This window comes from Prionailurus bengalensis, chromosome B2, assembly GCF_016509475.1.
Source record: "Prionailurus bengalensis isolate Pbe53 chromosome B2, Fcat_Pben_1.1_paternal_pri, whole genome shotgun sequence".
NCBI lineage: Eukaryota > Metazoa > Chordata > Mammalia > Carnivora > Felidae > Prionailurus > Prionailurus bengalensis.
The window spans coordinates 35624400-35746295 of record NC_057349.1 but is presented as its reverse complement, the minus strand read 5'-3'; the positions used below and the strand labels follow the sequence as shown (position 1 = coordinate 35746295).

The window sequence follows — 121896 nt, the reverse complement described above, 5'->3', positions numbered from 1 at the left end:
CGTTCTCCGGTGAGCAGTCCCTTGAGGGTCAGGGGAGGGGGGGGGGGGACCTAGCAGGAAACGACCTGGGGAAGGGGTGGGTTTTATTATTTTTTAAAATTCATGTTTTAATTTCCATATTGAAAAATTAAATCTTTTTGGTGTAAGTTCTTTGAGTTTTGGTAAACGCAGAGTCGGGTAACCACCATCACAGCCCAGATACTGAACAGTTCCGGGGAGCGGGGGAAGGAGGGTTAATAATCTCCCGGCTTGTTAGCTGCTGCGGTTGTCCGCGCTCCCACGGGCCGCCCTGATACAGTCCTTGCGCACAAACCGAGATAAATAACGGCGACAGGTGGAGCAGGTGAGATTAGCAGGACCGGGGTAGGGGGACGCGATCGGAGGCGCAGCGGGGGCAGCCCTCCCGGCTTCCTAGCCGACGCCCCCTCCCTGCTGGCGTTTGGGAGGAGCGCTCTCCCCACCCCAGCTCTTGGGGGCGGGGTGAGGTAGCGGAGTTCCGGAGTGTCTGACGCCCGCAGCTGGAGGGGGCCCCGGGCTTGGCTGCCGGAAGAGAGTGCGCCCCTGGGGCGCTTGGGGGCGCTTGAGGTCCTAAGGAGAGGCAGGATGGGGAGAGACAGGGGCAAGCCGGGGAGAATGTGGGTGGCCTCGGGGAGCTCCGGTGGCGGGGTCCTGCGGACAAACCTGTTGGCAACCTGTGGGCCGAGGCAAGGGCTGGAGCTCTAAGCGTGCGCTCTCCGCCCCCGGCTCAGCCAGCTGCTCTGGCGGTGGCCCCCACGCCCTACGCAGGGAGAGGCCGAGGCTGCCTGGAAAGGGGCGGGGGCTCGGCCGGGGGCGGAGGGACTCCGGGGCCGCGCAGACAGCCCTGCAGACCGACAGCAGGCGGCCGGCTCGCGCGCCTGCAGGACCCCAAAAGACGCGGGCCCTTGGCCTTTCCCTCCGACCTCCGCTGTAGTTCCAACCACCAAAAGTGCAAAACATTTACAAAGTGTGCAGTGCCCCGCAGGCTTCGGTCCTCGGGGCGAACGGCCGTGCTTGCCCCGCGAGCGTACTGGAATCGGTGTACCCGGTTCGGCAGCCAGTCTGGGTGTGCAAGGGCGGGCGAAGAGCGAGCGTGAGAGCGTGCGAGCGCGCGGCTGCAGAGCCCGCGCCGAAACCCACGTCCCTCCGCCACTGTCCTCGGGATAGATGGATCCATTTCTGCTTTCTGACATTTTCCTGCCGGGGGGGTGGGGGGGGGCGGAGAGAGGGAAAGAAGGGGGAGGGGCAGAGAGAGAGAGAGAGAAAGAAAGAGAGGGAGAGGAGAAAGCAGGCAGTCTGCTTCCCCCAGCCCTGTTTTGTTTTCTCTAATTGGTCCTGGGGGAGGCGAGGAAATTGGACAGAGGCTGGGCCGGGCGAGCTGGGCTGCCTTTAATTGGCTCCTTTTTTTAACTGGAGGGGAATCAAACAGGAGAGCGAGCGACAAAGGGTGGGAGAGCGAGAGACCGAACGAGGAGACGCGAGGAGGAGGGAGGAGGAAGGGAGGGAGGGAGGGAGGCGGGGGGAGCGCGGAATGAAAAGCTCCGAGGGGGGAAAAAGCAGCACAGCGAAGCTCAAGTTGCCGAGCGAGCGGAGCGCTCCCGCGGCCCCGAGCCCAGCGGCCGCCGCGCCCGGGAGCCCGGCCCGGCCCCGCCCGCTCGGGGCCCCCGCTGGCCGAGGCCGCCGGGCGGGGGCGGGGACGACCAACTTGGGGCGCGGCGCAGCCCCACTCTCGGGAGAGCATCGAGACCGGGAGCGCCACGGCCGCGGCCAGACGGCGGGAGCGAAGCGCGACGAGCGGAGGCGGCGAGCGGCGCCCGCGCCGCAGCCCCGGCCTCGCCGAGAGCGCGAATATTTTTCAAACGACTCAAACTTTCCTCCTTTCCCCGCTTTCCCGGGTCTCTCTTGGCTGGAATTGCTCTCCTGATTCCCGCGGGGCGCCGGGGCGCGATTCCTCCCCGGGGCTCCTCGGTGGCTCGGGTAACTTCGCGGACCTGGGGACCCGTGGATCTCGCCCCTTGGCCGAGCCCAGCCAGCGCTTCTCCCCCGCTCAGGAGGGCCGGGGCCGGGGCTCCTTCGCCTTTGGGAGGGCGCCCAATCCGGCCCCCTTGGGTCGGGCTACTGAGACCCCAGGACCCGCCGCAGGACTGGAGACAGCGGATTAACCCGAGCGAAGCCCGGGCCTTCCAGCCCCCACTCCGCGGAGGGGCGTCCCCTGGGCGGGGAAAAAGACAAGTTTGTCAGTCGTCGGTGGCCTGTTGGATCGAAGAGCCCCTGCCGCCGCAGAGGGGTCCCTGGCGCCCAGCACACGGAGCAGACAGCCCTGGGGACCCGGGGCAGGTCGGCGGCCGGGCTCCTCGGGCCGGGGCGCTGGCTGCTGCGCCGGGCGCGCCAAGGCACCCGGGGCCGGGCCAGCGCCCCCTGCGTCCCCACGCGGGCAGCGGCCCCGCCGGAGGAGAAACCCGGGTCGCCGCCGCAGCCACCGCCGCCTCCTCAGTCTCCCGGTCTCCGTCGCCGCCCCCTCTGTCGCCTCTCGGGGAAAGGGGGGACGCAGGGGGCTTCGCGGGGCCCCGGCGGATGCGCCCCCCGCCACCTCTCGGGCTGCGCCGCCTCGCGGGGATGAAGCACCGGCCGTGAAGATGGAGGTGACCTGCCTTCTACTTCTGGCGCTGATCCCCTTCCACTGCCGGGGACAAGGAGTCTACGGTAAGATCCCGCGTCCCGCTCCACGCTGGCTTAGCACCGCGCGGAAACTTTGCAAGAGGCGCAAAGTGCGCGCTGCCGGGGTTTGGTGGGGACCCCGGCTCGGACTCTGGAGTGGATGCCCGGGTCCCCGCCCTTTTCAGGGCGCGAGGAGATCGAGCTCGCCGTTTCAGAGCACGGAGACGGGTCGTAGGGTCTGGCGTGAAGCCGGGGATGCCAGGGGGAGGCACACACTTCCTCAAACCTTGCCGGGGGCCGGAGTGACTCGAAACCCTTGAGAGCACCCAGTGGGCTCGGGAGATCCCGACTGACCCCAAACCCGAGCCTGGGGCAGCGACTTGCACGGAAACCTAGTCCTACCCTGGCTCGGCCTCCGGAGTACAAGCCGAGCGATGCACGATCCGGAGTTGCGCGCGGCTTGCGGGTGAGCTGGCTGCCAGCACGGCGGCGGGGCGGCGGGCTCGCCTTCCCCGCTCTCGCTGCGGCTTCGCTTCTTTTACTCGCTTCTTGACTGCCAGAGCGGATGCCAGCATCCCCTGGATTGGGCACCTAAAACCCCGGCATCCGTTTTCGGATCTAGCCTGAGCCAGTTCTTCCCATCCCCGGCTCCCAGCTACAAAACCCCAGCCCCACCTTCTTTCTCCCTGAGCGCATACACGGACGCATTCAGCCACCGTCCCCAGGAAACGCAAACACGGCACGCACCCATCGGGCTACGTGTTCAAACTCTGCCTCCTGCCACGCAGCTTTGCTCCTGCGTCCCTACGCCTCGCTTTCCGGCGCTAAGGGGACTCTGGCTGGTTACCCCTTCTCCTGTCTCTCCCGTGGGTGTTCCTGGGGAGAGGTCCTGAGAGCAGGCATCAATGTCCAGGATCACCCCAGGGCTCACCACTCTCAGGGACCCTCCTTCTGAGTTCTAGTAGGCTTCAGTGCCCTGACCTTACAGTCTCAGGGCCTAGTGGCCCTTACTCTGCCTTCTGACTGCAGGATGGTCTGCACAGATCACTTTTTAATATTGTATAGGTGGGGTGGGAGGGTTCCCCGTCCCTCTATCCTGAGTCCAGGGCCTAATTATTCATCTGTAGATCAGGGGAGAGTTTGACCTGTTCTGTTGGTGTGGAGGCAGAGACATTGTCCCCCCAGCCGCCAGCCTGGGGCGCAGATGTTAAATGCTTCCTTCTGGGGGTGGCTGGCGTTGCCTCCTGGTACCTCGCGAGAGGCAGGGGTGTCCTGAGGGGTGTCTGGGAGGTGACATGCTCCTGGCTCTACACAGCTAGCTGGCTTGGGCATAATTCCCTGGGGAGGCCGGCCCAGGCATCTGGCCAAACTCTGCTCTTAATTAGTTTGTGTGTCTCTTACTGCCTGGCCCTTTACATAGGCCAGAAGAGGAAAAAAGAAGGAAGAAGGTAGCAGGGACCTAGAGAGGCTGGGTTGTGGGGAGGAGGCCACTGAGCTAGCCCCAGAGGCCTCCCCGGGGGCAGAGGAAGACACCAGAGATCTGGGGTGTGTGTGGGGAGGGTTCTTTTTCTTCGTTGTCCCCAAGGTTTTCTTGTAGCTTCACTGCCTCCTTAAGAGGTGGCCTAAGGATGGATGTCACTGAGGTCTTTACCTCCTCACCACACCCCAGGGGCTCTGAGGGTGACAGAGAACCCTCACTGTTCCCTACTGTCCTCTACTCTGCCCCTCCCCCCTAAGTGTCCTTGGGCAGATCTTGCGAACTATCTCCTGGTCATCCCTCTCCTTGGTCCCCTCCAGCTTTTCCAGACTTCTCCAGGGGCTGCACAGGGCCCATGTTGGGGAAGCCCCTCTGAGCCTACCCTGGAAACCCCAGCAATAAGGGCAGGGTTGGGGTCGGGTGGGGGCTATGGAAGCAGTGTCTGTAGACCCTGATTTCAGAGTCCTAGGGGACCAGGCTTTAGCCATTGGCTTATCTGCCTCTCATTTTCTGTATTTTCTCCTCCCTCATGTGCCTGGATCTCACTTTTTGTTGCTCTCCACTTAGAGCAAACCAAGGTGCGCTGGGTGTACTGGGGCCAACCCCAGGGCTCTAGGGTGAGAGTCTTTGCATCTTCCCTTTGAGGTGTTGGCTCCAGGGCAGGCTGGGGCCTCAGGGAAATTGCAGAGTGAAGCATTTTTATTGGGATAGATGGGGAAGAGGTTAAGATCTAGTATGAGAAGGAGGATGGCAAGAGGCTGCTGAGTTCTTTGTGATGCTAGAAGCTTTGGCCAGAGACAGCAGAAGGGGGAACTATGGTACTACCGTAGTTCTTCTGCCCACCCCCCCCACCCCCACCTTGGTTTCCCTCTCTGCCTAAAGCAGATGAAGCAGCGTGAGAAAGAGTAGAGTGTAGGGGTGAGAGATGGCCACTTGTGTCCATCATTGTATCCTGGCATCCAACATGGTGCCGGGCACACAGCAGGAGCTTGGCAAATGTTTGCTGCAGGAATGAAGGGCCATGGTTGCGGGTGGCGGGGCGTGGGGGGAGGTTGAGGAAATGCTTTTTGAAATTCTTTCTCCCCAGGAAGTCTGTCTAGGATGTTTTCCAGCAGGGTAGTGGGGCACACTCTGAGGGTCTCTGCTTTAGGGAGAGTCACGGAGTCCTAGACTGGCAGCTGTAGGAGACCTCAGGGAGGAGGAGAGAGAAGAGGCTGAAAGCCCAGTGCTGCCTTGGCAGTGAGGAGAGGCCGGTTTTAGTCAAGGCACAAAAGAAAACAGTGTGTCCTGGGGAGGGAGCCCGGCCCCTTCCCCTCTGCCTAGCCCTGCGTGGCTGAGGGAGGGGTAGATTAACATGGAAGCTGAATCGAGAGGGCAGAAGAGCAGGAGGGCAAAGCCGGCAGGATCTATCTAGCTTGGGCTGTGGGTCTCTGTTGAGGCTGGTAGGAGGCAAGTGTCCAGAGCCTATTGGCTGCTTCCATCTGAGGGTCCTGTTGCCGGGGTCTGAGGTCTGCTGTCTGCGGCAGGGCTGGGGAGGTGCTCTCAGTCTGGCCAGGTGGTTTCGCTCCTTCTTTGGGACACAGATGCTACGGCAGCCCAGTGCTGGGCCAGATGGTCCATTTGGAGCTGATCCCCTCTTCCCTCCCTGCCTCCCAATCTCCTGGCCCAGTTTGTTGTGCTCCGTGGTGGATTCTGCAGTCTGTTTGCTGGCCGGCCAGGGGGGTGGGCTGGCCCCAGAGGCCTTCTCCTGGGCAAAGACAGGAGCCAGGTGATGGTGGAAGGACATCCCGTGTGTGGATAGCATCAGAAAACACCCGCCTCTCCATCCTGGCTGCCGCTTCTCCCCGTAGCTGCCGGACGCCCGGCCAGGGCAGGTCAGTGGGATTCCACTCCCTTACAAAAACACAGCAAACCTCTGGATTATTTAATATGCAGGAGTAGGAATTGACATTATCCTTAAGACAGGTTGTTTGCAACTTACTGGTGGAAGTCAAAATATTTCACCAAAGGTGTCATCAGAAACTACTATCCTATGCTAATTTTTGTGGGAACATGAAGACAGATGTTGAATAATTTGACAAGAGCAACATAGCTTACAGAATTATCACCAAGTCAGGTTTTTTTTTTTTTTTCCCTCCTCTGAGGGGTGCAGAGAAAGAATGTCAGGAAGTGCGTCTCCCAGTGCCATCTTCTGGGTGTTGATCCTGGCTGTGGGCACTCTTGGGATTTCTCCCTAGAGTTTCTACCACAAGTCTTGAGTCTGGCTGTCCAGATCTAACCCTGCCCCTGGAGAAGGCATGCCATCAGAAAACTGGTCCCCTAGGGCTAATGGAAGGCTCTGGGGGTTTCTAAATGTCCTCAAGAAGGTTCCAACCTCTGTTCCTTCTTCCTTCCCAGTTATGGAAACTGCATGAGAGAGAGACGGAGCCTTGTGCCCACAAGTCAGGCTGGTTTCTTTGCCTTGCCAGCATTGTCTTCCCACCCCCCTCCACCTTTCCCTGCTGAAGTTGATGTTGGCCCCTGAGCCAGCCTGAGGACTCCCCAGGTCCAGTAGCGAGCCTGGAGAGCCCCACTTAGGGTCAAGATCTGCATGGTGCCCCATCCTACACTGCAGGCAGGGAATTGGTGTTTCATGGGTGGTGGTGGGGCCCTGGTGAGGGGGTGGTCAGAGAGGATTTTATTAGCCAGGAAAGCACCCTTGAGGGAGTGTGCTGGGGACATGCCAGGGGCCCACTTGTAATTGGCCAGGCTTGGCTGTGAGTTGCTGGGGCCAGGCGGCAAAGCTTCCTTCAGAGCCTGGTATTAGCTCTGCTTTGCTAGAACAGGGAGGAACGGGGTGGGGTGGGGGGGCGGCTGTTGGCGGGGGAGTGCTCCGGAGGGAGAATGGAAGGAGCTAATCACGGCCGCCAAGGCCCGGCAAATGAATGATGCAGGAAATCAATACCTGGGGGCGGGGGTGGAAATCCGGGCAGTGGTAGCAGCCCCAGCGTCTCTAGCTGCCCAGGAGGCACGGGTGGGCCTGGGAGTAGTGAGACAGGCTGAAGTGTGAAGGACCCCTCTCTGCCACCTCCTCCCTTCCTCCTTCCTCATCACTTCTCTGCCTTTCTTCTCCCCCACTCTTGTCTTCCATCTCCACGTGGGGTCAGGCAGTGCTGCACCCCACAAAGGCAAGGGGCCTGGGAGAGAGGACCTTGGGCCTCTCAGTCCTGGCAGGACATTGCCCTGCCCCCTACCTGCCGCTGGACACCTGAGCCTGACCAGGCCCCAGGTGCAGGGAGCGTGCGTAGCTGCCCAAGGACTGTACCTGATGCTGCTGGCACTGCCACTCCAGATGTGGCCAGCAGGGGGAGGGCTTGGCCACCACATTGCCTTTTCTGGGCTCCCTGGGCCTCAAGCCTCCCGGTGGGATGAGTTATTCCAGTTCCTCAGCCCGGGGTCTATGGGAGCTCCTTAAGGCCTTCTGATGCTCCAGGCCACCTCCACCTCCCACATACCCAACCCCCTGTCCCAGGGCATTTGCCTGTGGCCAAAGCCACACTTGCTGCGCCCCATGCCGCAAGAGAGCTCGGCAGTAGGACTCAGCTCTGTGGGATCCTGCCCAGGTGGGGCGGTGTGCAGAGCTGGGACTGTATCCGTCACAGTGCTGCCTCTTTGTGAACCTGGGGTGTGGCCCCTGTTCTTCATCTTCCTCCCCTTCTCAGAACACTCTGCTTTGCAGGCACACAATCTGCCCATGGCAGGAACTAGGTATTAAGGGACCCTACTGCATTTGAATGCCGATACAGGAGTCGAGACCAATGCTTAATAGCAGAGGAATCTTTTTTAAACAATGGAATTGCTACCCCCACCCCCAACCCCCGCAGTCAATGAGTAACACGTGCTCTTTGCAAAACAATCAGAGAATACAAAAAATTATAAGGAAGAAAGTAAAGCTCACTTGATATCCCACCCTGCATTTGGTGATGGTTCTTTCAGATGTCCCTTTATGCAAAGAAGAATGACTCTTTTCGAGAGAATCATTGGTTATTACAACAATCCCTCATAGGGAGTAAGTGTCATGTGCCTTTACCCAGGGCTCGTATGCCTCTGATTCCCGTAAGGTTCTGAGAGGTTAGCATAGCATGTCCTATTGTCCGCATTTAAGAGAAGAGGAGACAGACACTTAAGTGACCTGCTCAAGGTTACACAGCTGGTAAGAAGTGGCCACGAGGCTCCATCGCTGGGGACCTTCTGATTTGGAGGTAGGAAAGATGGAGTTTCCTCCCTCAAGGAGAAGGGGAGAGGAGTTACACACAAGATGGTTCCTGAAGATCTTGGTAAATGCCATGTGGCAAGGGCAGATAAAGGACTGAGGGAATTCAAAGGGTTAGGAAGTTACCTCCAAGGTCTTGTGAAGGGGGCGTTTCAACTGGCTCGATGAATAGAAGTAAGGGCTGAGGAGAACATCACAGATGGAGGGCTCACTGTGGCAAAGGCATGGAGGGTAAAGAACCTGGTCTGTGCAGGGAGTAATGAGTTGTTCCGTCGGGCTGGAACATCGGTTGAAAAAGAATGGGCACTTAGAGTTGGCACAGCAAAGGAACAATCATAACAATGGCTAATGTTTACTGCCTGGGCTGAGATCACAAACGTGCACTCACTACAAACATGCGGTCACTACAACCCTTGGAGTGAGTCATTTTCAGCCCATTTTACCAAAAAAGTAAACTGAGGGCTCAGAAAGATGAAGTCACCTGTCCAAGTGCTGAAGCTGGGCTCAAACCCATATCGGATTTCGGAGCCTGTGTTTGGGTGTAGGAGGCTGGAATTCTGGGTCTGGGAGAAGCTGTCAGGAAGGTCCTGAGCAGAGAAATGGCTTGATGTCAGCCATATTTCAGGCTGCTGTGCAGCTGTGTGTTTTGAAGAGGGTATATATGGTCAGGAGGAGGGAGACTGGTTGGGAGGTTCCGCGGTTGTCTGGGGAATTCATAGGGAGAACTCCATCCAGGGTGGTGGCTGTGAGAATGGACAGGAGGTCTCAGGTACAAGAACCACAGGGAGTAAAGGCTCTGTATGGAACACGAGATATCTGGCGAGAGAAATAAGCTCTTACTCTCTTAGAGTTTGCGTTCACGCTGAGGGGAGACAGACAGTAAACAGTAAACAAGTATAAAATGCATCCTATGGTGATGGGTTCGATGAAAAAGGGGAGAGGAGCTAAAGGGACAAGGAGGCGTAGACTGTGGTTCAAGTTCACATACAGTGGCTGGGAGGCTTCCTTGTAGAGGTGCCGCCAGAACAGAGAGCTGAAGATGCGGAGGGAGGAAGCCCAGTGGATATCTGCAGGAAGTATATTCCAGGCAGGAGATTAACCAGTGCAAAGGCCCTGGAGTAGGAGCCTGCCTGGCCTGTTTGGCAACAACGAGGAGTCCAGTATGGCTGGAGCAAAGTGAGCGATGCAGGGGCCGGGGGGAGGAGGTGGCGCGAGAGAGTTAGTGGGGCCTGGTTGTTTGCAGTCTTGAAGGCTATGTAAGGATGTTGGCTTGTATTCTGAGAGGCGTGGGGGAGCCATGGGAGGCTTTTGAGCAAGAGAGAGACATGAGTTGACACCTTTTTAATAGAATCCCTCTAGCTGCCATGTGGAGAATAGACTGTAGGGGGTCGGGCGTGGGGAAGGGGTCCGGTTAGAGATTGTCGGAAAACGCAAGAAATGAGACTGTACAATCATTAGGATCCAAAAGGGCTTCAGGAAGAGCACAGGCAGGAGCTGGGGCTGAAAATGGCTCTGAGGTTTGGCACACAACGGCAGAGCAAAGGCCACAGAAGTCGGGCAGGTTTAGGGCAACGGCGTGACGTAGTTAAGAGCTTGGAATTCGGGGTAAGAAACCAGGGCCGAACCCCAGCTCTGCCCGGCACCAGCCACGAGAGCCTGGAAGGTTACATCAGCTTTCTCAGGCATGGCTTTTCCGCTTGTCGGAATGTTTACTGCCGACAGTAGTAAACTGCGGTGGGTAGTCGAGCCCACCGCACGGGTTTGTGATAAGCACGCCATGAGACCGTGCTGGGGAGCCCTGGGCACTGTGCTTGGCACTCAGCCAGGCCTCAACACACCCCTTTATTCTAATGACGACGCCTGTGCAGTTTTGAACTTTGTGGGATTGTGGTGTGGGATGTGTGGGAGCCCTGGTGGTGGGGTAAGTGGACACGAGTGTTCATGCTCAGGAGAGAGAGCATTCTGAAAGAGGCAGATTTGCACACGTGGATTTATGTGCACAGAACAATGCGGGTTGAAATCACGAGTGGACTGAAATTGCCAGGGAAGAGAGAGTAGAGTGGGGGGCACTGGGCTGAGACCAGCACCCTGGGGATAGAAGGAGTGAGAGGAGACAGAGTAGAAGGCATCAGAGAGGAAGAAGGAGACCTAAGAGGGGACAGGGATCAGAAAGCCAGAGAAGGGCCGGGGTCTGTGGGAGGAAGGGCCATCTAAGGTGGAGGAGGAGACAGAGTAAGGGCCATCTGGGGACTAGGAGGTTGCCAGAGAGGCAGCAGGGCTCCTCGAGATCCTCTGGGGACTTGGGGAAACCTCAGATGCTGATTCAGTGGGTCTGGGGCTAGGCTGAGATTCTGCATCTGTAACGAACTCCTCGGGGTGATGCCCATGCTGCTGGTCCAGTCGCTCTTTGGACAGCAAGGGCAACCAGGAAGGAGGTTAGGCTCAAGCGGCAGACTTGGGCTGGAGGGCCAAGTAGGTGGCTTGCTGCCTGTGAGGGGCTGTGGCCCAGTAGCCTCACCTCCGAGCCTCAGTTTCCCCATCTGGAAGGCCGGTTTAGGCATGTCCGCCTCTTAGGATTCCAGAGAAGCCCGACAGTGATAATGCTTTGCAAGCTCTCAGGCGAACTCTGGGGACTCTGTTTCGCGAGAGCAGAGGGGGTGGCAGGCAGATGGTAGGGAGCCCCGGGTGTGGGTGGCCTGTTGAAGCAGGAGGTGCGGGCTGCGCTTTTGAGAAACGTGGCGGGCCAGGGAGGGCCTGAACGGCAATTCCTGCTCCCCTTGCCTGGCCTTCCGCCTGTGGGAAGCTGGGCTGCAGGGGTGGGCGATCTGGGTCAGTGGGTGGTGGCCTGGGCAGGCATGAGGACGCTGCTTGGCCAGCTTTGGAGATTCCACCCCGCGCTCTTCTGGGTTCCTTTCCAGTCCAAGAAACTCTGCTGAGATAGACTTTGATTCTCTGGAGGGCTGGAAGCTGCGTGGAGAAGTGGTTCTCAACCCCAGGGGCATGGCAGAACCACCTGGAGAGCTTTTTCGACGACAGATGCCCGGCTCCACCCCAGACCTCCTGAATCAGAAACTCTGCAGGTGGCATCAAGGCAGCTGTGGTTGTAAGAGCTCTCCATTCGATTCTCGGGCACAGCTGGTGTAGACAGTGCATCCGAATGAGTCAGGCCCAAACAGATGTCTTCTTCCCCTGGGCTTTCTGAGGGCATTTCTGGGTTTTCTAGGTCACCGCCCAAGCTTTGTTTCAGCCAAGCTCTGGACCCTGGGGTTTTAAAAAAAAAAACCCTATGCTTATTATTCTGTAAATTAGGAGCAGGGAAGCTTTCTAGTTTAAGAGTTCTAACTGGCAAGTGCAGGTCATGATCTTTGGGAGACTGGCCCCTCCCTCTGCTTCTGACCACGGGATTTCCAGCCCAGAACCTACAGAGCCTGAAAGAAACTGCCCCAGAAATGCTGTTTTCATTGATTTTCAGTAGGTAAATTCTGTTACCATGTTGAAACGTTGCCCTTTTGTTTATTCTTTTCTCTTTTTGGTTTAGAGAAAAATGAAAATTTCAGAGCTGGACCACATCACAGCAATTCAGTGTAAACCAAGCAAATATTTAATGAATATCTATCTGCCGAGTGTCTGGAAGGGTAGTGGGTGCCGTGGCTGCAGGGGTGAAGGGCACCTGCCCCCGGGGAGCTCACAGTGGAGCAGGAGAGTGCAGTCCTTTCCAAAGCCCTCATTTTGGAGAAGCTTGAGTGATTTGCCCAAGGCTGTAGGGTTAGCAGGTAGTGGAGTGAGGATTTGCACTCAAGCCTGCCCAGTGCAAAGTCTAGGGTCTGCCTGCTGCCCCACATGTGAGGTTCCTGAAGGAAGTATCTGGCCATTTTTTGTTCCCCAGCCTGTGTTGTGGAGGATGGGTTGGCTGAGGACCCTCAGTCTTATATCAGATAGACATCACATTCTGTTGCTAGAAACAAAGACTTGACTGCAGAGCCGCCAACAAACTAAAGCTGATTTTCTTAAGTCGAGAGGTAGACTATCCATGACTGCTATGGTGACTCCCTGGTCAATGGAGATCCATTCTCTTTCCCTCTTATTGCTCTGCTCTCTTTACAATGGTGCTTCTCAAACTCTGCCACGTGTTAGGATTACCAGGTTGGGTGCTTAAAAATCCTGATGCCTAGGTCATACCTCATACCAGTTAAATCAGAACGTCTGGGAGTAGGAACCAGGCATCAGTGTGTGTGTGTGTGTGTGTGTGTGTGTGTGTGTGTGTGTGTATGTGTATGGCCGCATGCACACACACACACACATGTTCAGCATAAAGAACTCCAGCCTTAGAGCATTTTGCTTCAAAGTCGCCAAAGGGCTGCTGGGGCTCAGCCATCGTGACACATTCCAGGCAGGAGGAAAGGAGGAACGTTTAAAAGGGTGGACCTGCCAGCTGAGTCAGCTTCTATTAAAGAGCTTTTCCAGAAGCCCCCTCCCGATGACTTCTGCTTGCATCCCATTGGCTATTCTTAGCTGCAAGGGACGCTGAGACATGTAGTCTTTTAGATGGGCACATTGTCAGCTAGGAAAATATCAGGTTACGTTAGAAAGAAGTGGAGAATGGGTATTGGGTAGGTAATGAGTAGTCTTTACCACAAATCCCTACCTTGGGGCCAGTTGGCATTTCTTGAAATGAGAGAGGATTTAGATGGATGTCAGCGCTGCTCTCACCCCTCCCTGCCGGCCTAGCTCAGGGGCTCTGGCTGCTCTGAGGATGCCCAGAAGAGACATAGGGAGGAGAGACATAGGGAGGAGAGACATAGGGAGGAGACTTGCTTAGGGTCACCCAGACATTCATGAGGGGTCTAGTTTCCTATCTGCCAGTGCTCCCTTTTTTTTTTTAAGTTTATTTATTTATTTTGAGAGAGAGAGAGAGAGAGAGAGAGAGAGAGAGCACGCACAAGCAAAGGAGGGGCAGACAGAGAGAGAGGGAAAGAGAGAGAATCCCAAGCAGGCTCCGAGCTGTCAGTGCAAAGCCTGACGCGGGGCTTGAACTCATGAACGGTGAGATTATGCCCTGAGCCGAAATCAAGTGTCAGATGCCTAAGTGACGGAGCCACCCGGGTGCCCTGTATCTTTCAGTGCTCTTGTTCCTTCCTCCCCACCCCGGCACCATTCACACTTGCCTGAGGTTGTTCATTTCTGCTGGTCGATACCCCTTTCCACTAGCAGGTAGCTCTTTTTGCTCACAGCCACCAGGAGGGCGCTGTGGATTTTTAGACCAGAAACTGAAGGTCCATACTAGAAGCCAGGGACTGGAGAGTGCTGTAGAGGTGATGATCTAGCTCATTTTCTCCCTCTCAGGCCCACACCCATCTGAGACCAGGCTACTCCATTTGCTGTTTGCTCAGTGTCTCTGGTCCTTGTTGCTGGAAACTTCTCATTGTCTGACCCTATTTCCACTCATCTTAACATAATCTCTTATCAGAAAGATTCGGGAGCTGAGGCCTTTGAGCTGAACTTGAACATCTCTTTGGCCCCGAGACTTTCCCTATGTGATTCTTAAGGAACTTTTAATGAAGGCACCTTTTCCCATGTCTCAGAGGGACATCAGGAGGGTAGAGGTAGGGAGCTGGATTCTGGTGGCCCCATCTACCTGTGTTTGGTTCTGGCATTTCAGTAAAATGCAGAGGGACCTTGGGGGAGGTCACTTTAACTTCCGGTAAAGTACATAAGCCCACAAGGCAAGCTGGAGGTGGCAAGGCCTGGCTTTACTCTCCTTTCTGGAATAAGGCCACAGAGTAGACAGAGGAAAAAGGTGTGGCAAGGAGTGAGCTCATCTGCCAGGCAGTTGCCTTAAGTAGTGACCCAGAAGCAGATCTTCGAGATTCGGTGCAAGAAGAAACAGACCAGTGAAGGTAAGTTGCTTGCCAAGGTCACACAGCAATTAGGTGTCAAAGCTGAAGTTAAAAGCCATGTCAAGGGACTCTACAGCTGCATCTTTCTCATTCTCCAGTATCACCTCGTAGGTTCAAGGAGAAGCCAGGACATGTCTACATGGTATTTACAAACTTTTTTGTGTTCACACCTTTATAATTCTCCCCTCACCCCTGTGAAGGCTATGTCTCATTCCCAGGCCTCATTGCATCTGGACTGTAGGATCTGGGGCTCATTCTGGGTCCAGGGCTCCTGCTTAGATGTTAGAAGTCCTTAATGGAAATGTCAGGCAGGCCCCCCCCCCCCCACCTTGTGGGTAGAGGAAGCAGTTGGCTTGGCAATGTGAACTGGAGTTTGCTGCCAGTCCCCACCAGGCCCAACATCTCTGTCACACTGCCTGAGTCTCACCTTAGAGTTATTGACAAGTTAGCCAGCAGAAGCATGGTCTATGTTACCAGAAGGTTGTTCTGGGAGTACCTGGCAGCCCTCAAGCCTTTCTCCAGTGGCTCAGGTTGGTTGATCAGATGAGTTGGATCTTGAAGTGTTGGTATTCATGCAAGGAAGTTTCCAAGGAAGTCATGGGTGGAGGTAGGGAAGCATGGTAGGTTATGTGATGTTGGTGGGTGTGATTGTTAAGCAGTATGAGGGTCCTGGGTTGTGGCCATGTGAGAGATTTAACAGTGGACACCATGATGATCAGGATTGGCTTGGGCTTAGTTTGGGCTCCCCAGAAGCAGATGCCGAGATAAGGAGCCAAGTGAGGTAGTTTATTTGGCAGGTGAGCTTGGAAAACTCTGGTAGGGAAATGGAGATGTAAGACAGGGAAGCACAGGGAACCAATAAAAGGTGCACCGTCAAGCCAGTCACTACCGTGTCCCATTGGGGACCTCTGGGACACCATGTAAAACACTCTCCCACCATGGTGAAGGAGCTGGGGCATGTATACACCAACTCCTATCTGTGTTGGTTGAAGGCTGCTCCTGGGGGTATTAATTTCCTGGTACTTCTAGCCCAGTAGGCATGGAATGTAAGCTCTAGTGGCCAGAGATGGCCTCAGGCGGAGAGAAGCAGGTTCTGGCCAGTGTGCAATGAGGTGGTCAGGGGAGAGGATGTGGTGCAGAGAGGGGAGGCACCAACAGCTGTACGACATCCTGCCTACGCCATCGGTCTTGCTTTTTTCCGATCCAGCCTGTTTTGCTGAGCTCTTTGTTCTTAGGTCTTGTCTTCTAGATGCATGTGTAAGCCCTGACTCCGGGATAAAAACTCTCCCTTGCGGCCGTCAGACCTGTGAGCTGCTCATTTACTTCCTAGGATTTTGTGACCAGAACCCCAGCACATCGATTTCCCCAAGACCTTCCTGATAGAGTCCAGGCTCTCCCTGATGGATTGAAGGGGCCCTTACACTTGGGGAGGGAAGGGTTGGGGGATCACTGAGGACAAACTCAGAGTCTACAGGTCTTTTGGGCATTGCCACGAGAGGCATGATCTTTAGCTACCCACCTGCTGAATTCAAAACTAAGAAAGAGGTGGGGAAAGTCTCTGAGACTAGCTCTCCGCAGGCAGAATTCTGTGTGGGTGAAAAAGTAGATTGCTTTCTGTCCACCTCCTTCTCCAGGAACCAAACCTCCTCCCGTGGGCAGACTAGCCTGTACCCCTGAACATCCCTGGGCCTAATGGGTCCAGATCAGAGCACCTCCATCCTGTTGTGAATTTTTGTGTCTCTTCACTACCCACCTGAGATTAACTAATTAGTCAGATATTTACTGAGCACCCCCTATGTGTCAGACACTGTTCTCAGCTCTGAGGATACGGCAGAGAGCAAGACAAAGAGAAGATCTAGAATCACAGGCTTGTAGAGTCAGAGCCAGGAGGGATCTTAGGGCAAATCTGATCATTTGTCGGGAGAGAAACCTGAGGCCGAGAAGGAGCAAGAGAAGCCTTCATGCCACAGAGCAAATAGGGAGCCCAGCCTGGAATCATGGAAGGTCAAAGATAATGGGCTAAGAGGTCACCTTTCCCTAACTGCTCAGTTTTTAGAGGCAGATACCAGTGGCCAGAGGCAAGAGTCACACCAAGCTAGTGGCATGGGTTTTGCCTGCCAGTGAACACAGCATTCTCTCCTGCATCCCTTCCAAGCCAGACTTGGGCTCTGATGTACTGAAGGGAGTGTGTGTGTGCGCACGTGCATGCATTGTGCCTGTGCCTGTGTGGCTTTACATGGGCTAGGGCAGCCAGCAGGAGATCTGAGTGGTTTTCCTGTGATCAAGACATCCCACCTCCTTCTGGGACATACAGTGAGCTCTCCCCTCCTGCCTCCTCTAGCTCTCCCATACAGCCATGGCCCCTGGCACTGCCCACTGCCACAGTGACTTCGGGCAATGCTGGGAGGGTTCAGTCCTGCAGGATGCCCTGATGTGCCCGAAGCATCAACATCCCTGACTGCCTCACTCCCTTTTTCTGGAGCTGAAGGAGCAGAGGCTGTGAGGCTGTCCAGGGCAGGGGTGGGATGCGTGCCTCCCAGTCTGCTCCCCCTCATTCTGTTGGAGTTGGGGCAGGTGTAAGGAGTGGCTCTAGAGAGCCAGGCTGAGAGGCAAAAGGGGAGGTAGTTCTGTGTGCTGGTAATCAGTGTGTGTGTGTGTGTGTGTGTGTGTGTGTGTGTGTGTGTGTGTGTAGGACCATTGGCATGAGATAAACTGCTCCCACTGGGTACCTTGATAGGAGCTAAAATACACCCCCCCCCGTTCTCTCTACCCTGTGCACCTGCACTTTACATGTATTTTTTGTGTACCCGTAAATACACCAGGGCATACATGTGCTGAAAGTGATGGTGATGTACAGAAGAGCCTGCGTACAGGTGACCAGATGTGTACATGTGGGGAGACTACTGACCTCTTTCGGGGGCCTTCTCTGGGTCTACCTTTATCCCACTGCCTCTCCAGGCAGCCCTTGGCTCCCAGGCAGGGGGCAGGAGCGGGCATCCAGCACTCTGGGCCGCCAGCTCAGCGCTTATATCCAGCCTGGGTTATGGCTCACCTCCCCCCACCCCGCTTCTAGGAGACCTGAAGTGGGGGCCAGGGGCAGGCCGAGGCTGGCCTGGAGCTCCTGGCTAATTTTCCCCGGCCTCCATCGATCCAGCAGCTTCTCCTGAGTCTATTAGCAGTCGGCGAGTGAAAATATCCCCCATTGCGAGCCCTGACCTGAGACAGGGAGGAATCCATAGCAATTTGTTCAAACAGAGGAAAGCGTTTCCTTCTGATTTGTATTCCAATTTATTCTAGGCAGGAAGGGGGTCAGGGTGGGAGGGGTGAACCCTGGCTCACTAAGCGCTGGGCCCGGGCCCATCCCCCTCAGCCCCCCATGCCAGCCGGGGTGGCAGCTGGTGCTCCCCATGGTTCCTGGGGTGGGGGCTGAGGAGGGGAGGGTGGGCCCCAGCAGGGGGACGGGAAGAGAGGCCCGCCAGCCTTCCCAGCAGGCCCTGCTTGGCTGGAGAGCTCAGTTGTGGATTTGGTTTTCACAAAATACAAAGCCGCCTGCTCGGAGCCTCTCTCCCGGGCACTGGGGCCTGTGCCAGGCGTGCGCTCACCCGCTGCGCCCGTGCCAGGATGGGGGCTGGGCCGGGCCCATGGACAGTGGCCCCAGCTGGGCTGAGTGGCAGGAGGGTCTATTCTTCTCCTGAAGCCCCCCCCCAGCCAGCCTTGCGGGAACAGGGCCGCTCAGGCTCTGAGGGGAGCTGAGACTTTGGAAAAGCTGCTGTGCAGGGCGGAGAGCCCCTCTCCACGGGAGTCCCAAGTGCATCTTCCTGGCGCAGTGCTCAGGCTTCGAACCTGGTCTGAGCGAACTGGGGCTCACTGCTGTCCTGCCCAGGAAGACTCTTTTGAGCACTTACGATAATGACAGCTCTGACTGACATTCATCAAGTGCCTACAGTTTGCCGGGCACTGGGCTAGTACTATTGAGCATCCAGTCCTTGCAGGTGCCAGGCCGCCTCGTGTGCCTCAGTTTCCCCCTCTCCCACACACTTCTGTCACCCCGCCCCCCATCTCTGCTCAGTCTCTCTCACTTCCTCCTGAGAATCACTTCTCCCTTCCACCTGAGGGTGGCCCTGGTGACAGGGTCTCAGTACTGACGCCTCTGCAGCCCCCTTTTCCAGAGGGACCCCGTGAACAGGCTAGCTCCTTTTCTTCCAGGTAGCTTTCCTTTGGCCCCACCTCACCCTCACCGCCAGGACCCCGGCCTCTGCAGAGGTGGCACCATGGCAACAGGAGACAAGGATTCTGGGAAGGGTCAGCCAAGTGGTCCTACAGCCACCCCCCTCCACTGCTTTCCTTCCTTCTTGGGTCAGTGCCCGCAGGGAGGGGAGTAACCAGAGACGTTCTTCACACCCAGGTGTCAGCGACTCGCAGCTCTGAGGTCAGCTGTTGCACATGATTTGCCAGGCAGGCTCCATGACACCACCAAGGTCTAATTTCAGAAGCCAGCAACTAAATATACCAAAGCTGATGAATAATCATCTCTCTCAGGTGGGAGCATGCGGCCTCAAGGAGCAGAGGCTTCTGAAACAGATCTGGGTTCAGGTTCTGCCTCAGCCGCTCCCTGGCTGTGCGATCCCGGGCAGGTTGTGCTCTGTGCCCCATGTACAAGATGGCATTATAATAGCACCTTCCTGAGGGGGCGGTGGTGAAGAGGGAGTGGGAACGCATGGGAAGCCATTCTTTTTTTTTTTTTTTTTTTAATGTGTTTATTTATTTTTGAGAGGACGAGCACGAGCAGGGGAGGGGCAGAGAGAAGGGGAGACACAACCCCGAGCAGGCTTCGTGCCACCAGCGCAGAGCCCGATGCGGGGCTTGAACTCACGACCTGAGCCGAGATCAGGAGCCCGACCCTTAACCGACTGTACCACCCAGGCGCCCCTCGAAAGCCATTCTTTGCCAGTGTCCGGCGCAAGGGGAGTAAGTGACGGCGACCGTCCAGGGGAGGCCCTGCTAAGTGGGTGCTTCCAGTGCCTGGGCCTGGCTCAGGAAGCTAGTGAGTCACAGAGGCTGCCACCAGGGAAGTGGCATGTGAGGCTCTGTGTACAGGCATGTGATGCATTATCCAGAGAAAGAGGGAGCAAGACGGAGACCCTGTTCCAGGAGAAGGGGTGGCAGAATTCCAGCCCTCCTCCCATCTTCCTCTTGGAAGTTTATGGCAACAACGTTCCCTTTCAGCCACTTTGTAGGTGGGGAGACAGGTGTGTTTTGCACCCAGCCCTTTACTGCACCACTGCCTATTCCAGACCTCAGTTTCCTCCTAAGAGGCAGCCCCCCCCCCCACCTCCTCAGCCCCTGGGTGCTTCCTAACAGCGATGACTTTTCCGTCTCTGGCTGTGATTGAACTCTGGTCCAATTGGCCTCCCCCATCCCCAAGTTCTTCACTTTTCTCCCCCGACCTACTGGGTTCCAAATCATTTACAAGTTGTTCAGAGGCTCAGCATTATAATCAGATCCTACGGTGCAAGCCACTTACGTGGTTTCTAAAATTTTAGCCAAAAAAAGGAGTGAAACCCTTCAGTGATGGAGAAAAAAACAATAATGAAACTACTTAACAGGGGGGCAGGTATTGCATTTCTTGATTTATAAATGTACTCAGTGCTAAAGAAAATATGTTCCCAAACTTTATGCTTCCTGAATTGACTCTTGGAAAAAAGGAAAAGAAGGTTGTTCATCCTTTTCAGGGATTTCACATGCTTTCCCTCCCAGGGGTGTTTGCCTTTTGAAAGGGACACAGAAAGAGAATAAATGAGTGACTGTTTAATATGCAAGGTGTCGATGAGTGTTATGAAGAACACAGCAGGGAAAGGGATTGAAAATGGTAAAAGTGGGGGCAGGCATGCTGTTTTAAATGGAGTGGTCAGGGAAGGCTTCTCTCTCTCGAAAGAGCTGTAGGAGGTAAGGGAGAGCGAGTTCTGGAAATATGGGGAAGAGCAGTCTGGCAGCAGGAGCTGCAAAGTGCAAAGGCCCTGAGGCAGGAGTGGGCTTGGCCTGCTTTGAAGAACAGCAGAGAGAGCAGTGTGGCCACAACGTGGAGTGTAGTAGAACCTAAGGGAGCAGATGACAAGGTGGCATGGTAGCCTGTTGAAAAGGCATTGGCTTTGACTCCACATGAGATGGAAGTCATGGTAGGGAAGAGGAGAGGAAGCAGAGGAAGGATGGGACCTTAGTGTTGTAAAGGGATCCCTCTGGCTTCTTGCAGAGAACAGGCTGAACCGGGCAAGGGAAGGAGAGCAGACCTATCAGGAGGCTGCTATGGTAATTGGGGCAGGAGGTGGTGATGGCTAAACTAGAGTGGTATCTTAGGGGTCAGAGTTAGGATCAGTTTTTTGTTTTCAAATTCATTTTGAGAGAGAGTGTGAGTGGGAGAGAGGCAGAGAGAGGGAGGGAGAGAGAGAGAGAGAGAGAGAGAGAGAGAGAGAGAGAGAATCCCAAGCAGGCTCCGAGACAGGGCTAGAACTCATGGACCAACAGTGCAGAGACTGACACGGGGCTTGAACTCATGAAACCATGAGATCATGACCTGAGCCGAAACCAAGAGTCAGATGCTTAATGGACTGAGCCACCCAGCCGCCCCTTCGAGTTGGGAATCAGTTTTGAAGGTCAAGCTGAGAGGGCTTGCTGATGGATTGGGTGTGGGGTGTGGGAGAAGGAGAGAAGTCAGGGAGGACTGTTTCTCGCTGACAGCAAGGGACAGAGTGTTTTCACTAATGGGGGTGAGGATGAGGAATGGCTCTTCCACTTTGGAGTCCTTGTGGGGGGGGGGGGAGTAAGTGCTGTCCTCCTGAGGTCACTGGATGTGGAGAGAGGCGTAAAGTGAATCAGGCCCTTACATCTCTGCTCCCTGATTTTTTTTTTTATTTTTTTTTCAACGTTTATTTATTTTTTGGGACAGAGAGAGACAGAGCATGAACGGGGGAGGGGCAGAAAGAGAGGGAGACACAGAATCGGAAACAGGCTCCAGGCTCTGAGCCATCAGCCCAGAGCCCGATGCAGGGCTCGAACTCACGGACCGCGAGATCGTGACCTGGCTGAAGTCGGACACTTAACCGACTGCGCCACCCAGGCGCCCCTCTGCTCCCTGCTTTTTAAACCTCAGAGCTAATCTTCCTGCCCCCTCTGAGCTGGGGTGAAGGCCAGCCTGGAGGGGCCGTGAGACATTTGAAGCAGTCAGGTCAGACTGCTGTCTGGCCGTGGTAGGCTCTCCAGAAACACTGTCCTTCCCTCCCCTGCTTTCCCATCCTGGGGTCTAAGGCCCCACCTGCTCTTAAGCCACAGGATTGATTTTGCTTTCAGGGTTGTTATTGTTATTATTACCCACTTAAACAACTTCATAGGGGAAAAAAAAGGAACCCAATGACCATCAAACATTAACCATTCATTCTAAATTCCCTGCCCATACCTGTCAATACATTTTTACATAGCGGTAAACAGTCGTCTGTTCTGCTTTGTCGGCCGACTTTATCTCCTACACACGTCTCCTGGTATTGACTGAGACCTCGGACCTGTCACTTTAATAGCTACAGGGCACCCCCTGCATCGATACTCTGGAGCCTGGTGACCATCTCTCTGTGGCGGAGTGTTTGGGCAGGTGCCAATTTCCCCTTCTTCTAAATAGCTCTGCCGTGAATATCCTTATGTGAATTACTTTTTCCTTTTAAATTATGTCCTTGGGGCCTGTTCCCCAAAGTGAGATTGCCTAATAGGTCATAGGATAGGAACAGTTTTATGGTTCTCATTTTGCACCGCCGGGTCGTGCGACAAAGAGTTTGAGCCAGCTTTGCACACAGCCCAGCCACAAAGGATTTGATCCTCCTAATTTATTTTCACTGGCTTAATAGGTGCATTATGGCTTGTTTCTTAACTTCCAATTCTCACTTCCTGAAGCCACGTTGGGGTCTTTGAGCACCCAATAAGACCTGATCTGTGCAGAACTTCATAGTTTACATGGAGCTTGCTGATATGTCACCTCAGTTAATAAGGCGCTGTGAGGGTAATATTATTGGCTTCTGTTTCGTATGGCAGAATGGGAGTTTAGTCAAGTTAAGTGCCGTAGCAAAACGTCCAAACAGTTCTTGCGGGTTTGTTATATAGGATTCCCACCCACCTGTCCCCATCCCATTCCTTCTGTGGGCCCAGGATCCGCAGGTACCCATTTCAGCCCAAATTCAGTGCCCTAACCCTGTCTTCTCCCATCGGCTCCCACAGCCAGCGTGGGCCAGGCCCCAACCAGTGCCCTGCGCTGCCAGGTTGGGTCTCAGCTCCGTGGGGCTTAGAGGAGGCCTCTGCATTTGGGGGTCAGGTGTGGCTTTGGGGGTCCTTCAGCAAAGCCATAACTCTTTCCATTGCCTGGCCTAGGACTGGCCCAAGCTCTGTGTTCTGGGTTGGGGGCCTAGACCTGGCAGCGTGTCTCTGGTCCCACCCAGGATGTGCCCCAGGCCCAGTGTTGTACCTAACACAGGTGCACTGGAGCCTCGGTGCACCTAGGGACAGGGCCACTCAGGGGGCTGTTGGGCTCTACATTGGAAGCTGTAACTCTCAGACCAGGGGCTTCTCATGGCAGACACACTTGAGTTGTGAGTTTGGTTTTATTTTGCTCCCTTCTAGCTATAATTCTTGAGTGTCTACTAGGCAGCATGCACTGTGCTTGGCGGATGGCATTCTTACCATATTTCACACTCACAATAGAGAGCGCGCTTATGCCCATTTTATAGTCAGGAGACTGAGGCTCTAGACTAGAGGGTTAACGATTTGTCCCAGGCCACACAGCAATTACTGCAATGGCCTGGATAAGAACCCCATGCCCCGGGCTATGTCTACTCCAGTAGGTTTGGATCCTTCCATGGGTTTGGGTCAATAGGTGTGGGGGCCTGGTCATATCTAGTGTCTGGTCTCCTGCCAAGGTGGGGAGCCAAGTGAGCGACAGTGATGGGGTCCCCAGGACTGGCAGAGCTTGGCAGGGCTGGGTAGCTGGGACTCAAGCAGGAGAATTAACACGAGTGACCCCGTGTCCCTGGGCCACACATCCCTGGGCCCGGCAGCTGAGGTCCTGGGTTCTAGAAGCCATTCTCTGCCCTGATGGGTGGCAGACGCTCTCTCCCACCGTCGTCCTGTATGTTCTCTTGGGGAGATCTTTCCTTCCCATGATTACCTCCGTTAGCCCACCTCGCTGTTCTTATCTCTTGAGATCAGGGCTCTTGGCATTCTCCCTAAAGTAGACCTCTTCATCCAGTTTTACATTTTCTTTTCGCAGGCCTTTTGAGCAGGTTCCCGAAGAGTCTCGGGCTATATTATCAAATGGAAAAGGGACTAGCATTTGTTAGTACCTACTAGATACTAGTCATTGTGTTATGGACCCAATGTACGTTTTCTCATTTAATTCTTGCAACCCAGAAGTTATCTCCCCTAGTGCCTGAGATGTATTTTCTCCATTTGCAGATCGAAGAAATTGAGGCTTCTGTTTCTTATAGTAATTAGATGAGAGATGGAGTCCTGCCTTCGGCTCCTCATACCACACCATCCGGGCAGCCCCCCAGGCTTACATTTACAGCCTCAGATCAAGCAGAGCCAGATTTAGGGCATGTGCCTTTCTCCTCTCTTCCCTGAGCATCCTGCCTTCACTGCTTAGAGTTGCCCTAGGTCCCCTCACTGTTGAGAGTTTTGATCCTGGTCTCCTGTGACCCAGGGAGAACATCCCTTATAGCTACCCTCAGGGACCTCAGAATCCCAGTTTAGGGGGCTTTCCCCATGGCCTGTCCCGACATCCCAGAGTTCCCTAAGTGGTGTGCCTATCACACTTCTGTTGATGCACAATGAAGAGTCCAGGAGGATAACCTGGCCCTCTCAACAACTATGTGCCTTCTCATGAGGCCAGGATATAGGTGCAAGGGTGCTGAACGTTCTCTGGGCCCGGGGCACAGGTCGACTGGCCACCACTTCCAGCAGAGGAAGTGTGTCAAGGGCACCAGGCTGTGCCAATGGCACGAGACCCCACCCCCAGTATTGGCCCCTGAAGATGGAAACAGGCCCTGCAAGTAGTGTCAAGCACTGCCTCTGACCACGGAAGCAGACTTTTCATGCTCAGCCGTGGTGATAGGGCAGCAGCCTGTGTGCTGATCCTTCCTGCGATGGCTGCTCTCGTATTCAGTGACAGCACCTTGTACTTGGAGGTCAGAGACAGATACGCTCGGGTCGGGCAGAGATTTTTGTGGTCAGAGAGGAGGTCGGCTGCATACGGGTTTGGTTCTGATGAGCAAAAAAAGAGCTTGCGGTGGGGAGCAGACTCTAATGTGGTCTGCCGCAGAGCGAAGACAGAAGAAGTTCCTCACTGAGGATGGCTCTGCCTGGTTCGGCTCTGATTCTGTCCGGTGCCAGGGCAGGACATTTCACACAATAGGTGCTCAGGAAATACGGCAGAACAAATCAATGAATCGATGGCAAATAAACAGGCAATGTGTGTGTCTTTGAAGCGCTGGGAGGCAAGGAACGAGAGGGAGGGTGGCGAGGGAATCAGCTTGCACTGAGGTCTAATGGCCCGAGAGAATGACCAGAGTGTGACGGTGCTTCCCCTCAAGGTGACCAGCATTAAGGTGAGGCCAGAGGAGATGGGGCGGGATGGGAGAGACTGTTTCAGACTGGTTTTCCCAGCATAGAACTGGAGCCTCCCTTAGACTTGGAGTGCTCCTGAGGTCACCTGGTTCATTCTGGATGGGGAACAGAGGACAGGTATTAGCCTGCTCCACAGACAGCCAGGGCTAAGGGGAGGGCAGGGCAAAGCCCTGCTGTGGAGAGCACAGAAGGGCTAATTTTCCCAAGAGGTCCATGTTTGATGGCCCATGGTCTGCTGAAGAGGTACAGAGCATTGTCCCGGGCAGAAGGATGCCCAGGCCGAGCTGGCCAGGTGCCCTGCCCCGAGAGCCTCCTCCAAGACCCTGGCCACCATTCTTTGAGCGGCTAATTAAAAGAGAAAAACCTGTTAATATTTCAGCACTGTTAACTCTGCTAAATTATTAAGTGTCCATTTGCATTACATGTATAAAAGGATCAATAAACATGTGCATACCAGGAGCTGGGAGGGCGAGGGAAGGATAGCTTCCAAGGATGCTGCCTGGGACTGGCCCAGGTAGCGACTTGGAGACTGTGCCCTGCACCCTGAGCCCTAAGTCCTCAGCACTGTGTCAGGCACTTAGGACCTGGAAATGCATGGGGCTTGGCATAAGAGTCAGAGAACCAGACTCTAAATCAGCAGGGCATCCTTGAACAACGTACTTAACCTTGCTGAGCCTCTGTACGCGTCCCTAGTTCTCCCTGGCACCAAGCTCAGCACCTCGTATCCATAAAGATGCGTTGACGGTCTGATAGAAGGAAGGACCAGAGCGCAGATCCTGATTCCGTATTGCCTGGCCCAGAGCACTCAGTGGTGCTGTGGGAGGCTGTTAGGATGATGGCATTCACCCTGTCCGCTGGTAACTGGGCGGAGAGAACCAACGCCAGGCTGGGAAGTCTGCAGCCTGCTTCCTTTCTCTCGTCCCCAACTCCTCTGCAAGTGTCCCAGGCCTCCTGCAGACACACACTTTCCCTGAAAGAGTCAGGGGCAGAAAGCACGACAGCAGCCCATACCTGACTATGATTAATGTTTTGTTTTTTTTTTTTTAATGACTAACCTTTCTAAATGTGGGGTAGGAAACCTGAAGGAAAGCTGATGGAGCTTTAAATTAAGGTTTTCCAGGGGCACGTGGCTGGCTCAGTCAGAAGAGTGTGTAGCTCCAGATCTTGGGGTCACGAGTTCGAGCCCCACATTGGGTGCTAGAGATTGCTTAAAAAAAATAATTTATTAAGGTTTTCCTATTCATTGTGCTATCTGCCTGCTTTATATGGCTCTACGTCTTACCGTCTTCATCCTTGTGCATTTGATAGCACCCTCTGTACCCTGGCTAGTGCCGGGGAAGAAATTCTCTGATGAGGGATGAGGTCCTTGATGAAATTTCCCTTCCAGGTTCCGGTGAGAATTCTCTTCCAGAGCCCAGTGGGCAAGTTGGAATTCGTCTTAACATGAGTCCTTGAGAGTTTGTGGCTTCCCCCCTGGGCCTGCTGGGTGCTGGCTGTCCCTACCCGCCCCTCACCTGGAATTTGGGGTCTGTGTTTTTTTTTTTGTTTTTTTGTTTTTTTGTTTTTTTTTTTTAGCGGAAAGGAGTATGCAGATAGGCCAGAAGCACTCTACCAGGGACTCACTATTTCTGCCTCAGCTGAACTCCTGACGATGTTGCCCGGTGGGGAACATCTCTCATGCTGGCTTGGCTGTTCTCGGACACAGGCTGGGGAAGGCCATGTTATTTGTCTCCATGGCCATGAGTTTTATGCTGACCTTTGGATCAACATTTCTCCACTAGTTTCACACAACGCTTCTAGCTGTCACGACACGAAGAGATCCTCTGTGAAGAAAGCACTTACACGGTCAAATTTAGTTGGAAGGCACCGGCTTACGCCAAGTTACATAGGTGTGTTTACTGCAGGACTTTTCAGAGCCTTTAATAATACACACTTGGGTGCCGACACACTCTGGGAAGGAGAGAAGACACAGCATCAGCACACTTACTCCGCAGAGGACTATCGATCAACACCTTACGGCACACAGCTTGGGAGACACCATTTTCCTTTTCCACGGGGGTTTGTGGCTAGAGCTCAGGAGAGTGAAATAGGAAAAGTCTCATAGACAAGAGGCAGGGAAACATACTTGTTTCCAAAATCCCGCCCTATTTTCTACCCATGTGGTGTCAAGCAGAGGGGATCAAATCCAGCCTCCCGAATTTCCAAGAAGCTTGTTACAAATACAAACTCTGAGGCCCGTCCCTGAAGAGTCAGGGCTGGTGGTTCTGTGCTGCGACAGGCTCCCTGGTGACACAAGGCGGGGGTAGGGGAGTCCGTGGAGGACTGGGACAGTGAATGGAGTGCCAAGCTAGCAGGTAAAAGGCCTGGGTTCAAGTCCCAGCTCCGCTCCTGTCCCGTGTCAGTGAGTGACGCGGACGGGGCATTTTCTTCTCTGGGCCTCGGTTTTCTTCTCTGCCGAAAGAGGCTAAATAGGACTTGCTCTTTCTGCCTCTCTGAACGAGGTGAGGAGCTTGGAAATAGACACAGTGGACCGCAGGAATGTATCACTCCTCACCATCTGTGGCCGATAAGGCAGGGTCCTCTTGTGCAGAGGGCTTGCAGGCCCCCAGGGAGGTGGATTCTTGAAAGGAGTGCAGGATCATTTCTAGAATAATGATGCCAACATGTGTGGATGGTTTACTGTGTGCCAGACACTGTTTTAAACACTTTGTGTGCGTTACTGATGTATTCCTCACAACAACCCCGTTTGACAAATGAGAAAATCGAGGCTTAAGTAACTTGCTAAAGTCACAAAGTAACTTGCCGAGAGCTAGACATGCTGGATGCTAAGAGGGATGCTCAGAGGGGTCCCATCCCTCCCCTTGCTCCCAGCTCCTCTGAAGCCATGCACAGCCCACAACATGAATTTTAACATATTCGTGAAACATCCCTGTCGGCTTTATGTCTGTTTTCAGTGTCTCCGTGCTGGGATATAGAGGGAGCCACAGAGGGTGGTCTCCTGTCCCCATCTCTTGTCCCCATTTAATCATCTCAGGAACTGTCATTTATTTATTTATTTTTTATTAAAACAATTTTTTGACGTTTATTCATTTTTGAGAGACAGAGAGAGACAGAGCATGAGCGGGGAAGGGACAGAGAGAGGGAGACACAGAATCTGACACAGGCTCCAGGCTCTGAGCTGTCAGCACAGAGCCTGACGCGGGGCTCGAACTCACAAACTGTGAGATCCTGACCTGAGCCGACGTGGGACGCTCAACCGACTGAACCACCCAGGACCCCCTATTATTATTATTTTTAAGAGGGAGGGAGTGGGGAAGGGGCAGAGAGGGAAGGGAGAGAGAATCTTAGGTAGGCTGCATGCCCAGCATTAGCCCAATGTGGGGTTCGATCCCACGACTGTGACATCATGACCTGAACCAAAATCCAGAGTCAGGAACTCAACCAACTGAGCCATCCAGGCGCCCCAGGAACTGTCATTTATTGGGAGAGCACGTCTTCTTTGGCCAGATGTTTTACAGGTCTTGTATTAAACCCTCACACCGGCCCTGGAAGAAGGCATTTTTGTTCCCATTTTATGAATGAAGAGGCTGAGGCTCAGAGAGGTTAAGTAATTTGCTTAATGTCACTCAGCTAGTGGATGGCAGAGCCAGGAATTAGTCCCAGATTGTCTGCTTTTCTCATTTCTCTAAACCATGTCTCTCCTCTGCTGTCACTGTTCCGTGACGCATCCCCTGCTCTAGAGTAGTCTTAGCACTTACAACACTCTGAAACCACCCTGTTCATTTCTGTTCCCTTATGTGCTATCTGTCTCCCCAACAATGCTCTTTTCATTGTTTGCTTTTCATGACAGTCTCTCCAGCACCCAGCACGGCAGCCCCCGCTCGGAGCATTTGTTGTTTGACAGATTGAATGCAGGGATTATGATGTCATGGTGCCTCTTGACACAGGCCCTGGCCTAGTTGCCTTTGGAACCGAAGATGCTACTGCTGGTGGTGCCTTCCTGGGGTGTGTGGAGTGGGAGGTTAAGTGGGACAGAGTCCCATTAGGGGCCCGTGGGTTGGTGGGGACTCTGTTGGCTCAGGGTCCAGATCACAGTTGTAGCCACTCCAGAGGTGACCAGAGTCAGAGAGGCCGATTCATGTTAACAAAGCTCAGTGGGAGGTGATGGGGAGATTGAAATGTCAAGGCCAAGGGGGCCTGGGCATCACTTGCTCCAGAGGGAAAATCTGCACTGTGAAGAAGTCAGCCGTGGGAGGCAGCTCATCAAGGAGTCAGAGTGAAGGGAGTGGGTAGGGTAATGGTTAGTGTCAACAGAAGGAACTGGGTGATCTCAGTGGGCAGTTTTTTAAAACTGAAGTATAACTGAGGTACAGTAAAACCTTAAGCAAATAACCTGACACATTTTTACATCTCTATCCACTCCTATAACCACCACCCAGATTAAGATGTAGACATTTCCATCCCACCAGATGGGATCTCATCTTCTCCCCAGAAACGTCTTTTGTGCCTGTCCCGGTTAATAATCCCTATCCCTACCCAAGGGCAACTACTGTTTAGATCTCTGTTGCTTTAAGATGGGTTTTTTCCAGTTTTGAATTGCAGATACATGAAACCACATACTCTTTACTCTTTCGTCTCTGAGTTCCTCCACTCAAATTGTGCATGTGAGATTCAACAATGACGTTGTGTCTATCAGTGGTTTTTTTTTTTTTTTTAGTGTAATATTGCATTGTATGATTATACCAGAATTGACTTATCCATGCTAGTCTTGATGGACACATGGGCTGTTTCTTGTGTTTAGCTATAATGAAGAAAGCTGCTATGAATATTCTTGGACCTATTGTTTGACTGTTATTTTTAAAAAAATTTTTTAATATTTATTTATTGTTGACAGAGCATGAGCAGGGGAGGGACAGAGAGAGAGGGAGACACAGAACCCAAAGCAGGCTCCAGACTCCAAGCTATCAGCACAGAGCCTGACGTGGGGCTCGAACCCACAAACTGCAAGGTCATGACCCGAGCCGAAGTTGGATGCTCAACTGACTGAGCCACCCAGGCGCCCCTATTGTTTGGTTGTTATAAGCACTCGTTTCTACTGGGTACAACCCAGGAGTGGGATTGCTGTGTCATGGGGTGTACCCTTGAACAGCTTGAGTAAGTACTGCCAAATTCTCTTCCAAAGTGGTTCCATCATTTTAGAGTTTGATGTTCTTAAGAGTCAATGTCATCAAAGGGAGTTGGGTAATCTTCATGATGTCATCATCCATGATGCCCCATCTCCAGTGAGGAAACTTGTCAGGTGGCCAGAGGCCTTCTGTCTGCTGGCCAGGCCCCGTTTTTTCCTGGCCTGTGCTGTCCAGACCCTGAGAAAGTGTGGCTCTCCAGCTCCTTTTCAATATTCCTTATCAGTCACCAAACCTTCTGTTGTGACAACACTGCCTGGCACAACAGTGTCCAGGATTCCAGCTTATCTTCCACTGGAGCCTGTTAAATCAATGTCTTCCTTGTTGAGAGGCACCCCAGGCTTCTTATAGACATCCACGTGACCTTCTGGTCTTATCAGCAACTGGCATGCGCGTCCTGCATTGGTGGGTCATTTCCTGACGAGATTGCTGGGGACCTTGGCCACAGATGGCTCTCTCTTCCATGGTGTGGTGATGTGCCTGCATTTGCATTGCAGGGAGGTGTGTGGGTGACAGTTTCAGACCCATTCCCCAGACTCTAGGGTGCGTCTTCTATATGGACTATGCGCTGATTATAAAATTCATAGAAAGTGTGAGTTGAAAGGGATCTCAGAGGTCATCTAAACCCACTCCCGTGCTATATAGGTGGGGAAACTGAGGCCCAGGAGGTCTGACTTGCCCAAGGTTGCGTAGCTTATCCCCTGACGACTAGCCTAGGTTCATTTTTCTGTGGCAGCCCGGTGGTCCAGAAGGTTGTCTGGACACTCAGACTCTGGGTTCTTGGCAGTTGCCACTGTTTGCAGGAGCCGCTGCTGTTTGCAGAGACTCTCCTGGTTAAACATGGCCCTGGGTTGCTCCCTGTTGCTGCCCCACAAGCTTCTTGACCTACAGCTGGGCTGCCTCTGTGGACCCACCTCTGTAATTAGTTCCTGACTGCCCCGGTGGATTTGGTTGGAGAGGTTCTGTTGAGGTCTACTTGCGGCAGCTCTAGAACACATTAGGGGTCTCCTAAGCACTTGTCATTTTGCCTGTGTTACTGTCACACCCACCCCTGTGAGTTCTCAGGCCTGGCAGCATTCTCTCTGTTTCAGAGATGAGAAAATAAAGGTCCAAAGACCACTAAGGATTTACTCCAGGTAATACGTATTAGACGGGACTCTGCCCGGTCAACCTGCACAAAGTCCCTTGTTCTCTGAGGCCTGGTTAGAAGGCTATCTCTTCTGTGATTCTTTCTCTAGCAGACAGTGCTCTCTCTCTCTCCTCTGACCTTCTGGGCCCTCTCCACCTCTCTTACAATGCTTAGACACATTGCCATGGGATGTTCTTGTAAATTCATTCACCCAACATTCACTGGGAACATCAAGGTGAAACTCATGGTTGGGTAGGCAGAAAGACAAGAATCCTGAATCTGGCAGACACACAGATTGATGCTTTGTTGTTGTACTGGGACAGTCATGGATACAGAAGGAGGGAGGGTGCAGGTCAATCATGGGATGATTCCTGGAGGAAGTTACACATCTTATGCACAGGCTTTATCGCATCTTTGTACACCTCTTTAGGGCAAGGACTCTGTTTTCACCCCCTTGTGCCCCGGATTAGCCTTCCTACCTCCATTTTCTCTACCCTCAGCTGAGAGCAGACAGGTAGGAACTCAGGGGGTCTTGCTCTCCTTTTCCAAGCCCAAACATTGCTGGGCTAGGGGCTAGACACTTAGGGAGGGACTGTGTACTTTCCCAATCCAGTCATTTTCCCTTTGGGTGTCCCAGCCACATCCTAGCCCTGGTCCCCCAGCCCTGGTCATGTGAGAAAGGCCAGGAAGGAGCCAGTCTTTTGGAGGCTTCCAGGCCCCTGGAGAGAGCTTCTGTCCCTAGAAGAAGAGGTTGGCCTGCTCAAGGAGCAATGGGGGAACAGTAACAGGCCTTTGGGTGAGGGCAGTGAGCAGTCTGTGGGGCTGGGAAATATGTTAGTTAAGCTCTCTAAAAGTAAAGGCTGGATGGTTGATGGGGTATAGTTCAGGCAAGTGATTTGCTGGGAAAGTGCTCTCAGGAGAAACTGGATGGGGAAGCAGACAGACAGAAATGTGGTTCAGTTGTTTTAGCCTCAACCTATTCCCAGGGGGGCTCTGGAGTGCAAATGGCACCATAGTCATCCCACCAGGAGACGGGGATCTGTCAGCCATTGGACTATGTGCATATGCACTAGGGGAAGGGGAGAGCTCCCAGGCATTTCTGGCTCAGGCAGCTCCCACTGGTGAAGGACAGTTCCCAGGGGAAGGTGAGCTGTATGTGCCTAGCAGCTGGGGGATGGATGTACCCGGCAGGTATGGGGACCTGGGGGAGCGCCAGCAGTCTCTGCTACAGAGGCTGCTAAGACAGCGATGCTCACGGAGAGATGACCCATCTGTATGGATTACTGAGCCCTTCATACTCATCAGCTCACTGAAAACACAGAACTCTTGCAAGGAGGATGGGATGAGGAGGAACTGCCCCTTTCCTGAGTCCTTGACCTTTCTGGGCCTAGCCTGGGACCCTGGGAGTATTCTTTCCAGAGCTCCATAGGTCAGGCCTCTAAGGAATGGCCTGGGGAGCTCTGGGCTGACATCTCCCCCCTAACACACTCAGAGGAGGGAGCCTTAGACCCCCGCTGGCCTTGGTGCCTCTTACCTAAACCTGCCCCCTCTCCCGCCAGCTCCCGCCCAGGCTCAAATCGTCCACGCGGGCCAGGCATGTGTGGTGAAGGAGGACAACATCAGTGAGCGTGTCTACACCATCCGGGAGGGGGACACCCTCGTGCTGCAGTGCCTTGTCACCGGGCACCCTCGGCCCCAGGTAAGCCCCACCCTGGCCTCGCATGTGCCTCCCCTGCCCTTACCTCCTCACTCCGCACCCCACTCTGGGCCCAGAGCTAGAGAAGAGGCAGCAGGAGCTGGGGGTAAGAAGTGGATGTTGGCCAGTAAACCCAACACAGAAGGCTGGGGCTAGGAAATAGCTGGAAAATGAACGCGGTAGGGAAGGGCTGGAGTCTGTGAGCTTATTCACCTGAAAACATCGACGACTGAGGGAATAATTCAATGTCAGTTGTTGAATTCTACTTCATTCCCATTGTATCTGTTGTGCAGACGCTTCCTCACACGCACCTTCAACCTCCGTTTGAGGGAAGACCACGTGCCAACACTGTGCTAGGTACTTCTTCCAGTGTTTTCTTGTTGGAGCCTCACGACCATGCTGTGAGGAAGACATTAGGGCATCCACTTCACAGCTGAGGAAATCAAGGCTCAGGGAGGTTGAGTAAACTCCCAAGATCACACAGCTCCTGTGAGGGTGGAAGCAGAATTCGAATCCAGAACCAGGGTCCGCTGTAGCTTTAGCGCACCTCCTCCCAGTGTGTCCATCTTTGGGTTGGGGGCTTCAGGAGTTACCAACAACATATAATACATTCTCTCCTTCAGGAGGCTTCAGGTAGGCAAGCCCCACATTCTTGATTGTAAAAGCCTGAAAGCAATTAGAAAGCAGCAAAAGATGAGTAAATTTACCAGAAGCCAGGTAAATTTTGTCACAGACCACGTATACGGTTCCGTCAGAAGCGTTGGCCAGTTCTCACCGAAGCTGGTGGCAAGAGGCAGGAGCCGGGCTGGAGGAATGATGGAATTTGCTGGTGAGCTGCCGTGGCATTTAAGAGCAGCAGAAAATTTTTCATTGGATCCTAGGGAGGACAGTGAAATGCAAAATAGTTTTTTGGGATAATCTTGGGAAGAGGGATGGCTTTGATGGGTTTGGCCTTGAGACCAGCAGATGGACAAGGAGACCCCTAAAGACTCAACCTAAAACCATTATCACTGCTCGCTTCTTCTCAAAGTTTTGTTTAGAAGTGACAACAATGCTGCCAGCCTCCAGGTTGGTGTTTGTATCAGGTGTGACATCGGGATGGTCCTCCCTAATGCCAGGGAGGCAGCTGGGCCATCTCTCCCTAAGGCTGCACTGGCCATCTGCGTGTGTCCCCTTGTGCATCGCATTTTGAGTCGTTTGTGTCTGTGGCTGTGCGTGCACACACTCTTTTTCCTACTTCCATCCATGATTTCATTGTTCCTCCTGCTACCTAGGCTCAAATCCTTGGGCTAATATTTGACTCTGCCTTCTCATTCCCCACATCTAGCCAGCCTCTGAGGCCTCTGTTTTTATGTCTCCCGCATGGGTCTTCTGCTTCTATTCCTCATTACCTCTGGAGGCCAGACCTTCAGTCCTATCCCTTGGACCACTGCAATAGACTAACTGGATCCCCATGCTTCTGCTTCTGTACCCCATTCCCAGAATCATCATCTTCAAACCTGCTCTGTCCTATCACTCCCCAGCTCAGACACCTTCGATGGTTTACCTATTACCTACCAGACCCATTTCAGGCTGCTAGGGGTGGAAGTGAAGACCTCCCATAGGCTGGCCCCACCTGCCTTTCTGCCTGTCTGACCTCCACTGCCATCCTCCTCACACCCTGTGCTCCAGTCACACTTGCCCAAGTACACTCTGTTCATTCCTGCGTTAGCCACTTCTGCTCCCTTCTACTGAAATGCCGTCTACCTCCTTGTTTGCTCAGTTCATTACAACAAATATTTATGGAGCACCTGCTATGTGCCCAGCACTGTGAGGGGTCCTAAAGATACAGTTACAGTTATGTTGTCATGGAGCATCCAATCTAATAGGGGAACAGGGAAGCAGCATCTCATGGCCCACTTTGAGGTCAGGATGGGGGGCTGAGTGGGCATGGAATTCCCCACTCCAAACAAGTAGCAGCAGAGAGGGAATCTTGAGGGCCAAAATGAAGGATCTATAGCAATGGCAGTGAGCAGAAGGTGAAGAACTCCTTGGAGGGGCTTGGACTGTGTACTCACCTCAGGGCTGGTAGTATTAACACACACATGGGGGATATGAGTTGAGGCCACAGGTCCATCTATGCTTGGAGGTTAGACCTAGACTCTCTACCTAAAGCAGGAAGCTGGACAAGGGCATCACCTGTGAATGGGGACCAGAAGAGCTCTGTCCCACATCCTAGAGTCACAGCAGGGATCAGATTCTGCTTCAGGGCATGGGTATAAACAGAGTCACCTACAAAGGAGCACAACCCTTAGGCTGTCTGTGTCTTGCACTATCCAAGTGGTGAGGAAACCCTAAGCTGAGAAATTAGTATAAAAACTAGTTGGAACCTGTGAACCTATGTGTCTTGGGCATTGGGAACCATAAAAGCTATACCACAGACAGGCCTGTGAGGGCCTAAGTGGGACTTCTGTGGAAGAAAACTCCCATGAAATGCAAGCCTGTGGAGTAAAGTTTCCAAACACATTTGAAAATACACTGCCAGGAGAGCCAATCCATAGACCCCCCCCAAAAAAAAAATTGAGCAATCCACATCTGAGGAAACAGAGATAATAGAACAATCTGAAAGGATCTTTAAAATAAATATGATTAAAGTGTTTCAAGAGATAATGAAAGGAATATAATCCACAAGACAAGAGATTATACAACCCAATCAGTTAGATATGGGGGAAAAAAACAAATAGAAATCCTAGAGCTAAAAATAACACAGTCTTTTTAAAAACTTGGCCTCTGTGCATAGAGATAGCTAAAGAGAAAATTAGCGAATTGGATGATAGATCCAGGGAAATCAACTACAGTGTGGTCTGGAGGAGACAAAGAGATGAAAATGTGGAAAGGAAGCTGGGAGGCATGGAGAATAGAATGACAAGCTCCAACATAAATGTAGGCATTCTGGAAGGACAGACTAGAAAAAACTGAGAGAAGACAACATTCGAGGAGGTAAAGACTGAGAATTGTGCTGACCTGAAGAAAGGTACAAACCCTCAGGTGGATAAAACAAAGCAAATCCAAAGCAGTTTCTAAACACATCCCATCTAGATAAACACAGTAAAACTGCAAAATGTCAAATGTAAAAGAAAAGATATTCTCATGGCCTTGGTTTTTCTCCAAAGCACCCTCTGACCTAAGTATGAATTGCCTGAAATTGCCTATAGCCTTCTGCAGGTTTTGTCCCCTCTAGGTCCCTGAGGGAAAAGTGGAGGGTGGTGGGGGGATGACAGTAGCAACAATGAGGCCTGCAGTGAAGCTTCTCTGAATGAGAAGGTTGCCCTTCACCCACTTCTCCTGAGCCTTGCTGTTTTTGTGGCCTATGGCCTGACCTATTCACCAGCGACAGGCACCTTGCCCTGTCTCAGTAATAAGCAATTCTCCCCAACTTTAAGATGGAAACTTCCCTACCCCATCCCCCAGTCCTCAAGACTCAATCATCTGGAACCGATCAATTTTTCTTAAACGTCTGGTACCCTGAGGAGTAGCTCCAGTTTCTTGTGTGATCCTCAATAGTTTCCCACAATTTAGGGCTATGTTGATAATAATAGGAATTTGTTGAATGACTAATATGGGCCAGGGGCTACCTCACAATGACTCTGCAAAGTGAGTATTATGCTATATGATAGTTACAGTTATCTATTGCTGCATAACAAATGCTCTAAAATTCAGGGACTTAAAACAATAGACACTTAGTGTCTCATAGTTCCTGTGGGACCAGAATCCAGGAGCAGCTTAGCTGGCCAGTTCTGGCTCAGGGTACCTCAGGAGGCTGCAGTCATTTGAGAACTGACTGGGGCTGGAGGACCCACTTGCAAGCTAACTCCTGTGGCTCTTGACCTGAGGTTGCCATTATTTCCCTGTGGACCCCTGCACAGGGCTGCTCGTGACAGCCAGATGGCTTTCCCCAAGATGGAAGTCACAGTCTTTTATAACCTGGTCTTGGAAGTGACATAGCATCATGCCTGCTGTGTTATATTGGTCACACAGACCAGCCCTGGTACAAAGTGGGAGGGCACCACAGAAAAGGACTAGAGGCAGGGATCACTGGGGCCATCTTGGAGGCTGGCTACCTCAGAGACCTCTTTCACAGATGAAAAATCTGAAGCTGAGAGAGGAATAGCCTACCCAAAGCTACTAAAAATTTTACCAAATTCTTAGTCTTACAGGCACTAAGGCACTAAGGCACATGTAATCCTCCCAGTAACCTTAGGAGAGCATAATGTTCTCTATTTTACCAATGAAGAAAGGAAGGCAGGAAAGGTTGGGTAATTTGCCCAAACCCATGCTCTTAACCACTGCACTACACAGCCTATTTAAAGCCTCCTCCATCCGACCCCAGATTTCCCAGGCTCTTCCCTGAGGTGTCCTACCCCATCTGTGTATCCCTGGGAGTCTGTCTGGGTTAGTTTCCCAGGCCCGGGTGCGTCCCCCGCACCCTCACTGCCAAGTCTGACTGTGTCCCACCCTGCCGGTCCAGGTGCGCTGGACCAAGACTGCGGGCAGCGCATCCGACAAGTTCCAGGAGACGTCAGTGTTCAACGAGACGCTGCGCATCGAGCGCATCGCACGCACACAGGGCGGCCGCTACTACTGCAAGGCTGAGAACGGCGTGGGCGTGCCCGCCATCAAGTCTATTCGTGTGGATGTGCAGTGTGAGTTGGCGCCGTGGGTGCCCCCGCGTGCTCAGCCTGGGAAGAAGGAGGCGGGTGGAAAGGAGGCTGAAGAAGCAATAGCTCCATGGAAGAAGACAGTAGAGACCTTCTTATCTCTCCCGGACTAGAGGGGCATATCTGCTGTTCCTCGTATCATCCTATACGATTCACACATATCCGTCTGTAATCTGTATGAACCTTGCAACGACCCTCTAAAGTGGTCAGGGAGGGGCCTCTGGGTGGCTCAGTCGGCTAAGCCTCCAACTCTTGGTTTGGGCTCAGGTCATGATCTCACTGTTGGTGAGTTCAAGCCTTGTGTGGCTGTCAGCGCAGAGCCCGCTTGGGATTCTCTCTGTCGCTCCCTGTACCCTTCCCTCCCTCTCTTGCCCTCAAAATAAATAAACTTAAAAAAAAAAAAAGTGGTCAGGGAGGGCAGGACAGTTTGGATTATACTCTTTTTCACAGATGATATGAGGTACCAAGGGTTTGTGTTTGTGACTTGTTCACCTGCAAAGGTGCTCTTGACTCTGGTCCAGTGCCCTTCCCACAGGACCTCATATCTCTGCTTTTGTCCCAAGGGTACCTCTGAATCTTCCCTACCCCCACCACCTACATAACCAAGCACCCCTCAGTCCTTGCCGCTGGTTGAATGAGAAGCCCCTAGTCCCTACCTACCTTCCATGGAGATACCCCATTAACCCCAAGAGGCTATTTTACTGCTTGCCACCTGCCTCTGTGCTCACCCAGGCTGATCCTAGGTACCCAGAAACCGTAGAGCCAACCCAAGGGGCCTCTCTGGCACCATCTTAATTTCTGCAATGATTCTACCCATTAACTATGCCTCACACCCCCGGTGAGACCCCCAAGTGGTGACCACTGGAACCTTAGACCCTTCTGTCTCCCATCAGCCACCCAAGGGCCTGCCAAACCCTGGGGCTGAGGATCATTTTTTGAGTTATTGGCGCTGGAAGGGGCTGGCAGGCATGGCTTAGGTGTCATCAATGCCTTACCTCCACCCATGGTCTTTGTTATGACTTCTGTCCAAGGGGGCTGTGCAAGGAAAGAGTGACGGGATGTTGGAGCGCCTCTTATGGGATGTGAGACTGTGGGTTGTTGATTCCTGGGGTTCACAACACTGGCTGTACATTAGAATGTCTAGGGGCTCTTGTTTCGGTTTAATGTTTATTTATTTTGAGAGAAGTGTGTGTGTGTGAACAGGGGAGGGTAGAGAGAGAGGGAGAGAGAGAGAATCCCAGGCAGGCCCTGTGCCATCAGTACAGAGCCTGACATGGGGCTTGATCCCAGGAACTGCAAAGATCATGACCTGAGCCCAAATCAAGAGTTGGGCACTTTACTGATTGAGCCACCCAGGCCCCTCCTAGGGGATCTTATAAGGAAAATACTGATGCCTGGGGGCAATCACTTCCAGAGATTCTGATGTAATTGGGGGTGGGGCCGGCATTGGGATTGTTTTCATTTCTTTTTTTTTTTTAAAGTTTATTTATTTTTGAGAGAGAGAGAAAGCGAGCACAAGTTGGGGGAAGGGTCAGAGAGAGCAAGGGTTGGGGGTGGGGGGCGAGACACAGAATCTGAATCAGGCTCTAGGCTCTGAGCTGTCAGCACAGAGCCTGACGTGGGGCTCGAACCCACAGACTGTGAGATCATGACCTGAGCCAACATTGGATGCTTAACCAACGGAGCCACACAGGCGCCCTGGGTTTTTTTCTTCAACTTTTTTTTTTTTTTTTTTTTTTTTTTATTGAGGATTAACTTGCATCCAGTAGAGTTAACTAATATTTTTTTAAATGTTTACTTTTTAGAGCGAGAGACAGAGTGTGAGTGGGGGAGGGGCAGAGAGAGAGGGAGACACAGAATCCAAAGCAGGCTTCAAGCTGTCAGCACAGAGCCCGATGAGGGACTTGAACCCACAAATCTCGAGATCATAACCTGAGCCGAAGTTGGACGCTTAACGAACTGAGCCACCCAGGCGCCCCTAGAGTACACTAATCTTAAATGTACAGTTCAATGAATTCTTATGTGTATGCCTATGTAAACACCATCCAGTTCAAGAGCATTTCCAGGACCCCCGACAGTTCCCTCATGCTCCCTCCCAGTTCAGTAATCTCCTTAGAGGCAATCATTCTTGTGACTTCTGACACCATCAGTGAGCTCTGCCAGGCTTTGGCATTAAAAAAGAAAATCTCCATGTGATTCTGTCATGCAAACAGAGGTGAGAACCACCAATCGAGTCCAGTTTACCAGTGAGGAAAGAGGCCCAGAGAGAGAAGGGACTTAGGCAGGCCACACTGCAAATTAACAGGTAACCTTGGATTTGGACAGTGCCCTGATTTCCAGTGTGCCCTGCTTCCTCCGTCCCATGATGGGAGGGTGAAGGTAGACACCCCCATGCAGTTCCTGTGAGGGACAGCTAGGAAGCCATGAAGTCCATTCCCCTGCCTCTAACAGGTTGGTCAAGCAAGCAGGGCTGGGATGGCATCTGGCTCTCCGGAGGCATCCCTTGACGGTGGCTTAGCTTTCCTGGGGGGCTGCCAGGAGCCCAAGCCCCCCACTGTGGGGGTCACCCAGCCCTGACCTCGCTGGGGCTGTGTCCTTGCAGACCTGGATGAGCCTGTGCTGACGGTGCACCAGACGGTGAGCGACGTTCGAGGCAACTTCTACCAGGAGAAGACGGTGTTCCTGCGCTGTACTGTCAACTCCAACCCGCCTGCCCGCTTCATCTGGAAGCGGGGCTCCGACACGCTGTCCCACAGCCAGGACAATGGGGTCGACATCTATGAACCCCTCTACACCCAGGTCAGGATGGACGGCAGCTGGCCTGTCTCCTCGCGGCTCTCCCCACACTCTTCCTTGTGCACCCAGCAAGGGAGGGGAACGTGGGGACTGAGGCCTCATGATCTGGTGTTCCAGGGGCTGCCCTGACTCTAATGATTCTGTTCTGACCTCAGAAGCGTGCGTTCTGATTGGGCTTCAGAAAACTTGGGCCAGATGAGATCAGGACAGAAAGGTCAGGGAGCAGTGGTGAGGACAGCAGAGTCCCCAAGGCAGCGTGTCTTCCTGGAACATCGCTTGTTAGAAAAGGCACCCCCGAGGGGCGAATGTGTCATCCCTGCATGCACATGGGGGGGGGGGAGGGGCTCCTGGGCAGGCACAGCAGGAGTTGCGGGGCAGAGAGATGACTGCGCTTCCCATGGGTCCCCTCCAGTCCCAGGAGATGGTGATGAATCTGTCCTGCCAGGGGAGTCTTTCAGAGGTGGCTATCCCTGGTGGCTGTCAAAGCTCCCCATGTGGACGTGGCCTGTGGGCCAACCCCATGTCTGTATAGGTTGTAAGACAGGGCAGGATTCCTTCCTTATGCTCCCTTTCCCAGAGTGGGAAAGCCGAGGCGTGGTCCTGGCTGTGTGTACCAGGACATCGCATCCAGAGACACTCAAGCTACGGAGAGCGCAGTATCCATCCCAGGCTCAGGCTCCCTGGGGATAAACGGTGTGGAGGTTGGAAAGATAGGAATGAAAATAGGAATTTGCTTCGGCCGCTGGTGCTGGGTGAATGTGTGCGGGATCCCCGGAGACCCAAGCAGGCCCCTCAGCCCAGTGGTGTGCTCCTGCCCTAGGGGGAGACCAAGGTCCTGAAGCTGAAGAACCTGCGGCCCCAGGACTACGCCAGCTACACCTGCCAGGTGTCTGTACGCAACGTGTGCGGCATCCCGGACAAGGCCATCACCTTCCGGCTCACCAACACCACGGGTACAGGACTGCCCTGCCCATGCCCTTTGCCCACCTGGCTCACTCCCCTGCCAGGAGAAAGTGCCCCACCCCACACAGGACTCCAGGCACGTCGCCATTAGTGCGTCCCCTCCTCCCCCACGCCTGCTCCCTGACTTCTCCCCTCTCTTCTCCCTCTGGGCCTTCTCCAACCCCATGGTTTCCCTGGACCCCACCCCTCCCCCAGCCCTGCCTCATGGTCCCCTAAGACCCCACCTCCTTGTCCTCTTAGCACCACCAGCCCTGAAGCTGTCTGTGAATGAAACTCTGGTGGTAAACCCTGGGGAGAATGTGACGGTACAGTGCCTGCTGACAGGCGGTGATCCCTTACCCCAGCTGCAGTGGTCCCACGGGCCGGGCCCGCTGCCCCTGGGTGCCCTGGCTCAGAGCGGCACCCTCAGCATCCCTTCAGTGCAGGCCCGGGACTCTGGCTACTACAACTGCACAGCCACCAACAACGTGGGCAATCCTGCCAAGAAGACCGTCAACCTGCTGGTGCGATGTACGTGGGTCCAGAGGGGTGGGAGGGAACTCGGGAGGCAGGCAGCATCCCTGTCCTCCAGGAACTGCCAGTGACCTAGGAAAGGGGCCTGTCTGCTTCCTTTTCGGGGATGAGATATGCCGAGGAGGCATGTTCCAGGCACTGTGATTTCCCCGCGACTCAGGTGTCTGCCCGCGGGCAGCAGGACCACGATTTGTAGAACGTTTTATTTATAATCTCCTCTCCCAAATATCATCTCGACAATGGAAGAAGGGAGAAGGGCTGGCGTTGATTACCTACATTTTTTTTTAGATTGGGAAACTGAGGCTGTGAAAAGCTAAATGTGGACATTCCGGTCTGCAAGAGAAATTTCCTCTCTTCCCGTACAATGGTTTCTACCTTTTTATTTTTTTAATTATTTTTTTAAATGTTTATTTATTATTGAGAGACAGTGAGAGATAGAGCATGAACATAGGAGGGGCAGAGACAGGAGGAAACACAGAATCCAAAGTAAGCTCCAGGCTCCGAGCCGTCAGCACAGAGCCCGACGCGGGGCACGAACCCACAAACCGCGAGACCATGACCTGAGCCGAAGTCGGATGCTCAACCGACTGAGCCACCCAGGCACTCCTGGCTTCTACCTTTTTAATGGAGTTAAAGTGAAAGTAACATACATTTGCACATACCTCATATGCAAATCTTTATTAGCAAAGCATGTCAGTGAGCCTGAAGGTAATTAGTAAATGTAAAAATGATACAAAACTTGGGGGCGCAAATGAAGTACAAACACTTCCCTTATGAAACTTCAGCCTCATTAGCTGCTCCGTATGATCTTGATTTTGCTCATGTGCTTTACAGAGAGAACTTTAAATTCTTCTGACTTAGGAGTGACCTTAGGTTGGTTGTTTGTTGTTTATTTGAAAATTTTAAAGATCTAGGCTTGATTCCAGCTCTTTAGCACTTGAAAATAAAGTACAGCTTCTGTCAACTTCAGTGGAGAATCTTCTGATGAAATGGACTTTCCTTTTGCTCTTCCCTCACCAACCAGTCTCTCTCTGACTCTTCTCACAAAAAGAAGCTAGCTCTCAGTGACTTTTTACTTAACCAGAGCGAGAGACACAGTAGCCAGATTGTTGCTGATGACTATTTCTTCCTCTGATGGTTCTTCTTCTGTCAGATTATTTTTCTCCACCTAATTACACTCGGGGCCTTTAAAACCTGGGTTCGTGAGATTGCAATTTACATCAAATACTTACGGTTACCTCTTAGGGTGACATACAGCCTGCTTTGCCCCGGGCCAGTCCTGGTTCATGGCCATTGTACCACGGTCCTATTGAATCTGCACCCAAATATTAAGAATGCTGTCTACCTCTTGGCTACGTCAGAACAATATTCAGGTTTTTCTTTTTCTTTTTTTTTAACATTTAGACTTTTCAAAAAAGGCTAGACCTTTCATTTTTCTAAACCCTGTGTTTTTATGTAACGTCATGTAAAATTATCGTATTAGGCTTTCATTATAAAAATTACACAAACTTATTGCAAAGACTCGAACGGGACAAAAGGATAAAATGTGCAAATTAAAATTTCCCCTCAGTTCCACTCTTTAGATAGAAGTACTAGTACCTTCTGGCACATCTTTCCAAAATTTGTATTTTGCATATTCAAGGTTTAGAAAAGAACAAAAATAAAGCAGCACAGCCGTTAAGAGCGTAGGCTGAGTCTGAATTCAAGGTTGGCTGCTTCTTCGGGCAAGTTCCTTAAACTGTCTGAGCCTCAGTTCTGTCCTTTGTAAAGTGGGGACAGGAAAGTGCCTCCCTCAAAGACCGTGGGATGGGTTAAATGAGTCAACCCATGCAAAGGGCTTAGAACAGTGCCTCTCACATAGTGGATGTTCAGTTCACAGTGGCTAGAACAATTACTAAACCTACGTTTCTACAGCCAGCTTTTTTGAACTTCTCAAAATGCATCTGAACAAGCAGAGCAATTTCCAAGTGAAGTGATGGTTTCTCTTGGGGGTGGGATGGGGTTGTAGCCCCCAGCCTGCAGGGAGGGCTGGTTCAAGGAGAGAAGCTGGGTCTGGATGGGGCTGGGACATAGAGCCTTGGCTTTGGGCCAGCCCCAGCCACCCTTCCCTCCCCATCCGCCTGTAGCCATGAAGAATGCTACGTTCCAGATCACCCCAGATGTGATCAAAGAGAGTGAGAACATACAGCTGGGCCAAGACCTGAAGCTGTCATGCCATGTGGATGCGGTGCCCCAGGAGAAGGTGACTTACCAGTGGTTCAAGAATGGCAAGCCGGCACGCATGTCCAAGAGGCTGCTGGTGACCCGAAACGACCCTGAGTTGCCTGCCGTCACCAGCAGCCTAGAGCTCATTGACCTGCACTTCAGTGACTATGGCACCTACCTCTGCGTGGCCTCCTTCCCAGGGGCACCAGTGCCTGACCTGAGCGTCGAGGTCAACATCTCCTCTGAGACAGGTGGGCGGCTGAAGCAGCATGGGGTGTGTGTGTGAGGGAGCTGGAGAGGCCCACAGAGGGGAGGTGGGGACAGTAGCTTGAAAAAAGGAGGCCACAGTGAGGGGAACACCATTTGTTCACGTTGCACACATTTATTAAGCACCTATCATATGCCAGGCATTGTGCTAGGCTCGGGGGTAGAGTGGTGGGCAGATAAGCTCTGCTTACATTGAACTAAGTGGGAAGGCAAACGTTGTTCAGATAGTCTCACAGATAAATATATGACTGCAAACAGTGATACGTGAGAGTCAGGAAAGAGTTTCCTCAGAATGTTTGATCTGAGATCTGAGGGAGGGGCAGGTTTTACTAGGCAAAGGAGAACAAGGGAGGGTGGAAGAGAAAGGCAGGCCAAAGAATCAGCATGTGCAAAGGCACTGGGGCAGGTAAGCGCATGGGCCATTTGGAGCACCCAAGGAGAGTGCGACTGGGAGAATGGAGTGAGATGTGAGAGAGTGGAGGGGCCAGCAGGGGCAAGATCATGCAGGGATTTGGGTCCTTATTCCGATAATAATAAATAAGAATAATGAAATAATGACTAACATTTATTGAGTGTTTACTATGTGTTCTGATGATTTCATATTGATGTCATTTACCTTCATGGTTTACCTTATGGGATAGTTTATCATCAGTTTTGAGAGATGAAGAAACGGGCTCAGAGAGTTTAAGAGACTTACCTAAGGTAACAAACAATAGGTGGTGTAGCTGGGATTCAAACTCGAGCAGTCTGACTCTAGAGCCACACCTCAAGGGTTTTCATTTTATGCATGACGGAAGTTTGGAAGGGATAATTTCGGAGAGAGTTCCTAGAATCTCATCTCCAGCCCCTAGCCCCTTGCACTGAGGAGCTGGCTGACTTTGGCTAAGCCTCTTTAATTCTCTGGGCCTCCGTTTCACCTCTGTGAGAGACATTGAACCAGAGGTGCCTCGGAGGTGCCTTCGAATCCTGACTTTGGCACAGGGAGACGACTTCGTGTCCGGGGAGAGTATCCCTTACAAGGGGATCCCATAGCTGGGATACAGGACGAGAGAGGGAAGATGAGGTGGGAAAGGCAGAGACGGGAACAGGACCCTTGGGTCTGCAGACGCGAGGAGGTTGAGTTTTAACCTGAGGGCACTGCAGCCTCAAAGCGGGGAGGCAACAGCCCTTTAGCGTGTGAGGGCACAGAAGGTTGGGGAGCTGGGATGTTTTAGAAACAGGGAAATCAACGGGGCGCAGGGCCATTTCCTCCATTTGGCTCATCAGCCTGATGCCTATGGCACGGAAGCTTTTTAAGGGCTTGTGGCAATGATTCAGACCCGGAAAAAGAAATTAATTGGCTCCAAAATACAAAGAGAAAACTGTAAAATTAAAGCCAACACATGTATAAGTGTTTACAGAGTATAAATTATGCTAACTAGATAACTGGACCTCAGCTTGCCTTGTAGAGTTATTTATAATTCATATTTGATGTCGGACATTTTAATTTGGTCCATGTCATGTGGGATGGGACCCATGGAAGTCTTTAAAAGACTCTCCAGTTGGGTGATGTGCTGGGTTGGATTAGGTTTGGCGGTGAATAACAGAAAATCCCGAAATGCTACTAGTGGCTTAAACGAGGTAGATGTGTACTGTTTTTTCTGGTAAAAGTGAGCAGTCTGGGCTGGAATAATGGCTCTGCTCCACCAGATCCTCAGGGCCCCAGGCTCCATCTTGTCTTGTTACCCTTAGGGTGTACCGCCTTGTCCACAATGGCAGTCCCAGCTGCAGCCATCAATCTGCATTCCAGCCTGCAAGGAGAAGGAAGGGAAGAGGGACACAGCCTCTCCCTGTGAAGAACCTTATTTTCTGTCACATCCCATTGGCCAGAATTTGGTCACATGGCCACAGCTAGCAGGCTAGGGGACATCGTGGTTATTCTGGCTGTGTGCCCTGCTAAACTCCAGACATTCTATTACTTTGGGAGGAGGGGTAAGGATGTTGGAGGACCGACTAGCGATCTGTAATAGCACTCCAGAAGACAAGATGGAAGCTTTAATTAGAGCAGGGCCAGTGGGCAGGAGAGAGGGGGTTGAGGGAAGGCATCCTTTGGTAGAACTGTTTAAAAGTGGAACCCCCTTTTGTTGGGGTAAAGGGAAAGAAGGAATAGGCCAGGATGACTTCAGCCCTTTTTCTGAGTTGGGAGACCCTCGGGGGTGCAGGAGGTGGGGAGAATGGGGGGAGGCGAGTTGTGCTTTGGAGATGCTGAGGGATCTTTGGGACATCTGGGATGCGCGAGGGAGGCTCCTGGGGGGAGGGGAGCAGAAGCCTCACGGTAGAGGCTAGCGGGGAGCCCTAACCTTGCTCCTACCCGCTTCCCCACCGCAGTGCCGCCCACCATCAGCGTGCCCAAGGGCAGGGCCGTGGTGACAGTGCGGGAGGGCTCGCCCGCTGAGCTGCAGTGTGAGGTTCGAGGCAAGCCGCGGCCGCCGGTGCTCTGGTCCCGCGTGGACAAGGAGGCAGCGCTGCTGCCCTCGGGGCTGCCCCTGGAGGAGACTCTGGACGGGAAGCTGCGGCTGGAGCACGTGAGCCGCGACATGAGTGGGACCTACCGCTGCCAGACGGCACGGTATAATGGCTTCAACGTGCGCCCCCGCGAGGCCCAGGTGCAGCTGAACGTGCAGTGTGAGTCCCATCGCCCCACCTGGACCACATCAGAGCTGTCCCTCCCGGTTCGCAGCCTGGCCTGCCCCCCTCTTCACCCCTTCGTACACTCCAGTCCAACCAGCCCCCTCCAAGTACTGCGGATACCCCTAGAACCTTGCCACCCGCGTGTTCTAAGGTGGGAAGTCTGACCCTTGTCACACTTCCAATACCAATTGCCCCCCACCCCCATCTGCATTCCCAGGGACCCAGTGAGCAAAGAAATAACTGATTTTGACAGGTAGACACGGGAGTTTGAAAGACTCTCAAGGGAGCACGTTGTGTCTGAGACTATAACGATGAGAGTTAACTCACCTTGTGCCAAGCCCTACTCTAAGAGCATTTTAATGCATGAACTTATTTAACCCTCCACAGCCCTATAAATAGACTCTATCGTTCCCCTATTTTTACAAATAGAGGAAACCGAGTCCCAGGATAAGTAACTTGCCTAACGCCTCACTAGCTAGTTTGAGGCAGGGCTGAGATTTGAACCTAAGGCAACTAGCTCCGGGGATCATGCTCTAAACCCCGACGTTATGCTGCTTTTTCACTACACGGTGGGGTGAGGGGACCCTTTGAGGCAAGACTAAAGGCCCAGTCTGGGAAGCACGGCTGGAGGAAATGGCCGGGAGGGGGGTGGGTATCTGCAGGTCAGGGAGTTCTGAGCGTGGCCATTGTGTTATGTTGCGAGCGTGTATCCGCTCTGAGATCCTTCCAGGCTGCGGGGTGCGGGAGCAGGGTCGAGTGCGTCGCCTTCAATGGGGCCGCTCCTCAAACCCCACTCGGCCCCGCTGACCGCCGCCCCCACCCCCAGTCCCGCCGGAGGTGGAGCCCAGCTCCCAGGATGTGCGCCAGGCGCTGGGCCGGCCCGTGCTGCTGCGCTGCTCGCTGCTCCGAGGCAGCCCCCAGCGTATCGCCTCGGCTGTGTGGCGCTTCAAAGGGCAGCTGCTGCCTCCGCCGCCGGCTGTCCCCGTCGCCGCCGAGGCTCCCGACCACTCCGAACTGCGCCTCGACGCCGTCACCCGCGACAGCAGCGGCAGCTACGAGTGCAGCATCTCCAATGACGTGGGCTCGGCCACCTGCCTCTTTCAGGTCTCGGGTGAGCGTCCCGTGGGTCCCGCCCCACCCAACCGCGCCCACCTGGGACCAGGCTCCGCCCCAACTCTAGTCCCCGCCCACTCCCGGACTGGGCCGCGCCCCTTTCCAGTTGCCCGTACTGGGTTCAGGCCCCTGCCTTCCCAAGACCCGCCCATGCCAGGTCTAGGCCCCGCCCATGCCGCCTGGACCTAACCGTGACGTCGTTTACAGCCAGGACCCCTCCAGACAGGCTAGATCCCTTCGCCCACGCCCACTCCAGGTGTAGATCGTCTCAAGGTCCGCTTGTACGTGTCCTAAGCCCCCCTCCCCCCGCCCCCGTTTTAGCTCAGCCCCGTTCCTTGGCCTCGGACAGCCCTGCCTCTCTCAAACCCCTCCTTCCCCGGGTTTAGGCTTCTCCCCTCCAGCCCCTGGAGCACCAAGTTTGGGCCCTTCCCTCTAAAGACCCGCCCACACCACGCCTAGGCCCTAGTTGCCTGACGCATAGGCTCCACCCCTTCTAGCCTCGTCCAATCCCAGCTCCATTTCTTGCTTTTTTTTTTTTTTTTTTTTTTTTTTTTTTTTTTTGGTAGCAGGTAAGCTCCAGCCCCACCCACACCAGGTTTAAACCCGCCCACTCAAGTCCTGGGCACCGCCCCATCCCAGCCATCGCGTTTCAAGCCCCTCCTCTTTAATCCGTGGCCCCAGAAGCTGCGGATGGGGGACTCCCTCTTTTCGTGACCCCAGGCCCAATATTAGGGGCCAGAGCTGTAGCTTAGAGGAGAGAAGACGACCCTCAGCAGCCTCTCTGGAACGTCGCGGGTGGCTCTAGTCCTGCCAGCACACATTTCCTGAGCTGTCACCCCACAGATTCAGGCCCCTCGGTACCCAGGAATCCCTCTCAGCCCATCTCATCATCAAGTCACTCCCGGGTGGGCTGTTTGGGGCCGCAGGCGGGCCTGGGTGAGTCAAAGGGCTGAGGTGAGGGCCGAGGGGAATGCATAGTGGCCGAAGGAGTTGCTGATCCCCCCCCTCTCTTCATGAGGGAGAGTTGGTTCCCCACCGCTAGACCTGGTGGCAGCACCCCAGGAGGAGAGCCACAGTTGTGCCTGTGCCCTTCTGCACCCCAAGCTCTCCCAACAGCCCCTACTGACTGGGTGCCCCTTTAGTCCTCATTTGGATTTCCTCACTCAACAGCAGGGGGCCAGGACGGGTCACTTCCCAGCCCTTCCCCACCCCACCCAGCCCTGCCAGCCAGAGGCCCCTGTGACATTTCCCACCTCCTTCCCCTCTCCCCTGTTCTCCCATACTTTCCTTGTCTCCCCACCTTTTTGTCTCTCTCTGTCCTTCTCCTTTCTCTTCTCTTCCTTGTACCTCAATATCCTTACCCTTCTTTGTGTCTTTTTCCCCATCCTCTTTCCCTGTGTCCTCTCTAATATCCCTCCCCCGTGTCTTCCCAAATTTCTCTTTTCTCTGGCTTTTCCTTGGCCTTTCCTCTCTGTTCTCACCAATACTACCTCTTGGAATTCCCAATCTCCCTTTTCTCCATTTCCCACCTTCCCTGTGACTGCACCTCATTCTCCCAATCTCCTCCTCTCCCACCGTCTCCTCTTGCCACTATATCCCCTTTCTCTTTGTCTCCCCATGCCCTCTCTCTGTTCCTCACCATCTTCTTCTGTCTCCCTTTCCGGCACTCCCTCTCTCTGTATCTCTCCCCATCCCCCACCCTCCCCGGCCCCACGCCCCCATCCCCATCCTCTCAGCCAAAGCCTACAGCCCGGAGTTTTACTTCGACACCCCCAACCCCACCCGCAGCCACAAGCTGTCCAAGAACTACTCCTATGTGCTGCAGTGGACCCAGAGGGAGCCTGACGCTGTCGACCCCCTGCTCAACTACAGACTCAGTGTCCGCCAGGTGGGCCAAGGGGGACAGGGGCCCGGGTGCAAGCTGACCCTGGGAATGTCCATCAAGCCATGGGAAGGGGTTGGAGGCAGGGCCTGACCCCCTTATAGACAACTCTTCAGACCTAGAAAGTGTTCTGGACACAGCAGCAGAAACTGGGAGGCTCTAGGGACCTGCCCCCTCTGGACTCCTGCTCTGGGCACAGGCTTGAGAATTGGGCTGGGTCTGCTGGATTCAGACAGGAAAAAGAGCAGAGCCACCAGCCGTGTTCCCAAAATGTAGAATCTGCTCTCGGGTCAGGAGCTTTTCCTTGGCCTTTCCTTACGCCAGGAGCTTAAGGTGGGGTGTGGGGTCAGTCTCGTCTACAGGATCTCTAGAATGCGAGGCCAGAGCTTTGCGGATGTTTTGTATAGTCTCCTTCGGTGTAGTTCTGCCCAAGGGGCATTAGGTGTGGAGGGTAAAAGTGTGGCTCTGGGGCAGACTGCCTAGGCTAGAATCCAGCTCTGTATGAGCTAGGGCAAACTGCATCTGTTTGGCCTCAGTCTCTTCATCTGTAAAATAGGAGTAATTATAATGTTCCACCTCATAAAAGCGTTATTTTGAGGAGTAAATGAGTTAATAATGGCAAGTTACTCTGCATAGCGCCCAGCACACTTTTGTTGTTCAGTACGTGTTGCTATCGCTTACTAAGACAGCCCTAGGAGGCAGGCATAGGAGTGATTGTCCTATCTCACAGATGGGGAAACTGAGGGTCTGGGTTCTTAGTCCTTTATGCTTTCTGCTCCCTGACACTGCCCCCACCCCACCCTCCAAGTCTCACCAGGGCCTGGGCTGGTGCTCTGGTGGAGGGTGTGGCCCGCTGGGCATCTGGGAACTCCCTGTATCTACAGTTGAATCAGCACAACGCCATGGTGAAGGCCATCCCAGTGCGGCGCGTGGAGAAGGGGCAGCTGCTGGAGTACATTCTGACCGACCTCCGTGTGCCCCACAGCTACGAGGTCCGCCTCACACCCTACACCACCTTCGGGGCTGGTGACATGGCCTCCCGCATCATTCACTACACAGAGCGTAGGTGGTGGTGGCGGTGGTGGTAAGGGGGGGGGGGCATCCCATACCCTGGGGACCCCTTCCAACCTCACCACATGGGTCCAGAGCTTGGGTCCCCCCACTGTGTTGTGTTCTACTCTGTCACCCCTCTGGACCCCATTCCTGGTTTCGGGAACCCTGTCCCCTGGTCCCAAGCCTGGGCACCCTCTGTGCAGTCCCACACCTCAGTTCTGACTTGGTTTTCCTACTTTCTTTCTCAGCCATCAACTCTCCCAACCTGTCAGGTGAGACAACTCCCTCCCACTTCTTCTTCCCTTTGGGGACACAAAGACTCCCGTGGTGGAAGGAAAAGACCCTGAGAGATACTCAGAAAATGGGTGGAGGCCAGCAGCTGGAAGGAGAAGCCAAGGGGAACAGGGCTGGGCTTGGAGACATGTATATCCAGGATTTATTCTGGGGCTTACAGGTGGTGTGGCGGGGGGGGGGGGGGTCAGGGGTGGGAGACGTCTCGAACTCAGGGCCTTTCCTCTTCAGCCAGTACCATTCACAGTCCTTAAAAGAAAAATAGAGACCAGGCTAATCCACATCCCCTGTTCTCTCTGGCAGGGGTACTTAATCTGAGACCCAGGAAGCTGCTCCCCACAAAGGATCTGTATATAGATAGAATTCAGGGGGGTCCGTGATCCTGGAACACGGAAGGGCATACAATTACTTCTTCATTTTCCCTAACTTCCAGCAGAAGTTTAACATCTCCTTCAGTGATGAACGTAGGCGACAAACCGCAGTAGTAACATCACTACCTGTGACTTTGTCATCAGTACAAACCTGGTGCTTTCACATCACCTTAAAGTTGTTACAGCTATTTCTAAATATCATTAACATTCATTAGAACTTCAAAATCACAGCAGTTATTAGACCCAACACTAGATCTTGTTATTTAATTAGATAATAAAGAAGCCCACTTATTATTATTACAACATGGATTTGTTTTTTAAATATTTTGACAGCTGTATCTCAACATAATTGATTTCCTTTGTAACCCTATGTATTTCATTTTATGCATCTAAAATTATTATTCTGAGATGGAGTCCTTAGCCTTTACTAGATGACAGAGGGTCTGTGGTGCACAAAGTTTAAGAAGTTCTGTTCTGGGAACAAATTTGTCAGGGGCCCAGTTGCCTGGTTTCTCAAGCCCTGAGATCCTGGGTCCACCGTTTGGATGCACGGGACCTGCCTTGGGGTGGCCAGGGAGGGCAAAGCTGGACCAGGGGACCCAAGGAGCCTGACCCTCTTTGTCTCATCCCCACCCTCACCCCAAAGCAGACAACACCTGCCACTTTGAAGATGAGAAGATCTGTGGCTACACCCAGGACCTGACAGACAACTTTGACTGGACACGGCAGAACGCCCTCACCCAGAATCCCAAGCGCTCCCCCAACACCGGTCCCCCCACTGATATCAGCGGTACCCCTGAGGGTGAGGACATGGCCTGCTGCAAGGAATGAAGGACAGCTTCAGGGAGGGGTCTAGTGCCAGGGAGGCCAGTCTGAGGGGGGGGAACACAGCCCTTCCCTCAGGGAGACCCAGTCTGAGGGGAGACAGCACCCTGCCTCAAGGAACCCTAATTTGAGGGGGAGACGCAACTCTGTCTTCACGGGGATTCAGAAGAAGAGAGAGTACAGTAGAGCTCAGAACTGGCCCAGACTCCGGTGCTATGCTGTGAGGCAGGGAGGACAAGGTGCCATGGGGGTCAGATGAAGTCAAGGCAGTGAAGGAATCAGAGGGGAAGAGGCCTGTGTGGGGTGAGGTGGAGCCTGCTGGTGCATCTGCCCCTTCCCAACAGGCTACTACATGTTCATTGAGACATCAAGGCCTCGGGAACTGGGGGACCGAGCCCGTTTGGTGAGTCCCTTGTACAATGCCAGCGCTAAGTTCTACTGCGTCTCCTTTTTCTACCACATGTACGGGAAGCACATTGGTGAGTCGGAGCACCAGGTGGTCTGCCCAAACGTTGCTGGGCCTGGGAGGAGAGAGGGAGTCCACAGGAGGCTGGGTATTGGCCCATGTGAGGCCTGGGCTTCCCAGCTTAGCTGAATCACATATCCTTGGAGGGGGTGTGGGCAGAATCTGGGCCAGGGAGGAAGGCAGAGCCAGCTTGTCTGAGGTTTTGAGATGATGAAGGCTTCCTGAGTCTGCAAAGAAAATGGCTCCAGTCGGACAACATGCAAGTCTTGGAGGAGACGGAGAAAACAGGTAAGAGGTTGCATGTATTGGGTGCCTGTCAGGTGCCAGGTGACCTCCTGGGAGCTCTGTCTCCGTGGTCTCATTATCTCTCACAACCAACAGGTGAGGGCGGTGTTACCATATAAATCAGAGAGGTTAAGCATTTTCCCCGAGATCACACAGCAACCCGAGTTGTCTTCCTCCCCCAAGCCCTAAACACAGAATTGGGAGGGTGCTGTTTTGTGAGCAATGAGGGGAAGTCCTGCTTCTTAAGTGTGGGTGTACATTTGCCCTTGGAAGGAGATGGTGGGAGAGTCACATTAATCAACGAACTCATCATTCAGCCATCACTTCCAGAGCTCCTGCTCTGGGGCCAGGCATCAGGTGCTGCTACGAACAGGACCGACCAGTTCCTGTCCTCGGGGCACCCGAAGTCAAGTGGGAGAGACAGGCATTGAACAGCTAATTGCAGCAGATAAGCTTGAGCAGCCACTGTGACACATGTCCACAGCGAGACAGGGGCCAAGACAGCTGGTAACAGGGACTGACTGTGGGGGCTGAGTTATGGAAAACTCTGCTGAGGAAGTGACAGTCTTTAAAATGTTTATTATTTGTTTGTTCACTTATTTATGGGACAGGCCATGTATTTTGCATGGGTCAAAGGTACAAAAGGTACATAATGAGAGCCCCCTGCTCGTCTCAGTCCTCCTGCTGCCTAGAACCCTTCCCCACAGGCAACCACTGCACTTAGACTTGGGGGCAAGTTTCCAGAAACACTTTATGCCTACAGAAGCCAGTACATGTGTGTTTGATTTTGCCCCCTTTTATACACACTGTTCTGTGTCTTGCTTCTCCTTCTGAACTGTACATCTTGGGAATCATGCCTTATCAGACCACAGAAAGTTTCACAGTAGAGGAAGTGACTTTAAGCAAGAGTAGACCTAATGGCTCTTTATGGACAAGTCTCCCCAGCTAAAGTAGTGGGTCATGCTGAACTGATTAGCCAGGATGGGGTAGGATGGAAGGTTCTGCATCCACTGGGGCCTCCAGACCATCCACCCAGACCCTGGCACTCGTGGCTGGGTCTGGAATTTGTGGGAAGATTCCTGTGGGGTAGGTGGGTTGGGTGACCAGCCCCGCGCTGCCCAGGCCTGTCGTTTCCATTTGGCTCCTCATTTGGCCTTCCTGAGGAAGACTCTGTAAGCATCAGATCTGGACAGGAGGACTTTCCGGTAGGGATGCCATGGAGGGGCCCCCTGTCCCATGTCATGTTACTGCCCTGCTCTGCCCTCTTCATCACCATATTTTCTAGGCCTCCTTCTCTGACCTCATTTTCTGCCACTCTCCCCCTTGGCTCCTACTCAGCTTGAGCACACTGGGCTCCTTGCTTTCCTTTAAATACTCAGGGCAGGTTCTTGCCTCAGAGGACTTTGCTCATGATGTTCCCTGGACTGGAACATTCTTCTCCTCCCCTCATTCAAGGTCTCCTCCTCAGAGAGGTCCCTGAAAGCCCCAACTGAAATACCTCTTTATTCCTTTCCCTGCATTATTATCTTTATCATGCCCATCACCAATAGAATGTAAGCTCCAGGAAGGCAGGGGTCTTTGTCTTATTCACTGATGTATCTCTAGTGTCTAGAACAGCCCTTGGCACATAGTGGTGCTTCATTAGTTGAATGAGTGAATGAGAGGGAGGTCTGAGATTCATGAACCCAAAGTAACTTCTAACCGTGAGGCTCTATGAAAGTCCTTTTTCAGTTGTGAGGATAGTCATGAAAGGTTCTTCAGTCAGCATTTAATTATTGAGAACCAATACCAGTTTGATGCAGACTTTCCCTCAAAGAGTCAAATGAGGAGGAGATGTTAATCCCAATAACTATCACACCACAGAGCAGAGAGGGGTCTGGGCCTGGAGGGCTGCAGTTGAAGGACCCAGGGTTCACAGGACGCATAGAGGGCTCCCAACTCAAGCCTAGGAAGACTTCTTGGAAGAGAGGACATTGCAAGAAGGATTTGGCCCGGGGAATGTGGTAGGGGAGGGAGTCTCAGGCAGCTGGAAAAGCCTGAGCAAAAGCCCAGAGGCTGGAAAGCTGGGGTATGTCTAGGCTCCAGCATGTAGTCCGCTTTGGCTTTGCAGGAGGCAAGGAAGATAGGGAAGAATGAAGTGAGCAGGCCCACCATTAAGGGAGGCTGAAGGTCTTGGGCCCTGGCTGATCCCTGTGAAAGGCGGTCCGGAAGCCCCCTGAGCAGGGGAGATGCTGGAGATGATGGGGTGCTCAGGGGAGAGGACAGAAACCCAATTTTTGTTTAAGTAGTAAAAAGGAGGGGTTCCCCCATTAGTGTCCTGGGGGCAGGGTGGTGGAGGAAGAAGAAAAGGTGGAGATTGAGGGGGATAGGAATAGGGGGAAGAGCTCCAGGACAGGGAAGAGAGAAAGGCCCCTTTGGAGCTGGTGAGGAGCCTGAAAAGTATTGGGGCTTGCCTCCTGGCCCCCTGGGAGCTTGCTGCAGCCCTGTCGTGGCCCCATCTGCCGGTGAGGGTCCCCACCCAGGCCTAGCTCTGCTGCTTGGGAGGGGGTGTTTCTTGCTGTCCAGTTCCCTCCTCTCCCTTCCTCTGCTACCCCACCTGGCAGCTCTGGGCACCAGCTGTCCCCAGACCTTGTGTCTCGCTGGCTCTCCTCAGTCTAAGCCAACTCCTTTCATCTCAGGCAGGTAACATTTGGTGGCTCTCTCCCACCGGGGGTCTGTCTGTCTGGTGTCACAGATGGTGTGCCTTTGTCTGTGGGCAGCGCCATGGAAATGCCAGCCACCGGGCACTGTCTAAGATTGATTCCCCTTCCCTCTGAGCCAGGTCTTTCACATCACTGGGGGCTTGAGGTGGGCCGGAAGAGCCAGGAAGGGGCATGACATCGCCTGGGTGCTCTTAGCCAAGCCATGATTCCCTCCTTCTTTTCCGGGGCCCCCAGCACCTCCAGAATTCCAGGCCTCTGTGGCTGTGGGCAATGGGCCTCAGCACCCTCCGTCTAATGCCCTCAAAATTTTACTTTCACTGTGCTTACCATGGCTGTGTAGCACAAATACTAGCATCTCTCTTTAAAGCAACTCACTCCTCTTGTCTTAGCTTTGTCCTAAGCATCAGTATTAGAGAAACTGTGAGTTGGAAGGACTGGCTTTATTCATTTCTTAAACCATACATATAAGTATTGAAAACTTAAACATTTTAAAGTCCATCCCCATGCCTCCAGAAATCATCCCATGTATCATGCCCTGCCAGGGGTATGCACTGTGTGCTTTGGGAATCCTGCTTTGTGCTCAGTCATAGGCCCTGCCGCCCTGGGATAACTCCACTGTTGAGAGGAGGAAGGTGTGTGTGTGTGTGTGTGTGTGTGTGTGTGTGTGTGTGCGTATGCCGGGGTGGGGGGAGGATTAGTTGACTAGAAAGGAAGGGGAGAGGGGCACCTGGGTAGCTCAGTTGGTTAAGTCCAACTGACTTTTGGCTCAGGTCATGGTCTCACAGTTCATGGGTTCAAGCCCCACGTTGGGCTCTGTGCTGACAGCTCGGAGCCTGGAGCCTGCTTCGGATTCTGTGTCTCCCTCTCTCTCTGCCCCTCCCCTGCCCATGCTCTGTCTCTCTCTCTCTAAAAAATAAATATACATTAAAAAAAAAAAGAAAGGAAGGGAAGAAATGAATAAGAATTTGCAAGTTGTCCCAATGAATTGAAGCCGTGCTGCTGTCTTCTCTTTCCTGTGTGGAGGTCCCTCCCCCGGGAAAGTGGGACAGTGAACCAGTCTGGGATGGTGCTGTGGGCAGTGGCAGAGAGGAGGGTTTGGGGAATGTGGAAGGGTAGGGGTGTCCTTGTCCAGACCTCACTGCCCCCCCCCGCCTCTTCATACCCACCACAGGCTCCCTCAACCTCCTGGTGCGGTCCCGGAACAAAGGGGCCCTGGACACGCACGCCTGGTCCCTCAGTGGCAATAAGGGCAACGTGTGGCAGCAAGCCCATGTGCCCATCAACCCCAGTGGGCCCTTCCAGGTGAGTCACCGGGTGTGGGGGCCCCCGAGGTTCTCCCAGCTGTTGGGCCATTGCTCTGACCAGGGAGCACTTAGGAGGACTTCATGCTCTTTCTGGGGAGCTGGGGAGAAACTCAGGCAGGGTAGGGGGGGCTTTCAAGTGGACTGAAGGGAAGGGATTCCCCAATCCCTCTGCCTGGCAGAACACCCCTAATCCCTGCTCTCTGGCCCCGCCCCAGATTATTTTTGAGGGTGTTCGAGGCTCTGGCTACCTGGGGGATATTGCCATAGATGACGTCACGCTGAAGAAGGGAGAATGTCCCCGGAAGCAGATGGATCCCAACAAAGGTGCCAGATGGGAAGGGGTAGGGGGAGCCGAATCTATGGGGAGCTGTGTAGGTAGGCACCTGTCCGTATCAGGAGAAGGTGCTGGTGTCTGAATGGTGGTTCAGAGTGACTAGGTGGTGGGATGCGTGCGTCAGTGACTATGTGAGCAGGTGTTGGTGTGTTTGGTACCCACCTTGGGCTCCACGTTGGCTCAGGTTATGGGGCATATGTAGGGCAAAGAGAAGACTAAACTCTGCCCTCCTGTGAACTTACTGAGTTATTTACAGTACCCGAGTGCCTCCTGTGTCTGCGTCCAGGTATGTGTGGGTGCAGATGTGAACGTGTGCCCCACCCCCCAGGGCCAGGTGTCTGCAGTTGTAACAGCTGGAATTTGCTGAGTGATGACCATGTACCAGGCAAAGTACAAAGCCCTACATGTATCTGATCTCATTTAACCCTGATGACAGCCCTCTGGGGTAGCACTTACTATTAGACTCATTTTACAGATGGGGAAACTGAGGCCCACTGAGGCCAGTGAATTGCTCCGTGTCTTAGTGAGCTGCAGAGCCAGGATGTGGACCCTCTCAGGCTCAAAGTTAACCCCCACCCCACCCCACGCCACCAGACGTGTCTGTGCTTACAAGTATGTCTGCACAGTGAGGGCAGTGTCTCACTCTAGGTCCCCCAGAGAGAGGGGGAAGCCTGCTAGTCCCTGACATGCTGAGCTGATCAGAGCCCTGGCCTGTCTCCCTTTTCTCTCCTGTCACAGTGGTGGTGATGCCAGGCAGTGGAGCCCCCCGCCAGCCCCACCCACAGCTCTGGGGGCCCATGGTCATCTTCCTCTTGGCGTTGCAGAGATGATGAGAGCTGCGTGGCCCCCCCACCCGGCCCCCGGCACACCAAAGTGTCCGCATCGTACCAAAGACTGACCCCCGCCAGCCGGGGTGCCCAGGGGCAAGGCCGGCCCGCCAGGGAGGGGGCCTGCATTGGCTGCGAGGAGGAGCAGAGAACAAGGACAGAGGCCCGGCGCTGAGGCCCTGGAGACAGTCGTTTGACACACGCACACACTCACACACTCACACTCACACACACAGAGATATATTAAAGCACAAGTTTCTATCCGACCTGCCAGCACCTTCTTTTCTGCGGAGACAAGGGACTCGCCCGAATGGCGTCCACCACCCCAGAGACCTCGGCGCCACCTAGGCCTTGTCCAACTGCACCTGTGGCGTGTTTCTGACCTTCCCACATTCCTAACTCAAGGCTGAGCCCCGGCCCAGTGGCTTTACCAGACGGGAGCCAGCAGAGGAGCAGACTCAGGAGCCCCACCCTTGGCTGGACTCTGGGACTCCCTGGGATGGGGGAGGCCTGGGTCAAAGGAGGCCAGGGGGTACTTTGTGAGCTCCGTGAATGTCCCCGTGCAGGTGATGGCGAGGGAGGTCAGGCACCTGTTGCACGCACCTCTGTTTACAGGGCGAGAGCTGGAAGGTGGAGATCCCAGGTCACCCTGATCCCTTGACCTGTTCCTTGGACGTCATATCTCACCTCGATGTACCCCTTTGAAGGGACCCGGCACAGGGTCCTGGGCCTGGGCAGTCTGAAGACTGACACCTTCCTTTCTACCCCATCCAACCCCCACCCCACCCTACGAGGAGCTGGATTCCTGAGAGCACAGTCCCCACCCTAGTCAGCTGGCCTGAATTCAGCACCCACCTGCGTCTCCGAGGAGCCAGGAGGGGTGGAGGCCGGCTGTTTTCTGGGGTGAGGCTTGACTTTGAGAGGGGCAGAGGAGAAAGCCTGCTTTTGTGAGTTTGTGCCCCCATGGCATTTGGGAATAGAGTGGAAACTTCATTTCTTATATACTTGGCATGAAGGAGTGCCCTGGATAGGAGGGTATACATAGAGGGGGTGCCCCTGCAAAGCACTGTCTAGTTGGCTGCTCCCTTCCCTGCCCAGGGTCAGTGAAGGGGGTGTGTGTGTGTGGTGGTTTGTAGAGCAGCAGCAGAGGGTGGGCAGTTGCTGGCCTCCATGTTGCCTGGGAGCCAAGCTCATGCCCTGATCCGTGAAAGGGCTCCCTGTCCTTGGGTTCTGGGATGGGAACCTAGATGGGCAGGGTGGAATCTAGACCTGTCCTTCTCAACATCACCTGTGAGACCCCAACCAGCCGTCTATGGGGGAGATGAGGACCAGCTCTTTCCAGGGTGAGCCTTCACGCTTGCGTATGTGTGGCTGTGTGCGCGCGCACATGTGTGCACGTGCGTGGGCCGATCTGTGTCTGTGTAGCACTGTGGGGACGTCTCTGGGCAGCAGTGTGTGCGAATATGAGTCCGCATGTGCAATTACACATATCTGTCTGTGAGGCCGGGTCTAAACCCTGTCTCAGTGAGTGCCTGTGGATGTCGGCATGCACGTCCGCCTTCAGGAGGGACACGTGTTTGTAGGGGGCTGGTGGAATATACCACTTCCGGCCCTAGTCTGTAGTCTCAAGCTGCCTGCCACCGCCCGAATTTCTACCTTTCGTCCCCTCTGGATGACAAAGAGTTTACAGATGACCCTATTGAAATGCAAGCACCTTTGGTGGGGGTTGTCACAGGGATTCGCCCGGAGCATTCTGCAGGGACAGTTGCCCAGAAGGGGCAGCACTGCAATGCCAAGAGGCAGGCAGGGGACCAGGGGACAGGCCTGTGTGATCATCATCACCCACAGCTGGCAGGGGGCTGGGCCAGGCCTGGAGCAGGGCCTTCTGACGCCTGACCAGCCCGGCTGCCTTCTTGGCCCAGCCGAGGCCTCGGTCCGAAACGAGTGGCTCCAGGTTCCCAGAACACACTTCCATCGCACCGGCTGGGTATTGTTCCTTAATTGTCCCATCTGTGCAGGGTCTGCTGCCCGGACTAGACTGTGAGCTCCTCCTCTGAGCCTTCCAACCTTCTCCCCCACCCCGCTCCCAACCTCAACGCCCAGCACAAGTGGGCCTGTTATGGAAACCACAGCAGGCTTTGCCCAGCGGGAAGGATGATATTAATCGGTGGTTCCCAGCCCTGGCTGCAGAAGAGAACCACCCGAGGGTCTTTTAGAGAGCCATGATGCTTGGGTCCTACCCCCAGAGGTTCTGATTTGATTGGACTGGTGTTCAGCCTGGCATCAGAAATGTTTAAAAGCTCCCCAAAAGAACCCGGGAGTGGGAACCAGTGGCCTATCACCTGCCAAGTGCTTCCTTTGTGCCCTTGCTGGGGTGGGTATGGAGATCCAGGGATGAAAAGCACCAGGTACTTCCTCCTTGGGACACTGAGGTCCTGGGTCCTCACGTGTGGATGGGTGAGGCTGGTGTGTGTGTGTGTGTGTGTGTGTGTGCGCGCGCGCATGCAGGCAGGTCTGCAGGGAGTGTGGGTGTCACTGTGTATTAGCATTAACAGTGTGCGATGAGAGCACTTAGAGTGTGCCAGTCAGTGTGTGGGGGGGGAGGGCGGGGGGGAAGATGGGGTCTGCAAAGAAGGAGTGTCCTTGTGCATCTGTGTGTGCCTGTGATTCAGCACCTCTGTATCAGTGTCACTTGTGCTGTGTGTGTCTTTGAGTGCCTGTGGTTGTCAGCACCGTTGTGCTGGTAGGTGGCCCATCAAGACCCCCAGCCCAGGGGAGACCAGGCTGGCAGGATCCAGTGCATCTCCCCCTGGGGCAGTCTCGCCCTCTGGGTCAGGGTGGCTGAGGCATTTTGTGGCCTTAAAACAGGGAGTCCAGGGTCAGCCCTCATGGTGTTGGGGTTTGCTCAGCCCTGTTGCCCCTGAGTTGATGTTTTGGGGAGACCCCTAGGGCCCGGTGCTGTACACTTAGGAGAGGGGAAGTCTCAGCTTGGCTGTCCTGCCCCTGGGACCACAGACAGCCCTCCAGGGTGCACAGCTAAGCCTGCGGACCACACGCCCATCTCCTGGAATGCCCCTCCCACCTTGCCTTCTCCGGGATATTCTGCCGCCTCTTTCCCTTTCATTCTTTCTCCCTGTGCTTGCTGGCCAGGGTGGGCCTCAGAGGTCTGAGCCCCTCACCTTGTAAATGGATAGGAGCAGGGGTGGGGGGGCTGGCCCAAGGTCACATGGCTAGTTGGGGTGGAGCCAGCCTTGGAAGCTGTGCTCTACAGCCCCGAGGGTGTCCCACTGGTGGCCACTGCCTCCTGCTGGCAGCCAGACTGCCCTGTCTCTGGGTGCTGGTACAGATGTGACTGGGCACCTGCTCTAGGAAAGGTGCCCTCTCCCTGCCCCAAATTCTGTCCTCTCATCCCAGGCCACCGCCCCTCCCACCCCAGATCAGGCCTGGGTGCCCTGTGAAAGCTGCATCCCTCTGCCCGCCCAGGCTTTAGCTACTGCCCAGGTTCCCAGACAGAAGGGACTGTTTCCCCTCCCTGCCCTCTGTCTTCACATGAGCCTGGGCTCCGAATGAAGGTCAGTGTGTCCTTGTGTCCTCATCCTGTGGACTTACCCCTAAGGACCAGGAGGGCAGGGGTGAGAGTGTACAAATTCTTATATTTTCTTCTCCCTGGATTCGAGGGGGTTGGGGGGGGGGTGGTTTCCAAGGTCTGTCCCAAGGAATGGGGTGAATGAGCCTGCACTGGGGAGTCCCTGTGGGGCCCCTGGTTGAGGTTCTGGGCTCTGGGGAGCCCTCCTCATTTCCACAGGCAAGATAGCACGCCCCTTTCTGTTGAGTCAGTGCTATGTGTGAGGCTGTGTGTCCGTGAGGGTGAGGGGGGGGTGTGTGCATATGAATGTGTGTGAGGGAATGTGTGTGTGAGGCATGTGAATAGGTGTGAGGGTATGTGCTGGAATAAAAGGACCACTCTTTCCTAGAGATCCCTGGACCCTTAGAGCTGGAAAGGACCTTAGAGACCATTTAATCCAGTGCCCACACTGTACAGATGAGAAAGCTGAGGTCAGAGAGATGGCACTTGTCCATCATCACCCCTCCCTCATGTCACCTGCATTCGTTTCCCAGGGGCTCCGCTAGAAGTGCCCGCCCTCCTGGCACCTCCCCGCCCCCCACCACCACACCCATAATCACAATCTCAGCTCGACTCTGCAGGGCCCTCTGCCTCTGTGGCCTCCAAGCACCCTTCCTGCCCCAGGTGGTCAGTTCACCAAGGCCTTTATCCCCAACCCAGAAGGGGCAGGGGAAGGAGGGGACTGCTCCAGCCTTGAGGCCTCATAGACTTGAGAGAAAAGCCAACCCCTCCATGCCCAGGCTCACCCCACCACCAAGGAAAAAGCACAACAGGAGACCCTCATTATTGGGTGAAAGGTATTGGGGTCGTTGTAGTCACACGACCCCGTCCTCACCCCTTTGCCTTGCTCTCTGTCTCCACCCCAGCCTCTGTCCCCCCCTTTGTTCCTCTTTCACCCCCAAGCCCCCCGAAATGTAACCTCTAGTTGCGGACGCGGATGTTTCAATAAATAAAGCTGCAGTGTTCTAGTGCTTCGGGTCCGGCTGTGTGTGGGGCGGCAGGTGGGCCGGGACGGGGCGCTAGTGAGCTGCTGGGGTTCTTTTCAGGTCAGGGGGAAGAGCCTTTCTCTTTGCCACCTGCCGTTATGGGTCCTCCTCTGCCTCCCCGACAGTGGGAACCTACGTTCCGGTCTCCAGCCCAATGAATTCAGTGTCCTCATTCATTTATTCCTTCAGGAAACACTGGCCAAATACCACCTTCGTGGAAGCTTCTGCTAAGTGGGGGAGATGGACACTAATCTAATCATTACACCAGGAAGCACATCATTATCAATACAACTAAGGCTGTGAAAGAAAGTAAGAGCATGTTCTTATTTGGGTTGGAGATTCAGGGATGACTTCTCTAAAGAAGAGACATTTAGGAGACACCTAAAGAATGATTGGGGTTGGCCTACCAGGGCGGAGCGGGTCTTCCAAGCAGAGGGAACACAGCATGTGCAGGCCTAGAGGGCTGGAAACCATAGAAGGCTCAAGGAAGGGGGAGGAGGATGAAGAAGGAGGAATAAAGTTGGTCAACCACCGTATGAACTTGGCTTTTTGCTTCTCGGCACCCCGGCCTACCGTCCCTCCTCTGCTCCCCTACCCGATCCCCTCACAATCCTCCCCTCACAATCTCTGGGTTCCTTCCTGGCTCCATCAACCCCACTATGCACTCCAATTGGGGCTGCCTCCATCATTCACCACCAATGAGCCGCCCACTTGCCCCTGAATCATTTTGTACCAACCTTGTCCTTTTTCCCAGACCCTCCCAGAATCCTAGAATTTCAGAGCTGAGAGGTCCTTAAAGGTCACTTAATTTCCACCATCTATCACTGTTTTCCTTAGGAGAAATAGCTTGCCTACATCACAGGGGCAGCAAGTAACGAGGAAAATTCACTCTCCTGTGCCCATTTGTGCAGTGGCTCCAAATCAAGGGCATGGGTGTCATGATACAAACTACAGCAAGATCAAGCAAATGACAGGAAGAGTCTCACATTACTTGGTTACAATGACTCAGGTAAGTAGAGCAGATAGTTTCACTTCCATGCTCCAGATGGGGAAAGTGAGGCTCAGAAAGGTGACAAGGCTAGGGGGTCCCTATCCCAGCTTTATCAGATCATATCTGGGATAACTTTTTGTTGCCATACTTGGGATTTTTCTTCTAAGAGCCGAGGACCCACCACTTGGTCAGGTTGGCTCATTGTGTACAAGCAAGAGAGAGACCCAATGTAGCTCACTCAAGTACAGGAGTATTATTGTAAGGACATACATAGTGAAGGGGACAGCCACTCTCAGAAATCCAAACACGAGAGGTGTGAGAGGGATGGGATTCTTGAACCAGATGGCATTCTGGATCCAAGGATGATCTAGGAGTTTATGACCCTCCACCTGTAACAATGGCCACAGATCCTTATCCTACCTACAGAGGGGAAGTCTAATTCCCTTCTTCTTGAGTCTGTATTAGTCTTAGTGACTTCTTTGGCCAGTGGAATATGACATTGTGAGATGAAGATGTCTTGAAGCTTCAGCCAAGGCCCCTTAGGACATTCTCTCTGGGAGCACTGAACTACCACATAGGATGTCCAACTCCCCTGAGACCAACATGCTGGGGAGACCACATGAAGGGCTCCAGTTGACTGTCCCAGTAGAGCTCAGGCTTCCAGCCATCCCCCTGTCCCCTCAAAGCACTAGCTATGGGAGTAGAGCTGCCTTGGACCATTCAGAACGGACCTTCCACTAGCTGAATACCTTTGCCAACGCCACAAGAAACAGAAGACTCGTCGAGCCAAGCTTTGCCCAAATTCCTGACTCACAAAATCAAGGGATATAAATAAAATAATTATTATTTAAAGCCCCTGAGGTTGGGGGTAGTTTGCTACCACAGCAATAGATAAGCACCCTGGAGTGATTCAGCCACTTTCCTTTCTTCACTTTCTGCTTGGCCCACATGGTTCCTCTCCTTTCCTACATTAGCCTCTCCAGCTCCAACTGTCCTTCACAACTTTCCAATGGCAGCTCCCCTTCAGTCCCGATCACTGACTCAGCCTCTCTAGAGAAAGGGCCAGTTGGACTGGCCCACCATTTTGTGCCTAGTCATAAACGCATCATTGGGCAACCAGCTGACTGGCCACCCTGGGGTCAGCCCTGGTCTCATCAGCTGGGTAGGAGGAATCATGCATATAAAACATGACTGCCTATGGCCTGCTGCTTCTAGAAAGGCTGAGACTTGGCCCCCTTCAGAGGGGCAGTGGCTGGCAGGCACCATAAATGTACCTCCTTGGTCCTCCCCTCTGTCATCTCTCCTCTGATGACCATCTGCTCCCGGGGCCACAGTTGTACAGTGTGTAAACTATAAAGTGACCCCATCCAAGGGCAAGTCCTAGTGTAAACTATACAGGTAGGTCAGGCAACTTACAGGAACAGTGAGTGCCCTGTATTAGACTTATGATAAGGCAGGTATATTTATTTTTGTGTTTAGAGATGGGGAAACTGAGGCTCAGAAAGGTGCTGTGGTTACCCATGCTCATCAACTTAGGAAGGGGGAGAACCTGGAGAAAAAGCTAGAGGTTTGACTTTGGGTGCTGCGTCCATTCACATCAACCAGATTCCCTCCTCTTCTTCCTCCCCATTTGGGGTCATTCTGCTTTTCTCACCAGCTCATCCCCAGGGGCTGGGAGAAGCAGGGCCCTTTTCCATGCAGCCCTCCACTTCAGATGGAAATTGTTCCTGGTCCTGACTTTCTATTTCTAGCTGCCTGACCTTTTTGCATATGTCCTTTGTGGAAAGCTACTATAACACCTTTTTAGAAGGAGGTTGGGTATAAATAAATCCAAGAAAAAAGTCGAAACTCTTCTCCTTGAAGTCACCCCAACCCTGAGTGGAAGCATCTCTCCATACTGCTTCCCAAACCCCCTGCTCCTAAATTCATCTTTCCTGAGCATGAGGCCCCGGCAGCACCCAGCATGTCTCCCTGCCCCGAGGTCAGCTTGGCAAGCCCCCCAAATGCAAATCTCACCACTGAATCCATCACCCTGTCTCTTTAGCAGTTTTTGGTCTTTAAAAATGTTTTGAGCCTTCTATTTCCCTCAGGCCCCATGAGACTCAGCCAGAGCTCAGCTGAGTGGACCCAGCACTTTGCAAGGCCTCATTCCATCTACACAGGCTGCCCTAAGTGGAATCCTGCTCTCAGGGTCCCCATCCCCCACCCCCCCAGAACCACCCACCAATCAACTCTCCTCTGCGAGGCAGCGAGAAGAAGAGTGAAACATGAGTCAGAGAGGCCCAGAGTGCCAAATGTCCCCACAGTGGGTGTCTCGGCTGCCATTTAGAGATGTCCATAATACATTGCTGAGACAGAAGGGCAGATAAGGAAAAAAAAAATAGGCCTAGTACTATTTCATTTTTTCATATAAAAATATCTATGTGTATAAGTGTGTGCATTTTTTTAAGTCCAGAAGAATATTCACCGGATTATCTGTCGTTATCTCAGCGATGAAATTTCAGATGCTTCTGACTCACGTTTTTAGATTTTTCTGTATTGCCTGAATATTTTTATATGAACAGGTATTATTTTTAATAACCAGGAAAAAAAAAAAACTATTTTTCTCGAGAAAAGCAAAGCCAGAAGTCATCAAGGACTACAGATTAGAAATAAAGGTCACTTTCTGTTCTTAGCATTATTTTTATAACCATACATCACAGAGATGGGGAAAGGGCTTTGAATTCAGGCCTTGGAATCTTTTCCTGCTGATTGTTCAAATAAAAGTACGCAGACAATTGGGAGGAAGAAGGAGGATGGGGTTGTGTTGACCAGGGTTGGAGGGGGGGGGGGGGTAACAAGCCAAGTCGTGAGGAAGAGAAAGCCCAGGCAGAGCTAACAACAAATGTTAACGTTGGAGGTACGCCCGACACCGGTGTGCGTGGGGAGGGGTGCAAGCGTGCACGGGGGCTTGCATTCCCGTGCAGGTTTGTGCATGCCCCCTTTGGGACACCTGTGTCATTGGCAGGCCCTGTGCAGCACTGGTGTCTCCCTCCTTCTCATGATTTTAATGAGGCCTCACTCCAGCCAAGGTGAGTGTGTGGGCGAACGTGTCACATAGTGGGAAGCGGGAGGGCTGTCTTCGGCAGCCAGGGGAGGGCCTGGACAGAGGGGCAAGATCTGTGGCTGGGTCCTTTGCAGGCTCCTCCGCAATCCTCCCCCCACCCCTGCCCCCCATCGGGCAGACAGACCCCCTTGGAAACTCAGACTCTTGATCAGAAGCCTCCAAGCCTCTGCTGATCGTTGCTTCCACTGGTGAGCGGCAGAGAGAAGGGATTAAGGGAGGTGGAAAGTCACAGAGCTGGAGCCCACTGGAAAGAGCACTCTGAGGAGAGACAGGGATGCCTGGGCCCAAATTCCGGCTTGCGACCTGGAATAAGCGGATCCATCTGGCCTCAGTTTCCCTGTGAAATGGGGGAGGTGTGGGAGGTTTGAACTTGAACATTCTTTCAGGCCTGGGATTTAAAGAAATGAGGGGTTGAGGTATTCCTAAGCAATGCAGAGAAAGGGGACCCGCCCCCCCCCACACACACAAAAGAAATGGAAACCTCAGTGACATAGCCCTGTTTCTGTTTGTGGGACTGAGCATCTGTCTGGTCTCTGTCCCCCTCCCCAGCACTGAGGCCACCGGGAAAGCTGGTCAATCTGGTCTCTCCACACCTCAGTCCCTCAATTGGGTCCCACCCCCGCCTAGAGGTGGGCAGGTGGCACAAACGAGCCCAGCTCGAGCCCTGGGAGTCCTGGCCAGGCGCCCTGCGGTGGCGGCGGGGCGGTGGGTGTGGGCGCAGAGCCCCACTGCGGTGGCTGAGGGACCGCGACGGAGAAGAAGGGGGCGCCGGGCTCCGCGCCCAGGGGCGGGCAGCCTGCTGAGCGCCAGCAGCGCAGGCCTGGGAGATGAGCGGGGACTGCGGGGGGGGGGGGGGGGGGGGGGGGGGTTCTGGCTGAGTCCTGAGGCCGAGGGGTCTTGGCAGTGTCGGCTGGGTGTCAGGATCAGGATCACCAGAGACTGAACCAAAGACAGAGGAGAGACCCACAGTCTGCAGAGAGGATGGCTGTAGGGTCCTGGAAGACTGCAAGCCGGCCTGGATGGTGGGGGGTGGCAGCTACCAGGACAGGCAGGAGGGTCCCGCTCTCCATAAGCTCCCAGAGGCATCAGGAAAGTCCTGTTCAATCTGGGCGGCGAAGGGGGGCAGCCCTGTAAATCCAGAAGGTTCCCAGAAGGTCGCTGGCCAGCCCCGGACATCCTCTCCTGGAGTGAAGGTGAAGGAGGTTGGGAGGTGGGGTCTCAGAGATGTCGCTTTGCTCCCTTTACCCCGAGTCCAGAGATGGGGACAAGATGAGGTGCTGTGGGGTGCAAAGTGCCCCTTTCCCTCTTTGATGGGAATTTGAGGCCCTTTTCTTTGTCTAAAATTTGAAGAGCAGCGTAGTTTCTAGATGCTATTCCCCTGGGGACTCTGGCAGGAGGGGTGTGCTGCATTCTGGCGACTTCTGGCCTGTGGAATGGTGATGGTGGGGCCAGGGGCGGGGGTCCAAGTCTCTTCTCTCAGTTCAGATCCCCAAGCTCTGGTGGGTAGGCCTGGCTCTGAGGAATCGGTGCAGCCTCTCTTGTTGGCCTGGACTGCCCCCCTGCCCCTGGGGCCTGCTTGGCACAGGGCCACACCTTGTATTCATGAGCAAAACATATATATATATAGCTATAGCTATAGATAGACATATAGATATATAGATATAGATAGACATGCCGATATATAGTTAGATATAGATATAGACATATGATAGATATATAGATAGATAGATCTAAAGAAAGTGAGAACAGATACGAGATGAAAATGCCAACTGCATCTCGTATCTGTTCTCATTCATTCATCAAATTCATTCATCAAACACGTATAAATACATACTGTGTGGAAAGCACTGTGCCTCGTGCCAAGGCCCCAGATTTCAGGCTGCTCATGGTCTAGTGGGAGAATAACATGAGTCTAGACATTCAAATCCAAGAAACTTTTGTGAGCGCCTGCTCTGCCCAGACACGCACCCAAACTGAAAAGCAAAGAGCACCAATGACATTACATTTGGTGGGCCATGGGTCGGCCCCCCGGCTCCCTCTTCCCCCAACTTCGTCTGAGCCCAGGCATATAGGAAGGAGGGAGAACAGTGACAATGGCAAGTGAGGGCCTGACCCTCAAAACAAATCTTTGCTTTAGGTTCTAATGGGAATCCTGCCTGCTGAAGCGTACATTCTTTTTGTTCTTGGGTGTGATGGGGAGCAGTACCAGCATCTCCCCCGGGGACCCCCTTCTGATGCCTCTGAAGAAAGGCTGTCAGTCTCGCACCCTCCGGGTAGTCAGCTGGCTCATTTCCTTTGGGAAGCAGAGAATCGTGTGAATGGTTCTCACCCCGTACCTGGCACACAGCGAGTGTGCCACAGGAGTTTGATAAACGGATGAAGAATCGAGAAGTATGTGGTAGACTGTGTTTTCCAAAATTGGCCTCAGTAATGTTCCTGGTCCTGTATTAGCTCTTGCAGAACCTCACCATCCCTCATCAAAAGGTGGATCTCTTTTCTCTCTGATTGATTGAAAGGTGGTTTTGTGACCGCCTCTGCAAAAAGAATGGGATACGGCTCCTCCTGGGTCTGTTTCTCTGGATTCTCACCCTGGGAACCTATCTCTATGCTGGGGGAAAGCACAGGCCATGTGGATGGACCCCATGAAGGTGCTCTGGATGGTGGTCCAATAGGAGGTCTCAGCCTATAGGCAACGTTGGCTCCCAGGCACATGAGTGAGTGAGCCTCTGGTCACTTCAGCCCCCATCCTTCACGCCACCCTGGCTGGCGCTGGGTGGAGTAAAGATGGCCTGTCTCCACCAAATCCTGCCCAAGTTAGAGATTCCCGAGCAAAAGATAGGTTGTCATTGTTTTAGGCCGCTAAGTTTTGGGGTGGTTTGTTATGCGGTGAGAGATAACCAGAACCACGACGTGATAGATTTTAAATGGCCACAGATTCTCTGCAATTCTTCCCACCCAGAGATGGTGGGATGCTCCCCAGCCCTCCAATCTGGGCTGCCTTTGACCAGCAGAATACAATGGAAGTGATGTCACATGATTTCCAAGCCTAAGCCTCAAGGGCATAGCAGCTTCTGTTTGCATGCTCTTAGTGCCTGGAGACTCCGTGAGCAGGAATGAGCTATCCTCCTAGATCCTGGAGACATGAGGTCCAGCCCGCAGGCAGCACTGACCTCCAAACACGTAAGTGAATCCATCTGCAACCATCCTGACTGCGGCCACACCAGGGGTCCTAGGTCAGAGCCCAGTCCAAATCACTGACGCCCAGTCCTGGGCGTCAATGAAACGGTTCTTGTTTGAAGCCACTGCGTTTGTTACACATCAACGGATAATACCTGATAATACCAGCTTTTAATTTCTGAATCAACATGTGGAACCGAGAGGTGTTTTGGGTGCCCAGTGCCGCGTGGGGATGGAGGTAGGACACAGGATTCTCGGCTCTAGGAGCTGATGGCCTCGTTGAGTCACGGGGAAAATGAAGTCTCACACCAGAGTCAGATCCCTCGCTGACAGCTCAAACCCATCCTCCCTTCATCATGGGGATGGCATCGTGGCTCAGCAGCACGTGGCTACCCAGCTGCGCCTTGTTTCCTCGCCTCCTCTGCATCAGGATTTGTCACATGACCCAGCTGTCTCCAATGGGATGTGGGAGGGAGTGGTGAAGGGCACGCGGGGCCAGAGCCTATAAGGACAGTGGGGCTGTTTTTCCTCCCTACGGGAATAAAAGGAGCCAGTCTCTGCTTTTCGGTGACGAGAGCCGCTCACCCCCCCTAGCCAGGATCGTTGAGAAAGTTCTAATCCTCTTATTTATGCTTTGCGTTCTCTGTTGTAGGAGGTTAGCTTTATCCTGTTTCCTACTGCCAGCCTCTCCTGCAAGGTAGCCCGCGTCTTATGTCCAGACCAGAAGCTGGGGGCTGGGGTTGGGGGAGGTGGGGGGGGGGTTCCTTCCTTAGACTGTGAGCTCCCAGAAAGCAAGGATTTCTGTCTGTTCTTTTTGTTCACAGCTATGTCTCCGGGCCAGTGCTGGAAACGGAGCATGACAGATAGATGCTTACTAAGTGTTTGTTGATTAGATGAATGAACCAGGGAAGGAGAAGTATTTCCTAGTAATTCTGGAAGCTTCAAAAGGGCTTAGGTCGGGGTGGGGGTGGGGGGCCTCAGACGGAGACCCCCTGAGGGCAAGGCTCCCTGCACTTTCTCAGGCTGAGAGCAGCTCTCTGGGAAGCTGAGACCAGTGCAGGGCAAGACTCTTGGCCGTCCCTCCCTGGCCTCCTAGCCCCCTGTGACGTGGCAGTGGCTATGGCAGGAGCCACAGATGGCATCCAATGATGCCAGAGGGTGGTTAAGCACCCTTGGAATGAAGCTTAGCCTCATTACAGCTTGTTTGAAAGAAGAGCCAATTAGGGAAGCAATTTTCCTTGAGCAGTCTGAAGAATGGAATAAAACGATACCCAATCAGACAGGAAGCCAGCAGCCCCCACACCTCAGCTGGCTCTATGGAGGCCCCCTGTCTGCCCCCTCGCCTCCTAGGAGTGCCCCCACCCCACCTCCCAGCCACCTGGATAGAGCCAGTGGGTAGAAAGGGGCAGTCGAGCCCCACCTGATGCCTCAGGGCTCCAAAAGGCGTCTTGACCAATCCCCTCCCCCATCCAGCACTCAACTAACTTAACTTCTCGGGGGTATGACCACTCCCAGCTTCTAAGAGCCTCATGCTCCTGGCACTAGGAAGTTCTTGATCACTAAGTGTCCTCTTTGGGGCTGTGATTTCTTTTCATCATATTCTTTGTGGGGAAAGAAAACAGGAAGCACACTTAGCAGAGGCTCAAAGGCCCCTTCAGAACCTCCCTTCTCCATCCAGGAAGCCCTGTGCCTTCTGTCACCAGCAGATGACAGAAAGATGGTTTCCTGGGACTACTACATCGGCCACGACTTGATGGGGAGCACATGACAGACACCCAGCTTAAGTGATTGGACTAAGGCAAAAGAAAAAAATGGGGGTGGGGAGATTTGTGGGAAGGATTTGGAATATCTCTCCTAATCAAAGGAAACCTGGGGGACCACTGGAACCCGGGACTCAAACACTGTCACAAATTCTCTCTGGTCTCTACTCCTCCACCTATTGTCCAGAGTCTCTCTGACCCTCCTCCACTCGGCAGGCACCATGGCTCTTCCTCGTGTCCCACAGCATTTCCACCAGGAGGTGCTGAACCTCTCCCAGCTCCAGTTTGAAGAATCCCAGGGAAAAATTCTGGCCCAGCTTTGAGCACGGGCTCAAGCCTCAGCTGATCATCGATGGCTAAAGAGTGGGAGGCATGATAAATGCCCTCTATTGGGGTCAGCTGGACAGGTGTGGGCAGCTCCCCCAAAGTAGGGGGAGGCCAATCCCAGAAGGAGGCTAGGTGCCGGGAAGGCTATATAATAGTTCCCAGTTATGGGGACACAGCTGTCTCCTTCGCTCACTAGGTACCAGCATCTTGTCAAATAGTCTATCTCATCTCTATTTCTTGAAACAAGCATGAGACAAGGTTCTAATATCATCCATGATCTACAGATGAGGGCCCTGAAGCTCAGAGAAGTGAAATAACTTGCCTCAGGTGACGTAGCTGTTAACTGAGAGAGCCAGAACTTGAACCCAAAACTTTTGGTGGCATAAGTCGGGGAGGGAGGGAGGTCCAATCCATATAAGCTAAAGCTTGGACACGTGAAGTGGAGCTTATAATACCAGGTGGGCTGTGCCATGTGTCCAAAGCAGAGTCTACACAGAGCTGAAGGAAGCCAGACCCAGGGGGCAGAGTTGAGCAGGCAGCAGCAATCAAGGTAGGCTTCTTAGAGGAGGTGGCATTTGCCAGCATAGTAGGACAGTTTGGATTGCTCCAGAAAGAGAACGCAGACGAAGAGGCGCAGGTGCTGGCAGTTGGAAGTTGGGCTGCTGCACCACAGTGGGTAAGGGTGAGGGGACATGCGTGGGCTCAGCAGCATCTGTTTTCATCGGCCAAGTCAGGGGGTTGTACAGCCCAGGTCAGAAAGGTGGGCTGAAGAGGCCCCGTGAGCAGGACTGGCAGTAGAATATTGTGACCTTTTTTTCGGGTTAAAATGTCCTTATTTTTTTCACAAGAAGTTTTAAAATGTGTGTGTGTGTGTGTGTGTGTATTCAAATTGTTACTTAAATTCTAGTTCGTTAACATACAGTGTAATATTGGTTTCAGGAGTAGGATTCAGTGATTCATCACTTACAACAGGCAGTGCTCATCCCAGGTGTCCTCCTTAGTACCCATCACTCATTTAGCCCATCCCCCACCTACTTCCCTCCATCCACCCTTAGTTTGTACTCTATCTTTAAGAGTCTTTTATGGTTTCTCTCTTCCCCCACCATATGTGCTTTGGCTTTGTTTCTTAAATTCCACATATGAATGAAATCATGTGGGTATTTGTCTTTCTCCGATTTATTTCACTTAGCGTAAACACTCTAGCTCCATCCACATCACCACAAATCGCAAGATTTCATTCTTTTTGATGGCTGAGTAATATTCCATTGTGTACATGTGTATACCACATCTTCTTTGTCCATTCATCAGTTGATGGACATTTGGGCTTTTTCCATAGCTTGCCTACTGTTGATAGTGCTGCTATAAACACCGGGGTGCAGGTGTCCCTTTGAATCTGTATTTTTGTATCCTTTGGGTAAATACCTAGTGGTGCAATTGCTGGGTCGTAGGGTAGTTCTATTTTTAACTTGGAGGAATCTCCATATTGTTTTCCACAGTGGCTGCACCAGTTTGCATTCCCACCAGCAGTGCAACAGGGTTCCCCTTTCTCCGCATCCTTGCCAGCACCTAATGTTTCTTGTGTTGTTAATTTTAGCCATTTTGACAGGTGTGAGGTGGTATCTCATCAGGGTTTTGATTTCCATTTCCCCGATGCCGAGCGATGTTGAACATATTTTCACATGTCTGTTCGCCATCTGAATGAATGTCTTCTTTGGAAAACTGTCTGTTCATGTCATCTGCCCATTTCTTAACCGGATTATTTGGGTTTTGGGTGTTGAGTTTGAAGAAGTTTTAAAATGTTTAACTGAAGTGTAGTTGACACGCAACGTTACATTAGTTTCAGGTGTACAACACCGTGATGCCACAAGTCTGTACGTTATGCTGTGCTCACCACGTGTCACCACACAGCCTTATTACAAGACCCTTGACTGTATTACCTATGCTGTGCCTGCCGTCCTCATGACATTCATTCCATGACTGAAAGCCTGTATCTTCCACTCTCCTTCTTTGCCCATCCCTGTCTCTTGTTCTGGCAACCGTCAGTTTGTTCTCTGTATGTATGGGTCTGTCTCTGCTTTTTTTGTTTGCTGGCTTGCTTTGTTTCTTAGATTCCACATAGGAGTGAAATCATATAGTATTTATCTTTCTCTGGCTTATTTCACTTAGCGTAATAGCCTCTAGGTCCATCCATGTGGTCACAAATGGCAACATCTCATCCTTTTTTTAATGGCTGAGTAATATTCTAGTGTGTGTGTGTGTGTGTGTGTGTGTGTGTGTACCACATCTTTATCCATTCATCTATTGATGGACACTTGGGCTGCTTCCATATTTTGGCTCTTTTATTTTTTTTTTTCAACGTTTATTTATTTTTGGGACAGAGAGAGACAGGGCATGAACGGGGGAGGGGCAGAGAGAGAGGGAGACACAGAATCGGAAACAGGCTCCAGGCTCCGAGCCATCAGCCCAGAGCCCGACGCGGGGCTCGAACTCACGGACCGCGAGATCGTGACCTGGCTGAAGTCGGACGCTTAACCGACTGCGCCACCCAGGTGCCCCTTGGCTCTTTTAAATAATGCTGCAATACATGTAGGGGGACACATATCTTTTTGAATTAGTGTTCTCATTTTCTCTGGGTAAATACCCAGTAGTGGGATTACTGGATCATATGGTAGTTCTATTTTTAGTTTTTTGAGGGACCTCTGTTTTCCTCTCTTCTCTCCACGGGCTGCACCGATTTACATTCCCATCAACAGTGCTTTCTCTCCACATCCTCTCCAACACTTATTGTTTCTTGTCTTTTTGATACTAGCCATTCTGACAGATATGAGGCGATATCTCATTGTGGTTCTGATTTGCATTCTCCTGGTGGTGAGTGATGTTAAGCCTCTCTTCATGCGTGTCATGGTGAATTTTAAACAGACATGCCGACAAGAGGGAAAAAGCATTTCTGGAAGATGGGTCTCAAATATTTATTGAGCACGGCAATCCACGGCCTGGGCCAAGGGGAGGGACAAGGCCGTGGGGGTTGGAGTCTCCGCCCTCCCTGCACCCCCGCCCTGAGGCAGCACAGGGCTTAGACTTGGAAGCAAGGCTTCTGTCTAGCTGGGCCGCCCTGGAGGAGCAGCACCTCACACGGTGTTAGGCACATAGTAAGTGCTCGACAAAGTGGGGTAACCATGACTCAGCCTAGGTGGTGACAACTCCTCTGTCAGCCTGGATGTTCGACGGGGTCTGTGCCAGAGGGCACTCTGGACAGATCAGGCAATGCTCTCTTTGTGCCAGTGCCTTTACCACTCCTGCAGAAGGTGAGTCCCGAGAGCACACTCTTTGGTGTGCTGTTCCCCTGCACGTCGTAGGGGCTCACTACAGATCAATCTACAAGGTAAGCCTCACAATCGCCACTTTACAAATGGGGAAACGGAGGCTCCGAGAACTAGAGGGACTTTTGTCCGGGCTCGTGCAGCTAGAAAGTGAGGGAATCGGGTTCTGCTGATTTCCCAAAGCCATTTTCTCAACCAGCAACCCCAGCTGCCTCTGAACTCGATGGATAGTAGCCAGGCAGAAGAGGGGTGGGGGCAGGCTTCTGCCTCCCCGCTCAGACGCACTGAAGAGAGGTTTTTTTCACTTCCCTTCTACCCTTACTAGGTCCTGCTCAGGACTGGGGCCAAAGGACCCAGGGGACCTGCAGAGGTCTCGATGGCTTGGGCCCGTGCATTCCAGCCACTTCCCGGGGAGTCTGAGGGAGGCGGCCTCAGCAGCAGGGGCAGCCTGCTAATTAGGGCGCGGTGTTCATGATTCACTATTCCGAGATGTCATTTTCTAGACTTGGGGTTGGGGTGGGAGTGGAGAAGGCACACACGGAGTTGTTTTTAATTACATTTGGTTTGCTAATTTCTGATAGAAAATAAATATTTACCGGGAGCCATATTTCTTCATTTCACGCCGGCTGACTCCTGAGTTTATCGGGAGCCCAAACAGGCACCTCCCGCTCACCTCCCGCCCCCACCAAGTCCCCAACCCCCCTCACCGCCCCCCCCCCCCCATTCACACACCAGAGCAAGAAGGGAGGGCAGGCGGACAGGGGGGAGAGATGGGAGGGAATGGAGAGGCGGAGGGGGGCCCGGCCTGGCTTCTGTGGGCGGCAGGCCCACTCTCCAGTGTGGACAGAGGGGAAGGGGGCCTGAGGAGGAGGAGGAGGAGATGTTCACGTAGCACAGGGCGGGGCTCGAGCTGGAAGCCTGGAGGCTGGGGTGGCCCTAGCTCTGAGCCAACCAGCCAGGAGCACGCCTGTTTCTACTTATCAAGATGATCTCTAAGGACACTTCTGCATCCTATGTGTGCTAGGTCTCTCCGAGGACTAGCTTTGGAGGACTTTTTGGGGATGGGGATGGAAGGAAGCTTTGAAGGGCTGTCTTGTACACTCCTTGGCCTCCAAATGGGATCCTGCAAGGGAGAGGGAGCAAGAAGCCGGGAACATGGGGAGGAGGGAAAGGGGGTGAGGGTGAGTCCCCCTGGTGGGGGTGGGGATAGGCAGCCTCCAGAAAGCAGGGTCATCTGCCTTTCTCTCTGCTGAGGGTTGAGATCTTGGGGTTTGCAGGGGACACCTATAAAGGGGGATGTCTCCCTGATGGTGGAGAAAGGAGAGGAAACTAGAGACCCCTTAGCTGAGGGCTGGGGGCCTCTGCAGAGTGGACGGTTAGAGCAGGGCAGACTTTCTCAGCCTCAGTACTATTCACATTTGGGGCTGGACAATGCTTTGTGCAGGAGGCTGTCCTATGCATTGTGTCCCTCCCTAGTGCCTCTAACCTACTAGATACCAATAGCGCCCCACCCTGCTAGCTGTGATAACCAAAAATGTCTCCGGACATTATCAAATGGCCCTTGGTGTTTGTGTGTGTGAGTGCAAAATTGCCCCTGATTGAGAAGCACTGTTGGAAAAACCTTGGGTGGGGAAGAAGCCTCAGAAAGAGAGGAAAGTGCTCTTGGGGACTCTGGACTAAGAGGTGATGGGGTCCCCTGAGAGATCCAGAAGAGATAAGGAGATCTGGAGGCTAGAGAATGGAGAGGCCCCTGCCCCCAGCCTGGTTTCCAAATCCATGTTAAGCCATGATTTTTTTTTTTCCAATTACATTTCAATTTAGCTCAATTACTTTTCCATTATTGTTCAAGCGACTCGGTTTTAATTGAAGCTGCTGGTTCTTATCTCTCTCATTCCCCTACATACAAGAGGGAAGGGAGGAGGAGGGTTGGGTTAGAGGAAGCCCACATTGGTGGAGTTCTGGGGGCAGCGGGCACCTTGAACAGAAAGATCGAGGCCTTGAGGGGTGGGGCCCGCCCAGGAGCTCTCTGGGGCACTCCAGAGTGGCCAAATAAATCTGCAGGTGGGCAGGGGTGGGTGGGTGAGGAGAGGGACAAAGAAGGAAGGCTATTATCACAATATTCATCAAGTACTGGACATTGTTGTAGCTAAGACCAGTAAAGTATATGCTATTATCATACCCATTTTACAGATGGGAAAACTAAGGCACAGGGAAGTTAAAAACTTGCCCAGAGTTATATGCCTGGTAAGTAGCAGGGCTGGGAGGCAATCCAGACTGCTGGCTCTTGAATTTAGGTGCTTAACCCCAAGCTATACTCTCCTTCACAGTTATACCCACTGGCCTCCTACCAGCCCCAGCCCCAGCCCCAGCCCCAGCCCCATCTCCCTGACAATCCCTCTCTCCCAAGCTATGAGGCTCAGTTCCCTCTAGGTTGTTTGACATTCCATCTGTCTCTAAGTCCTCCTCAGCCTGCAAGGGCTGGCCTTCACTACCTCTTCCAAGAAGTCTTCCCTGATTGTCCCTGCCCAAATGTACTTCCACAGCCCTGAACATTGCCCATCATGGTGAGGCTGCAGGGCGGTGGGGGTGGAAAAGGCAATTAATTTGGAGTTGGACAGATCTGAATTAAGTCACCTATGGGCTGTGTGATTTGGGCAAATCACTTAAGCTTAGTGAGCCCCTGTTTCTGTGTCTGTAAAATGGGTAGTAACACGCATCTCTTGGGAGCAGGTGATCTGAGGATTAAAGTAAAGGTGATGAAGTATGTAAGATGCCAGGAAGGGGTAAGAGGCTTAAGCAAGATAAGGGGTTTTCTCAGTGAATCGTAATGTTGGCCCTGAGGCACAGGTATAGCGGGGATCAATCTCCCCTTCACAGAGCCAACAAATGAGCCCCAGAGATGTCTTCAAATCCTGCAGGGAGCTGGAACAGAAACTGTGACTGGGATCCCCCACTTAACCCTGAAAGTTGTCAACCTATGTATGGCAGAGGAGACAAAGGATAAGTGTCCACAGCTGTGAACCTTCTGAGCCCATGGGGGTGAGGGGCTTGAGATCTTACTCTTCCCTGACCTTCCTTGTTCTGCCTGTGAACCCAGTGAATTCACAGAGGGACTACCCCTGTGACTCTGAGGGTGGGTAAGTGATAGAGGTGAAAGTAAGCCCCCTGCCTTACAACTGTAAGCCCCCTGTCTTACAATTATGGTTTGTCTGTCTTTCTCTCAGTTGAGAGAATGCCACTAGAAGGAATAGAATATTAGACTCAAAGTGGCTTTAAATGGTTTTCCAGCAAAAAGTCTGAAGTGGGTGCTTTCTGGGCTGATCAATGACTGGGCTCTTCACAGATTCCTCTGTTTTGCCACTTACAGCATTTTTCATAGCCTCATGGTTACAAGGTGGCTGCCAAAGCACTACATCACAGTATCCCAAGACAGCATCCAGAGCTGTCTGGAAGGGAAGAGAAGAGAGTCCCCCTCATCCCCTCTTTCCTTTCACTGAGGTGAAATGTCTTTCCCAGAAACTTCCCAGCAGATTTTCCCTATGTCCCATTGGCAAGAACTGAGTCATACGGTCACCCCAGCTACATGGGTAAAGCCAGTCTCTGGAACCATTACCCTAAGGACATACCCTTTGGGGCACCAGCTTGATGTAGGGAGAGTCCCTTGGGAGATCTTGACCTTGACTTCTGTACCCTTCATCTTGCATGTTCCCTGAACTGAAGCCCAAGTGAGCAAATAACCTCAGGATAAGCAGCTCTGGCCCTCACCTGTCTGGTTATAAGCTTTCATCTCAAAGTTGGCTCTTTCCTGCTGCCTTTTTGTCTTTTTTGAAGATTCTAATTAATTTCTTTTTTTTTTTTAATTTTTTTTTTTCAACGTTTATTTATTTTTGGGACAGAGAGAGACAGAGCATGAACGGGGGAGGGGCAGAGAGAGAGGGAGACACAGAATCGGAAACAGGCTCCAGGCTCTGAGCCATCAGCTCAGCTCAGAGCCTGACGTGGGGCTCGAACTCACGGACCGCGAGATCGTGACCTGGCTGAAGTCGGACGCTTAACCGACTGCGCCACCCAGGCGCCCCTCTAATTAATTTCTTAAAATATATTTGCCCAATATATTTTTAAACGTTTACTTATTTTTAGAGAGAAGGCACGTGTGAGCAGGGGAGGGGCCGAGGGGGTGGGGCAGAGGATCTGAAGAGGGCTCTGTGCTGACAGCGGAGAGCCTGATGCGGGGCTCGAACTTACGAACTGTAGGACCAGCCCCACCAGAATCAGGGTTCTCTGAGAAGAGGAGGAGGGGAAATGGCTGCAGTGTAGACCGTCAACAGCCAGAGCCACAGTAGCGATCATTACTGCTGAAACCAGAGGGACAGGCACAGGGGACTACAGGAGGCTTGCCTGTGAAATGTGCCTCTTTGCCTATGCTTGGAGATGTATCAACGTTTTCCTCAACAAGCATTTTATTTTTTTATTTTCAAACCACAAACTCACAGAAGAGTTGGAAGTATTCTTCAAAGAACAGTTTACTTTCTGAATTATTTGAGAACGAGTTGCACGCCTAATGCCCGATCACTTGCAAATACTTCAGGGAGTATTTCTTATACACAAGGGCATTCTCCTGCATTCCAAAATCGGGAAGTTAAAATTGATATGTTACCACAATCTGATCCTCAGACCCCGTTTAGGTTTTGACGACTGTCCCTGTAATGTATTTTATAGCAAAAAAGATTCAGTCCAGAATCACGCATTGCATTTAGTTGTGATGTCTCTGACATGTGAAGCTTTCTTCACTCCAAAACTGTTCTCTAATCTTTCCTTGACTTTTGCAACTTCAACATGTTAAAGACTACAAGCCAGTTATGTTGTACATTGTCCCTCAATTTCAATGTTTCTGTTTCCTCATGATCAGATTCAAGTTATACATCTTTGGCAAGAAAGAATATCAAAGAATTGATGCTGTGTTCTTGCACCCTATCAGGTTTCAACATATACCATTTCTGATGATGTTCACTTCCAACATTTTTGAACGTATGCATATAAGTCATGGTCTTTGGCTCCAGAGTGTCCCACAGATGCTGTCCAGACCTGCACACATAAAACAAACTGAGGCTGAGGCAACCTTGTGCTAAATTGCATGTTTTGGGCAATTCTATGGTTTATTCATTCAGAGTGGAGAGCAATCAAGGAGGACTTCAAGGAAGAGATCAAGAACGGCTTCCAGGGAAGGGAGGATTTGGCAGGGTCTGAAGGGAAGAATTAGAAGGTAGGATGGAGAATGTATGAAAAGGCTCAGAGCTGAAAAGAGTAAAGCATATGTGACAGAGATAATGTCCTGTATTGCTGTGTTGTTTCTCTCGGGCCACAGAAAGACTACATTTCTCAGACTCTGTTGCAGATCAGTTGGGCCATGTGACTGAGCCCTAGACAACAGAATATGGATGAAAGTAAGCAACATTGCTTCCAGGCTTCCCATAAATCCTTCTGCATAATCCTCCACTCTCTTTCTTCCCCTTGGAGATTGAAGTTTGAAGATGGCAGAGAACCTGGGTCCCCAAATGATTGTATGGGACAGAACTCTACCTCTCCCCCACTGCCGATCACATCAGATTGTGACATGAGTGGGTAATTATCCTTGTTTGTGATAAGCCACTGGGATTTGGGGGTTGTTACAGCACCTGGCATACCTTGAGTAAGATAGCATGTGATGGAAGACATCGAGGAAACCAGTCTGGTTAGTACAGAGTCATGTGGAGATATATGAGACATGATAAATCCGGTTTATAGCGGGGCCTTGAATGTCAGGCTAAAGAATCTAGAATTATTTTCAGTAGCAAATAGGGAGCCACTTAAGGTTTATTAGTTGGGGAAAGACATGAAAAAAGTAATGTTTAAAGCGGAGGTGGTTTCTAGGATAGCTTAGGTTGCAGTGAAAGAAGCAGAGAGGACATTTAGAGGCTCTTGTGCTCATCCAAGAAAGGGATGGTACTAAATAGGATGAAGTTCAGATTGACAGAAAACCACAACTAACGATGGCTGACGCGAGGTGAATATTCATTTCTCTCACATAAACAATGGCTCCCATTGTGATGGGTTCCCTAATGGTGCGATTTCAGACACCAGCAGAAGGAGTTGTATTTTTCTTTCTTTCTAAAAATCTGGGTTCTGATGCTGAGGAGACAGAGTAAGCATACCTTCCTTTCTCTCTCCCATGGCATGGAATGATCAATTCTGAATTCAGAAAACCAGTTTCAGAGGATTCTGAAAAATAAATGGTGGCAAGTGGGTTAAGGAAGAATTGAAGTTTTATCTCTCCGGTATTGCCCACTCTGGACTTAAGGGCGGCCTAAAACTCAGAAGTGCACACTGGGTGTGGACAGAAAGAGCTCCGTGAGAAGCTTTCTATCTCTGGATGAAGGAGTGGAAAAGGGGACCCCTACGGGTATCGAGAGTAGGAGAAGTCCCCTGTGTTTTCATTTTTACCTTTTTTTCCCCCTGGCCCCAGCTCCCACGGTGGCAGCAGAGGTGAGGGGTGCACAGTGATGGCAAATTGGGTCAGCAGGGCAGATGCCTAAATCTCTGAAAGAGGGAAACTCTTATCTCTCACCAGAGTAGCTGTGATCCCCATAGCAGAAGGTGAATCCCCGTTAATTTTTCCTTTCTCTTTGTCCTCCCACTTCTTGGTCCTGGACACAGAGGCAGTAATGGAAGGAATGCAGCCAAGTGGGGAAACTAAAACCCCAAATTTCTGTCTGGAGGTCTGGGAAGGCAGGCTCCAGGGATCTGGAAAGAGTCAGGGTGGATCATGGAGAAGAGGGGGAGTCAAGAGAGTAATCCCATCAAGTTGTGTGTGAATTCCAGGCCTTGCCTCTGAGCCGTGTATGTCTGGATCTGATCCTAAACAGCTTATCCAGGCTTCAAGAACTGAGCTACAACACAGATCAGACTATCCCAGGCTGACAACTGGGTGTCACACACATGGGACTATCCCTCAAAGCACTACAAGTGCTTTGAAAACCAAACTGACTTTGGGCCTACAGCCCACAGAAGGCATATCAGAACTTGCAATCTAAACCCAATTTGATTGGTTGCCTGCTAACAAAAGACCCAAATATACTTCTTAAGATTTATTTATTTTTCTTTAAAAATTTATTTAGTTTTAGGAGAGTGCAGTGGGGGGAGGGGCAGAGAGAGGGGGACAGAGGATCTGCAGTGGGCTCTGTGCTGACAGGCAGCAAGCTCGATACAGAGCTCGAACTCGTGAACTGGGAGATCATGACCTGAGCAGGTGTCAGATGCTCAACTGACTGAGCCACCCAGGCGCTCCCACCTCTTAAGATTTAAACAAGACCCAACATGTCTAGGATAAAATCCAAAATTTCTTGGCATATGAAGAATGAGGAAACTCTTAACTCACAAGTGAAAGGCAAAGCAACAGACACCAACCCCAAAGTAACACAGATGTTGGATTATCAGAGACTTTAAAGCAGCTATTATAACCATGCCTCAAGAAGTTAGGCTGAACACTCTTGAAATGAATGGAAAGGTACAGAGTCTCAGCAAAGTAGTAGAAGATTTATAGAAAGACCAAGCATAACTTTCAGACCTGAAAAATACAATGACTGAATTAGAAAAATCACTGGATGGGCTCAATAGCGGAGTGAAGATGACAGAGGAAAAATGAAAGAACGTGGGTGATCAATAGTTATTCGGTTTGAACAACAGACAGAAACCAGTTTCCTTAGAAAAGCTGAACAGAAATTGAGGGATCTGTGGGACAGTACCAAAAAGTTGAACCTTTGTGTTAATGCGTGTTTAAAAATGGAATTCAAAGCATGGTTTCTGACCACAGTGAATTAAACGAAAAGTTCATAACAGAAAGATAATTGGAAAACCTCCAAACACTTGGGAATTGAACAACACACTTCCAAGAAATTCATGGACAAAGAGGAAATCCCAAAGAGAAAATGTTTTGAACTGGATGAAAATGAAAACAAAATAATCAAAATGTATGGTGTGAAGTTAAAGCAGTGCTTAGAGGAACATTTATAATATTAATTGCTTATATTAAAAAAGAAGAAAGCTCTCACATTAAGAATCTAAGCTTCTTCCTTAAGAAATGAGAAAAACAGTGCAGAAGAAGTAAATAATAAAGATCAGAGCAGAAATCAATGAAATTGAAGCCAGGAAAACAATAAGAATCAATTGAATTAAGATCTGGTCCTTTGAAAAGATCAATAAAATTGATAAACCTATAGCTAGATTGACAAAGCAAAAACCAGAAAAGGCACAAACTACCAGTACCAGGCATAAAGAGGTAATGTCACTACCAACACCTAGGCATTAAAATAATGAGAGAATACTGCAAATATCTCTATGTCCATGAGCTTAACAGCTTAGATTCAAGGTCAGCAAATTATGGCTCATGGCCCAAATCTGGCCCATCTCCAGTTTTTGTAACCAAAGCTTTTTTGGAACATGGTATACAGGTATGAATAGCCCCCCTGCCAAATTCACATCCACCTAGAACCTCAGAATATGACCTTAATTTGGAAATAGGGTTTTTGCAAGTGTAATTAAGATGAAGTTATACTGGACCAGGATGGGCCCTAAAATTAGAAAAATGACTGATATCTTTATAAGGAAAGGAGTGGAAGATTAGGATACAGAAATACAGCGAGACACAGGGAGAGGCCACAGGAAGAGGTACAGATGGGAGTTACATGGCCACAAGCCAAGGAATGCTTGGGGCTGGGAAAAGCAGGATTCTCCCCTCCAGACTTCAGAGGGGACATTGTGCTTTGCACTTCTAGCCTCCTGAACTGTGAGAGAATACATTCTTGTTTGAAATCACCAAATTTGTGCTATTGTGTTACGGCAGCCCCAGGAAACGAATACAACAGACAGGCTCACTCATTTATTGATTGTCTCTGACTGCTTTTACACTACAATGGCACAATGGGATGGTTGTAACAAAGACTGTGTGGCCCAAAAAGCCTATGATCTTTTCTATGTGTCCCTTTACAAAAAAATGTTTAATGACTTTTGACACAGATGAAACAGAATAAGTCCATAAAGGCCACAAACTACCAAAATGCACCCAACAAAAATAACCAGAATTATCCAATATCTGTTAAACAAGTTGAACTTGTTGTTTCGGTTTAAAAAAATTTTTTTAAGTTTATTTATTTTTGAGAGACAGAGCGAGAGAGCGCCAGTGAGCAGGGGAGGAGCAGAGAGAGAGGGAGAGAGAATCCCAAGTAGGCTCCTTGCTGTCAGCACAGGGCCCCATAGGGGGTCGATCTCACGAACCCGTGAGATCATGACCAGAGCTGAAATCAAGAGTCAGATGCTTAACCGACTGAGCCACCCAGGCGCCCCAAACAAGAAGTTGAGATTGTAATTTGAAAACTTGCAAAAGAAATCCCCTGGAGGGTGCCTGGGTGGCACATCTATATCTATTTGTATATAGCTATACGTGTTATTAAACTTTTGTTTGTTTTTCTCCTATTAAAAAGAAAAAAGAAATCTTCTGGCTTGAATGGTTTCTCGAGTGAATTCTAACAAATATTTAAAGAAGAAATAACATCAGTTCAACACAATCTCTTCCAGAAAATAGAAGTGAAAAGTTCCCAACTCATTTTATGAAGGTGGCATTACCCTAATGTCCAAACAAGATGAAGACAGCAGAAAAGAAAACTACTGACCAATATCGCTCAGGAACAAAGAAACAAAAATCTTAAAGGAGATACTGGAAACTTGAATACACAATGGCTATGAAAATAATAATATACCATGACCAAGTGGAGTTTATCCCAAGAATGCCAGACTGGTTCAACGTTCAAAAATCAATCAACGTAATCCATCATGTTAACAGACCAAAGAAGAAAATCCACATGATTATATCCAACTGAGATAATAAATGTATGCTGTTTTAAGCCGTTGAGTTTTGTGATAATTGGATACTCAGTAATAGATAATTAATCTTAGCAAGTTCTTTGTTCCTCCTGTATTTCTTTCCCCACTCATCTCACGCCCCCAGGGAAAATATTTTAGTAATCATTAGATAACCACTAACCTGAATGTATTGTTTATCTTTCTCATGCGTTTCTTCATCCTTTTTTCTCTTTATACTTTCACTTATCTGCATATACCTCCAAACCAAATGTGGTATATTTTACCGTATAAGATTTACACAAATGTTTTTTTTTTTAATTTTTTTAATGTTTGTTTATTCTTGAGAGAGAGAGAGAGAGAGACAGAGCGCGAGCAGGGGAGGGGCAGAGAGAGAGGGAGACAGAATCCAAAGCAGGCTCCTGGCTCTGAGCTGTCAGCATAGAGCCTGATGTGGGGCTCAAACTCACGGACCATGAGATCATGACGTGAGCCAAAGTCGGATGCTTAACTGACTAAGCCACCCAGATGCCCCTACATAAATGTTTTTAAATTTTGTATAAATGAGGGATGCTTGGGTGACTCAGTCCGTTAAGAATCCGACTTCGGCTCAGATCACGATCTCACAGTTTGTGGGTTCGAGCCCCGCATCGGGCTCTGCCTGACAGCTCAGAGCCTGGAGCCTACTTCGGATTCTGTGTCTCCCCCGTTCTCTGCCCCTCCCCCACTTGCACTCTGTCTCTCAAAAAATAAATACACATTAAAAAAAATTTTTTAGGGGCGCCTGGGTGGCGCAGTCGGTTAAGCATCCGACTTCAGCCAGGTCACGATCTCGCGGTCCGTGAGTTCGAGCCCCGCGTCGGGCTCTGGGCTGATGGCTCAGAGCCTGGAGCCTGTTTCCGATTCTGTGTCTCCCTCTCTCTCTGCCCCTCCCCCGTTCATGCTCTGTCTCTCTCTGTCCCAAAAATAAATAAAAGTTGAAAAAAAAATTAAAAAAAAAATTTTTTTAATTTTATACAAATGGTATGACCTTGTATTCTGCGACTTATTCTTTTTTTTACATTTTTTTAAATGTTTATTTACTTTTGAGACACAGAGAGACACAGCATGAGCAGGGAAGGGGCAGAGAGAGAGGGAGACACCGAATGTGAAGCAGGCTCCAGGCTCTGAGCTGTCAGCACAGAGCCTGACGCGGGCCTTGAACTCACGAACCGAACCGTGAGATCGTGACCTGACCTGAAGTCGGACGCTTAACCGACTGAGCCACCCAGGCGCCCTCTGCTACTTATTCTTAATATTGTTCTCCGATTCACCCGTGTTATATGTGGAGGCCTTGTTCATTCATCCTTCCTGCAGTATCATATTCTACAGTAGGATTATGCCACAGTTTACTTATCCATTCTTGTATTCATGACATCTAATTTGTTTCCATTTTTTTGTTGTTGTTGTTGTTGCTTTTCTAGTGTTGCTGAGAACCTTCTTGTACATGTTTCTGTGTGTAAATGTATGGGAATTTCTCTAGGCAGAGGAAAAGCTTGGTCTAATCCTTGGGTGGTCTGGCTTTTCTTTTCCCAGAGTCCATAATACAGTCCAAGCTGAGTGTGGTGTGTGTGTGTGTGTGTGTGTGTGTGTGTGTGTGTCTGTGCTTATGAAGGTTGGGGAGGAAGAGTCATAACATAACAAACAACAATGACCATGAGTCACTGAGCCCTGTCTGTGTACCTGAACTATACTTATCATAGAATGTCTCCACGGGAAGGGGCTTTAGATGCATTTGTAGAACTTCCTGGGAATCCCTGTCTCTCTCAAACACCTGTCTTGCCCCACAGCTCCTTTCCTACTCCCTTTCCAGTCCAGATCCTGCCGCTTTTGTCAAGAGCTCAAGAGAAGGCATTAGGAAGCAGTCTCTGCCAGCAAGGCAAATGGAAGGCTCAAAGCCCATCGCGGGGAATCAAGACACGGGCCCTGCTCTGACTCCTACTCTACACCGCCTCGGACAGGCCCCACACTCCCCCCTCCCACCCCCCACCCCCCTCAGCTGCCCTTGCCAAGGAAGACAGGCTGGGAGCGCTTATGCACAACAGAGCTTAGGGTGCGGCCAGGCACTTGCTGGTAGGGTTGTGTGGCCAGTGGGGCAAGATGCGTTCGGGCTGGGGAGTGCTTCCGCTGGGTACAGGAGAGGGAGGTCTGTCTGCACAGAGGACACCACATCTGGGGCATCCCGTCTGAGACAGGGAGGGGATGAAATGGCCTGGGGGTGGCCTCTCAGCCCCCACAGGCCTGTCCCATCTCAGCCTGCCCGGGCACACACACACCTCTTCCCCATGTAAATCATCCAGCAGCCCGCTGTTGACAAGGGCAATTTCCCACCATTCGCTCTTGGCCCAGCTGCCCTGTCACAGCCTAAATGTTTAGACAGGAAAAATTCACAAAGCCCAGGCCCCAGGCCCGAGGGACAGCACAGCGCCAAGAGAGTTTTCTGCTCCAAGTGCATCCAGGGTCTGCCTAGCTCCTGTGGACTGGACTGAAGAGAAAATACTGAGGAGCCCTGGGTCTGAGGGAGGAGGCATAGTGCCCACCCTCAGGGAGCCCTCCGTCTGAGGGAGGAAGAACTACCCCCCCCCACCCCTGCTCTCAAGGAGTCACTGGTTTAAGGGGGGAGGCAGATTCCCTACTCTTGGGGAGTTACCAGTCCAAGGGAGGAGGCACGGGCTCCTCTATCAGTCTGAGGGAGCTCCCAGTTTGGTCGGCTGTCAGTTCTGCACAGGTAAGGACTGGAGATGCTAGGGTATGAAAGACCTCTGATCGTAGGCCTAGAGGCCCTGGGGACTCTCTTGGCATGGGAGAAACCATTGATTTCTGCTTTTGCTGGCAGGAGAACTGGAGGCAGACAGCAGGAAGGACTTCCTACTGAGAAATGAAGGGACTAGGATGGTGGGCTTTGGTTCTGGGAGGGATGTGCATCCTTCCTGTCACCCACCCGGCACGTCTCTCTCCTGGCTGGACACCTGTCCTTTGAGGCTCAGGTGCCATCCAGTACGGATGCAGGGGCCAGACCACCTTTCAGTTCTTCTTCACTCTGAAGAAAGTTCTGTCCTTTTTTTTTTTTTTTAATGTTTACTTATATATTTTTGAGAGAGACAGAGACAGAACGTGAGCAGGGGAGGGGCAGAGAGAGAGGGAGACACAGAATCTGAAGCAGGCTCCAGGCTCCGAGCTGTCAGCACAGAGCCCGATGCAGGGCTTGAACCCACAAACTGCAAGGTCATGATCTGAGCCGAAATCAGATACTTAACCGACTGAGCCACCCAGGTGCCCTGAAAGCACTGTCCTTGAAGGCGAACCGAACCTCGCAAAAAAAAAGAAAAAAAAACCCCTGCCCAGGTGATCAGGAGAAACAGACCTCCTCTCACTCCTCAGAGCACTGCTGCCTCAGCAACAGCACCCTAATGGAGAGGACCCCCTCCCCACTTTCCTCCACTGCCCCCAGCAGAGCCCTGGCTGCCATCAGGAGGCCGGGATTCAAGTCCTAGCTCTGCTTCTGGTTTGCTGCATGTCCCCTGGTAACTCAGTGAACCTCTCTGAGTCTCATTCATCACAGGGAGAGGAGAGCCCCCCACCTGGAACTGTTGTGGGGTTAAAGGCAATGCTACTGGTGAAAGCAGCTGGTGGGTTGTAAATCATCACATAAGCACAATGGACTATTACCACATTTTAATTGTTACCGTGCACCTTACTGTGACGGTAGCATCCTGGGTCCCAGGGTGACACGACAGGCTACTACCCTCTGGGGTTGCAGAGTCTAAGGCAGGAACAGGGACCCCAATGTATGGATTCCTCTTAATAGCCAAGGCCCATCTTCAGGGAGCCAGTTGGAACCTGCTGGGCCCCATACCCACCAAATTCATGCAGCCCTGCCAGGTGGCTTGTAAGGCCCGTGGAAGCCACGTCAGTCTGCCTGTTCTGCCCCCTCCCCCAGGCCCCAGGAGCTGACAGCCCAGAACACTGAGCATTAGCTAGTCACTGTTTCTCTTTCTAAAAAAACACAACTCTATTAAAATAACAGCGTGATTTAGTTAATTATTCTCCATAGTAAGTGGGCAACTGTAGGAATACAATTCATCCAGCTCCCTGCTGTCTGATTGAGTTTCCTAAAATCTTAACTTTGCTGTTGTCACTGCATCCCCTCCCCCAAGAGTTTTCCCGTCCTCCCAAGATTACATAAGATAAAGCCCCAAATCCTAGGTCTGGGATTTGGGGACCTCCACCAGTTTGGGCCTTCCCTACATTCTAGCCTCACTGACAGGACTCTACACTTTGCATAAACTAGGCTGTCTATTCCCTGTCCTTGTCTCTGCCTCCTTTGACCGAGCCTCTTTAAGACTGGTCAAATCCAGCTTCCTCCACGAAGACTTCTTTGATTGCGTAGTCCAGAGTTTCTTGAAGTGGACTTGTGCCATTGTATGTATGGGAGACAGGGTGGTTAAAATGCTGATTCATGGGCCCCCACCCCAGATCTACTGGACCAGACTCCCTGGTGGGAGATGATATCTGAAATTTCACTCATTTAACAACCCCCAGCCCTGCCCTATCATGCTTCACCGCCCCCGGCCCTTGGTAACTAGCTGTCCTGCTCTGAAACCCTGTCATACTTGGACACGGGTCTCTTGCCTAGAAACATCACAGGCAGGAACACGACAGACTAGACACTCCAAGGGGCCCTCTGTCTATAAAACACTCAAATCACAGTAAACTGTATGTAAGGACATGGAGTTTGGGAGATGTGAGGGGGGGATTCTTAAAGACTGCCCTGAGGGAACATGCTGATATCACTCTACAGCAGGGAAGGCAGAGAAACTCACCAGATACTCTTGCTTTAAGCAGGGACTCAAATGGCCAGTCCTCTGGCTTCCAGCAAAAGCTATTGCAAATCTTCTCTGGAGGAAAATATTCCAACTTTGTCCCAAGACTCCCAAGGATTAGGGGTAAGCAAAATAGAAAAACAAAACAACAAAAAACCTCATGGTCACAGTTTACCAAACATTTATGAAAATGAGCCACCATGAGTGAGAGCCAGCAGAAACCATAAGCAATGGATGTGAATTCCCAAGGAATTCAGATATGAGAATAATTAGACACTGATTACAAAATAATTATGCATAAAATACATTTAAAAATACTTTTTAACATTTATTTATTTTTGAGAGAGAGAGAGAGAGAGAGAGAGAGAGAGAGAGACAGTGCCTGCCGAACAGGGCAAGGGCAGAGAGAGAGGGAGACACAGAATCTGAAGCAGGCTCCAGGCTCTGAGCTGTCAGCACAGAGCCCGACATAGGGCTCGAACCCACGGATTGCAAGATCATGACCTGAGCCACCCAGGTGCCCCTGCATAAAATATTTTTTTAATTAAAAATAGAATGGCAAAGGGGCACCTGGTTCAGTCGGAAGAGCATGTGACTCGATCTCAGGGTTGTGAGTTCGAGCCCCACGTTAGGTATAGAGATTACTAACAAAAATAAATAAACTTTAACAAATGAGTGTTTTAAAAAAAGTTGAATGGCAAAGATACTCATGCAACCAAATTCTAGCAATGACAAGGCATATTTTTTAAAGGAATGAATAGACCTCATATTAAAGCAAACTCAGTGGATGGGTCAAATAGGAGATGAGACGCAGCTGAAGGAAGAGTTACTGAAGTGGGGACTAGAGCTGGAGACCTCGCTGTGATTGCAGCACACCAAGTCAAAGAAATGGCATATGGAGAAGGGTGGCAAGGTGTAGGAGACTCACCGGGGTCCCAGAAGAAGAGAGGAAATGGAGAAAAGGAAATATTTGAAAGTATAAGGGCTGGAAATTTCCCATTTTTGATTAAAAATATGGATTCATAGAGTCAAAAGGCACAAGGAAAAGCAGGATAAATAAAAAACGGCTGCACGGGGGCACCTGGGTGGCTCAGTCGGCTAAATGTCCAACTCTTGATTTCAGCTCAGGTCATGATCTCTTGGTTCGTGGGATCGAGTCCTACATCGGGCTCTGCACTGACAGCACGGAGCCTGCTTGGGATTCTCTCCCCTGCCTCCTCTTCCCCTCTCCTACTGGTGTGTGCATTCTCTCTCTCTCCCCCTCTCAAAATAAATAAATAAACATTTAAAGGAAAAAGGCTTTACCTAGACCACCTGGCAGGGCTGCATGAATTTTGTGGGTTTGGGGCCCAACAGGTCCTAACTAGCTTCCTGAAGACAGGGCCTTGGCTCTTAAGAGAAACTCATTGTGCAGAACGTCAAACAGAAAAAAATTCTAAAAGCAGCCGGAGAAAAAAGACAGATCTCATGTCAGGCCCCCTTATAATGTCAGTTCCCGGCAGATGAGCCTGGCCAACCTCTGCAGCCAGACCGAAATCCCCTAAGGCCCAAGCCTCTGTCATCTGTGAGCCCTCGGGTACATTATTAACCTCCTAGTCTCTGGTTTTCACTGGTGGAAGGCTGAGGGGGTGTTGCAGTATGGAGGGCAGGAGCCTTGGCTTTGGAGTCAGGTGGACCTGGGCTAAACTCTGGCTCTGCTACTCGCTGCCTGCGGTCATCTTTCTTGTCCCGGGGCTGATGCTCACGCGTAAAGGCATTGGCTTGTGCGCTGCTGTGGAAGTTAAAAAAAAAAAAAAAAAAAATGAAGAGCCAGTTCACAAAACACCCAGGTGAGGATTCTGGTTTTTTACAAGATTTACTTAAGTTCTGACTCTGTGCTCGGATATTCCTCGCACAGTCTCTCTGGGAGCCCTTGTGACGTCCCTGTAAAGTGGTCATCCTCTGGGGAGGGGACTTCAGGGGCCAGGACATGAGAAAACCACCCCCCCTCAGCTCACGGTGTACTTTTGTTGTTCTCCCCACCCCCAACCCCACCCTCATTCTCTCTCTGACACCAGCACACATTCTGATGCACCTCATACATGCCCTTGAATATGCATGTCTATTCTCGTTAAATATGTAGTGTCCGTTTGCCTGAAAACGTGGTTCTAATTTCCATAAATGATATTGTGCTCTGGACCTTCATTCTGGTTTTTTTCCCCCCCACTCAACACTACACTTTTAATATCCATCCCTGTGTCTGTCTGTATTCCTAGCCTGTTGTTTTTTATTGCACTTTGGCATTCCATAGTGTCCCCACTTCACAGGTGAGGAAATGGAGGCCCAGCGGGCTCAGATGACCTTGCCCAAAGTCCCACGGCCAGTAAGGAGCTGGCCTTGGTCAGAACCTTCACAGCAGGCTTCTCTCCCTTCACAGAGGTAGCGAGAGGTGCTCATTCTCTTCTCACTGGGCCCCCCTGACCTACCTGCTCCCTGCAAGGGGAGGTTCCCCCACTGAGCCTCTGCTGGCCTCCAAAATACCTCCACCGACCTCCACAAGGGCTCGTGGGTTCTGAAAGGCCCCATCCCTCCTTCTTCTAAACCTCTTCAGTGGATTTCTTTTACAGTATTTAATTGAGCATATCTAATTAGGTAATATAATTTCATTTATTTAAATAGGTAATACAATTGCATGTTTCAATATTCAGAAGAGAGAAGAGGGGATACGGTAAATTCTCACTCTCTGCTGACCCCACCCCCTAGTTCCCCAACTTGGAAATACTCCCTGTTGCCAGTAGTCATGACTCTCATCAGAGATATTTTGTCCTTACACAAAACTCTGTGTACATGATGTTCCCACTCCCTCTTTCTTAGGCAAAGGCCAGCATACTCTTTATATTGTTCGACACATTATTTTTGCCGCTCCAGACTGTATGTCGGGGATTGTTCCACATCAGTACTCTAATATACTAGCTTCTGCTTCTTTACGGGTGTGTGGTATTCCGCTGTGTGGATGCACCATTACTTAATTCAACTAGGTCTCTATTCATGGACATTGTCCAATCTTCTGCTAAATGAACTGCTGTGAACATCCCTGGGCACATGGCATTCTCATGTAGGTGAGTGGACTGGATATTATGAAGCATTGCTCAGACTCCTTTGGGGTCAGGCACCCGTTCCCCCGGCTGCTGGAGCGTTGGCTGCTAACAGCTCACACACCTCTTCGGACGCAGCCCTCCACCCAGCCCTCCACCCTCACCCAGGGCTTCGCCCCTCCCAAGGCATAAACATCTGCTACTTAATCCTTAAGGCCCCTTTGCCTCAGTTTGGGACACCTGTGCTCCCAGAGTTCCTGTGGGATCTGCAGGACAGTTCAACTCCTTCCTCTGCCCATACTGCTTCCCTCAGTCCCCTGCAGGTGTGGTGCTCAAGAACATTCCCCAGCCAACCTCCCGCGTGCAAATCTCTGTCTCAGACACTGTTTCCAGGAAACCCAATGGAAGACAGAAAGTCTGTTTGCAGGATAAATTCCTAGTTAGGGAATAGAAGGACCAGTGCACTTGTAATGTGGGTAGCTTTCCACGTGTTTTCAAAGGACAGAATAAAAGAATATGCACAGAGCTGGCGTGCAGTAACTGTCCCTTCCACCTGATCCAGAGTAGAAGGCGCTTTTGTGCAGATGGTCACATGGGATTTTCCAGCATCCCTCTGCAGCGGGAAGGACAATCTGAGACCCGGCAGCTAAGGAGGCTGGGCTGGAAGGGGGGCTGCTTGTCCAAGATGGCACAGCTGGAATGGCAGAGGCAGGGTCATCCTGGCTTATGCCAGATGTGGGGATGCTGAGATGTTGGCTTCACCCAGGGACTGGAGGGAAAATAAAGATGATAAAGGGTGCAGCTGGGGGTGTAGGGAAGGCAGAGTTTGTAAAACCTCCCAGTTAGGGCTCTGCCCTTCTCAGATGCCCCAGATGGCCCAGTGGGACCCTGCCCTCCCTCTTCTGGCCTGACCTTCACCCGCCCTTCAAGCTCTTCAGGCTACTGTAAGCTGTCAGATGCCCAAGAGAAACTGATTCAGACTAACATGAGAGCCACGTGCAACCTCTCCCAGAGCTACCCGAATGTCTGAGTTTTAGACTGTGCAAAAATAGCTTCATGCACTAACATCATCTTTATAGCCATTTACAACAGCCCTGGCTTACATCTGGACCCTAACAGCTGGATTTTGGCATGTGCCCTCAGCCTGGAATGGACTTCCCATCTCCTCTACTCCCGCCTTCATGTGTCCTCCTCGTCCTCCAACCTTCAACCAGGCACTGCCTCCCTTAGGAAGCATGCCCCATTTTCCAGGGGGTTGCTCCCCACCCCAGACCTCAATAGCCACTGCTGACACCCAGCGCTATCAATTGTTAGTGTGTTCCCCCAAATTCCTGTGTTGAAGTCCTAACCCCAGTACCTCAGAATATGACTTTATTTGGAAATAGGGTCACGGCAGATATAATTAGTTAGGAAGATGAGGTCATACTGGATCGGGTGGGCCCTGAATCCAACGTATCTAGTGTCCTTATTTAAAAAATGCCATGAGACGGGGCGCCTGGGTGGCTCAGTCGGTTAAGCGTCTGACTTCGGCTCAGGTCACAATCTCACGGTTTGTGAATTCGAGCCCCGTGTCGGGCTCTGTGCAGACAGCTCAGAGCCTGGAGCCTGCTTCAGATTCTGTGTCTCCTTCTCTCTCTGCCTCTCCCCCACTTGTGCTCTGTCTCTCAAAAATAAGTAAAATGTAAAAAAAAAATTTTTTTCTGAAATTTTTTTTAAAAATGCAATGATAAAAAACTTAACCCGGTTTTAAAAAAATGCCATGAGAAGGGTGCCTGGGTGGCTCAGTTGGTTAAGCGACCAACTCCTTTTTTTTTTTTTTTTAATTACGTTTATTCATTTTTGAGGGGCAGAGAGAGACAGAGCAGGAGCAGGGGAGGGGCAGAGAGAGAGAGGGAGACAAAGAATGAATCTGAAGCAGGCTCCAGGCTCTGAGCTGTCAGCACAGAGCCCAAGGCGGGGAGGGCCTCCAAGTTAAGAACCATGAGATCATGATCTGAGCCCAAGTTAGATGCTTAACTTGACTCAGCCACCCAGGCGCCCCTAGTGACCAACTCTTGATCTCTGCTCAGGTCATGATCTCACGGTTCATGAGATGGAGCCTCATGTCAAAGCTCTGTGCTGACCGCATAGAGCCTGCTTGGGATCCTCTCTCTCTGCCTCTCTCCCTGCTCTCTCTCTCTCTAAATAAGTAAATAAATAACCAAAAAAAAATTCCATGAGAAGAGAGACACATACAGAGGGAAGATGATGTGAAAATACCATCTACAGGGGGCGCCTGACCATCTCAGTCAGGGGAACAATGGAGTGTGCCACTCTTGATCCCGGGGTTGTGAGTTCGAGTCCCATGTTGGGGGTAGAGATTACTTAAAAATAAAATCTTTAAAAAAGAGAGAAGAGAACGAAATACCAGCTACAAGGGAAGCGAAAGACTGCCAGCAACCCCCCCACTCCCCCCGAAGCTAGAGAGAGGCCTGGAACAGATCTCCCTCAGAGCCCTCAGAAGGAACTAGCCTTGCTGATACCTTGATCTCTGACTCCCAGCCTCCGGGACTGTGAGACAACACGTGCCTGTTGTTGCAGCCTCCTGGTCGGTGATACATTGTTATAGCAGCCCTCGCACACTAATGCACTCACTGGGCTCTCGAAAGGATGAGCTGAGGCATTCCTGGGGTGCTACAGGCCGGGTGCTATCACCCTCATTTAAATGGCAGAGGGCAGATGTGGACTCAGGCCATCTCTGGAGCCTGTGTTTTTTAATCACTAGTTTCTATGTCTTGTAGTGGAAAGTTGTTGGTGGTAACATTGAAAGAAGACCCGCAGTATTACTCCAGGCTGTGGACACAGCGCTGATGGCTCCCAAGCACCACAAGGGAGGTGGGAATCTTCCAGCAGCCTCAGGGGTTCGCCCGGGCTCCTGGTCAGTAAGATGCAGGCCCAGCACCTGTTATCTCCTATAGATAGACACCACATCCCAGCTCCATGCGGGTGAGCACGTCTGCCTCCCGGCCCAGCTGCGTGTGCCCTGACCGGGGCCTCAGGGGGCCCAGGACCCAGCAGAGTGCTGAGCGCACAGCAGGTGCTCCGTCAGTGTGTGCGAAGAACCCACGTGTGGCTCTGATGCAGCAGCCTCCTTGGGTCTCATGACAACATTTCATAGCCCGCTCCAAGTATCGACAGAGTTCTCATCTCAGCCTGTTATGCGCCTGCCTAATTTTCCACTCGATTGACAGACTCCATTTTACTTAACTGGCCCCTATTGTGCGGCAATTGGATGGTTTCTCATCCCCTCCTAAACTAGGGGGCGGCACCGGGGAAACCCGAGCTATGAGCTTCCAGCTAGGGCAGTGGTGCCTTCTGAAGGAGCCAGCCCAGGAAGAGCATGCCTGTGCGCAGAGTGGCAGCTGCCAGCTGGGGAGAGGCTTGGGGACAGGCCTGGGACTTCTTGAGGCCCAATCGGCCTCACCCTGTCCCCAGTTCCCCTCGAGTCCTGTCCTCAGTCCCTGCTCACCTTTGCTGACCCTTCAAGGCCACAAAGGACAGAGCTCCCAGGTGGCGCACCCCTACCCCATCCCATCTTGCTCTGAGCCCCCACTCTCGGGTCCTCCCTGTGTCTTACCTCTTCCTACCCTTCCTACCCTTCTGTGAAACTGAATCCTGGAATTCTTTTAGTCGTCATCACTGAGCACCTACCGGGTACCCAGAGCTTATCCAGGTGCTGGTGCTTCATTCAGCCATCAACAAGAGACAACATCCCGGCTCACAAAGCTGACATTCCAGAGCAGAAAGATGGGCGGTAAACAGAGAAGTGAAACACCAGGTGATAGGCACTGGGGGAGGGGGCTGATCATTCACATGACATGGTCCAGGAAGGTCTCTCTGAGGAGATGAGCAGAGACCTGAATGAAGGGAAGGAGTGAACCATGCAGACGTGTGGAGGAAGGACTTTCCAGGCCAAGAGAACAGCAAGTGCAAAGGCCCTGAGGCACTGGAAACAATAAGGAGGCTGATGCGGCTGGAGTGGGCGAGGTAACACCAGGCACCAAGTATAGGGCTTTTAGACCTTTTTCACAGTATTAGCTTTTATGCTAAGGGAGATGAAAAGGCAAAGATGAGGCACTTGAATAAGCTTGTTTTAAAAGATCCATCTGGCTGCTGTGTGGAGAGTGGACTATAGCAGGGACAAGGGTAGAAGCAGATGCGATTCTCCAGGCAAGGGACAATGGTGGCCTGGACCAGAGTGGTGGCAATGGAGCATGTGTACACACGCGCGTGCGCACACACACACACACACACACACACACTGCCCTCAAACCCCCCCTCCCCACCCCACCCCCGCCGCTGAGGAATTTTGGATCTATTTTGAAGTTGGGACTAACAACATTAGCAGATCTAGAAGGAGTTTCAGAGATCATTGCACAGCCCCATTTTACAGACTATAAAACTAAGACTCAGAGAGGAGAGGTGGCCCATCTTTGTTACACACATAATCAGGAAGTCATACCTGGAATCTGGTCTCAACACCCTGCTCCTATGCTCTGCCCCAGCATCTCTCTCCACCTCTTGAGTGTTTCATTGTGTGTCCCCCCCCCACCCCCCATTTTGTCTCTCCCTGTTCCCAGCCTCCGTCTCTCTATCTCCGCAGATGCCTCAGCATTTATTTCCCCTCCCGTCAGGCACAATTTGGAACATTAATTAGTGATGAATTAACAACGTAAATCCCAGCAGTTGCTGTCACCTGGTGCCCATGGGCTCTTGGAAGGGAAGGGACCTTGCAAATCTGATCTTAATACCTCTCGCCTCCTCTCCTAGGGCAATTACTTCTCACATCATTTGTTTGCGGAGGCTGTGGCCACCCCCACCCTCCCAGCCCGGCTGAGGACAACAAGTTCATCTTTGTCAATTAATTATTGAACGGTTTATTTCTCGCTGGGAGGTGATGAGAGAAGGGAAAGCCGCATGTTGTGAAATCATCACCGTAATTATACAGCCACTGCTGCAGCACCTGACATCACAACGCCACAGGGGCCAGTGGGTGGTGGGAAGAGAACAAAGGGCAGAGGTCCCTGGTGGGCAGGCGACCTGGCTGTGAGGCCTAAGGTCAGCCCCTGGGCTTCTCTGCAGTGTGGTCAGCAGACATGCCCATATTAAGCTCTCGGAGTCCAATTCCAAATGAGGAGGGGGGAAGCGCAGGGAATTAACCATGGGGGCAGGCTCCTACTTCTTCATCTGAGGTGATCAGAACGCTAGAAGGCTAAGATCGTCTTTATAGTCCTTCCCATCTGAACTTAGGAGCCCCACAGCATACACAAAATATGGTAGCATAGTAGAGGGTCTTTAACACTTTAGCAAAAAGCCCTTAGATTAGTCTGAAAAGCCCAGAGCATCTGTTCCACCCAAATATAATCTGCCCTATTATATTTCACCTCATCTGACTGTTCTCCCCTTTGCTCACTCCACTCCAGCCGCACTTGTGTCCCTGCAAATGCCTGGCACGCCCTGCCCCAGGGCCTTTGCACGTGCTCTTCCTTCGGCCTATAGTGCTTTTCCCCCAGAAATCTGCATCCCTCTCACCTTCTGCAGGTCATTATCAACCATCACCTTTCAGTAAGACCCTCCCTGAGCACCTTATTTTATTTATTTATTTATTTATTTATTTCTCAAGTTAGTTAACATACAGTGTAGTCTTGGCTTCAGGAGTAGAACCCAGTGATTCATCCTTATTGGATAAAGGATTAGTATCCAAAACCTGAGCACCTTATTTTATTTATGTTTTTAATTTTTTTAAAGCTTATTTATTTTGAAAGATAGACAGAGAGCAAGCGTGCACATGCACAAGCAGGGGAGGGGCAGAGAGAGAGAGAAAATCCCAAGCAGGCTCCAAGCCATTAGTGAAGAGCCCAATGCGGGGCTGGAACTCACAAACAGTGAGATCATGACTTGAGCCAAGGTCAAGAGTCAAGCACTTAACTGGGCACACCACCCAGGTGCCCCTCTGAGCACCTTGTTTTAAATCGCAGCCTGTCCCACCCCCCAAAATGCCCTGACACAAACATTCTCTTTCTTCCTGCTTTTTTTCCAGAGCATTTCATCATTCTTGACATATAATGTGCCTGTTATTTATTTATTCTCTCTGTCTCTCTCTCTTCCCCCCCTCCTCACTTCCTCCCTCCCCAAAGTACTGGGTTTTTTTTGTCTGTTTCCTCCCCTGTCCCGTATCCCCATATCCTATCTGTGTCTTCTGTACTTTGAACAGTGCCTGGCACAGAATAAGTGCGGAGTTAATCATTCTTGAATGAATGAATGAATATTTGTGTGGGATGGGGCCTGAAAGTGGAAAGGACAGGAGTGAATTCCCTTTTCCAGGAACAGGTTGGCAAGGGCCATTGCAGCACCAGGAATTCGGGAAGATTCTTGGCGGTGAGGGGGGGCCTCTGCCCAGACAGGAAAACTACTGGAAAAGCCATTTTAAAAGCCAGTGTTCCAGTTGATTTCATGTCTGTACATGCCTGGAGGCTGGCGTGTTTGATGCTACCCCTCCACCGGTCACACTCTGACTGGTCCCCACCCCTCACCCCTCCCCAGGGAGGGGACAGAAACATGAGAAGCCGAGGACACTTTGATTAACTCCCCAGCAAGAGTCTCCACGCGTGTGTCTCCCTTTCTCTCCAAGGCTGTAATGGGGGGCAGTGTGCTGGGGGCTGGGCAGGGGCATCTCCATAGTGTGTAAGAAGGTGGGGAGGTGGGGCTGCAAGAAAAGGGGCGCCGGGGAGCACGGTGGGCTGGGCTTTGCCCCCCAGGAGGGGGTGGAGGAACATGGGGTGGAAAGGTAATGGAGAGGTGGGGAGGGAGCAGCACGGCAGGTAGGGAAGGAGGCAGGCCTCACTCTGGGCCACCAGAAGCTGCAGTGAAAGAGCACTGGAGGGGGTAGACTGGGGGGGGGGGAGGGGAGGGCACTGACCGGATGCCCGAGGGCCCCTTGGGGACACCAACTCTTTTTCTAGGACCCGCTCGCCCCAAGCTCCTCCTCCGCCAAGCTGTGCTGCCTTCCCCCTAGAAACGAAGATGGTGATTTTTTAGAGCCAGTTTCCCCCCAAATCTCCGGAGATACCAGAGCTGCTGTTTCCATGGAAACCTTCCCCGCCAACCTCCGGAAGGAGGAGCTGGGCAGCCGCCCCCGCCCCCACCGCCCCCACACTGCCCCTGCTCCAGCCTGCAGGGGGGCCCCAAGTTGAAAATAATACCCCCTCCCCCAGATTTTCCCAGCAGGGGCTCCACTTCTTGAATGAGGGAAGGCAGCTGGTTTGCTCTCCGGGCTCAGGCTGTTATACGGGGACATTAAGACCCACGCAAGAGAGAAATGGGGTTGCCGGTGGGGGTGGCGGGCGCGTGGGGGCTAGGGCAAGCTCTATCTTCTGTCATCATCCCCCTGAAATGACTGGCCAAGGGACCAGTCCCCAGGGAAGGGCCCAAGGGCAGGGCCTCTCCTTCCCTGGGAATCCCAAAAGATGCCATTTTTCTTTGGCTCTATTCATCTCTAGGGAGTTTCCTTCCCCAGATCCCAGTCCCACCTGAACTCCTCAGGGATCACACTGCAAACTGCACACAAAACAAAACAAAATAAAAAATACAACAACAACAACAACCCCCAAACTCTAACTCAAGAACAGAAGGAATTTATTGGGAGGACACCGCCTAGCTCCTTGAACTGATGAGAAGGCTGGAGAAGCAGGCTGAGAAAATTGCCAGGAACAGGAGAGGCTGGTGAAGGGGGCCAGCCGGAGCCATGCCCAGAGCAGCCCAGCTAGGGCAGGGGACGCTGCTCCCTCTGCACACAGGCCACCTGTGGACTCCGGCCCACCACAAATAATTTTAACAGTCCCTACTTCTCTGTATTGCTCTTTCCAGGTCAAGATCCTGGGCGAATGGATAGTCTGAGGGAGTTTTTTGGATAATGGAACTGTTTAGCGTCCTGATAGTGGTAGTTATATGAATCTCTACACGTGTGTTAAAATTCAGAAAACTGTACACTCAAAAACAAAAAGAAAAAAGAAAGGAGTCAATTTCACTGTTTGTGAATGGAAAAATGAAATCCTAGGTAAAAAAAAAACAAAACAAAACATCCTTTGACGAAGGTGGCTTGCAGGCCCGCAGGCCAGCTGCCGGGGCCAGGGGAGGGGGCCTGTCTGCAGCCCTGTGGCTTCCAGAACGGGCTAGGGCTCTGCCTCCAGGCCAGGGTCACATGCTGGGGGACTCCATGAAGAGGTGAAGAGTTTGGGTGCTGGGCAGCTAGCAAATGGACAGATGTCCACTTCCCCAGAGGAGCATTTGGGCACTTGGGAGCTTCCCAGGAAATGCGACCACTGAGAAGTTTCCGGTTTCAGTCAGAGCAGCAGGTCTGAAAGAGGGGAGACAGCAGGTTCCTGACCCAACAGACACAAGAGAACCCAGTCAGCCAGATAAGCACACACCCCCCGCATGCAAATGCCAGACCAAATACACACACTCAGGCTTCCATACCTGTTCGTAAGCCCCCAAATCGCCAGTTCAGTCGGCAGGAGACTTTGGCCCCCGCGTCCCACATTTTCTTGGATAAATCCCTCTCCCCTCTGGGCTACATTACCTCCTCTGAAGAATGTGAGGTCTCTCCACAGCTCTGGCATGCTGAGCAAGGAGGCCCCAGGATTAATGGAATTGTACTCAGGAAGCCTGGGTTTCTGGTGTGGCCCCCCTCTGCCTCTGCCCTGGACGACAGTGGGATGGAGAGAATGACACATGACACAGAGAAACCCCTGAGGTCCCACTTGAGATGGAACACTCTTGTGCCAAAGGAGGAGCCCCTGGTAAAAGGGAGGACTCCCCTCCCCCCCCCCCCCCAACCAACGAGCAGGAATGCAAAATGGAGCAGTGCCTGTCCCATAGCCAGTGCCCTGGTGCTTCTCTGAGAGCCTGAGGGTGGTGGTGATGAGGTTGCTGTGCCTTCCCCAGGCTCCAGCCCAAGACAGTCTGTGTCCCCTGAGACCTAGCCTTCAAGGGTAGTGGACAGTAGTGGAGGGTGTTTATTAAGGAGCTCAAGATAGCCCAGCACCGGGCTTCACACACTCCAACTCAGTATCTCAGGGAATCAGGGAGGGCAGACTCCCTCAGCAGTGCTCCCCTGGCCCACACTAACTCCCACCAATTCTAACTGTGTCTAGGGTGAGAGGCTACTCTGGTTTCTAATCAGGAGCTTGCTAAAGGCTTATGGACCATTCCTTCCCTGGAAAAAAGCAATTCCTGACTGCTTAAGCTCAAGTATGGGGCCGTGGGAAGAGGGTGGGGTTCTCCGACCTAGAAGTCATGAGTGAGTATCCAAGTTCCTCGCCCCTTCTGGAGCACCTCTCCCAGCCCTTGAGCTGTTTGAGGGATTGGCTCCCCTGCCGGCATCGCATGGGTGTAGGAGCCCCCACCCAGCTCAGGGTGGAAGGGTCTAGGGAGGTTGAAGGCAAGGGGGACAGCTACAGAGTGGCTCAGTCTGAGGCTGGACCGAGTGGCCTGGTGTGGGGGCTGGGGTGGGGAGCGGTGGAGTGGGTGGGAGACACATAACCCGCCTGGTGCCCTCCCTCCTACCTTCACATGGCCTTGGGCTCCGCTCTCTCCCTGCTCCCCTGACCCTACCTGGATCCCTACTACCTGGGCCAGCATCCCAAGGAGGGAGATGGGGAGGGTGGGACAACAGGGGCTCTCTGAGCGGGCGGTCCTATCTGGCAGGAGGTAGAGGGATGGGCCATGGGGCAGCATAGGGCTTCCCCTGAGCACATGCACCAAAAAAGCTGAGCCTTTCCCACAATTTAGAAGGTCACGTGTTGACTTGTCTTGTTGTTAAGACTGCATGAGAAAAACCATGTGACAGTAAGACCGAGAGACACAAAGGATGGTCCAAGGGGGCTGCCTTTTTCTGGCCTGCTCCCCCACCTGCCTCCAGCAACCACAGGGCACAGCCATCTGGCTCCAGCGGCTCAGGGAGGGGGTAGGGGTCCTCTGACCTGGCGTGGAGACGGGGAATCTGAAACTGTGGACACCGGGGGAATGGAGAACGGACAAAGATGAAAACCCCACCGGGAGCCAACATTTACTGAGGCTTTTGTGGCGCCTCTAGCAATTTGAGATAAAAGGCACTTCCCAGTTCCTCGGAAGCTCCCGGCTTGTGGGAAGGCTCACAGAGAAGTAATTAGAATCCGGTAAATGCAGAAGGTGAGGGCTGGGGGTGGGGGCATCCAGGAGGGGCATCTACCCCACTGAGGGAGCACGGGGGACATAGACGTGCGCCTGGGGAAGACACGGGGGGGGGGGGGGAGGAGGCAAGAAGGGAGAGTGAGGGGCACCTGGGAGGCAGGGAGGGGGAGAGAGCCTCACAACTAGACCTGCTATGTATGAAGCCACCAGTGTTGACACAGCACCTTACAAACTGCTTGCTTCCACCTGCTTTATGTTAGTCGGTTCTTGACACAGTGAGGATGACGGAAATGCTGTGCATCTGCACCATTCAGTCTGGTAGCCAGTAGCCACCTGTGGCTCCTGAGCGCTGGAAAGGTGGCCAGTGAGACTGAGGCGCCGGCTTTCGGTTCTAATTACTTTAGTTAATGTAAATGTAAACTTAAATAGCCCCCTGGGCCTCCTGGCTGCTGGATTGGACAGAGCAGTATGGAGACCCTGGGATCCATCCCTGACGTTCTGTTCCAGGCGGGGAGAACAGACATTAAACAAAGACCTATACGGTCCAGTGTCGGGTTGCAATAAACGCTACCGAGAAAAATGGAGTGACAGAGTGACGTAGTGGGCTATTGTTTTAGAAAGGGTGGTCAGGGAAGGCCGCTCCAAGACCCGGCCCGTGCAGAGACCGAGTGAAAGTCACATGGACTGTCACATGGAGCGCTCGCCATCGCCAATGCCAACTGGACCAGGAATCGGGTCCGGTGCCTGGCCCCACTCTGGCAAACCAGCTGTCCACTTATTCTCTGCTTGCACATGGTGCTGTTTTCGTTGTGGATAAAGGAAACAGACCTGCTGGATGCGTGTCTCAACTCCTCCTCCTGCTGTCCGCTCCAGCTCTGACTCTGTGACTCTGCCCTGCACCCTCACCCAGCTGTTTCCTCTCCCTAGCTCCCTGCTTCTGCCTGCCTCCTGGCTGGTGTCTGACAGGTCTCTGTATGGTTCCAAGTCTCTGCTGGGCACACCCTCCCCTTTTGCTGGCTGAGCAGAGACAATGAGGGCCTGGCCCATGGGGGTGGGCAGTGCACCAGCCTGGGGTGTGATGGGGGGGCGCCCAGCCTGGCTGCAGGGAAAGGCCATTTCCAGCAGGTGGGGAAGGGTGGTAGGGAAGGCTGTGGGTCGGGAGTCGTGTTCTAGAGGCAGAGCCAGGAATTGCCCGGGACCCCTCCAACAGGGTAGGCAAAGCAGGTCATGTCCCAAGGTAACTGGAATGGGACAGTGTTTCCCCTCTCTTTCCCAGCTCTCTCTCAGCCTCCACCCCAAGGAGACATGGGAGGCTGGGGGCGGGGTGCAGGGGGAGTGCAGGAGTTTCTAGGTTTGTGTAGAGAGAAATGGAAAGGTGGGTTGATTAGTTTTCTTGCTGCCCCCTCAACATATTACTGCAACCTAGTGGCTTAAGACAACATATTTATTCTCTCACTGTTCTGGAGGTCAGGAGTCCCAGATGAGTCTTAAGGGACAAAAATCAAGGTGCCAGCAAGGTTGCTTCCTTCTGGAGGCTCCAGGGGAGAATCTGCTCTTGCCTCCTGCAGTTTCTGGAGGCTGCCGGCATTCCCTGGCTTGTGGCCACATCGTGCCCCCCTCTGCTCTGGTCATCACATCTCTCACCCTCCTGGCTCTTTCATTTATAAGGACCCTGGTGATTACACTAGGCCAGCCTTGGGGAATCTGGGATAATCTCCCCACCTCAAGATCCTTAAATTTAATCAGACCTGCAAAGTCCCTTCTGCCAAATAAGGGAACACTGACAGGTCCCAGGGGCTGGGAGGGGCACGTCTTTGGGTGCCATCACTCAGCCTGCTGCAGGGGCCCCACTGACGGTATCCTACTGTGGTCACCAGGCTGTGAGTCCTCTGCAGCAGGGAGTCTGTCTTTTCTCTCTGCCGTTCCTGCCCTCCAGAGTTTGTGCAGGAGCAAAAGATCGCGTGGGCTCCTCTGCCTCTTCCTTGCGGCGATCCAGGGCAAGTCACTTAAACTCTCCGTGCCTCAGTGTGCTTATCTGTAAAATGGGGATAATAATAGCACCGGCCTCAAAGGTTTTTTGGTGAGGATTCAATGAATTAATCCATATTAGATGCAGAGAACCATGCCCGGTGAGCTAATAAGTGCTGTGATCAGAGGTACAGTGCATAGCACACGGTGAGCATGTCAGCTGCCAGCATCATTATCACATCATGCTCCGGGATGGGCCCAGCCCTGTGATAGGCACGTGGGAGCTCCCCAAGAAGGAAGGAACACTGCTCGCCCTCAAGGAATTTACAATCTAATCGGGAATACAAAGGCTTGTAGAAACAGAATTTTTTTTTTCCTGGAAGGACGGCTTCTAAAAATTCTCTCACAAATGTTTACGCTATTAAAGTTTCTTCATTGTGCATCTGTGATAATCATTAATGCAGTATGCCAAGTTTTTTCCAGCTCTCTGCCTTCTGCCTTCTGCCAAATGGCTGAATTGGCACTTCATCGTGGGTGGGTGGGTGGGTGGGTGGGCTCCTGGTCCTGGGTCTGGTCCTGGTCGATGAGTGGGGAGCAAAAGTGCAAAGGGCCTGATAGGCCCGAGCATTTCATGACCGGGGCAAGATCCTCCAGACCTCTCTCACTCTGGCGTAGCTTGCCTTCAGCCCGATTCCCCCAGTGGCTATGAAGGGGGAGGCAGAGTTAAACTGGTTGTTTCAGGGGCATCTGGGTGGTTCAGCCGGTTAAGCGGCCGACTCTGGATTTCGGCTCAGGTCATGATGTCACAAGTTCAAGAGTTTGAACCCCACAGCCCACTTTGGATCCTCTCTCTCTCTCCCTCTCTCTCTCTGTCCCTCCTCCCCTCTCAAAAATAAATAAATGTTAAAAAAAATAAAGTGGTTGTTTCAGCCCTTGTGATTTAAGAGTTACTTGTCACCTCAGCATCACCTAGCTTCTCCCAACTGGTTCAACAACTGAACTGGTTTACAGAAAAGAGCCCAATCAGCACCATTATACTATTATTGGTGATTCCCCACTCAGTCATGTTCTCTGCACCAATGTATAGTTTACATAGTTATAATCCGTGAAGAATATCTATTTTTTTTTAATTTTTAAATGTTTATTTTTGAGAAAGAGAGAGAGAGAGGGAGAGAGCATGAACAGGGGAGGGGAGAGAGAGAGAGGGAGACACAGAATCCAAAGCAGGCTCCAGGCTCTGGGCTGTCAGCACAGAGCCTGATGCAGGGCTCGAAGTCATGAACTATGAGATCATGACCTGAGCCAAAGCTGGACACTGAACCAACTGAGCCACCTAGGCACCCCAGAACATCTATTTTTTGTTAAGAATTTTAAAAAATTGGCATAAAGCATTATATTAGTTTTAGGTGTACAACATAATAGTTCGATACTTGTCTATATTGCCAAACGATCACCACAGTAAACCTAGTTAACATCTGTCGCCATGTAGAATCAGAAAAACGTTTTACTTGTGATGGAACCTTTTTTTTCTTTTTTTAATTTAGAAACAGGGAGGGAGCACATGTGCATTTGAGCAGGGGAGGGGCAGAGGGAGAGAGAGAGAATCCCAAGCAGGCTCCATGCTCAGCCCAGAGCCCACCGTGGGGCTCAATCCCACGATCCTGGGATCATGACCTGAGCTGAGATCAAGAGTCAGATGCTCAACCAACTGAGCCACCCAGGTGCCCTGTAATGAAAACTTCTAAGATTTACTCTGTTAGCAACTTTCAAACACGCCACGCAGTATTATTAACTATAATTACCATGCTGTACATTACATCCCCCCATGACTTTCTTATTTTATAACCAGAAGTTTATACCTCTTGACTCCCTCTACCCATATCACCTTTTTCCCACCCCCTGCGTCTGGCAGCCACCAATCTGTTCTCTATACGTATAAATTCAGGTTTTTTGGTGGGTTCTTGTTTGCTCTATGTTTTTGTGTTTATAGGTTCCACGTGTAAGTAGGATCATACGGTATTTGACTTCCTCTGTCTGACATTTCACTTAGCACAATGCCTTTGAAATCCATCTATGTTGTTGCCAGTGGCAAGATGTCCTTTTTAAGGCTGAATAATATTCCATTGTGTACACACACATTTCCTTTGTCTGTCCATCCATCGATGGACGCTTAGGTTGTTTCCACATCTTGGCTATTGTAAATAATACTGCAATGAACATGGGAGTGCATATCTTTTTGAGTTAGTGTTTTTTTGCTTTCTGTGGATAAATACCCAGAAGTGGACTTGCTGGATCATAGATATAGTAGTTCTACTTTTAACTTTTTGAGGAACCTCCATACTGTTTTCCACAGTGGCTGCACCAATTTACATTGCCACCAACAGTGCACAAAGGTTCTCTTTTCTCCCCGTTTTTGCCAACACGTATTTCTAGTCTTTTTGCTAATAGCCATTCTAACAGGTGTGAGGTGATATCTCTTTGTGGTTTTGGTTTGCATTTCCCTGATGATTAGGGGATGCTAAGCACCTTTTCATGTCCCTTCTGGCAACTGTATGCCCTCTTTGGGATAATGTCAGACCCTGTGCCCGTTTTTGAAGTGGATTATTTGGTTTGTTTTGCTATTGAGTTGTGCGAGTTATTTATATATTTTGGATATTAACCCCTTACCATTTATATGATTTGCAAATATTTTCTCCCATTCAGCAGGTTGAAACTATCGAGTTTCCTTTGCTCTGCAGAAAGAAGCTTTTTAATTTGATACCATCCCATTTAAAAGTTGTTGCTTTTGTTGCCTTTGCTGCTGGCGTCCAATCCATAAAATCATTGCCAAGACCAATGTCCGCTCTTTTTTTAAAAATGTTTTTAGGGGCACCTGGGTGGCTCAGTCGGTTGGGCGTCCGACTTCGGCTCAGGTCATGACCTCGCGGTCCGGGAGTTCGAGCCCTCCGTTGGGTCTGTGCTGACAGCTCAGAGCCTGGAGCCTGTTTCGGATTCTGTGTCTCCCTCTCTCTCTGACCTTCCCCCATTCATGCTCTGTCTCTCTCTGTCTCAAAAAAATGAATAAATGTTAAAAATAATTTTTAAAGTTTTTAATGTTTATTTACTTTTGAGAGAGAGAGAGAGACAGAGACAGAGTGTGAGCGGGGGAGGGAAACAGAATCCGAAGCAGGCTCCAGGCTCTAAGCTGTCAGCACAGAGCCCGACACGGGGCTTGAACCCACAAACCGTGAGATCGTGAGCTGAGCTGAAGTCGGACACTCAACCGACTGATCCACCCAGGCACCCGATGACCAATGTCCACTCTTATGTTCTACTTTTCCACTTAATATTTTCTTCCTCTGTGTATGCATCAGTGAGAATTCAGTTTGGCTGATAATAACAGAAAACCCAAATTAACAATGACGTATACACCCAAGGTTACTTCAATCCCTCAGGTGAAAATTCCAGAAGCAGGCTGTCTGGGGCTGATATGGTGACCCCATGATCATGAGGAACCCAGGCTCCTTCTTTCATGTTACTCTGCCATTCTCAACAGATGATTTCCTCCAAATATCTTAAGAGAGCTGCTGAAACTCACGCTATGCCATCTGTGTTCCTGCGAGTGGGACATGGAAGGGGGGGAGGGGTGACTCTGTAATGACGTGTCACATGTGGCTGCTCTGTCTCTATCTCATTGGCCAGAACTGGGTCACAAGGCCACGTCTAGTTGCAAGGGAGGCTGGGAAATGAAATATTCATTCCGGGCATCCATGTACCTTGATAATTTTCTTTTCCTAAGGCAGAAAGAGATGGTTCCAGAAGGTAACCAGGATGGTATTCTTTCACATGTAAGTTCCACGGTGTAATGATCAGTTTGGACTTTTCTAATTTTTTTTTTTCCCCATTCTGGATAACCGTATTAGTGCAAATTGCTTTTCTCCATTTGTGTTATTTCCTTGAGATTCCTTCCCAAACATGTGGTAACCTACCAGGTTGAAGGGGGTGACTCGTCCTCTCTGGCAGTGGCTGCCGTTACATTTGCAGGACTGGGCTCCCAGACACCAGCCAGAACAACAGAGCCGTGCGGAATTTATGAGCCAATGTTCCCATTTCCTCCCAGCCCAACCAACGTTGGCTTGAGCTATCTGAACTTATTTTTACTGATTTAACAGGTGTGCTGTTTAAGGATGTTTTCATTTTCGTGTCATTTATTAGCAGCCAGCTGAGGTTTGGGCCTGGGCTGGTTATACAATCTATGTTTTCTCAAATAACAACTGTTTTTCCAACGTCGAGGGAAATTTTTATTTTATTTTATTTTATTTATTTATTTATTTTATTTTATTTTATTTTTTCTTTTTTATTTTTCTTTTATTTTTTTAATTTTTATTTTAGTTTTTTAAAGTTTATTTATTCACTTTGAGAGAGAGAAAGTGCAAGTTGGGGGAAGGGCAGAACGAGAGAGAGAGAGAGAGAGAGAGAATTCTAAGCGGGTTCTACACCATCAGTGCCGACCCGACCGTGGGGCTTGAACTCGTGAACTGTGAGATCATGACCTGAGCCGAAGTTGGACGTTTAACCAACTGACCCACCTAGGTGCCCCCAAGGGAAAATTTTAAAGTCCATTTTAGAGCTGAGAAAACTCAGGCCCTGAAGCTAGGGTCACACTCCAGTTATGGCAGAGCCAGAACTTGACCCCAGTTCTGACTCCTAGCTCAGGGCTCCTATAAACAGACCTGTGTAAAAGAAAAAAGCAGGGATTTGACCGAGGCTGATGTGCAGTGGGAAAACCACTGGATGGTGGATTAGGGGCCTCCCTAGGTGAAGTTTGGTGCGACTAACGACCACAGTTTTGTACTAGCTGCCTCATCTCTCTGGGCCTCAGTTTCCCCACAAGCAGAGTAGAAGCGTGAAGGAGGCCCTTCTCTCAAGCCCCTCTTAGAGCTGGATGGAAAGTAAAAGGACAGTTTGGGAGGGTGGGGTGGGTGGGGAAAGGGGAGCACTGACTCCCGGGGGTATGGACAAATGGGGAAGACCTTGGGAGGGGGGTGGATGGAGCGAGTCTGGTCTGCCGTCAGTGGGCACTGGGCTCTCACAACGTTTTCTCAAGTCCGGGACTGAGGGTGAGCAGACACAAGTCTGTTCTGGAGGCACAGGTGAGGACTGGGTATAGGGACCTGGCACTACCCCCCGTTCCCTCACCCCAAGGATGAGGGGTAGCGTCTGGGGTCCCGGGGGAAGGGATGCAGACAAGCTTGTTACTGGGGTTCTGGGCTGAGCCGAAGGCCGGGACCCTGGCCTGTTGCCCAGGTCCAGCCCTTGGTGATCTTCTCACTGGAGGGAGTTTTCCAGATGCTCCAGGTCACTGAGGTGGGTAGCTTTGGAAAGGTGGCACTGGGAGTTAGTGGGTGGCATGAGACCGCAATCTCCCTGGCCAACTTCTCCCCACCCTGGTCCGGTTTTCAAGACCCTCCCACCTGACCGATTCCACTAGACTCCGCGACCCTGTAGAGGGAGGGGCCAGTCCTACAATTGTGCAGCTGAGGTATGGGGTTAAGTGACCCCACCTAGCATGAAGGGGCTAAGCCCGGCTCTCAAGGGTGGCTCCTCTGTATTAGGCCTCACGGGCTCCCCCTGATTCTGGGGCTGAGACTGTGTGAAGAGCAAACTTCATGCAAACTCTTCCGAGGGATGGGATGGGATGGGTGGGTGGCACCAGGCGAGCAGAGGCCTGGAACAGAGAGCTAAGGTCAGAAAGGCCATGACTAGGGGCGCCTGGGTGGCTCAGTCGGTTGAGGGTCCAACTCTTCGTCTCGGCTCAGGTCATGATCTCATAGTTTGTGAGTTCGAGCCGGCATCGAACCTGCTTCAGATTCTGTGTCTCCCTTTCTCTCTGCCCCTCCCCTGCTTGCACTCTGTCTCTGTCAAAAATAAACATCAAAAAAAAAAATTTTTTTTTAAAAAGGCCATGACTAGAAGGACAGGTGGTCTAGAACACTGACAAAGAAATGCCAGTCTAAGGAAGAACTGTGTGTGTGTGTGTGCGCACGTGCGCATGTGTGTGAAAGTGTGATGACTGTGAGTATGTGGGGTTGATGTGAGCAGATTCCTAAAGGTCAAGGAGGTAGAGCCTGAGGCTTAAATGGTTGAATGAACCAGGACTTATGCCTTTGACTTTGGGTGAAGGGTGGGGTGGGTGCCACTTAAGGGATGGGCGAGAGGAAAGAAAGGGGCTTTGGAAGCACTAATCCCAAACCAAAGGGTCTCAGACACCAGCTGAGACTTAAAAGAGGGCGGTTCTGACCTTGTCTCCTGGAGGCCAGGTCAGGAGCCCAGCCAGAGAAAGGCCCACGCCAGTTAGAAACTGAGGGTCAGAGCGGCAAGGGGCCCAGAGGGTGTCATCCCCTCCCCTTGGCTTCTCCTCCTGCCTCCCTGGATGCCCTTTCTGAGCCTCCCTTGCCATCTGTCCCTGTCCCCTGGACCTCTGAGCACTCAGTGCTGGGCCATTCCTCAGTCGCAATGCCTTTCCCTGCTCTATCTGCACTCACTCCCAACAGGCTTCTACGATACATCTACCTGTTTGTCAACAACCTGTAAATGTACTGCCACCGTTCAGACCTGCTTCCTGAACTCCAGACTGTGTCTGCCCACTGAACATCTCTACGAGGGTGTCTACTGGATATTTCAGACTCAGTGTTCGCAAAACTGAGCCCTGGCCTTTCCTCCGCAAACCTCTTGCACCAGAGTCTTTTCCTACTCAGTATATGGCAGCGGCATCCTTACCGTTGCTCACAGAAAGAACTGGAATCATCCCTGACTCCACTGTCTCTTACACCCCTGTCAACCCATTAGCAAATCTTATAGGCTCCACCCTCTACATCCATCCAGAACCCTGCCACTTCTCACACCTCCACTGCCCTCCCCCGCCCAACCCCCACCATCTCTGCCCTAGGAGACTCCAGAAGCCTCCTCGCTGCTCTTCCTGCTTCTGCCTTTGACCTTCTAGGATCTACTTTCAACACAGCTGCTAGAAATATTCTTTAACAACAGGTTAACTCACATCCCTCCTCTGCTCAGAAGGGTTGCTCATTTCACTCTGAGTTAACGGTGCAAGCCCTCACAATGGTCCAGGAGCTCTATGCCTTCTGGCCTCTCATTACCTCTCCAACCTTATAGCCTACCATCTTTCCCTCATTCACCCCACTCCAGCTTCCCTGGCCTCCCTGATGGTTCCTCAAACACATGAGTAGTCTCCTACCACAGGACCTTTGCACTAACTATTCCTCCTGCCTGGAAAACACTTCCCCCAGGTATCTGCAGAGCTCACTCCCTCATTTCCTTCAGGTCTTTGCTCCAATGCCACCCTCTATGACCTATTTAAAATTGTAACCCCATCCCAATCCAGAATTTTTTATCCCTCTTACCCTGCTTTATTTTTTTTAAATTTGTTAAATGTTTATTTATTTTTGAGAGAGAGACAGACAAAGCACAAGAGGGGGAGGACAGAGAGAGAGAGGGAGACACAGAATCCAAGGCAGGCTCCGAGCTCCAAGCTGTCAGCACAGAGCCCAACGTGGGGCTCAAACCCACAAACCATGAGATCATAACCTGGGTGGAAGTCGGATGCTTAACTGACTGAGCCACCCAGGCGCCCCACCCTGCTTTATTTTTTATAGCACTCATACCCTTTAATATACAATATAACATAACTATTTCTTTTGTCCCTATCAGCTTTCTTCATGAAAATGTGAGCTCTACAGGGTTAGGGATATTTGTCTATTCTGTTCACTGATGTCTCCCCAGCATCCGGGATGGTAACTGACACACGGTAGGCATCTAGGTCATATTCCTTGAATGAACGAATTAATCTAATCCAGCCCCTCATTTCAAACAGGAAGAAATAAAGTCCCAGAATGAGGGACAGTATCCCTGAGTCATACACAGAAAATCAATGACAGGAGCCAGGACCAGACCAAAAACACCTCCAGACTCGCAATCCTGTGTTCCTTCTGCCCCACCTCCCACCCCAGGCTGGATAAAGCTAAGTGTGGCAGATGCTTTTGGGGTCCTGCCATGATATTCTCAGATCCCTTTAACTGCTCTGTGTGTTCATCTCCGGGTTCTGTGTGCTTTGCAACTAATGTCTGGCACCTTGACCTTTTCCAGCAGTTTCCCTTGGGCTGTGGTAGCACCTCATCTGTAAGGAGAGCTGGAAGTGTCTGGGAGTCTGCATTCCTTCCCTCCCACACACATAGGCAGCCTGAAGCCAGTGACTGGCAGGAGAGTAAATAAAGTCCAGCAAGCTTGCCTTGAAGCAGGACCATCCCTGAGGTGTGATTTATGCCTGAGTTCCCTATAGGATCAGACTGAGGTTAGAACCTTGCCTAAATTCTCCCCATGCTTGGCTTCTTTATCTTTCCTGTCCTGCTTCACCCCTCTTTTGCCAGATTCTCAAGTGAGCACTCCTGTAATATCTTACCTGTGCACGAACCCTCCTAACAGGGTCAGCTTCTGGAAGAACCCAATTTAAGGTGAGAACTTTTGTGCCAATGTGGGGTATACTTGTGTACCAGTGAGGTATAGGAAAGAGACTGCAAGCTTTAGAGTCCCAGTTTCAAGTCCAAGCTCAGCCCCTGACCTAGCACAAGACTGCGAGAAAAGTCCTGAGCACTTTGAGTCCAATATCCCCACTGGAGAAATGACATCAATCATATTTTTCTATGGAGCTGCTTCAAGGATTAGCGGAGATAAAATGTGAGAAGCACTTTGTATGGTGGCCAGCACAGAGTGGTTGTGCAATAAATGTAAGGTCTTTCTCCGTCTCCCGCCTGTGGTCTGTTGTGACCAAGCTGGCCTGTCTGGATACAGTTTGGGCCCCAAGATTCTCCACCAGCTGCTGAGAAAATATTGCATAGCTTTGAGTGTGATGAGTAAGAAACTTATCACTTCTTCAGGGAGTACTGGGGTCATAAGAAGAGGTATCCTAAGGCCACTGGGACATCTCCCAAAGAGTCACAAGGTGAAGAAGACTATCTGAAATGAAGGGCAGAAGCAAAACACATACACACACACACACACGCACACACACACACTTACACACACTCCCCATGGGTTCCCACTTTACCAACAGCCAAGTGGCACCAATGGACAGGGAAACCTTGACAATCAACTCCAGGCTGTAAAAACCAGTCCTCAGCTGACTGGGGAGCTTGCCTTGGGGGGACCGTGGCACCAATATTGGACAGTCGTGAGACTCAGGAGCCCTAGAAGCCCTGGAGGACCTAAGGTCCAGGAAGGCTGTGTGGCTTTGGGACCCTAGGAGGTCCCTCCGCTGCTGCCTGCCTCTTTCATGCTGGACAGCTCCCAGGCTGACACTCTTGCCTTGCTCATCCTATTCCCTGTCTGATATTGCATCTGTAGCCTTGACCCTACAACCCTACTCTTGCCTCCTATCTGTGTCCAGGCTTTCTTATAAGCCCAATAGCTCCCCAGAAGCAAAGGTCAAATTCATCTTTATTTCTTTTTTCTTTTGTTTATTTATTTTGAGAGAGAGAGAAAGAGAGAGAGAGAGAACATCTGCATGTGTGAGCCAGGGAGGGGCAGAGAGATAGAGAAGGAGAGAATCCCAAGCAGGCTCTGTGCTGGCAGCGCAGAGCCCCATGAGAGACTCAGTCTCATGAACTGTGAGATCATGACCTGAGCCAAAATCAAGAGTCAACGCTTAACCAACTGAGCCACCTGGGTGCCCCGTCTTTATTTCTTTTAGAGTCTAAGTATAATGGATTGTATTTTATAGCTAAAATGTTATCACTCCTCAAATCCAACCCTTCCCTATATTTTGTAAATATGACAACAGAAGCAGAGAGAGAGGAAAAGTGGCTTTCTCGGGGCCCCACAATAACTCAGTGACAGAGTCAGAATGGATCCCTAATGCCATCCTATTTGCCACCACAAGGATATCTCTCTCTCTTTTTTTTTTTTTAATTTTTTTTCAACGTTTATTTATTTTTGGGACAGAGAGAGACAGAGCATGAATGGGGGAGGGGCAGAGAGAGAGGGAGACACAGAATCGGAAACAGGCTCCAGGCTCTGAGCCATCAGCCCAGAGCCCGACGCGGGGCTCGAACTCCCAGACCGCGAGATCGTGACCTGGCTGAAGTCGGACGCTTAACCGACTGCGCCACCCAGGCGCCCCCAGGGATATCTCTTAAAAGCTGGGCAGATAAAGACAATGACAGAGATGCACCATCCTGCCCGTGGCAAGGCCTCCAACATAGCACCTCATGGGGTCCCTTCTACTGAGAAGGGAGGGAGTGGGAGCCACACGGAGCTGTCCTCCATCCTGCTCACAGTTTCTATCAGTAGCTGGAGGAGACCCTAAGGAAGAGAAGAGACTTATAAAGTGCCTACCACGTGTTGGGCACTGCACACATGCCAAGGTACTAAAACTGACTTTTTCATGGAGTCACCAATGTACAATACAGGTGAAATTTCAAAGGCAGATCTTATATACAGAATTTGCCAAAGAAATGTTCCAGAACCGGTTTCATAACTTGTAGCGCCCTTAGCCAAGTCAAGGACATATAAAGAGGACACATAGTAGAAGGAGAGGATTCTATGAAGAGACTACCTTGGAGAGAGCTCTTGCTATACTGTGGTCCCCATCTCACATCCCTAGGATGGCCATAATCCAAAAGACAGATAATAACAAGTGTTGACAAGGACACGGAGCAACTGGACCCCTCATACACTACGGGTGCAAATGCAAAATGGTGCAACTTCTTTGGAAAACAGTCTGGTAGCTCCTCAGGAAGTTAGAGTTACCATTTGGCCTAGAAATTCCACTCCTAAGTTTACTCCCAAAAGAAATGAAAACATATGTCCACACAAAAACTTAGACATGAATGTTCACAGGATCATTATTCCAAATAGCCAAAAAATAGAAACAGCCCAAGTGTCCATCACTAATGAATAGATCTTTAAATGTAGGATATACACACAATGGAATATGATTCTGCCATCCAAAGGAATGAAATACTGACCCACGCTACAACGTGGATGAACCTTGAAGACATTATGCTAACTGAAAGAAGCCAGCCACAAAAATTGCCGTATGGCATAATTACATTTATATGAAAGGTCCAGAGGAGGCAAATCCATAAAGATAGGAAGTAGATTAATAATTTCCCAGGGCTGGGAGGATGGAGGGGGGAGAAGGGAAGGGGGCAGTAACTGCTAATGGGTAACAGAGTTTCTTTTTGGGGTGATGAAAATGTTCCAAAATTGATTGTGGTGATGGTTCCATAACTCTTTGAATGTACTGAAAACTATTGAGTTGTACACCTTAAAAGGGTGAATTTGGGGCACCTGGGTGGCGTAGTCGGTTAGGGCATCTGACTCTTGATTTTCAATCAGGTCATAGTGTTGTGGTTGTGGGATCAAGCCCTGCATCAGGCTCCACACGGAGTGTGAAGCCTGCTTGGGGTTCTCTCTCTCTCTACCCCTCCCTCACTCACATGCATGAACGCTCTCTCTCTCAAAATAAATAAATAAGTAAATAAAAGGTGAATTTTATGATATGTGAGTTATATTTCAATAAAGCTGTTGCTAAAAAAAAAAAAAAAGTGCAGAACCATCATCCACCTAAGAGAGTAGAAAAATCATGGGCCCGCCAGTGTTTTCCTGTGTGTCAGGGGAAGATAACCCCCACTGCATAAATCTGACAGAGACCGTGGAACACATTTTTTTAAAGTTGAAGGGTTTGCTCCTTACACTACCTAAATACATGCTTGTTTAAGGTACTTGTCAACCTGTCCCTGACTGAGAGCTGCCAGGATCCAGTTTTGCAAAGGCCATCACAGGCTGAAATATAAAAAGATGGAAAAGACTGGGGGAAAAAGTAATCTGGTATTTAATATCTGCATAAATTCAGAAAAGGGTGGGGTGTTAAATTCAACAGAAGTTTGTGTGAAAAAGACCCAGTTTTAGCTGACCAACATTTGCTAACCATTGGGTGTGATAACCATAAAAGCTTGCTTGATCTTAGATTACATTAAAAGATGTAGAACCACGGGGTCCCAAGGTGGTGAGAACCCCACTCACCTGTTCTGTTCTGGGCATCAGGTAAGAAGTACACTGGCAAACATTAACCAGTCCAGGAGAAACTGGCCAGAAATGTAAAAGCTTGGAAATCATGTGAGATGAGAACAACAACAACAAAAATCTGACAGTATTTAGCCGGGACATATACGATAAAAGTGGGGGCCATGTAACTGTCACATGGCAAGTTGAGTGAACCTTCATTATTGCCATTCTTTAGTGATGAACAAGGATCGCACATGTAAGTTATAGAAAGGTAGGTTTGGGTCTAACGTAAGGAACTAAACTAGTTATCGAAACAGACTGCCTCAGAAAGAAATTATACTAGCTATACTTTACTGAAAAACAATGTGCTTATTTTGAATAGGTGATACATTCACATACTCAAAAAACAAAACAATACATAAAGGTCTATAATGAAAAGTCTTGTTTCTATCCCAAAATATCCTCTACCCCTCCTATCGTCATGCATTCAGGAACCACCTTTTCTCCTTCCAAAGCTTCCATACACAAATAAAGCACATATTTTAGACACACCTCTGCCTTTTTTCACAAAAGGTAACATATAATACACACAGCTGTGTCTTTGCTTCACTTTGGATAGTTTCTATTTACCTGTTACAATCCTCTTTTCTCTTGTATCTAATCTGATGGTAAACCCATGCACTGAGTTCTTGATTTCAGTTATTTTGTTTTTCAGCTCTATAATTTCCATTTGATTCTTTTTTTATATATTCTATTATCTAATGGAATATTCCATTTTTAAATGTTTTTCATAGTTTCTTCTTGTTTCTTTGAGCATATTAATCATAACTATTCTAAAGTCCTTAATATCTGGATCTCCTGTGGGTCTATTTCTATTGTCTATTTTTTTCCTCTGACTTAGGTGATCTGGTTCTGTCTCTCACATGCCTAGTGATGTTTTTACTGAATGCCAGACGTTGTGATTTTAATACTTTACAGTATACCTTAAAGATCTTTCCAGTGACATATTGAATATATTGAAAATGTCCTCTTTTTCTGGATAGGCATTTTATAAACAGTGTCTTCAGACAATACAGCAATTCTGCAAGGTGTGCATCTTACCCAGAGAGAATCCCACAACTAAAATCCAGCAAGGATGGGATTCATGTCCAAGTCTATCTAACCTCAGAGTGGGTATTTCCCCCAACAACACCTGTGAACAGCCATCATTGGAGGGGCTCAAGTGGATCCCAGAGGGCCCTCTAGTATAGAGATAGTTCCAGCAAGACTGCTGGCTATGGTACCCATTCAAGTTAGCTCAAGTTAGCTCAAGAATAAGTGGTCATATCAGTTAAGAGTTCTTGTGGCTACAAGAACTGAGTGTTAGTCAAGATCTCAATAGGAGGTAAGTGGCACACTTAAGATAATTCAAGGATAACTTATTTACAAAGGGATTAATTACAAAGGTGTAGATGGGATATAGGGAGACGACAAGGGGGAAAGAGAAGAAACTTAGGGTTGGCATCAAGGGAGCTGTGACTACCCCAAAGCTGAAAGGGATGGAGGGGGAGAGAGGTTACTGGAACCCAGCAACTAGAGTCATGGGGAACAGGCCAGCTTGAGAGGGGCCTTCGGCCAGCCTGAAGTGACCTTGCAGGTAGAGAGCCAGGGGAATAAATGACTTCATCATCACTGTTCTCCCTCTTTCTGGTCTTTTGCTAGGGCTTCCGATTGACTAAACACAATCAGAAGCCTCCTGAGACAAAAAGGAGATAGAGAGAAGTGATCTAGAGTGGATCAAAATAGGCAGGAAAGTATCTGTCACAGGCACACACACACACACACACACACACACACACATCTTGGAGGCCTAAGCAATAAAGACATTTAATTGTGTCACACATAAGCCTCTGTAGGCAGTCCCAGTGTCATTCAGAGGTTTAGTGACATCACTGTGGACCTAGGCTCTATCTTGTCACCTCACCGTCCTCAGGATGGTTGACTTCTTATCCTCAGGCTGTTGTCTCATGTGTCTCAGCCTTTACACCCTTACTTGACTGCATTCAAGACAGAAGAAAAGGCACACTTCCTTATCTGTCTCTTGACCAGGGAGTACAGTCATTCACAAAAGCCCCCCTCATCCCTCCCGCCCCAGTCTTCCCAGTGCATCTCATTGGCCAGAACTGGGTCACATGCCCACCCTCAAGCCAATCCCCAGTAAAGGTGGCCAGGATTATCTTGGTTGGCATAGATCACCTAGTTCGACTCTTGGGGCCAGAGATTGGGTTCACTTTCTCGAGCATGCCCCCCGCCACCCCTTAACAAAATCAGGGTTCTGCAGTCTAAGGAAGATAGAGGGATGGCTGATTACCTATTTGATAGGTAGGTATCAGTCATATGAGTCACTGGGTTTTTTTTTAATGTTTATTTATTTTTGAGAGAGACAGAGCGCATGTGGGGGGAAGGGGCAGAGAGAGAGGGAGACAGAAGATCTGAAACGGGCTCTGTGCTATTAGCACAGAATGTGGGGCTCGAGCCCACCAACAGCCAGATCGGGACCTGAGCAGAAGTCAGATGCTTAACCAACTGAGCCACCCAGGCGCCCTCAACAGCAGGTTTCTTTTACTTCTCCCCAGGAAGCTCCAAGCTTGCAACTCACAGGTTGCACAGAGGGGTGCACCACAGCTGAACTCAGGGAACTAGAACCAGCTGAGGTTCTGAGTGGGCCACAGCTCCTCCCAGCCAATCTCTCTGCCCTGCATAGTCTGTTTACAGCCAGGCACTTCTCTCTGCTCTGCCCTCCTTCCTGTAACAGATTCCTCTCTCCAAAATTTTATCTTCGCTGGCCCCTCTCAGCCTGTTGCACGGCAAAGCCCTGCTGTAGCTAAGGCTAGGGGGTGGGATGATGGGTGCAGACAGCACGAGGGCAGCAGGGGCTGGGGGTGGGGGCAGTGTCCCATTATGAGGGTCCATGCCGAGGTCAGGTGAGGGCAAATGAAGCTGGGGTGAAATAACAGGATAGAATTTACCTAGATGTGAATAAATGCATAATGAAACCAGGGTGTGTGTGTTCATGCACTTGAAAGAAGGTAACAGTGCAGAGTTGAAATGAAAACTCTCCTAACTTGTATCTTTGTGGTGCCCCCATGGACTGACAACTGGGAACAGGCGTCCCTTCTGTCCTCCCTTCTCCACACCTCTGAGACAGGCTCAGAAATCATGCCTAGTATGAAGGGCAATCTGGAGGAACGCAGTGGGTGCCTGGTGCCTGCCCGGATCCCCTTTATCAAGCCTCCACATTCAGCCCCAGCTGCTCAATGTTCAGGGTGGTCCTCTTTTCCAGAGAATTATTCTCAGCCAACAGAGCCACCTGACAAAATGTCTGAGATGTCTGAGAGGTTCCCTGGGCTCCTCACAGCCAATGACCGCCTGACTGAGTGAAGGTGGTCATAAAAAGCCTCCTTCCTTCACGGGACCAGCAATGCGGTGCCGTTCATGCCCCCGGGCCTCCTGTGGGGTCAGGCCTCCCCCTTGCCTGGATTTCTCCTGGCCTCGCCTGCGCCTCCTCTCCTCCTCCACGGCAAGTCACCCGCAAAGAATTCACATCTCAGACTTTGCTAGCAGGGAGAAGTTAGACAAGCTGATATCTAAGACTTGTCCATTCTGAGATTCGCGGGCCTGGGCTTCATCGCGCGGGGCTCCCCAGGGGCGAGAACAATGAGCAGGAATCCTGTCTCCTCCATCTTTCTCCTCCAGTCACAGCACAGAAATTCTTCAAAAAAAAAATGTTTTAATTTGAACATAGTTGGTACACAACGTCATGTTAGTTTCACGTGTGCAACATGGTGACTCAACTTCTCTCTTGTTATGTTGTGCTCTCCACTAGTGTAGTGGCCATCTGTCACCACACAACCTAATTACCATACCGTCAACCATATTCCCTATGCTGTGCCTTTTATGCCCATGACTTATTCATTCCATAACCGGAAGCCTGTATCTCTCACTCCCCTTTGCCCATTGTGCCTGTC

The 121896-nt window shown here is 51.5% G+C and overlaps 1 protein-coding gene across 2 annotated transcripts; it reads left to right on the top strand.

Annotated features, from left to right (window-relative positions):
* The first annotated feature begins 1792 nt into the window (after window positions 1-1792).
* Window positions 1793-63126, top strand: MDGA1 (MAM domain containing glycosylphosphatidylinositol anchor 1). Of its 2 annotated transcripts, none has more exons than XM_043591293.1 (17): window positions 1793-2721; window positions 32830-32969; window positions 37474-37648; window positions 40266-40462; window positions 41280-41412; window positions 41663-41932; window positions 44062-44391; window positions 46775-47071; window positions 47904-48188; window positions 49927-50078; window positions 50957-51134; window positions 51374-51397; window positions 52437-52589; window positions 52957-53091; window positions 57237-57367; window positions 57585-57693; window positions 58442-63126. In XM_043591293.1, the coding sequence occupies exons 1-17, from the start codon at window positions 2655-2657 to the stop codon at window positions 58531-58533; spliced, it is 2868 nt and encodes a 955-aa protein (XP_043447228.1). In that variant the 5' UTR covers window positions 1793-2654; the 3' UTR covers window positions 58534-63126. The 2 variants fall into 2 exon arrangements, with proteins under 2 accessions (XP_043447228.1, XP_043447227.1); XM_043591292.1 differs by having other exon boundaries at window positions 2477-2721; window positions 52434-52589.
* Window positions 63127-121896: the final 58770 nt, after the last annotated feature.

Bases quoted from the DNA above. Each gene is read 5' to 3' on its own strand.
- MDGA1 (XM_043591292.1), top strand. From the start codon at position 2,655: ATGGAGGTGACCTGCCTTCTACTTCTGGCGCTGATCCCCTTCCACTGC. The intron at 57,368-57,584 runs GTGAGTCACCGG...GCCCCGCCCCAG, and splicing joins ACCCCAGTGGGCCCTTCCAG to ATTATTTTTGAGGGTGTTCG. The intron at 57,694-58,441 runs GTGCCAGATGGG...CTCCTGTCACAG, and splicing joins GCAGATGGATCCCAACAAAG to TGGTGGTGATGCCAGGCAGT.